General features: G+C 31.3%; 2 protein-coding genes across 6 annotated transcripts; one reads left to right on the top strand and one right to left on the bottom strand.

The window, feature by feature from the left end:
- Window positions 1-18,737: 18,737 nt before the first annotated feature.
- LOC143074977 (carboxypeptidase D-like) lies at window positions 18,738-54,077 on the bottom strand. 4 transcript variants are annotated; one of them, XM_076250181.1, is made up of 12 exons: window positions 53,148-53,162; window positions 51,972-52,096; window positions 51,382-51,506; window positions 47,472-47,534; window positions 31,840-32,034; window positions 30,954-31,051; window positions 28,348-28,520; window positions 27,442-27,626; window positions 26,359-26,526; window positions 24,235-24,387; window positions 23,068-23,210; window positions 18,738-22,750 (listed from the first exon to the last, which is right to left on the bottom strand). In XM_076250181.1, the coding sequence occupies exons 5-12, from the start codon at window positions 32,030-32,032 to the stop codon at window positions 22,577-22,579; spliced, it is 1,287 nt and encodes a 428-aa protein (XP_076106296.1). In that variant the 5' UTR covers window positions 32,033-32,034; window positions 47,472-47,534; window positions 51,382-51,506; window positions 51,972-52,096; window positions 53,148-53,162; the 3' UTR covers window positions 18,738-22,576. The 4 variants fall into 4 exon arrangements, with proteins under 4 accessions (XP_076106296.1, XP_076106297.1, XP_076106298.1 ...); XM_076250182.1 differs by lacking the exons at window positions 51,382-51,506; window positions 53,148-53,162 and adding an exon at window positions 54,028-54,077; XM_076250183.1 differs by lacking the exons at window positions 47,472-47,534; window positions 51,382-51,506; window positions 51,972-52,096; window positions 53,148-53,162 and adding an exon at window positions 47,315-47,435.
- LOC143074976 (serine/threonine-protein kinase NLK-like) lies at window positions 53,179-93,822 on the top strand. 2 transcript variants are annotated; one of them, XM_076250177.1, is made up of 11 exons: window positions 53,179-53,900; window positions 55,859-55,988; window positions 61,706-61,761; window positions 70,599-70,705; window positions 74,122-74,207; window positions 74,788-74,997; window positions 82,565-82,753; window positions 83,932-84,130; window positions 85,321-85,414; window positions 86,028-86,091; window positions 88,418-93,822. In XM_076250177.1, the coding sequence occupies exons 1-10, from the start codon at window positions 53,719-53,721 to the stop codon at window positions 86,086-86,088; spliced, it is 1,314 nt and encodes a 437-aa protein (XP_076106292.1). In that variant the 5' UTR covers window positions 53,179-53,718; the 3' UTR covers window positions 86,089-86,091; window positions 88,418-93,822. The 2 variants fall into 2 exon arrangements, with proteins under 2 accessions (XP_076106292.1, XP_076106293.1); XM_076250178.1 differs by lacking the exon at window positions 86,028-86,091.
- The last annotated feature ends 25,834 nt before the right edge of the window (window positions 93,823-119,656 follow it).

Raw genomic sequence — 119,656 nt, 5'->3', positions numbered from 1 at the left:
TTTCCATTATAGTCTGACTCTAAATTGTTTCAACCAATGGATGTTCTGTTTAAAAGTGTATAAAACAAGTCTTTGTTTGTAACTTATCACCAAATGCAACGGTCAACACTGTTATGCTATTTCGTGGCGGTCAATTTTTATTTTTGAGGAAGCCGGAGTGCCCGTAAAGATTAGCCGATCAAACTTTGGTATGCCGGACTGACAATTCTTAATGAATAAAAAAAAAATGATAATTATATATATGTATATAACACTAACATATAAACCATCCAAAAACAGACAGAACACAACCAATCAATGACAATATTTGCTCTACCATTATGTTATATTATATCTAGTTTTCAAAAAAATATCTCTTGACCATACACAGACAAATTTGAAATATATGTTTCTGTCATATGATGGAAACTAACACATAATAATCTAATAGAACATTTCAAATATTCTTATCTTACAAAACCAAAAGGACCTGTGTTCAATACTGCGTCATAAAGATATTTCTGAAACAATAAACGTGCAAAAATAACAGAAGATCTTCGACTAGTCGGATGTAATTAATACGTAATTGGTTAACGATTGTCTTTTAATTTGAGGTGTTTATTACTAACGGAAGAAGAATTCGTGTTAAAATGCAATTGAGGCAATGTACAAAAGTTTGATTACATTTTGTTTCGGAGAGAATTAGTACAATACAGACATTCATTATTGATAAAGAGACTATATATCATAGCAACAACAAACCAATATAATTGACATTAGTACAGAGAGACAACATTATACAATGTCTTTCCGAGATATACAACAGTACACAATGTCTTCCCGAGATAGACAACATTATACAATGTCTTCCCGAGATAGACAACATTATACAATGTCTTCCCGAGATAGACAACATTATACAATGTCTTCCCGAGATATACAACATTATACAATGTCTTCCCGAGATATACAACAGTACACAATGTCTTCCCGAGATAGACAACAGTACACAATGTCTTCCCGAGATAGACAACATTATACAATGTCTTCCCGAGATAAACAACATTATACAATGTCTTCCCGAGATATACAACATTATACAATGTCTTCCCGAGATAGACAACATTATACAATGTCTTCCCGAGATATACAACAGTACACAATGTCTTCCCGAGATGTACAACAGTACACAATGTCTTCCCGAGATGTACAACAGTACATAATGTCTTCCCGAGATATACAACAGTACACAATGTCTTCCCGAGATGTACAACAGTACATAATGTCTTCCCGAGATGTACAACAGTACACAATGTCTTCCCGAGAAGTACAACAGTACACAATGTCTTCCCGAGATATTCAACATAACACAATGTCTTCCCGAGATATACAACAGTACCCAATGTCTACCGAGATGACACAATGTCATTATAAATTATAATGAGATGTTGGGTTTACGTTTACAAATTAGCAACAAAGCGACATACCTAGAAAATATGCTACTATGACTAATTACATGTAATGCTTTATCAATGGCCTCGATCTAAAACCTGCGTATTGTCTACTATCTTTTTAAGGGAAACTATAATGCACCTACTTTATTTTTACAGAATCGTTCTTGTTGTTATCAGGTGTTTGTATTTTACTGTGTCTAATCTAACTTATCAATATATTAACCCGACTTTACACTATACTTGTTGAAAAAGACAAAATTTCAAACCACTTTTTGATAAAATACACATCCAAATTTACTATTTATCTAAATAAACAAAACTATGTACAAATAGAACACTTGTTTCAACGTTCGTTTTCATGATTTACTCCGTTAAAGTGGCTTTTAACAAAAAAGTAAACTATGATATAGCAGTCTTTGTGATTGCTTAGTGTTACAAGTTTGTTATAAACTAAGATATAGCAGTCTTTGTGATTGCTTAGTCTTACAAGTTTGTTATAAACTAAGATATACCAGTCTTTGTGATTGCTTAGTGCTACAAGTTTGTTATAAACTAAGATATACCAGTCTTTGTGATTGCTTAGTGTTAAAAGTTTGTTATAAACTAAGATATACCAGTCTTTGTGATTGCTTAGTGCTACAAGTTTGTTATAAACTAAGATATAGCAGTCTTTGTGATTGCTTAGTGTTACAAGTTTGTTATAAACTATGATATAGCAGTCTTTGTGATTGCTTAGTGCTACAAGTTTGTTATAAACTATGATATAGCAGTCTTTGTGATTGCTTAGTGTTACAAGTTTGTTATAAACTATGATATAGCAGTCTTTGTGATTGCTTAGTGTTACAAGTTTGTTACATTGACTGTCGTATAACGGGATTATATATACGTTCTATTGTAAATATACCTTTACCGTGATGTCAATTAAACTTTGTGATCAAATATAACTGTAGACGATAGAGTTTTTTTTACATTTTCCATTGCTTTGTTTATTGTTCTAATTTTAATCGTCTATCTTGCCTTAACTCTTTTAAACTTAATAGAGAAACTTTAACATAGAACTTTCTAAGAATATAATTGGTTGAGAGACTTTAACATATAACATTCTAAGAAAGTGACAAATATGCCATGCATGTTCTGGACGATATTGAAACTATAAGATTTTAACATCGCTTAACATACTGTTGCCTCTTATTTGTTGTTACATTTAACTATGTCAGTATTTTTATATAAAAGTATAGAATAATAAAAAATTATCAGAAAAAATGTCAAAATTTGACTTACAAAGTCTTCGTCAACTTTAGTTGTCTTTCAGTTCATTACTGGTTCATGTATTGGGCTATCAGCAATTGAGAAAAACTGTCGTGAGAACTTATTCTAATGAAAAGATATGAAATGAAATTTACCATAGATTTAAGCATAACTTTGAATATTTTCCTTAGTTACAACATTACAGTACTATATAGTATTTCCATGGTTCAATCAATTGTTATCTATACTATTAAACGAGAAGACCTCATTTTGTGTGTCACTTCTCTTCTTTCCACAATAAATTAATCAACATGCCTCTGTGTCCTATATGTACAGTGCATAGTCGCGTTTGTCATCCATTCATATGATTATTCAGATTGAGTTATTTTGGGAGAAAAACGAGAAAAAAGGCATCCGGATATTGTTTCTGTCATTGGACGAAATTTTAAGTCAGATTAGACTTCCGGTTTGCTTTTTTCTCTATACTTTGAACATACATATACTACGAATAAAGTGTATTTTCAAAATTCTATCTGATATCATTTTCCACGGCGGTCACAGAGTTTATTAAAAAGAGAGGGTCTGTATAATATATCAATGACCACCGTGGATCGATTTGAAAGTAAATACACTTTAAACAGATAAGCGCTAAATTATTCATGTGACCTTTTGATACCTTTTCTGAAATTCTCCACTACCAGTCATTAAATCTTTTGCAAAAATTCATTGATTACAAAAAAAGAAGATGTGGTATGATTGCCATGTTGAAACAACTCTCCACAAAAGACCAAAATGAGACAGAAATTCAACAACGAGCAAAACCCATACCGCATAACCAGCTATAAAAGGCCCCGAAATGACAATGTAAAACAATTCAAACGAAAAAACTAGCGGACTTATTGATGTACAAAAAATGAACGAAAAACAAATTTGTAACACATAAACAAACGACAACCACTAAATTACAGGCTCCTTACTTGAATGTTCATAATATATATACTAAATGTATGTTCATATTGAAATTGATAGATAACCAAAAATTGGGAATTTTGGAAATAAAGGAGTAAGGGATAAATAAAACATTTTCCGGTCCCAAGTACCTATGACTTTTGATACTTTTCCTGAAATTCACCAGTCATTCAATTTGTTTTACAAAATTCTTCCAACAACACTTTACATACTTTCAACAAAGCTCTGAATACCCGCGATTTCGCGGGTGTGTTCTAGTAATTAATTAAGCCAGTATGATTGCGGTCTTGAAATATAATTGACATTGATTTTCGGTCAAAAATAGATTCTATTTGAATGAAATATTCAAAGTAATCGTATGATTTGGTTAATTTTAGAACATTGTGTACTTTGCAGAAATACAGTTGTTAAATACAAGCAATGCTAAATGAGGATTAACACAAGTTAAAAGATTGCCACTTTTAATTACAGTACCTAGAGTGCCAAGTTATAATTAAAAACCGGTGATACCTCTAATAGATTATTTCTGGTATATCTGTCATGATCTGCGAAACAAGTATCGTGTTGTGAATATAACAACTTCACCTTCATTTTTTTTAAATAATGTAAAAAGCTTTATAACATTAACGGCAATAAAGGAAATTTTCCCTATTTTCATGTGGATTAAATATACACGTCTATTAGATAGTAACCAAAAAAATATTAGTATACACATTTGTGTATAGTGGATTGGGAAACACATTATGACAATTTATATGAACCCCTCTCCACTTTGCAGGTGCAAGATCTGCCTTGTAGCGGCATTAGCCTGCGCTTTCTCGAAATCTACAAGGTTTTTATTTTACGTACGCGTGCAAGAGACATTGCTCTCTCTTAACACAGGTCAGAAATATATCGTCCCCTTCCGACGAACTAGCATCGCAAACAAAATATTAATATCAAGAAACGTATGAGTATCTAAATTTATACGTTAATGATTGGCAAATGCGCTCTATGATATGCATGTTAACCTTTGAACTCCCCAAGTACTGACCAATATAGGGAAAAATATGAATTCAAGGGGACACAAAGCCAAAAGTCGAAGGGCGGAAAAGAAGTGGCCAATAGAAAAAATAACATGCGTCTATATACTAGTAAACTATCCCGTATATCCAGGATTGAGAACACGAGTGACAACTGTAAAAAGTGGGGTTTAAGTCATGTGCTCCGGTAGAGTAAGCAAGTTATGAGTGCGCTCAAACGAAAACAAGTAAGATGTTAGTGCAATCGAAAATAAAGACATTTACTTTTCAAATACAAGCCACTTGTTATGGACTTTTGATAAATTCCATTTATTTCACAACTGATTTTTATTTACAGTGTAAAATTGAAAATGGAAATGGGGAATGTGTCAAAGAGACAACAGCCCTACCATAGAATATATGATCGGAGCATTGAGCGCAAACGCACATATTGAACCTAACCACTGTGGTGTTTTCTTTATCATTGATGAAGCATATATATTTGTTTCTTTAAAATTGTTTAAAAATTTGTCATACACCGGGCTTCACGTGGCATACTAAATGATGATTTTTGCTCATTATTGTAGGCTGTACCGTCAGAAAATTGTTCCTTTATCTATGGATCATGGTTGACTCACACACCTTATGGCTATTTCTCCGCCATTACTGAATATCACACAGGTTCCCTTAAATTTTTGACGCCATTAAACAAAATATCGGACGCCTCAATGGAAAAGTGATTGTTGTTGATGTCAACAGTTCAAGCGGCCGGGTCAGCCGGGATTAGTGATAAGGTGTATTAGTAAGCATACCCCATCTCCTTCTTTTTATTTTGTATGTTTAGAGTACCATAAACGTCTGATATCTGACCTACCTTTTTGTATTGTCAAATTCAAAGTTAATTCCTGATATCAGTAATGACAGTTGACTTGCACTGTTCACAAATATGCATCACACCATTGACATTTTAGTTACTAGTTACTAGTTAATTTTATTAATATGATCAAAAAAGAGATTTCAAATCGAATGCCTGATAGCTGCAAAAAGTAATAATCTTTTTTCAAAGATTAAATAACACCGATTATAGAACTATAGATTAAATCTGTTTGAAATCGTGTTAATATGTTTGTGGAATGAGTTTACAAAGTTCGATTTCATATGCAGTAATTAAAACATTTGATTTGGAGTATGCATATTAGACTTTAAACAATTGGCTTATATTTTGTCTGTCATGTTTGGTTTTTTTTAAATTAATTTAGCGAACAACAGACCGTTGATTTATTCATTTGAATTGTCTTCATTTTGTAATATCAGAGTTTTGTTACAGCTTATTATACAATGTGGGTGTTTCTCATTGTTTAATCGTTAATGTTATTACTACCACTGGGTCGATGCCTCTGCTGGTGGACTGTAAGTCCCCGAGGGTATCACCAGCCCAGTAGCCAGTACTTCGGTACCGGCATGAAAATACGGATTTTTTGTGTTATTAAAATTTGCTGTTACTAAATGTTAGAAATTATTATAAATTAAGGAATGTATCTCCCTCATGCAAAGCTCTGATTCTTTTCACGGATTTGGCTATACTTTTTGGACCTTTTGGATTATAGCTCTCGATCTTTTATATAAGCTTTGGATTTCAAATATTTTGGCCACGAGCATCACTGAAGAGACAGGAATTGTCGAAATGCGCATCTGGTGCAGGAAAATTGGTACCGTTAATGTTATTAAGGTCGTACAGTTCGCTTAAGTTGCTTATGATTATGTTATTTTGTCTCTGGAGGATAGTTTCATTGCCATGGATTTCATACCACATCTCATTATTTTCCCATTGATATAGATATAACCGAAAATGTCAAGGTCACAGAACAAGGTCAAAGAGATACATTTTGGTCTAACAGAATTCGAAGCTTAATTTACAAGATCAAATTTAAATAAGCATCTGGGAATAAAATGATCTTTTTAGTTTATTAAACTATACTACATGGCAGTAAGTACAGTCATGAACAAGGACATATAGGCTTAACATAAATATAATATATATACCAAGTCAGTTAGAATTGAATTCATTTGATTGTTTTGATTCGAAGACATTTTGGGGAATGTGTTGATGTGATACAGATGATGTCCAGGATTGCATATAAAATTACAAAGGGACAAATCTCAAGATCTTTAAAAGTGAAGCTACCCAAAGTTGATTGGTTATAAGCATAGTGTATACGTTTCATAACATTTAGTTAAGGCAAACTTAAGTCAGAGAACAGAAAATGAAATGTAAACGGGCATAACTAAATAACGGTAAAACTGTTGACAACAAAATTCGAAATTGTTTTGTTTTTGTGGTAATTAGCTTTGTGCATAAATTTCATAACATTTCGCTGAGGTAAACTAAATTTAGAGAACAGAAACTTATATTTCAAAAGTCAACAAGTTAGCAACTGTGCGTAACACTTTCAAAAAATGTTCTCCGATGACTATATGCGATGCTTTTTTCATTAGAATAGATCTAAAACCAGCGTATTGTCTACTATATTTTAAGGGAAACTAAAATGCACCTTTTTTTACTTTAAGCGGATTGTCATTTTTCTGTTATCAGGTGTTTGTTTTTTCTGTGTCAAATTCAATTTATCTATATATTAACCTGACTTCATACTATACTTGTTGATAAAGACAAAATTTCAACAACTTTTTGATAAAATACACATTCAACTTACTATATATCTAAATAATCTAAACTATGTACAAATAGAACACTTGTTTCAAGGTTCGTTTTCATGATTTACTCCGTTAAAGTGGATTTTAACAATTGTTTACTTTGTTATAAACTATGATATAGCAGTCTTTGTGATTACTTAGTGTTACAAGTTTGTTATAAACTATGATATACCAGTCTTTGTGATTGCTTAGTGTTACAAGTTTGTTATAAACTATGATATACCAGTCTTTGTGATTGCTTAGTGTTACAAGTTTGTTACATTGACTGTCGTATAACGGGATTATACATACGTTCTATTGTAAATATACCTTTACCGTGATATGAATGAAGCTTTGTGATCAAATATAACTCTAGACGACAGATTTTTTTTACATTTTCCATTGCTTTTGTTTATTGTTTTTATTTCAATCCTCTATATTGCCCTAACTTAAAATCTCAGTTGAGATACTTAAACATAGATTTTTTTTAAAAATATACTTAGTTGAGAGACTATAACATGTAACTTTCTAAGACTATCAATTATCTATATATTGACGGGATGGTACTAAAATTTAAACATAAGTGTGTTCGAAGTAGGAATTGTATATGTTTCTTAGTTGTGAAAAACTAAACTTTCAGCAGTAATAAATAGACATTAGACATAGGCACTTGTTTCAGAAAAAAATCGTATATACCTTAATATAACATTACAAATTTTCATAATGTAAAAAAGCTTAATATATTTTCTCATTGCTTATACTATCGCATATATGTTCCTTATGTTTGCTATTTGGTCGAGCTGGATTGATTTTGTACGATCATTGTTTGCATCGATTACGGTGAAAATACACCAATACTCACAAAGCACATGTAAGTTGGGAAGAACATGGAAGTGGATTTGCAAAGAAAACTATTTGTGCTAACTGCACAAGTCTCCTATATAAAAAGCTGACTGTTTTCAACAATGGGTGTCAAATTCTAATAAATTTGTTTTATTCAACTTAGTGTGTACCATTGCTGTTTTAATTCATTTTCCGTTTTGAGGAAACTTTCCAATTGTAAACTGCCCTATTCGTGACAGTAACATATCCTTAGTCACATCGTATGGCCTATACATACAGTGGGGGATCAAGAACTTTTCATAAAGGGGACCCGCTAACTGACCTAAGGGGGGCATGATCCAGTCATGCTTCAGTGATTCCCTATATCATCAACCATTTTATTCCACAAACGGGGGTCCAGGCCCCCTGGATCTGCCTATGACATAGCTTGATAGGTATGCTCGAACATGTTTACACTATATGAACTGTGCTCCTGACACAAAAACTTCCCCAACAGAGTTATGAAAATCAGGTAAAAAAAATTTGACTGATTGATTGACCGATGCAATATGTGTCTGTGTCTCAACTCACAATAGTGACGTATTTTCAATGATAACAGTATAGTTTTCTGATCAGTACATTTTGTATGAATGTGGGTTTGCATCGCGAATGATGCTAAGCTTACACTAGCCATACCCGATCGCCTTCATTTGAAAGCTCATGCTATTCATTCAGATTTTTACCTTGATTTGTAAACTCTTAATGAAATTATATTGATTGATTGATTGTAGGTTGCTTAACTTCCAGTGGCAAATATGCCATGGATGTTCAAGACGATAATGAAATTATAAGATTTTAACATCGCTTAACATACTGTTGCCTCTTATTTGTTGTTTCATTGACCTATGTCAATATCTTTTGTATTCATAAGTATAAAAAGAAAAAAATTATCACAAGAAATAAAATAAGTTTACTTACAAAATCTTCGTCAACTGTATTCGTCTCTCAGTTAATTGCTGGTTCATGAATTGGGTTAAAAGCAAATGAGATATATTGGTGTGAGAACTTATTCTTATGAAAAGATATGAAATGAGATGTACCATAGATTTAAGCATAACCTTAATATTTTCCCTAGATATAACATTAAATTACTATATAGTACTTCCATGGTTACAATCAAATGTTCCAATTAATTAAACCAGTATGACAGCAGTCTGAAAATATCATTTCCATTGATTTGCATTTAAATGTGGTTTATATTTGAATGGAAAATACAATGTATGCCTATAATGTCACTGTGGTTAATATTATAATTTTTTGTTCTTTTCAGAAATACAACAATTCTGTAATTAATAAGCAATATTAAAGAAGGATTACCACAATATACCTAATAAAGTACCTAGAGTGTTACAATTATCAACCAGTGGTACCTCGATATAGAATATTTTAGTCTATCTTTCATTTGCTGCGAAACAATTAAAGAGAAACAGAAAATCGTTTGGTCAATCAGATAAGATAACAACTGCATGAGAAGCAACGAGATTACTTGATTTATATTTTTCAAATACTGTCCTCGAGAAGCGACAACTTCATCATTAGTGTTATATAATGTTAAACTCATCTATGTAAACACTCTAGGGGCTAGATACCATTAACGGCTTTAATGAAAATCCTTATTTGATCAAATACAAACGCCAGTTGGATTGAACCTCAAAAAGAAAAACTGTTTTAATAAAAATTACGTGTGTATTACATGCAATCTTCAAACGTTAATAATGATTGGCAAATGAGTTCAATAATATGTAAGCCTCGGTATCGGTCCGAGTTTTGGCAACTAGGGGAAAAATGTGATAACAAAGGGGCCCACAAAGGCATAAGTCTAGGAAAACAAGATCATCGTGACCAATAGAATTCAAACCAATCAATCGTTCCTTGGTCTGTCACAGAATCATGGTTGTCTCTGACATTGGCAATAATACCACATCTCCTTCTTTTTATACTTTTGTTTAGTATAATATAAGACGTTTGATATCTTTACTTACCTTTTGGTATTGTCAAATTCAAAGTCAGTTCCTTATATAAATCATGAAAAGTAACTCACTATTTCGAAATTTCCGACATGCACGATGCACTGTTCACAAATAGTTGCATCTCACCTTGACATTTTCGTTAGTTCTAGTTAATTTTATTAATATGATCCAAAAAGATAATTCAAATCGAATACCTAATATCTGTAAAAAGTAATAATCCTTTTTTAAAGATCAAATTCACAGATTATAGAACAACAGATTAAATCTGTTTGAAATCGTGTTAATAGGTTTGTGGAATGGGCTTACAAAGTTCGATTTCATATGCAGTAATTAAAACATTCAATTTGAAAAAGATTTGGAGTATGCATATTAGACTTTAAACAATAGGCTTTTATTTTTCTGTCATACTTGGTTTTCTTAATTAATTTAGCAAACAACAGAACGTTGATTTATTCTTTTAAATTTTTAATTTTGTCATGTCAGGGTCTTTTTATAGCTTATTATACAATATGGGTGTTTCTCATTGTTAAAGGTCGCACAGTTGGCTATAATGGCTTTACAGGTCTATGTCATTTGGTGTCTGATGGATAGTTTCATTGACAATCATAGCACTTCTCCTTACTTTCTTAGTGGTATAGAAATGACAGAAAATGTCATGACCACAGAACAAAGTGAGAGCCGTGGTGTAGTGGTCAGCGCATCGGACTACTAACACAAATGTTCCTGGTTCGATCCCCGTTCCGAGGTGAAAATGTCAGAGACTGAATTTTCGGCTCTCCTTTGACACCATTTTAGGTATGGTCTTGAGAAATGATGATAGTCCGTCAGAAGGGGGCTATAATTCTATTTGACTGATCCGTGTTATGAGAGAGCAATATCTCTTGCACGTAAAAGACACCCTGGTAGATTTCGAAAAAGAGCAGGCTAATGCCGCGACAAGGCAGCACTCGCATCCGCAAAGTGGAAAGGGATCAATATAAGTTGCAATTACTTGTTTCACAAGCCACTATAATTCAATACGTTTAAACTATAGTGAGAGAGAAGACTGAATTCAAGGTACATTTTGGTCTAACGAAATGTGAAGCTTAATTCACAAGATCAAAAATTAAATTAACACATCTGGGAATGAAATAATCTTTTAAGTTTATTAGTCTATACTACATGGTAATAAGGTCAAGAACAAGGACAGCTGGGCTTAACCTAAATATATACCGAGTTTAGAATTGTACCTTAAATCATAAAATTATTTTGATTCGAGGGAAAGTTTCTACAACAGTATAAGGTACATTCGGAACCACAAGTTTAGAAAGACCAAAACATTTGGGACATCTAAACATTAAAGCCTGAACAAATCTGCCAAGCCATATACATTATCTTTAATTATAACCAATGAAGGAGGTGTACATTTTGGGGTGCCCTGCATAGAAATCGAAAATTAAAATTTTCATTTATATACGGCCGTTTTTAACCATTTATTAGCACAAAATTAAAAGGAGGTAAGTCCAGTGGGAAGTATTTAATGTTAGATTGATTAAACTAGTGTTAGTAACAACAACACAATTAGCACTGGTCAGCTTCCGAGGCAAGATGATTAGAAAGGTATTTTGCATGTGTAGAAATCCTCTTTTAAAGGCAATATCTGTGATATTGAGACATTTTAAGATCTTGCCTTTCTGGTTTCTTATTTTTCTGTTTAAATATATCAACAACAATATTTCTCCGTCTGTTAGTAACTTAGTCTTCAACATACATGTAATTGCCAAACAAGATTAAATTAAATTTTTAGGGTAATAACTCTAAACAATGGTCAATTTATAATTTTGGCTATCAAAATTTATTGGTCGAACTCATCTTTGTAAGTTTGTATCTTCTTTGTAACTTTCTTCAGTTACTCTATCTATCTTCTTTTAAACTGAGTTTATCTGTGTGTATTGCTGTGTGTTTTTTATTATTCCACAATTGCAACAGCTATAGGAGAGGGTTGCAATTGAGATCTCATAAAATGTTTAATCCTGCCACATTTTTGCGTCCGTCCTAAGATAGGGATGGCCTTTGTTAGTCTTGTATGTTTTTTTTTTATATTTTTGATTCATTATATATTTCTGCCTTTTGTGTGACTATAAAAAAGAAGTTGGGGTATGATTGCCAATGAGACAACTCTCCTTAAAAGACAAAATGACACAGAAATTGACAACTATAAGTCAACTTACAGTCTTCAACAATGAGCAAAGCCCATACCACATATTTAGCTATAAAAGGCCCCGAAATGACAATGTAAAACAATTCAAACGAGAAAACTAACGGCCTTATTTATTTTTAAACAAGAATTGGTCCCAAGTACACGGATGCCACATCCGCATTATCATTTTCTATGTTCAGTGGACCATTATCATTTTCTATGTTCAGTGTAATGAATATGGATAACACCAGTTTACTCGGAACTACACATACTTGGGTTCACTATCACATATGTACATTCGGAAGACTACTGCGTCATATCATGAAATTCCGGGTTTCCCCATCATATATTTGACAGTCATAATATATTTGTTATCCAGATCGGACGTCCCCACATAGATGAGCGACCTTCTAGATGACAAATGACTCAAGCCTAGGATTGTTATACTTAGGTAATATAACACATACACATAACCCTATAAAATCATTACAGTGGTGTCAGAAGTCGGCACGAATCCACTGATTTACACTGTTAATCGGTGACATCCATTCGCGCCATATTTTCATATTTTTTCTTTGTTTTCGCGAGAGGAAAATCTTTGTATCTTCTCTCCCGCGATTGTATTATTTCATGGCGCGCTGATTTATCAGTACTATTGATATTTGCGCGAGTGATATATTTGTTTCATATTTATATTGTGATTATCAGATTTTCCGTGTGATAAAAATCCCATCCCCCTTTTTGTAACACATTTACAAAATACACAGATTTGCATACACCTTGAGAATAAGACAAAAATAACCTTGTAAACAAACAACTAGTGGATAGTTTTTGATTATCTATTTGGTTTATTTCATGTTTTGTTTATTTATAATAATACAAATCAACACATATTTTTCTCTTCATTCATTGATATTCCGTTGAGCGTCAGATCTTCTGATGTTAGATATCATTTATATGTTTTTCTTTTGTTTTTCATAAATTATTGATACAAGTGTGTGCGTCAGATCTTCTAATGTCATAGTTGTTATCAAATTATTATTTTCATTTTGTTTAATTGTCTTGTCGGTTTTACCGTCTGAAAAGTGTTCACTCATTAAAGAATGTGTTGATAATAAACTTGTACTGTACTACTATTTGTTGTGAATTGTGTATACATACGTCATTGTTTACAATTTCATACCTGTGTTTAAATAGTTTTTTTCTCTGAGTTTATGAATTTGTATATTTGATATTAAAAAGAAAGACAAATATAAACATATTTGATTGTGTCACTTATATGTTTATTTACATGTATGCATATGTGAAAGTTTTGAATATTTAGGTCCCTTGACTTATATGATGATATAAACTGGGTTATTAAAATTATTTAATTCCTGAAGCAGCTTTGCGCGTCAGACCCTCTGATGTCATAGGTGTTTTCAGATTGTTTTTTTTTGTTGCTATACTTTTATTTTCATTGGCAAATCAGAATACAATCAGTATACCATTTTTTCTGATATTGCTGATTGTATGTACAGGTGTTTGTGATTTTGTTTTTAAATCTTGTTTGTGGGATTTGTGTTGTGTTACACAGTTGTATTTTAAATATTTTGTGTGTAATTCCTTGTAATTTTCGTTTTTTGTAAAGCTTTTATTGTAATCTTAGATAGTAAATTACAACTAAACTCAAAGTATGAGTAGCTCAAGTCATTTTGATGGAACAGCGACGCTCGGATGGTCCTTGCTGAAAGCAAGCTGATATTGAGTCTACAGCTTTTGTGAAAGGATGGAATAGTGAACAAAAGTTACAAACATTGGTATCGAGAATTACCGGAAAAGCATTCAAGTTATATGAGAACAGGTCAAATACAGTACAAACAGACTACGAAACATTGTGCGAACTCTTTAACGACCGATTTGACAAAGTGGGCTATCCATTACTCATTTTGAAACATCTAGAGAATATCTTCCCATATCCAGATGAGTTATTGGACGAATTTACAGACAGGATTGAAGAGTTAGTAGAAGGGGCATTTCAAAATGAATCAGAAAATGCAAAAGAACATCTGGTCATAAAGTACCTCACTAATGCTTGTTGTGATGAGGAAGGGAAAGAGTTAGTGAAAGCAGTCGCCGAAGGTTCTGTTTATGTAGCAAAAAGTTATCTTTGTGTATTGGCAAAATGTAATAGATATTTGAAGCTCAATAGTTTATGGGAACCTGAAATGGTAAACAAAAGAGATGATCCCAATTTACAGATTGAAAAGAATGAAGACCAGGATCCAATGGTAAAAAACCAGGGAAGAGAGGAATTTGTTGATTTAGATGAGAACGTTGACACAGTACAAGTACATAACGATGAACCAGAACTGTATACCCCTTCTAAACATTTGAGTTAAGTGGAATGTAATGGACCTATGGAAAATGATGGAGCTGATACCAATTTGATGATAGAAAAGACGGAAGACCACAGTCCCGTAATGTTAGGACAAAGAAAAGAGCAAACACCTCATAAAGGAGAAACAATTGAGAAAGTATCAAACCCTGCAAAAGAATACCATACAACACCATACCATTCCAAAGATGTGATGGCGGATGCAGTATACACAATGGAAAGTCCAAGTCCAAAGTACGAACCAGATTGGTTAGGTGAAGATGATGAAAAAATACAGTCAGAGGAAAGTCCCAGTCACAACTATAAACCAGATGCAATATGTGATGCAGATGAAAAAGAGCAAACACTACCTACAACTCCCCAATGTTTAAATAAACCGAAAATTAATGGTGGATTAAAGATAAACGAAAGAAAAGTGAAAGTCAAAGAACAGACAGAGTCCCCAAGGTTAATTACACGACAAAAGCTCCATTTTATGGTTCAGTCAATTGTCGATGAAAATAACAAATTGAATAGAAAGATGTTATCAAACAGACGGGAACGAATACCAGAGGAAGACAACAACCTTAGTGCAGAAGCTTGTATTCAAAAGTACGACGAGGCCAAACAAACTCAGACCAAATATGAACCAGGAGAAAACAAGGACACTAAAATTGAAGAAAGAACTTTGTCATCGAAATATGAAATAAAAAGAGCTTCATGTCAGAGTCGGTTAAATCACCTGAGTTAAAAATGCTCAGTGACCTCATTGACCGATTAGCTCCAACTTATGTTTATCGTTCAGATAAGTGGCTGACTTGTGAACTGAAGAGTAGGAAATATTGTTATTGGACAACACCACCAATGGTTGATGAAAGAAATACAGGAGAAACTGACAGTGAAAGGAAACAACAGATTGCTGTTCAAGGAGGTCAACAATATATCCACGGTACCATGTGTTACCATCCCAAAGAACAGACTTCAAAGACAGAACATTTCACCCAAACTGACAAAGAATTATTCCGGATAGATGTCAGTCATGAAAGAAAGGAGACAACAAGTCAGAGTACGCAAACAACGGATGATTTACAAATGGTTAATGGCAAAGACAAAAAATAGACATATGATTTCACACATACGGAAATTGAACAACAAACAATCAATGCAAAATGTGAACATCAAATGGACATACATGTAGGGGAAAAGAAAAAAGGAAACACCAGGGAAGAAACAAAGCATAACAATCTGACCAATGGTAAACGGGAAACAGAAACTGAAAAGAAATTATACAAAGTGACTCGATCATCCAAGACGAAGACGAAGAAAAGCAATGTTGTTCAGAAGATAAGATTAGAAAAACGGAAGTTGATCTACATAAGAGGAAATAAGTAGACACACTCAAGGAAAACAATTCCAACTACTTCGAGAACACTTATAAGAAGAAAAGAACGACTTGATACGCCAGCTCTACAGAAAACCACGAGTAGGTTTAGAAAGGGACTTCAAAAACCAACAACAAAGCAAATGAATAAAAGAAAACATTGTACTACAGTTGGAAAATTAGTAAGAAATACGAACACTTACAGCACTGACATCAACCATGAATGTTTAGTAACAGACACACAGTTTAGCGGTTCTACAGCATTTGAGAAAGACAAGTGGTCCTTATCTGCTACCTGACTGTTTGTATTTTCTAAAGTTCTTCTTAGATTTTATTGTAAATATATGTGTAGTTTATATTTTGTATTATCTATATTGAATGCTGTATATTTTTATAATGCAAATGTCATGTACAAAATGTAAGCATGTATTTGCGTTGCTTCATAATTCTCGTTTGTCATTTGTTTGCATTTCAGACATCTTTTATTTTTTAAACGAATATTTGTTGAGAGTGAATATTAATAAGGAAAGTAAAAAAAAAAACCGTAATAAACAAGTTTTCTGTTTGAAAGTCTACGATAATTTCAGCTTTTGCTTCGATTATGCCGGTATAACAACTGTATTTGTTATAGAAGCCAATGTGGAATTAAGAACAAAGAAGTATAATATTAGATTGCTGATCATTTTGATAGGAGAGGGAAGAAGTGGAAAGGATATTTATTTGATATTTTACGTTGAAGTTTATCCAGACATACATCAATGACCATCAGACAGTTAATCCGAAATTGTAGGAATCGTTCTGTGAAACAGCACATGGTTGGCATACACATTCAAAGCCCTGATATTATTTTGATCATTCATCTTTACAGTATATGACTATGCGTTATTCTCAGTAGATGAATTGTATACAGTCCTTGTTTTGGCGATTTCAAGATGTCGTACTGAAAGCTGTGTCATCAATATTTTGTACAAGACTTTTAAAAATAAGCCTTTCATGATAAATTTTGTATATATATATAGAGAGACCGAGATTCTTTTGTATATTCGTGTACAGATGGGAAAGGTTAGGTGCGTTTCATAAAATTAAGGATTATATATAGCGTTATATTGCATAACATTGGAGAAAATATTTACATGTATCCACTATAACTTTACTGACTAACGTGAATTTCTATTAAAGGATGCATTTATTCGAACTTAAACTATAAACAGTTCATACAAATTAGTTCTGGTATATAAAAGAAAGTGCCATGACTTCATTCTACAGAACGGGTTCATTTCTATGAAAGAGGGAGGAATGTAATGAATATGGATAACACCAGTTTACTCGGAACTACACATACTTGGGTTCACTATTACATATGTACATTCGGAAGACTACTGCGTCATATCATGGAATTCCGGGTTTCCCCATCATATATTTGACAGTCATAATATAGTTGTTATCCAGATCGGACGTCCCCACATAGATGAGCGACCTTCTAGATGACAAATGACTCAAGCCTAGGATTGTTATACTTAGGTAATATAACACATACACATAACCCTATAAAATCATTACAGTAACTTAGTCTTCAACATACATGTAATTGCCAAACAAGATTAAATTAAATTTTTAGGGCAATAACTCTAAACAATGGTCAATTTATAATTTTGGCTATCAAAATTTATTGGTCGAACTCATCTTTGTAAGTTTGTATCTTCTTTGTAACTTTCTTCAGTTACTCTATCTATCTTCTTTTAAACTGAGTTTATCTGCTGTGTGTTTTTTATTATTCCACAATTGCAACAGCTATAGGAGAGGGTTGCAATTGAGATCTCATAAAATGTTTAATCCTGCCACATTTTTGCGTCTGTCCTAAGATAGGGATGGCCTTTGTTAGTCTTGTATGTTTTTTTTTATATTTTTGATTCATTTATATATTTCTGCGTTTTGTGTGACTATAAAAAAGAAGTTGGGGTATGATTGCCAATGAGACAACTCTCCTTAAAAGACCAAAATGACACAGAAATTGACAACTATAGGTCAACTTACAGTCTTCAACAATGAGCAAAGCCCATACCACATATTTAGCTATAAAAGGCCCCGAAATGACAATGTAAAACAATTCAAACGAGAAAACTAACTGCCTTATTTATTTTTAAACAAGAATGTGTCCCAAGTACACGGATGCCACATCCGCATTATCATTTTCTATGTTCAGTGGACCGGGAAAATGGAATAAAATCTCTAATTTGGCATTACAATTAGAAAGATCATATCATAGGGAACATGTTTACTAAGTTTCAAGTTGATGATGATCGGGCTTCAACTTCATCAAAAACTACCTCGACCAAAAACTTTAACCTGAAATGGGACGAACGGACAGACAAACAGACGGACGGAAAGATGAACGAACAGACAGATGCACAGACCAGAAAACATAATGCCCATAAATGGGTCATAAAACAAAATGAACGAAAAACAAATATGTAACACATAAACAAATGACAACCACTGAATTACAAGATTATTGACTTTGTCAGCATTCAACCTTTAAAATGGAATATTTGCCAAGTTTATGATTTTTTTTCTTTGAACTATAAACCATGGGACACCTTTATATTCTATTCAATAAACACCATTAGTAAAAATAACTGTTTAATATTCAATAACATACAAAAAGATCTCATTTAACAAAATTATAATTCATAGCACAAACTGATTCTGTTGATATAAATGATGTTTATACAGGGTAAGGGTATGTAGGTAATGATCTGTATATTACAGTAATAAAGTCAATTATATTAAAATTCAAGTACATATATGAAATGATACAGTATTATGTATATATAATATTGGGATGACGTACATTGCTATGCAGATTATAATGTGAATAGAAATTATTATCATACAACCACTTTTGATTAGGTGCTTCCAAGTGTATGAGGACTTGATGGTTGAACTTACTATACTAGTCTTTATATTCCTGACACTACAAAAAGGGGGGAGTTCAGCAATAATAAAAAAAGCTAGTGCATACATGTTTAAATTAAGGATTTTGATTTAGTTATGAGAAAATATTCAAAATTTAAAAACAGAAAATACTGAATAGTGCAAAATCAGCAAATGTAATAACATAAGATAAGAAAAGATAATTTTATAATCATGTTGTTCGTAGATTTTTACAATGATGATTTAATAACTGCATGGCAGAAGGTGACTTATCTCCCTTGAATTTGATGTATAAATCTAATTCTATTGACATTTTAACAACTTTTAGGAAACAGATCAGTAGCTCTCTTTATCATTCAGAAATGCAGCTTAATATTTGCATTGTCAAGTAATATATTTTTAACCACGATTTATACTGTAAATTCAGACAAACTTGGAAAATAATTCATTTAAAAAATTGAATGCTGACAAAGTCAATAAATCTGTTTATCATATTTAGGGGGAAATGTCTTTAATACAGTTGGGCTTCTTGAGCTATTGCAATCACTTGTCCATCTTTCGATGTGTTTGAGCTTTTGATTTTGCCATTTGATTCCTTATTATAAATTGTGTTTTTCCCCTGCCAATTGAGCAAAAAGGCTACAAAGGGTAAAATTAATGGCAAAATTAGTTTACCATACTTCAAATCTCATAACAAGAGGCTGTCACAACGACAGCAAACCGGATTTATTAATATTTATTTGTGTCCTGGCAATATCACAAGAACCATAACTGATGAATGGTGAAAGTGAAAATAGTCAATATCAAATTTGACCTCCATTTTGTCATCAGTATCAACATCTTAAAATTTGAAAAGCTTAGATTGAATGGTTCATGAGTAAATGCAACAACATGAATGGAAACGCCATTTCACAATCTTTCAAGAACCATAACTCCTGAACGGTAAAAGTCAAAATCGTTATTATTGAACTTGACCTCTAATTTGCCATCAGTAACAAAATATAAAAATTTCAAAAGCTTTGGTTGAATGGTTCATGAGAAAATGCACGGACACGACTGGAAACACCATTTTTCAATCTTTCAAGAACCATAACTCCTGAACGGTAAAAGTCAAAATCGTCATTATTGAACTTGACCTCTATTTTGTCATCAGTAACAACATATTAAAATTTGGAAAGCTTTGGTAAAACAGTTCATGCGTAAATGCAAGGACACGACTGGAAACACCATTTTTCAATCTTTCAAGAACCATAACTCCTGAACGGTAAAAGTCAAAATCGTCATTATTTAACTTGACCTCCATTTTGTCATCAGTATCAACATATGAAAATTTGGGTAGAACAGTTCATGCATATGCACGGACACGACTGGAAACTCCATTTTTCAATCTTTCAAGAACCATAACTCCTGAACGGTAAAAGTCAAAATCGCCATTATTGAACTTGACCTTCATTTAGTTGTCAGTAACAACATATTAAAATTTTGGAAGCTTAGGTAGAACAGTTCATGCGTAAATGCACGGACACAACTGGAAACTCCATTTTTCAATCTTTCAAGAACCATAACTCCTGAACTGTAAAAGTCAAAATCGCCATTATTGAACTTGACCTTCATTTAGTTGTCAGTAACAACATATTAAAATTTTAAAAGCTTTGGTCGAACGATTCATGAGTTAATGCACGGACAACATTTGATTGCCGCCCGCCCGCTCGCCGTACATCCCCAAATCAATAACCGACATTTTTGTCACAAAAATCTGGTTAATAAAATTGAGAATGGAACAAGGGAATGTGTCAAAGAGACAACCTGACCAAATAGCCAAATGGGTCTTCAACACAGGGCAAAAATAACGTGGCCAGAGCAGGCTTCAGCTGGCCTCTTAAAAATGTATACTAGTTCAGCAAAAATGGATGTTACACTTAGAAATATATAAATGAACCAAAATTTAAAAAAACATACACAACCTGACATGGAACAGACACGAACATGTTTTGTGATATCTTTACTCTACCCCTTTTAATAATTTAAACTCTCATTTCGAACTATTTTATATGAAATAAAAAAGATTTTTCTCAAATTCGTAAAAATTAAAATTGCATTTAAGTCTAAAATGACAAAATCGCAATAACAAAAGCATGCAATAATTTCTGAATTTACAGTAATCATTCACCAATACCCACTTATATTTACATTGTCAAACTGATAAAAAAAAAATTTTTTTTTTAACCAAACTGATAATTGTTGACCATGATAAATAGTCAGCAATTCTTAGAAATACTGTAACTTAAAAGTAAAAAATAATCATACTGGTATGAACAAAATATATAATAATTAACTAACCTGTAAATATTGCTTAAGCATTTAAGCGTCAGTCAGCATTGTAAGGCGGCTATTCAGTTAATGAAATACTAAATCTCTATATATAAATAAGGCGTACATATATTTTCCCGCGCTCGTGCAATAATATTTTATTCTATTTAAATCGTTCAGGTGTGTAGTGACGTGTATATGAAATTGTGCAGTGACGTATATTAGAAATGTCGTCAGTGTCAGTCAATCGTCATAATGAGTATGATGAAACAGAAAATGGAATGAATGAATGAATGAAATGAATGAATGAATGAATGAAATGAATGAATGAATGAATGAAATAAATGAACTGATGAATAACCAATCAAACATTTAATATAAATACGACGGTGACGTTACTTTACAGCTTAAACATGCAAATATGTTTTTGTTTTATCAAAATTTAGTGTTTCAAAATTTTGGAAATCATTTCAAATTAAGGAATGTATGTCCCTTATGCAAATATCTGATTTCTTGCTGGCTCTGTCTACTTTTTGGTTTAGAGCTCTTCATCCTTTAAATAAGCTTTGGACTTTCAAATATTTTGGCACTTAGCATCACTGAAGCGACATTGATTGTCAAAATGTGCATCTAGAGCAGTAAAATTGGTACATTTATGTTATAATCAAACTTTACTTTACTTTAAACCTTATTTCAAAAGAGATTTATAATCACAGACATAACATTTTCTATGTAGAATCTTTAACAATTTTGGATTTCTTTCAGAATTTTTCAAATCTATCCTGAGAAAGTTCTTTCCTGAATGGTATGATGGAATTTTTATGAAGGCACTATATTAATACAGATGAGTAATGAAGTGAAAATATTTAGAATAAGAATATTTTCTGTTCTAGAAGATACAGTGAATTCATTTTTCATGGGTACCAATTTGTGGATTGAGACATTCATGGCTTACATGTATCTGTCATGATTCCTTGGATTTGCCAAAGTTTGCATTACAAGCTCATAGAAAATGTGTATTATTTAGTTGAACATTTAAATAGCTAGTTGACACCCTTATTAAAAATATCTCACCAAGAGTAATAATGCAGCCACATTACTCCCGACATTTATTATGATTGTAATAAAAAATCATGGAATAGTGACCAATCAAATAAAAATATATAAATGGTGATCAGATTTTTCTTTTGATTATCATTTAAAGCATATAAATAATGTTTTACTATAAGAAACCTAAACAATGTAAGTATATAGAAACAAGCGATATGACTAAAGGGAGACAACTCTGTATAACACTGGTACTACTGGTATCACCTATATAGATATCTTCCCTTACAACACCACTAGCTGGTACCTGGACTTGTTTCTCTGCTATAACTTTTCCATCAGAGAGAACCTAAAAAGATTTAGTTTATTTAAAATCTCAGCAAAACTTATGTTAATTACACACCAAATACGAGACAACATAAACACATGGTTTTGTTATCACACAATAAATATCAAAATTTTAAAAATATAAAGTGATTATTTAAAGTCACATTTAGCCCAATAAATTTGGAGCCTGCTTACAGTCTATCTGGACCATAAGTTGTTTGCGGTTATTTTTAAACTATTTATTTTTAGAAGAACGTTTTGATAATTCCTGTTATTTTTTTGTAGTTGTGTAAAAATTGATCTTGGCCAAATCTCTGGTGTTGTAAATAAAGAACCTACCTGGATGGTGTGTGTTCCTGGACGTAGAAGTCTCCAATATTCTCCATACTGTGAACTTTTAAACATGATTTGTCTCCCTTTAACAGCCATATCATAACCTGCTACTTCTGTATTGTTGGGTGTTCGTACCAATCCCTTAACTCCTACAATTAATTGAACAATTGAGTATCCTAAATGACTACTGGAGGATTATATATCATTAATAGAAAAAAGTATATATGCAATATGTCAAGATCAAAATTGCACTGAGTTTAGAAAAGTTGTAAATATTTTCATGAGAAAAGCAAATATCTGCTATCAACATTAAATTCCTAAATGGAAAAATATACAGCAGCAAAATGGATGATATATGCTGTAACTCATAGGCGGATCCAGGGGGGCCTGCCCCCCCCTTTTGTGGGAAAAATTTGGTTGATTATAAAGGGAATGACTGAAGCATGACTGGAACACCCCCCCCCCCTTCTTTGGTCAGTCAGCGGGCTTACCCTAAACAATATAAACTGCACACTGTTATATATTTGAAACTGTTTAAACTAAACCATTTTTTAACTGCAAACCTGTGTTCCTTAACACAAGTTAATCAAGAACCTGTCTTATCCAAAATGAAGACAGGTTAGACAGGTACAGATTTTAACAACAAGTACAAGTACATACACAAGGTATAAAGTTAAAATTGTGTATACAAAAAAAACATTAGCTGCCTTAACATACATTTTATGTAAAATTAATTTAGACAGTGTTGTATCTTGGAAGCGAGACTATGAAATTTCAATAAAACATTTAATAAAATGAAATGGAATAAGTATATCATATTTCAGGCCTCTTGGTATTTCTTTAGAGCATTGTTTGCCATGTAGTCTATGTAGGTTATGTACAGAGTTCACTAGCCTGTAAACATTGAGGTTGTGATTTTGAACCCTCTCATGCAAGGTTGGTTGACTCATGCAGATCTTATAAGACTTAAGGATTGCCAGTTTTCCTGCAGAAGTTTTTCAGTTAGTTTTTTCAACCAATAAAACAGAGCTGTCAGGATAAAACAAAGAGTGCTGGAAGGCAGGCATTAAACACCTTCAATCATCATTAATCCAGACTTTATGTTTCATTATTTGTTGATTTAAAAGTAGATCCTGGCAGAGAACATTTATACCACAATAAACTATTACTAACCACTGTGTACTGCCATTAGGAAGTTGATTAAAGCATCTTTGTTGTACGTCCAGAATGTCGGAAGTTGTGACGTTGGTGGATATTTACAACACCCGATTTCTAATGTGATTTCAAAACATCCTTCTCTTACGTAATTATAATCCTGCATACCACCTAAAATTATATGAGGGAAAAATAACAGCTATTGAAAAAAAATATTTCATCATTACTTGTATCTAAAAAAAAGATTGCCTTAGGTGCTAATCTATGAATTTGTTAAAACATACATGAATAATTGGGGAATGTTACCCAAATTTGGGCGTATTGCATTTCCGCTAATTTTTCAAAGTCCCAATGCTACGTTTCCGCAAATTTAAAGTATATGTTTCCGCAATTTGTATTTATTACTTTTCCAGAAATTTACCTGGTAAATTATATATAATTGAATATATATTGACTTGAAAAATGTTGCTATGTCCTTATACAGAGACAGGCCAAAGCAGTTTCCAAAATTACCTAAATGTAGATTAGAAATTCACGAGACATTAAGACAAATAGATTTGAACACTAACAAAATTGAAACTTATTTTAACTTTTAATTAGTCAATGATTTAGATTCGGGAATCGTTATACTTTCATGTTTCACCAACTTGGTATGTCTATGTAATGAAATGACTGATATTTTCATAGATGGCACATTTAAATCCTGTCCGAAATTCTTCTACCAACTCAGTTTATTCGATACATGGATGTAAAAATGGTAACTACATTCGTCTTGTATTTGCGTTACTTCCACTTAAATCCGAGGAATGTTACACGAAACTGTTGGATCGGCTTATTGATGTGTGCACTACCCGAAGAATAACTCTCCAGCCCGAGGTAGTTCATAATGACTTTGAATGTGTAATGCATACTGCTGTTACGAAAACACGAATAGTGCTGAGTCTTTTCATGCCCACTTGAACGAGCAGTTTTACGCTAGCCATCCTAACATTTTTTGTTTGTTTTTATCGATGTGTTATTGAAACTGCAAACAACATCTTACATAAAGATGAGAACTCTAACTGTAAAAGCACCCGTTTGGAAATGTGAAAAGGAGAAGATGGACTTCCTTAAGTTCTTGAACAAAATACAAAACTTGTAAACGGTGAATGTACTACTGTGGACTTTGTGCGGCGTGTTGGCTACAAATATTCTGCCAGAACTGACTTATGAACTCATATCAAGATATTTCTGATTAGTGCTGACTTTTGAACATATGTTTTCATAGATTTAAATGATGAAGTTTACTTGCATGTTATGATGACCTTTGACTTACTTAATATTTATTTTATATTATGGCTTTGCTTTCAATCAACAGGTATTCCTCAATTATTTGAGGAAAAGCAATAATTTATTTTTTCCGGAATAGTTACTTTTTTTTCCGGAATAGTTACTTTTTTTCCGGAAAAGTAAGATATTTATTTGCGGAAACGTAAACTTTTTTTTCCAGAAACGTCATCTTTTTTTTTCGGAAAAGTAATGCCAATTTGCGGTAACGTAAAACGCCGCCAAATTTGTACTTGATCTAAGTTTTTTTATAATAAGTATTGTGTATAATTGTCATAACATTTGGTTGAGGCAAACCTAGGTAAAAGAAGGATACCAAAAATTCAGCTATTTACATTTGTAAAGTGGCATAACTCAAGAACAGTAAAAGTGACACCACCAAAATTCAAACTTGATCTGTGTTGAGGTATAAATAAGCATTAAGTGTAAGTTTCACAACATTTGGTTGAGGCAAACTTAAGTAAGAGAATGGAAATGAAAAAATCAGCTATCTACAATTGTAAAGGGGCATAACTAAAGAACAGTAAAAGTGACACCACCAAAATTCAAACTTGATGTGTTTTTTTTTGTGGTAATAAGCATTGTATATAAGTTTCATTACATTTGGTTGAGGCAAACTAAAGTAAGAGAATTTAAAGGAGCATAACTTTAAAATGGTTAAAGTGACGCCACAAAAATTCAAATTTGATCTGTGTTTAGGTAATAAGCATTATGCGTAAGTTTCATAACATTTGGTTGAGGCAAACTAAAGTTAGAAAATGGAAACAAAAAAAATCAGCAATTTTTCCATTTATAATATTCATCATAGATACCTACCTAGAACAGGGTACCAGAGTGCTCCGTTGGTTATGCCATCAGGGAAATCATCATTACAATGTGTTCCTGTGTACATGTTGGCATGAGAATAGGAGTAAACCTTAGATAGATGTATAAATGTATCATCATCTGGGGACCTTACATATCTTGTCGCCTGAATAATGGAACCTAGAATACAAAATCATAATTTTACTCTGATACTATGAAAATTTCATGTTCGAACAATCTAATTCAATCAAATAAGAACATATCATTACTTTTATCTACATTTTTTACAAATACCGTATTGATGAAGCCTAGATAAAAGAAATGGATCAGAAAGTCAGGGGTGGATAGAGTCATTTCAAAAAGGGGGGTTCCTAACCTAGGACAAAGGGGGATTCCAATTACATGTTCCAATTCAAATGCATTGATCATCCAAAAAAAAGGGGGTGTTCCAACCCTATGACCCCCATCCGCCCTGGATCCGCCACTTGAAAGTTAAGTCAATATGGTAAACTGAATAAGTAAAAATGATCCTTTAAAAAGAACAACATCTTAATAAAAACTTTATGAACCTTTTTTTCATACAAAAGGGGAATACTGATAATCATTGTTTTATGTGGAAAGTTTTTAATAAAAATAATTTAAAACAGATTTATTTCCCTTGGCATGGTATGTCACTGATTAATTTTTTTTTTACTAACAAAATTTAAACATGTGGTACTAAACAGTTGTGAGAACAGATCCTTATAACATGGTAGTTGTTGTAAAGTCTGTTACTAGACGAAAGTATTGCACTTGGATCAATTGTCACGTCACTATCATTGACATACTTTTTCAAATCATTCAAGATGTCTGTTCTTAGTTCATGCCATTATGCATTATCTTAGCCACTTTACATAATTGTAGCAATACATTTTGTAAGTGCTTAAAGAAAACATTGTTGTTCAGTTAAAAACTTTATCTAGTGTCTAGCAGTCAGTTTAGAAAGATGAATTTGGAAGATTAATCAAGGAATTTGTGCATTTTGACATAGTGAGAACTCTTGCTCCAATTTTGTCAATCAAAACTATTCATAGATTTATAAGTATTTCTATTTACCATTTACATAATTATCAAAAGGATAGTTAGCCACCATAGCTCCCCCATGTAGGTTAGCTGACAGAATAAATCTATGTTGTTTTAACCAGTCCATCACTGCTCTTGTCTCAGGTTGAACAGGTCTTGGATTAACCTCAAAATATCCCGGGAAATTTCTGTTCAAGTCATAGTTATTAGTGTTTGGTCTGAAATTGACAGTACATTTTAACATATAATTATAAAAGAAGATGTTTGGGTGCCAGTTGGACACCTCCAGATACGAGATTTTCTTGCTGTGTTGAAGACCCATTGGTGGCCTTCTGCTGTTTTCTGCTCTTTGGTTGGGTTGTTGTCTCTTTAACATATTCCCCATTTCCATTCTTAATTTTACCATTATGAATATATAGAATAACTAATCGAAGAATTTAAATAAAGAAAACAATTCAACATGTGACTGAACAACACATTAATTCATGAATGTGCGTAGTGCATGAGTAAATTATTAGTGTTGTTTAGTCACAAAGTTGAATATTTTTACAATATTAAATTAACAACGTCTTGACATTGCCTTTTTTGTATGACGTCAGAGGAGTGAAATAACTACGTTTATTTCACATTTGAAATTATCAGTTTTTATTTCACTGGGAAATCAATGTAATAAACCAGTTTATTTTATGAAAACAATATTGAAGTATATTTAATGATGAGCATTTGTAACATTCCAAAATATGAATTTACCCTTCACTTATATCAGATAGATTCATATAGAATTATGTGGTTTAATATGATTAGCAATGAGAAAATTATTCACAAAAGAACATAGGAAAACAATGTTTACAATTATAAGTCACAGTTCAGCCTTCAAAACTGAACCAAATACTTTATTTGGTAAGATGTAAATGGCATCAATAGCAAAAGTATACCTACCTGCCTTGTACACCACTGCAGTCACCTTCTGAGGAAACTTCAAATCCATCAGGATTCATAGACGGCAGGATATGTACCACTGTGTTATCTAGGAATGTCTTTATTGTGGAATTAACATTGTAGTTAGTCAGATAATAATCTATAAGATGAAGCAGCATCTCTCTGCCTACAGCCTAGGAAAGAAATCAAAAGCATCTTTTAACATATACCTGCGATATGGCTCACAAAAATTTTAAGTGCATTAATGCATACTTAATAAGAACCTAGGCTGTCAAAATTACAGCATACTGGTTGTTTAGTATTTTATGGTTCCATAATCTATATTTTTAGAGATAAAGGGCCATGAATCTTGAACATAAAATTAAATAAAACCAGATGCTCCGCAGGGCGCAGCTTTATACGACCGCAGAGGTTGAACCCTGAACGGTTGGGGCAAGTATGGACACAACATTCAAGCTGGATACAGCTCTAAATTTGGATTGTGATTAAATAGTTGACACAGCATAGGTTTCTGACACAGAATGAATGTGGTCTAATGAACTTAATTTTTTTTTTTGCCTTTGAGCAATTCACTATGCTGTTGAATATTAATCCTCTCAAAAAAATGTTTGAAGAAATTTTCTTTTTATTTATGAAATCTGAAATGAGAAAAATTTACCCCCCCCCCCCCCATTTTTTTTTCACATCCCCCTTTCCCTTTTTCCAAAACTGATCTCAATTCAAATTTCTAATGGAGTTTGCAACAATAACTACTCATTTAAATACATCATAAAATATTAAAATGTAACAAAAGGTGCTTGTTATCACTGAATGGTAAAGATTGTTTTAATTTATCAGTTGGTAGTAAAAGTGAATAAACATTGTATATTGTATAAAACAATGATTTAAGTTGACTCAACTACTATTCTGGACAAAGAAAGATAACTCCAATCAATTGAAAATTTCTTGCTATTGCACAATATTGTGCAATTAGATATTTCTGGCTATTGCGCAATACTGTGCAATTGAAAATATTTGCTATTGCACAATACTGTGCAATTGAAGATTTCTTGCTATTGCGCAATACTGAGCAATTAAAAATTTCTTGCTATTGCACAATACTGTGCAATTGAAGATTTCTTGCTATTGCTGAATACTGTGCAATTGAAAATTTCTTGCTATTGCACAATACTTAATATAATAATTTTGGATCCTGATTTGAACCAACTTGAAAACTGGGCCCATAAACAAAAATCTAAGTACATGTTTAGATTCAGCATATCAAAAAAGCCCAAGAATTCAATTTTTGTTAATATCAAATTTAGTTTAATTTTGGACCCTTTGGACTTTAATGTAGACCAATTTGAAAACGGGACCAAAAATTAAGAATCTACATACACAGTTAGATTTGGCATATCAAAGAACCCCAATTATTCAATTTTTGATGAAATCAAACAAAGTTTAATTTTGGACCCCGATTTGGACCAACTTGAAAACTGGGCCAATAATCAAAAATCTAAGTACATTTTTAGATTCAACATATTAAAGAACCCCAAGGATTCAATTTTTGTTAAAATCAAACTAAGTTTAATTTTGGACCCTTTGGACCTTAATGTAGATCAATTTGAAAACGGGACCAAATATTAAGAATCTACATACAGAGTTAGATTTAGCATATCAAAGAACCCCAATTATTCAATTTCTGATGAAATCAAACAAAGTTCAATTTTGGACCCTTTGGGCCCCTTATTCCTAAACTGTTGGGACCAAAACTCCCAAAATCAAACCCAACCTTCCTTTTATGGTCATAAACCTTGTGTTTAAATTTCATAGATTTCTATTTACTTATACTTAAGTTATTGTGCGAAAACCAAGAATAATGCTTATTTGGGCCCCTTTTTGGCCCCTAATTACTAAACTGTTGGGACCTCAACTCCCAAAATCAATCCCAAACCTTTCTTTTGTGGTCATAAACCTTGTGTTTAAATTTCACTGATTTCTATTTACTTATACTAAAGTTATTGTGCGAAAACCAAGAATAATGCTTATTTGGGCCCTTTTTTGGCCCCTAATTCCTAAACTGTTGGAACTAAAACTCCCAAAATCAATCCCAACCTTCCTTTTGTGGTCATAAACCTTGTGTCAAATTTTCATAGATTTCTATTCACTTAAACTAAAGTTATAGTGCGAAAACCAAGAAAATGCTTATTTGGGCCCTTTTTGGCCCCTAATTCCTAAAATGTTGGGACCAAAACTCCCAAAATCAATCCCAACCTTCCTTTTGTGGTCATAAACCTTGTGTTTAAATTTCATAGATTTCTATTCACTTTTACTAAAGTTAGAGTGCGAAAACTAAAAGTATTCGGACGACGACGACGACGCCAATGTGATAGCAATATACGACGAAAAATTAAAATTTTTGCGGTCGTATAATAATGTACAAATCATTAATATGGTAATTAATTTGCAATGTTTTACACCTTCTTTTCAATCTTTTTATGGTTTTGTGTTGTTGGTGTGTTTTATTATTGAAATTGACGTCCCAAATCTGAATATAATTTCATAGTTTTGTTATGTTCTCTTTCATTGACAATAATCCCAACTGTCTATTATCTCAGTAAGCTTACCTCATTTCCATGCATATTCCCAACATACTTCACATGAGGTCTCAGGGTCAAGTGGTTCTGGGGTAGCTTACCAATAGCCAGGACATGCAAGTCTCTTTCTGAAGAAAAAAAAACGATAGCCACAACATTTAAATATCTGTCAAACAAGAATGTGTCCCCAGTACACGGATGCCCCATCCGCACTATCATTTTCTATGTTCAGTGGACCGTGAAAATGGGGTTAAATCTCTAATTTGGAATTAAAATTAGAAAGATCATATCATACAGAACATATGTACTAAGTTTCAAGTTGATTAGACTTCAACTTCATCAAAAACTACCTAGACCAAAAACTTTAACCTGAAGCGGGACAGACGGACGAACGAACGGACGGACGGACGAACGAACGAATGGACGCACAGACCAGAAAACATAATGCCCATAAATGGGGCATAAAAACAGTTACCAGGACATGAAAATTTGTCAAAAAAAAAATAAAAGCCACAACATTTATATGTCTGTCTAAAAACTGCACGGACATCTAAATCATAATCCAAGTCATATAAAACTATGTCTAAAATAATCTAAAACCATGACAAATTAGTTTTATTCATGTCTATATAAAAATACAATAACCAGAACAAATAAATTTATGTGTAAATATACAATAGCTAGGACAATTAAAATATTCATTTTCATAACCATATGAGAACTGTATAATCAATATAAAATTTCAACAAACAAATAGTATCCAGGAGAATATTCGATAACCTACATCACAGTCATTTTCAAAGTATGGCTGTAGAAATCTGACAAAATTGTCCAATGTTTTTGGTATTTCTACATTTGTGTAACATTGAAAGGGAGACAACTCTATCATTTTCAAGTTTAATTGATAGTTACTTACTTTGAACAGTTTTCCCAATACTATACAGATGGGTAAGATCAGGATATGTGTTGGACATATTTGTCAGGTAGTTGGTCAGATCCTGGTAGTTGTGGTATTGAAAGTCTAAAGACAAAGTCACATGAAATAGACTCACAAATACTATGAAGAAATTCATTCCCAATCTTATCCATCTCTGAGACTCACTGACCATTCCTATACAAATACAGTTTAATATGTCAATTATAATCCTATTTGTTGATATTACATAAATACTATCTATAAAATAAAATATAACAACTCAAATTATAAGTAGCTAGGTAATGGTGAAACACAAAATTTAATTTAACATTGCTTGGTTATGGTTCACAGACTGACTGGTTTCGGTCCGGACAGAGTGGTACAACATTTATATAACTTTTGAGTGTGATCTGTTACCAAATAGTAATTATCCTTTATAAATAACTGCATTATAAGGTATATGTTATCCCTCACCAGATAATTTATATCTGTTATTATCTCTATGTAACTCTATTATAAATATAACTTCCCATTCCAAATTTAAGCCATTGTTGAAACTAACTAACCATGTCAATAAAATAACCTTCCCAACATTAACTGATTATTTACATTTTATTTCATTTAAATCCATCACTAACACAACTGACAAATGAAATCCTCCATCTGTACAAGAAAATAAATAAGATTTGTCCTGTGTAATAATAATCCAGTGGTCATGCAAGAATCTGACCAAGTCATTTGACCTTTCATTATAAAAATCAATATGACTATGATGATTTTGATAAGACATTGTAAATTACTCTTTACTGGCTGTTCTCCTTCTACTCCTGTCTATCTACATAATACAAATGTCTGAAATATCTATTTTCCAAAATTAAACATTGATTGCACTGAGTCAACACATTTGAAAAGAAACTTTTGTAAGGATATCTACTGGCTTTTGTAAGGAATATCGACTGGCTTTTGTAAGGAATATCTAATTTCTCAAATACAAATATAATTACATAATAGGTATTGATAGATCTGAACTAAGAAATAAGAAGAAACAAGTTGCTTTCTTTAAAAAAAGAAATGCAATCGTAAACCCAAATGCTTGTTTGGCATTAAATATCTATTTAGATAACTGTTTAATAAAGATGTATTTTTTATATCATTTTTGTGGTATAAGAATTAAAAACTGACAATGATTGTTTACTTAATGAAACTACAGTTCAATGTGGGTTGTTATATATTCTTGCTAAAGCAATGATTGCCCGCGACCAAGGAATATTTTTTTCTCCTCTCTCCTAAAAGACAACATGCTAAGTCACCCACTGGATGTTCCATTTTAAGGTGCTGTTTTTTTTTATAACAGTTAGTTTTTAGGCTAAAGTTCAAATACAAATGAGAAGAAATGTTATCAATAAATGATTATTTGTGTTCAAGAAATGCAATACGTGAACCTGTAAAATAGCTGTTTTTTTTATTGAAATTTGATATATGTTCATGGTTATTTGAACAATGGCTTTATATTGATCATTAATAATAACTTTACACCTGCTCTGCACTGTTTTTGTGATGCTTAGGGTAGTAAACATTGTCAATTTTAAGTTGTGTGCTTTGTGCTGACGTAAAAGTTTTTGATGGCAAACCTCTTTTTGTAAAAACTTATTAAAAACTTTAACTTGCTTTGAAGATATTATCCGAATGTCCATTTTTACTTTGATGTTTTCTTATATTTCAAATTATGGGTCATGAAAAATTGCACTACATCCTCTTCACCTTGGTGACCGAAACCAATTCATTAATAAAGTTATTTTGTGCCTAGACAAAACAGCTTAAGCCTTGTATGTATATGGATAAACAAACAAAATTGAAAACAACAAAAAAACTAACATGATCAAACCTGAAATTACCACTGAATACCCATCACCTAAATATTAGTTTGTTTAAAGGCCACATTTTACTTTTTTTCTTTTTTTTATCTGAACACGATTTGTTCATTAACTTTTAAAGGGTTTCTTTTACATGGTAAAGTTACACTACTGGCTAATGGTATGTATGTAATTCTTTTTAACCAGGTGTATTCATAAGCTAATGTCCCAAGTCAGAAGCATGTTGTTTAGTGGTTGCTTTTTTTTGGTGCAGTTCATATTTGCTTTTTGTTTCTGGTTTGAAGTTAAATTATATTTAATTGTTTTTTATAACAGTGTGTTGGTGCCCTTAGTAGGATGTGACCCACGCCTTTGTTATGAAGGCTGTATTATAACCTATAACTGCTAATTTTGACTACATTGTGTCTAACACTTCATGGAGAGTTGTCTCATTTGTTATTACTACCACATTTAAAAAGATATTCCATCTGACATTTGACAAATTCATTAGAATAATCTACATGTATATATTGAAATTGAACTGAATTGCCTTGTTTATAGTTTCTTATATTGACCTATCTTTTTTCTCTCTTGCTGGATAGTTTTATACTGTTCATTTGGGTGCACTGTGTAGCCTACTGATCAGTGAGATGGCTCAAAATTTACACTATTTTACATTTTCGTACTTTTAAAATATATATTAAAACCGAAAAGTCATCATCTGATCGTCTTCAAGAAATAATAATTATTTATTCTTATTTTGACGAACATTTTGAAGAGCCTTAACTACAAAAGGAACATATAGTAAGATAATCTGTTCCCTGACCATAACTATATAATAGAAATTATTTTTTTCTTATCTCTGTCTGCATCTATCATCACTCTGTGTCTATAAATCTAATTAAATTCATTATGCCATTGTTTGAAGTATTATTTCTTACATCTGCATAGTCAAATGCATAATATATTTTGGATTTAGATTTCAGTTTTATTTTTTTTCTTCATATTTAATATATACTTATTCACATTTTGATAACGAAAAGGATTCAGATGTACCTTTAACAATCTCATTTGTTATTTTAATCAAGGAGGTATTATGACCTCCTTGTTTAAATAAAAAGGAAATAATGTTCAGTTGCAATATTTAAAATTTGAAATAAAGAAATTAACTGTATTTCAATGTGCAATTTTAAGAAAATAATAACGGAGATGTACTTTTATAATTATCTTAACGTTATTTTCAATAAACATTTTTTTTTTGTAAAATCCACGTTTTTAACCTCTATTTAATGACGTATATTAGATGATATACATCCTTGGTCTATCCTAGATGTCAAATTAAAAAAAAAAGACTTCCTCTTAATTTCAGTATGAAAACAAATAGATAGCCTGCTTTGTACATCATGTACATATTCCCTAGACTCATAATCTAAAATGAATTGCTAGTAATACTACTTTTACAGATTTTAGTTTTGACAAATCTCGTTTCCGAATATAAATCGCCTTGTTTACATGAAAGCTTATCTCATAAATTAACACAGCTGGTTTCAATGTTTGACTCTAATTAAAATAATTACGCATATATAAAGGTAAATATTAGCAGCTTGTAATTGCGTGCAAGGAAGTATTCAAATTCTCATTAAAATGGCTTGCGTCCAGTGATAACGCATCATATATAACATATCTCTATAGCAACTTAAGATGCTAATGCTTATTCAACAGGTCAATTAATAAGATATTGCGCATGTATATGAAAGGTTGCAATAGAAAGAACAGATGTATTCCAAATAACATCCGGCGTTCCGAAAGACTACGGACATCTTCCAATATATACTGCGTAAACCCTCAGGGTTATAAATAAAATAACATAATATATCAGATAATTGTATCCCCAGAATGAAGGCATGTGTACCAGTACATTAATTGGAACATTTTTGAACTTTTGGAAAAGATTTACAGAGATCACTTTATATAATAATGTCATGATTATTTTAATGAGATCAAATTATTACCTAAACCCCTGAGGGTTTACACAGTATATATTGGACGATGTCCGTAGTCTTTCGGAACACCAGATGTTATTCGGAATACATAGATCTGTTCTTTTCATGGCCACCTTGCATATCTATGCGCAATAGCTTATTAACTGACCTGTTGAATAAGCATTAGCATCTTAAAGTTGCTATAGAGATATATTACATAGGATGCATAATTTATTATTACGGAAGCTACTTTAATTATCATTTGAATACTTCCTTGCACGCAATTACAAGCTGCTAATATTTACTTTCAATATACGCATAGTTATTTGAATTAGAGTCAAACGTTGAAACCAGCTTTATTAAGATATGACGGATAAGATTCATGTAAGCAAATGCAATTCATATTTGAAACGAGATTTGTTAACTAAAATCTATAAAAGAAGTATTACTATCATTTTATTTAAGATTATGAGTCTAGGGAATATGTACATGATGTACAAAGCAGGTACTTTTTTTCATACTGAAATTAAAAGGAAGTATTTCTTGCACTTTCTTGAAATTTTACGTCTATGATAGACCAAGGACGTGTATACATAGTTTAAAATACGTGCCTTGAATAGGTGAAAAAACGAGGATTTATAAAATATATATTGTTTAATGAAAATAACGTTAAAATTAATAATGAGAGTATATTTCCGTTTTTATTTTCATTTAAATTGCAAATTTAAAGTTATTTTCTTTGTTTAAATATTGCAATGTTATTTACTTCTTATTAAAACAAGGAGGTCACATAATAACCTCTGGATCCATTTCGTCATTAAAATGTGACTGATAAGTAGATATTCAATATGAAAAAAAGCTAAAAACACTGAAATCTAAATCTAAAATATATTTAAAAAAAAATACATTTGACCATGCAGATGTGAGAAATAATACTTCAAGCAATGAAACAACGAATTAAATGTGCCACTTTAATAACGACTGATAACCTTTAAATTAATCATGCATGCAATTTTAGCAGACTTTACATGGTCGGCACTAAGATATCAAATATAAAAAAAAGAAGATGTGGTATGATGTCAATGAGACAACTATCTACAAGAAACCAAAATAACACAGAAATTACAAACTAATGGTCACGGTACGACCTTCAACAATGAGCAAAGCACATACTGCATAGTCGCCAAAAAAGACAATGTAAAACAATCAGTCAAAACAGAAAATTAACAAAGTCCGTATAAGTAACTTAGTTGCTCGCCAGAGGAACGCTAAGTAAGCGTTAAACGCGCGTTGCATAAGTTTGAAGAACGTCGAAATCAAAGGATTACGCTTGGTGAACGCTTTTACACGAGGAAATTTTTATGGAGCATAAAAAATTCCATTCAGCTCAAGCGTATACCTGTACGCTACACGCACATAATATACATGCTACAAGAGCATTGAAAAGGCTACAGATAAGTTTGAGACACATTAAGGGCACGTTGTATATGGTTCAAAGGACTTCAAAATCGTTTGACTTTAACTAAAACAAACACCCCATAATGTCCCAGACACTCCGAAAGCACGGATTATCGTTCCAGATACGACCGGGACACGTCTCAAATACGTTCAATAGACATTTTTCTTTCGTAGCGTACATTCCATCTACGTTGGACAAACGCCAGACATACGCCAACATACGTCACCTGAACGCCCGATAAACGCTTAGGTACGCTTCTCCCATGACCAATACACGCTTTAAGCTCGTTGTGCACACGATACAGATATGATTGACAAGGTTGAATGCATCCAAAATTACTAGCGTATTGGTAGGGTGCATGATTTTTTTTTACCACGGACGACGTACGTCGGATCGATACATTGATGTGTGACGCCGGTATAATTACATTAAGTATAACAATCAATGTCAGTTTCTAGTTCTTATACTACAAAAGTAATATAAATATGAAAAGCCACAGTAATTATTATTATTTTTCCTTTAACTTAAATACACGGATACAAATAAATCTTCGGCTCTTACAATCCAGCCGATTATTATAAATTCTATAATCTTCGTGTTTTCATATATAATGCCAAACAAGCATTTGGGTTTACGATTGCATTTCTTTTTTTTTAAAGAAAACAACTTGTATTACAATGTTATAGTTATTTTACAGTGATGGCTTTTATATTACAATGTCATAGGTTGTTTTCTTTTATCATGCAGTGATCACTTTATATTACAATGTTATAGTTATTTTACAGTGATCACTTTATATTACAATGTTATAGTTATTTTACAGAGATCACTTTATATTACAATGTCATAGGTTGTTTTCTTTTATCATGCAGTGATCACTTTATATTACAATGTCATAGGTTGTTTTCTTTTATCATGCAGTGATCACTTTATATTACAATGTCATAAATACACCATCACACACTATGAACTAGCTTTTTTTTAACAGGAAAAAATCTGATGGACTGCCACATTGCAATAATTTAAAATATTTGACCATGACCTAGGGTCAGGCCCAGAAATAATCATTAAACTGATGTGTACTGATGGGAACAAAAATTTAGTGAAAATATTATTGATCTGTTGCAAGAAGTTCCATTATCAACTAACTTAAACAGAGACTTAATTTAACATTCATTTTTTTTATTTGATTTAAAGTTGCTGAACCATGACCTTAAGTAGCCTTGACATGTACTGATAGCACTGCAACCTCATATTAAAATATCAGTGATCTACCACCATACTACGTAGTCCAAGCAGAAACAACTGATAGTACTGCAACCTCATATTAAATATCAGTGATCTATCACCATACTACGTAGTCCAAGCAGAAACAACTGATAGTACTGCAACCTCATATTAAATATCAGTGATCTATCACCATACTACGTAGTCCAAGCAGAAACAACTGATAGCACTGCAACCTCATATTAAATATCAGTGATCTACCACCATACTAGTCCAAGCAGAATTTAACAATTGTTGACAACTAACTTGAGCTGTTGCTGGAAAAGCATTATCATCCCTGTGTCTGGCTTTCAGCAACTTTCATCCCAGGCAAGACAAAAAGCAGTTGAAAAGGGCTAATCTCATCAGATGGATAATGAAAAACATCTAAAAAAAACCACAGGCAAGATGTGACAGGGTATTAACACATCCCTTAAACAACAAAAAAGACGCCAAGGTAACAGATCTGAGAGTATTCACATTTACAGTGACACCTTGCGGTCAAAGCCAATAACAAATAATAAAATAAATCTTGTATTTAAGACTAAAACAATCAATCAGTATACATCCAACATCCCATGGATTTAATGTAAATACAGCATTAACAGTAATAGATAAATGACCTTGTACAATGTTAAAATGTAGGTTAGGGAGCTACCATTTGATTTTTATGGGGGGCTAGGATGAAAAATTTTGTCCTGCTTTTTTTTTTAGTTATAATCTCTGTCCTGGCTTTTTATTTTTTACTCTATTCGGTCCTGCCTTTTTTTTTACTAGTTTATCCTGACTTTTTTTACACAAATTGTCATCCTGCCTTTTTTTTTTAACAAGTTTCTCATCCTGCCTTTTTTTTTTACTCAAAACTCCTGTCCTGCCTATTTTTTTCAAATTTCATCCTAGCCCCCCCATAAAAATCAAATGGTAGCTCCCTTATGACAGATTGTAGTACCATTAAACGCCTATGTGCCAGCATGCTTAAAGGTTTATACATCAAATGCCTATGTGCCAGCATGCTAAGGTTTATACATTCAGTTTTCAGTACTGAAGTCTTGATTAGTAACAAACCTGGCCTAGGGATTTATGAGTGAGTTTACAAACCCTTTAGATATTTTAAACATCATTCAACTGTTTTACTCATTAAGGAGTTTTACTCTTTCAATTTATTTGTAAACTACTATGGAATCATTATTATTCGTTGGATACCAATTGTCATGGATTTCGTGGGTACAGGGGAAACACAAATTTAAATGTTCAACAAATTACAAATATTCAAAAGGAATGTATGCATATTTTGCCAAAACCCTGAAAGTACATCTGCGCGAATAAACAAGCCTTTTTCAAACCACGAAAAATGGTACCCATGAAAATAAATGAATCCACAGTATACTTTGGTAAATGTTGGCAAATAGTTAAAGGCCGCGCACACGGCCACCTTTACAATCTCACTTACAAATTTTAAGCTAATTTCCATTTTTTTCTTGCTAAAAATGTGAAAATAATTTAATGAGGAATATAATGATCAGGTTATAGTAAATTTCCTACTGTAATAATTATTTGCTGAGCAAGCAATTTTTTTTTAAAACATAATTTTAAGTCGTTTTTGATAAATTTACAAAATGTTATCTAAATAAATTGTTATAATTATTATACATTACCCTTCGTGAACATCTTGTCTTAGTTAATGGACTGTGAGAGCTTTTAATTCAGAAGTGAGGTTCTCAGGAGTTTGACCTTATTTTAGGATAACACAATTTAGATGTTACATATCTAATAACACATTAACATCATTGTGTAAGTCTCAGATCTCTCCATATACACATTATTTTTCTTATGTGAATAATTGAAACTTCTATTAAAACATTAGGTTTGTTTTAATATAAATTTCAATTGTTGACAGACAAAAAATGATATGTACATCGCAATAAAAATAATAATAAAAAATTGGCGAATAAAATTTAGATTTTTAAACTACAGGCATTTTTTCTTATTAGTTTACAAGAATAAGATAATTATACCCTAGCAGTATAAGTAATAATTTGAACGTCTTACCCCTCATGATGTACATCAGCCTTTACTTCAATCCTCCCCAAATTAATATAGATACTAAAGAATTCATTTATCTACATTCATAAACGTGTCAGAAGATTTAAGTACCATTCTAGTAACACTTTAACTAAGGTTTCCTTGTCTCTCTGACTACAGCTCAATTTATAACAAAAAAACAGAGAAATCTTACTGTGTTCAATATCTACTTTGAAAATCAATGTAAAAAGATAAGAAAAAGACAAAATAATTTAAGTGTGAAATTAGAAAAACTTGTACTTTTCTGTAGAACACAGCCTCTGAGCTCCCAAGAGATCCCCCTGAGATGATCTATTTACAGCTGTAAAATCATTTATTATTATTCATATAAAACTTACAAGCAATAATTCCACTGCAGTTGGTAATTAAATTTATATAAGAGTCACTTTTATGACTTAGTGATGAAACTGATCACTGATTTATATTGATAGGTGTTTGTGGTATATCCAGGGACAACAGATTTATACTGAATGGTTTATATTTAAATTACTGAGTTTAAACAAAAATGTATTAATATTATATATGCTATGAACAAATGTTATTTAAGGAATGACTGTAATATTTTTCTGTCTATGAAAAAGTAACATAAAAAAAGTCTAGTGCACACTGAATAACCCACATAGTGGGTTATTTTCAAGTGTGCACCATATATTTTATGTTAAATGTCAAATTCAAAAAACAATATAAGAGATAAATTATTTCATAGAAAATCATTGAATATTGATTGCGCTTAATATAACTGAAATATTTGCAACTGGACAACAACCAACCAATCAATCAATCAATCATTGACAAATATGTGTAATTATTAACCCTTAATTTTATCTGAGCTGTTCATCACTTTATAAACTAGCTTATACTCCTTTTTGATAAAAATTGTGTATTGTTATGAAAAATTCTTCTGAAAATGTTTATTTGTTTATGATTTTTATTAATTGGATATATCTATCTCGCCTTGACTCTGACAGATCAGTATAACAACAATAAGACACATAACTGCAGTAAGTAATTCATTTTTGAAATAAAAAATAATCATTATCAAACTTATTTCTTCCCTATGTTTTGTTTCATACCTGAAATAATAAGTGTAAATATCTTCTAGAGATAATGTCCCAAATTGTCAAAAGCTCATGCAATAGCTGCATGATAATTCCAATATTAAAATTTATTTTCATTATTAGTACAAACATGTATTACTTACTGCAGTAACAGATTATTCCACTGCATTGACCTTCCCCATGTGATTAACACAAACACTATCTCAGATACATTGTTTAACTAATCATGATTGGTACTAAGCAATAGTTTGATAATTCTCCAATAAAAATACAGTAAGCACACTTATACTTCATCATCAACCAAGCTTAGCTTAGAGTGAAGATGCACCATATAATCAATTAAATCTCAAGTATTTATAAAAAGTCAGTTTATCCTCAGATTACACACAACACACTGTCTGTCAATAGATATAGGAAGATGTGGTATGAGGGCCAATGAGACAACTCTCAATCCAAGTAACAATTTATAAAAGTAAACCATTATAGGTCAAGGTACGGCCTTCAACTTGTAGCCTAATGGCACACACCAAATAGAAAGTTTACTATAAAGGGCCCAAAAAAATACTAGTGTAAAACCATTCAAACGGGAAAACCAATGGTCTAATCTATATAAACATTAAAAAAGAGAAACACTTATGAACCTCATAAACAGAGACAACTACAGAACATCAGATTCCTAACTTAGGACAGGTGTAAACAATTGCAACATATATTTGAGGTAAACAAATGTATAGAAATCAGGTATTGATAATCTTGAATGTCATAGAATCTTTTCTACAGCATCTAAAAATACCTTCAACAGGTGATGCTAAATTCTCATGCTTAATATTGTAAAAACACAATATATTCAGCTAAAACAACAAAATTTTATTAATTCCTTCTGCATATATATAAAAAAAAAAAAGATGTGGTATGATTGCCAATTAGACAACTCTCCACAAGAGACCAAATGACACAGAAATTAACAACTATAGGTCACAGTAAGGCCTTCAACAATGAGCAAAGGGCCATACTGCATAGTCAGCTGTAAAAGGCCCAGACTGCATAGTCAGCTTTAAAAGGCCCAGAAATGACAAATGTAAAACAATTCAAACAACAACGTTAATTTTGTTAATTTACATATGTAACTGAAACTTGAAATCATTAACAGCCCTTATTTTGTACAGGGGACATGTAGCTGATATCAGCATTTGGCCCATTATAACTGACTTCAGTAAATAAATATAGTAATATGTACACCAACAATGATTTGTAAAACAAAAAAGTAAAACACCTTACCGTGGCTTCTATTTTATCTTGCAAGTACATGCAAAATAAGTTCCGCGTAATATTTGAAGTGAAAATTATTTGAAACAATGTTCAAAGGAAAAAAATCTCTGCTTGATAAATTTTTATATTAAATAGAATCATTAAATACATTTATGTATATCATAATGAACCATATCAATTCCATAAATCCAGATCTGTCGTTTTGTAAAATGTTCATAAACAATGACTCTTTGCATCAGGTTAAAACACAAATTCAAAAAAAAACTTAAAATTTATATATTATGCAAATCATATAAGAATTATTGATGAATCAATGCAGTGGGATAGACATTAGTTTACCTCACCCACTCTGGGAAACATATAAAAATAAAAAAAGACATATGAATCTTTGAAGAGTGACCACAGCATGGTACAAGACAGATTAATGAATGCCCACAGTATGATAGGAGATACAAGGTATGTTTAGTATATTCCATGCTGGTTAATTAACAAGCACCTGTCAATCACAAAGTATTTAATGTATCCTCCACACTTCCAATCATATACCTCTATACTCAGGTGTACTTAGCATTACTTTAAAACACAGAGAGTGGGATCTGAACATTTTGACTCAGGACAATAGATTCTTGTTCTTTTAATGTATACCATATAACCAGAGACATATATACACAGTCTCTGATATAACCAACACTATAGGTTACAATAAGGTATCTGCCAACACATATCTTTCCTCACAATTTAAATGGTTGCTGGTCTAACATTTTTTTCTAAACTTCTACCAAGTTTTTTAACTTTCTACTTTATCAATACATACTAAAAATCTACAACCAATTGCTGATAACAGTTAACCATGGCTTTGTTGATGATGTTTAACCGTGGTTATACAACACATGGTTTAGAAAAGGGACACCTTGGTTCAACCAATCTTGCTCAATACAATGGATTACCAAGGTTAGAAGCGTTAGGAGAGGCAGAGTGTTCGTGTCCACCCTAATGAGCTTTAAATAGATGTTTAACATGTCCCACTAGTTTAAACTGCTCTTTTTCTAAATCCTGGAACTGTATCTAATGGCTCTGTATTAATGATTAAATGATAATTAGTAATTAATGGATTTTCCTCAATATTTTGTGTGCTAGTTATAGTTTACAGAAACATTGTGACTGAGATCTCTTTAGGATTACATTACACCAAATATAGAAAGACACTAATATTTCCACATCTCTATAATTAAATTTAATACCATGATGCTCAAAGATTGGTTTGTTTAAATCTAATTTTTAGACGAAAAACAAAACAATTTTCTCAAAAGCTGTAGTCACTTTTATACATGTATATTTACCAATGGCTAGTGAAAGTTACTCCAAACAACTATTCTCACTTCAAATATCTACAGATTTGATTTTTAACATGAACTTCATGCCACCCAACAATAAATGGATGGTCTACTACAAACATTGTAATCTATTTATACCTTATTTACATATTTTATATTATTAACAAATAGATGATCATAGGGTTGAGATCATACAAAATCATTTAACATTCAATTCAGTCTTTTATTCATTAACTTGTTACTTGAATTAATCACTGATTTATATATAAAAATAAGGAGATGTGGTATATGTCATTGCCAGTCAGATATAGCTGTTTATAGTTCATTCCAACAAGAGTGCACACGCTGAAATGTCTCGCCTTCTTTGCTAATCATTAATATTATGTTGATAGACCTAAATATAAAGCTTTATTACAACTGTCACATAAACAACATTAAACAAGAAAACTAAATATTGATCAATGAACCATGAAAATGAGGTCATGGTCAGATGAACCATGCCATGCTGTAGTCGATGCTGCCAGATCACTATCCCTATGTCGAGCTTTCTGCAACAAAAGTTGCAGGCTTGAAAAAAATTGAGCAAAAAAATCTAATTTAAATCTTAGTTACCTCCCTATATCTATTTTATCAATATTCAACTAATGGGGTCTGAGTTTCAGGGGCAGATCCAGCCATTTTAAAAAGGGGGGTTCCCAACCCAGAGTAAAGGGGGGGGGGGGTTCCAGCTATATGCTCCCATTCAAATGCATTGATCGGCCAAAAAAAAGGGGGTTCCAACCCCCCAAAACCCCCCCCCCCTGGATCCGCCGATGAGTTTCATATATATGACAAATGGATTGATGTTTTACAAGTATCTTTTCAACTGTTGGTTTACCAAGGTGCCCAACACCATGATTGAGGGTAGTAATGGGGGTACCTTCATGATGTAAATAATGGTAAAAAATCTTGTCAAATGAAGTTAACAGTAATTTTTAGTGCATGACGAGAAAATGTACACTTTCTTTAAGATGATAAAAAATCAGCTGAATTTGAGGAATCACACTATTTTTTTCCCAAAAATAACAGTAACGATAATTATTTGAGACATCTGACGAATCACAATGAGGATATTTTGACAAATAACAGTAAATTTTTAACCAATTTGACCCTAACGGTACAGGGCATTACCACCCTCATGCTTGTCATGATCCAAACATGTTTTAAGTCCTGGTGCAACCACTTACACATTCTTTCTAAATCTTTTGTTTTGTGACTATAAATATATCATCTAACTACTGGAGATAAAAATACATAAAGGGGAAACCTAGATTTGGGTCATAATATGAAATATAATCCATGCAATGTGTGGCTACTTAGTTAGATGCTGACAGATTTATCAATAATTTATGATCAATGTATAAGTGGTTTTAGATAAGAAATTTCTCCCTCATCTGGCTTATTTTGTAGAGTGTACAATTTTTTTTACATTTTTAACAAATACTATTCATTAAATGCATTAAAACATAAAAATAAATTAAATGTCAAACACATTTTTCTAATCATGCATTTATCAGTGTACTTCTATGTTATAAATATGTTTAGATATGATCACTATTACAATGTAACGTTATCTGTAGTTTTGTGAAAAAAAAGTCATTCATTTATCAATTACATCATATATTATTAGTTACATGGTGTGTTAGTGACCTAATATTTATATATACATGTATATGGGGGTCAGTAAATTCCATATGGGGTGAGAGCGAATCATATTAGGTCAATAGCACATTGTGTAACAAATTTATCTTACCAACTCTCTGCCTATCAAAGTGATTAACGTCTTCAATTCTTAGTATGAAGAACCTTCTCCAATTTGTCTCATACAAAAAACAGTTGCCCACAATATAAACTTGATAGCTTTAAATGTGTTTTATGAATTGATTTCAATCACTCAACATCATTTCTTTTTTCAGATTTCTTTTTTGATTTGAAAGGGAAGTATCTCCTTATTAACATCATATTGTAACTAACCCTATATGGTAACTAAACGTTTTTATTATCCCTTCCTTTTTAGTTAACAATTTTGAGTTTGTATCCGACATATTTTATCTCACTTATTTTCTATGATATCACACCTTAAATGATTTATAACTTTCAAATGTCCCAGTTTTATTTTTTTTCTTCATATAAACACAGTTTTTCTCATAATCCATGTATTTATATATAAATGAGAAGATGTGGTATGATTGCTCTTGGGCAGCAGACACCAAATGAGATAGAAATAAACATTTATAAGTCATCATACAGCATTCAACAGCAAAACTTAATATGAGGCAGGCATTACCTGTAAATGGGGACGAAGTCTGTATGAATTATTTTTTTGTAACTTAAATATTTGTTAAAAAAATGGAAACGGAAATACCGTTACGTTTCCGATTTTGATTCTGTTGTTAAGGATTTTAGTTGTTACATTATTTAAGATATGACGTCATATGCAATGTAAACAAAGAAACGCTTTCATCAGGTAACGTTTTTCATATTAAGGAATTATTAAAAATGAAATTTGTATTGCGTTCCTTCCTATTTTAAACTAGACTGATAAATATCTATTTTACTCAAAGCTTCATACAAACGAGTCCGGTAAAGGAAGTACATTGTAGATTTATGCCCAGATGCGGGATTTCAAAAAATGACATCAAAAAAATTGAACGATTTTGAGTTCATTATATTACAATGAAATTTTCCCGATTTTTAAAAAAAAAAATTTTATTGATTTTTCTACTGTTATTGGGGACTTTGTCCCCATATTATGCATAGTACACTTAATTACCTGAATGTTACAAGTGTAAAACATTTCAAACCACCTGGCTTTTGTACTTAACAAGACACCCCAAAACAAATATGATATACTGCAGCAAATGACAAGCTCCTGACTTATGACAGGCGCACCCAGAATGTTGGCATGTTTGACTCTGTTCAAAACACAGAATAATGTGTGTTGACCGCATAAGGTCATTTAAATAAAATTACTTTTTAAATGTTAAAAAGCAAATATGTGTTTCATTTACTGTTAAAGTTCATCAATTTAAAAGTACATGTATTATAATTTTGTAGACTCACAATCAACAAAACTGCTTATTATGTACTTATTAAAGCTGTTTCCCTTTGGCTCATAAAAAAGGTCAATTACCAGTATTTCTCTTTTTTCTGGTAACCTTACTGGAACATCCAATGTTTTGGTTAAACTGGCTTCCTTTTTGAGAGATAACTTTTATCAGGCAAAATGTAAAACTTCTATTAAGAATTTTATATTGAAGAATCTAAATAAAATAAAATAATATAAATACCTTAGTTCTCTCTTCTAATTGAAACAGGAAGTCAACAAATCATTTTCCAAACTGAATAACTACCTACAAGGCATAAAAAACAACATGTCAAAATTACATCTCTAGAAATTAACATATACAAGTGTGAAAGTCAATTACAACATGGTTTAGTCCTCAAATTACATCTCTAAAAATTAACATATACAAGTGTCAATGTCCATAAAACTATCACTTATACTGATGTCAATGTCCGTAAAATATATATCAATACACTCTTAAAAACTAATTAATATGTGATCATACAGAGGAAATTTAGTACAAGTTCTTCATATATATATATATATTCCATTTTCTGACCAGTATAAATTGTCTTGTTGTTTTACTAATAGGTAATTTGTTGCATTTCTTTCACTTTCTACTTAAGCCGTGACTACCATGACTACACCAAATGTATTACTATGTGAAATTAACAACACTAAAAACAGAAAACAAAAAGTAATCTGTAAATTGTGACAACTTTCCCTTGAATTTGTGGTTTACCTCTACCCATCAAATCCATGAATAAAAATATATACATGGTATTTGGTTTTCAATGATATATAACCAGAAATACATTTACTTAACAGTTGATGCCCCATGTTTTAAACATTTATATTAAAACTCATTATAAATGCATCATTTAATTTCACTATTTATAGGGCAAAGTATCTCAAATCATATTGCCTTCAAATGTATGTTTCAAATTAAATTTCATCAAAATTAGAAACAGATGAAATAAAATGTACATTGATGTTTGAAAACAGCAAGACACTACATCCAAGAGTCAGTTCTCTTTTTATTTGAAAATCTTCCTTGCAAGAACAGTCTTGTGATAATCTGCACTTTTTGAGATAACTCAAGATTTTTCTCCAATATAAGTCATAGTTTATAATTTTTTGAAATTGTTAAATTTAAATGTTGAACAATTATTTGTTAAATATAAACATATTGTCAAATGTAACTAATTATTTGTTTTAGCTCATTAATACAATAATTTATTTGAATGCTCTACAAAACAAAATAAAAGAGCAGAGTTCCAATGTGCTCTGTGTTGCACTTATTCTATATTTTCAAGGGACATACATAAATTAGGTTTTTAGTTTTCTCGTTTGAATTCCATGGGCTTTGCTCATTGTTGAAGGCCATATGGTGACCTGGTGTTAATTTCTTTGTCATTTTGGTCTCTTGTGGAGAGCTTTCTCATTGGCAATCATACCACATCTTCTTCTTTTATATATATATAACTCTTTTAATAAACATACAACTAAGAATGATAAAAACAACCAATTCTTAGAGATTTTCATGCCCATTTCAAACTATCTGTTTTACATTCATATGGCCAATCAACTCAGGATTGAAATGAATCACAACTAAATTATAACATTGGGATAAATAGAGTAAGAATTGGTGAGGAGTCTTTATTTCTTAATATAACAAAACCAAAGACCTTATATTTTTTGTTCTACCATAATTTAGAAGAATGATATGATTTGAAAACTATATAAACTTATAGTTATCATGAATACCAGTAACTTAAATTAAACAACAGTAGCACCAGCTTCAATGTAGCATTGTAGGCATGTGCTTAAAAATAATTTTATAAAACATTTTTTATTCATTTAAAGAATTTTACTAAACTATTTCAGCTTTTCTGGTGCTTACAATTAAGTTTTGTGAAACAATCCTGATTTATACAATGATATTTGGATATATATTTCTGTAAACTAAGCACTTTTTTGTGTTCTTTATACCAATTTTTTGTATTATATATAATCCTGTAGATTACTGTCTAAAATATTAAAGAAGATAACATTGTATTTATAAATTTTTATTAGATTACATAATCTAATTCTTTGAAAAATGTTTTAAAAATACTTTGATATAGATAACATTATACAATTTAGAAAGATGTTATATAATATGTTTTTTAATATATAAAGACTGTTCATCATAATACAAACATAATTCTGTGTTTGTTTTTGAACACCAATTAAAGATATTGAATAAAGGGCCATAACTCTTGATTATTTCTTATTGTCTATAGAAATATTTCCTTGAATGATTTTTCTTATTTTGTTTAACAATAGAGGACTGACATTGCACAACTTTTATAACAAAGTTTTTTTTATAATTTTGCAATTAAACGAAAAAAAAACATTTTATATTTTCTAAAAAAATATAACCAATATCTCATTTAATTTACATTCTTAAACAAAAACTGTAATTAACTAAGACAGCAACTTGTCAATAAAAGGAATAATATACATGATGTAATGCTTTTAATTTCTTGATACTGAGTTCATCAGCTTCAATATTTGCTCATCCTGGCAGGCTCACTAGATACACTTTCTGATAATGTAAGCATAAAAAAAAAACACAAAAAAACCCAAACTCTTCTATAATATTACTTTCATGTTTTAATTTACTGGTTTTCTACAGATAAATATTTGATATTTCACCCAAACATGATGTCCAAATATTTTGCTATTTGGTATACTGGATTTGCTCATTATTTAGCGGAAGTCCCTACAGTGACCTAAAGTTGCTTAAACTTGTAAATCAGATCTCTTGTGGAGAGTTGTCTCATTGGCTATCAATACCACATCTTCATATTCTTATATTAGTTATATAAATTATATTTGTTTCATTCTAATAATTTTAAACATGATATTCATTGTCAGGAATCTGATGTACAGTGGTTGTCCTCTGTTTATGTCTTAATAAATATTAGATCGTTTGAATGGTTTTACCCTAGTAATTTTTTGGGGCACTGTATAGCTTACTGCTTGGTGTGAGCCAAGGCTCCACGTTGAAGGCCATACCCTGACCTATATTACATATATATAGGTCCTGTAATGGTTTACTCTTTATAACTTGTTTCTTGGATGGAGAGTTGTCTCATTATCACTCATACCACATCTTCTTTTATCTATCACAAAAATGAATTAGCCTTGTTTATATTTTGAGATTTTTGGCCAAACATATTTATAATGTTGACGAAAATCTTTTAGATTATTTCAGTGTTTTAGATTTTTTTCTGTGTTTTTTCTTTCTATATGATGTTTTTAACTTTATACAGATATATACCCCTAACAGCCTGTCATATGTGTACAAAACAATAAATGATAAACAAATGATATACAGCAACAAACAACTTCCATTGAATTAGTGGCTACTAAGTTATAATATTAACAAGAGAACAAAAACTTGTATATGGAGACAGAAATTGACATAACTCAGTAATTACAACATGTACAATCTCAATCTTTTTCAATTGAATGAAAACTACTTCATTTAAAGTAACTTCAGAGTCAAGAGCAGTTATGTTTTAACTGGCTGTTTATATTATACAAATATCACATTAAAATTCAGGATAACATATTGAAAGTTATGAAAATTCATTGTCATATCTTCAGGGCATTTCTACAAATTGTTTTACACATCTAAAATTTTAGTATTTCTACAATACAATGGGAGACAAATCATGTTTTACAATTCTGCTTTTTATCACTATAGATTGTCTCCCTTGTTTTAGAAAAAAAACCAGTTTAATATTAATATCATTTTATTTATCAATTTCAACTGCAGTTAAAAAAAATTCCTTTTGTAGAAGAAACCAATTATATAAATCTTGCATGAATTAACAGGGCCAATATCCTAAATACTAAAAGGATAGAGAATAGAAATGGGGAATGTGTAAAAGAGACACCATCCTGACCACAGCAGAAAACAGCCCAAGGCCTCTGATGGGTCTGCAATGCAGCATGAAAATATTTCACCCAGGGGTAGGCTTCAGCTGGCTGAACATTTGTTTACCGTCTCTCACAACTATTATAAAGATGATACAGTTGTTAGATCAATAGATGTAAAAAGTTTTTGTTATTTATCATACCTTTATCCTAGACAGTGCTTTTCTTGTATTGTTCTAATTGTATTTTTTGAGTATCTCTTTTTATCTTTTGAAAGCCAGCTGTTGTGAGGACTATATACTCCATGGGAATCCAATCCAGATTTTACCTATGAACATTTATAATTTTTGAGTAATTGCTCCGTGATTCAGATCCCTACATGGATTTTGATTGAGATATATGCAGTGTAAAAAAGGTCAAAGTGAACATTTGTGACGTTACAGATATTTTCTTTCCTTCTCCAATTAAAAGTGTTACATTGATGGTCAATAAACTGGTTCCTCTTGTGTGGCTGTGTGTGTGTTATTATCATGATGCTGATATACAGATTAATGGCATTTAAAATCACGAAAATGGAACAATATCTTCAGGTCCAATTCTACAAGACATTTGTTTTTGTGTGCCCTATTCTTTAATGCTGTTCAGTTATGTTTCAACCCTATTTTTTGTTCCTCATTGGTGATTTCTAATTTCATCGCTTGTCTAAGCACACACCTACTTGTCTGTCTTCCACACATAAAATGTTAAATTTGTGTTACATGTCTTCCACATACAATTATAATTATATACATACCAGGTTTTAGGCAATAATCTTCTGTCTAACCTCCACATTACATCAGGCTTTCTTCAGGAATCAATGTTCTGTTATATAATGGTATAACATTGATCACTCATTACATGGCCTATATTTAAATCAATCTAAAAATATCAATGAAATCTATTTTATCGGATCAATTATCCCACGTCTACATGGAACTAATAGTTCAATAGTTATAACCATCTACCTACAAGATGGTTCAACAACTCGTTAAAATGGATACAATTTTCAATATTGAAAAAAAAAAATAAACAAAAAAAATGTTAAATTTACAATTTTCGTAAAATCAATCAACATAGACTAGTATCACATCTGACATATCTGAACATTTTAAAAAATAGTAAAAAAAAACAAAAAAACAAAAAGTGTTACATGGCCCATCACCTGGAAAATAACCAGATGTAGAAAATAATTACCAATTTGATTTTTATAAACATATGTAATTTGGTTCATTTTTTCTATTTTCCCATGTATTTTTTTATAGCTTATTAATTATTTATGCCACCCCCCCCCCCCCCCCCCCTCTCAAATGTTGTCAGAAAGTCTAAAAATGCAGTCAAGTTTTTTTCATCCTTTTTTTCTACCTCTTTGGAGTTCAAACAACAGTTAGTATTTTAAAATTAATAAAAAATAGAAATGAAAAATAATAGTTCATATTCCATCCTGCTCTAATTTCTAATTTATTACATAGATTTGTCTACTCAAACCAATTTTAATCTCTTGCACAAATTCAGTTTTATAATTAAAAAAAAATGTTTTTCAAAAATTCTACAAAGTTTAGAAAAACTACTTGTTTCATTCATTTTTTCAAGGGATGGATTTAAACATCAAGTTGATTTGTTACAAACATAAATGTATTCAAAAAAGAAGAATTTTGTCTTTCATTCTAAGGTTTGATATTTGTTTTCTTCAAATCAATCAATTTTGCTCAATGATAGTTCAATTCACTAATACGTGGACAGTTGTCCAATTAGACAATATACAGATTAATAATTACTAATTAAAATCTTAACCAATCAAATTTCATAATATATACTCCATGTCATTGTTATTTTCCCAGTGTTTATCAACATTTGTGTAATTGAAATTATCCTTATTCGGATTACGTGTATATGTATTCGTAGGATGAGATTTTAATGACGTGATCAAAACCTGAACGAAGAAAACAAGGCTTCCCCAGTCTACATCAGTCCTTTGTCGTCATGATGATCACTTCCGTAAAAAGAAATAATTAGTGGGCGTGTCTTTTACAAACACGTGCTTTCGGTTTGACATATTGTTGAAATCATTCTTCAGTTACCGGACATTCTGAGAAAATATGAGTCTTAAATGGATTGTATTATTTTGAAATATTGATAACAACTATCTTAACATTTTATATTGATTCCTAGATGGTTCGCTAGTGGATGATTGGAAAAGATTAATTAAATTCTACTTTTCTTTTCGTGACCTACAACAGACAACATTGCATTTTGGGAAAGATTGAAGCGTTGTCACGTGATTTCTTTGTGTGCCGTACTCGCGTGTGAGTCAGAACCCTGTCACCAAATAACACGAAATTATCTTTATGTTTTGGTAAATTTATATAAGATTTCAAAACCAAACTCTCCAGTTAATTCGGAGAGTCATTAGTGAGTGTGGATGTATCGGACTTAGAAATGCAACAGTGAAATTTTAGCATTCCAAGCGTTTTTTTCGTGCAGGCAGTGTTCGTGGGGTTGTAATGGCAGTGGTTGGACATAGACACGCGAGGCATATCATGGCTTTTCAAGGAGGGGCACCACCCGCTCCATCTCAGCATGCAATCCTCACAGCAGCAGTAGCTGTCCCATACTTTCAGGTTGTGCCTCCTCAAGACGTACAACCCGACCGGCCAATCGGTTACGGGGCTTTTGGTGTTGTATGGTGAGTGTATATTTCTTTGTTCGTCTCGTGCAAGTCTGTTCATAGAATATTTTAAACAAAGAAAATAATAATAAAATGTTTCATTTTCATGTTATTCAATTAGTCAAAATAAAAAGGAAATGGGTACCGTTCATTGCCTCTTCTTCGTTTCAACTTCTTTGTTCTTGAAGTAATTTCTTTGTGACATTGTCACAAAATCAGCTGATTGTGCGTGATAATGTGAACACAGTTTACCTTTTTACAAAGAAATCATTCCATTCATAATTAAACAGGATTGATAGATATATTTGTTATCAGTTAAACTTAATTGACAAACGGTATAAGATACAAATTAAAATTTATATGAAATTATCTTGTATGGACAGGTGAAATAAATTTTGGAATTCATTTCATTTGATCTGACTATATTTGATTTGTAGACATGAACTTAGAGAATTTGTTTTTATGTTGGTCATGAAAAATAAAAATAAATAGTTAAGTATGATCCCCAGTCAATTTTTAGCTTTTTGTAAACAATAATAGTTTCACGAAAAAAATATCAAAATATTTTGGAAACAAAAACTTCAAGGTTTCAGTTAACAGTTGTAGTCCAATTGTTAACCTTACATTTTGTATATCTATCAGTTTTAAAAAGAAAAAGTTGCATCCAGCACACACAGAAGTTAAACATATACTTATATTTTATAGGATGTTCAACATGTTCAATGTAAACAAATGAAAATAAGCAAAAGGAGATATTCCAGATACATTATCATGAATGCGGTCACTTTAAACTATAAATAATCCAAAATGTTTTCCAATGCACAAGAAGCAAACAAAAAAACAATAGTATTTAAAAGAACCTCATAAAGAACATAAAGAATATGTTAATTTGAAGCATAATTTTTAACGACCCCTGTCAGATTTAATATTTGAAAAAGTAAAACGAAAATCTTCTTTAAAAGAGACCTCATGCCAACTTCCTCTCTGTAAATTGGAATATGTCTTAAACCACATATAAAATACCCATTTGTAAGTATATATACACTTTTTGGTGTGCACTCCGACATTAATGCATTTGTATAGTTATGGGTAATACTGGAGAATACATGTTTATTATGTGTGACATGTACAAGTATTACTCAAGAAAAGTGTGCTACATGTACACAAAAACCACATTCCTACAATATTTGTTTATAAAACTTTTATTCAAAAATCACATCAGAACATGCAATCTGATTTTATTTATGATTAATCAATTAAAATTTTTAAGTCAAATCTTAACCTATCTTAAATTGATATACATGTATATTACTTGTTACAAGAAAAATATTTATTTGAATTTTGTTGCTTTGTGTCAAGACAATTTAAATGCACAGAAACTTGATGTTTAAAAAATGTTGAACTTGCGATGAAAAGACATTAGTTCTAGGTGACTGTCCATAGTGATCATTGACAACTTTGAACAGGTCAAAAAAGTCATTTACATGGTATACATAGAAGTTAATGACACTGAGGTAAATGACCACGAAATTTTCATGTCAAACTTTAAAATGATCTCAAAATGTGCTTAAAAATGATTGGAATCGTTTTAATTAGTTGTTGGTTTAGTTTTAGATGAGATCGATATCGAAATTTGTAGTTGATGCTGCTGAAAAAAGTAGAAATTTATGGTTGTTGTGTGCAGAATTTATTTACATGTCTTTTTTAGCTTTTAGTTGCAGTGTCTATGTATGGTAGACTATATAAATTTCAATTTTTTTAAACTTACTACAATGTATAATTGATTGTCTTTTGGTCTTTGGTTGATAGTACATGTATGCCTGTTTCTTTGGATTTCATACCACATCTTCTTGTTTGTAATTGTATAACTATCTTCAAAAATGAGCCAAGTCAATTATTAAAGGCATCAAATATGAAGCAATTCCAAATTTTTATAATTTGTAATAAATATAATTGAAATTTAAATCTATTTATAGGTCAGTGACAGACCCTAGAGATGGAAAGCGAGTGGCCCTTAAGAAAATGCCAAGTGTGTTCCAGAATTTAGTCTCCTCCAAGAGAGTATTCCGTGAACTGAGAATGCTTTGTCACTTCAAACATGACAATGTAAGTACACAAACATGATGAAGACTTTCAGAATATATAGTACATGTAAATCATCATGAAAAATTGAAAATGTTAATGGGTAATGTGTCAAGGCTATCAACCCGAAAATCCTGGCCCCTAAATATAAGTATGTACATGATGTACATGTAATATATAGTTTCCAGCAACCCAAATAATTGCTTTGATTGTCAGGTCTTTCAACTCATTTAATTAAAATGAATTACGAACAGCTTTGTAAAAAGTAAAATAACAAAAATAACATACTCGGTGGAAAATTCAAAATGAAAAGTCTGTGTGTCATATGTATGGCAAAATCAAACGCTCAAACACACCAAACGAATGAACAACAACTCTCATATTCCTGACTTGTATGTGTTTTGAACATTCTGAAGGCTTGCTTTCTTTCGCTGTAAGAATATAAATTAATTTTTCATTCTGTAAATTTTTCACTTTGTAGGGTTAATTTTTCCACTCTTGAAAATTTAACATTCCAAGTATAATACAGTTTTGTATAATTTTATTTTGAGTGAGTTGAATGAAGTGGTAATTTGACAGATATAAACATGCTTCGATCGTGTTTATAGATAACAATATTTATATACTGCAGCTGCAGTCTTAATATGATACAAATAACTTGCATACATGTATAGATGACACAATTTTAAAATTTAAGCCTAGAAATGTTTCATGTCATATATACATGAATGTATCTATAATTCCGGTACTGTAAATATTAGCACAACAATGTTAAATCCACAATGTGGTTCTGCAAGTTTTTTCTTCCCTCGCTTGCATTGTGTTTATTGCTTAAAAATGACCACTAGGCCAGTGGCATCATAAGTGTGATTTTTCCTCCTCAGTAGAATCTAGAATTGTAACATTATATAGAAAAGGAGTTTTATGAAATTTATTATTAAAATTACTGAAAAATTTGCTATGTACACAGTGTAGATCATATTTGAAACTTTATTCTAGCTTGTACAGAACATTGCTGAGAATAGTGACCATGAGATGACCCTTATCATCCCAATCAACACTGATTAACTCCTACAATATACCAACAGACCTATTGATCTAGTCTCATCCTGTAACTCAGCCACTAATTTCATCAAAAATATCAATATTGGTCAAAATTTAAATTTTTTTTCTAATATACTTGCTATGACCTAGTTTTGTCTGAGATCTTTTGTTTTTATCTTAGATGGAATTGATGATGTACATTTCTCACTAAGCAGCTGTTCCTATAATGTCAGATTTCATAGTTAATCATATGATTTGTAATACACATAGTTCAGTGTGAAGACGATTTACCCATCATTTCTCCTGTAGAAACAGATGCATTTAGGAATGTCTGCCTCAGTATGCATATATCTGCATGTTTGCACTTGCATTGCATTTTTTGAAGTATGTCCACAGAACATATTCAGATTGAATATTTGAGGGTTTCTCTTTTTTTTTGACAGAAAAAATAACTAAATAAAATTACACATCTTCCTTCAGATTGAATTCTTTTAGTACCGTTCAACTTCAATTAAGCCTTCATCTTGAAACGGTTCTTTTATAAAGCAGTTACTTCCACTTGGTTTTTCAACATTTTCAAGTCCGACTGTTCGATACTACAGTGTATGTCTGATCAAGGAGGTTATCTTACATCTATGGTTAGACCAATATGATGATCAAGGCTTAGTATAAACTTAGCAAAATTACAAAAAGTTTATATTATACACATGGTTACATGTAGTTAGCAAATTTTTTACAAACCAAATATTCACTGATTTTCTGTGACCTAATGTTTGACCCACTGTGGGAATTATGTCAGTATTATGATGTAACCTAAACCTTTCAGGAAAAGGATATGAGTACAGCTAATTTTGTCATGAAATATTTAATTGATTCTATATTAATCCATGAAGTGTGTAAATTCTTGAAGCTCTATGCTTTTCAAGAATGAGGGGAAAATCAAATTTATTTTAGCCTTCCTATATCCGTCCCACCTGTCGTTCAGACATTGTTTATATATCTTGGCTATGTCCTGTAGATTGTTTCAGGATTTCTAGTGTGTAACCAGCAGATTTAGGTACTCAAGTTCTCTCTTGTTATTTTTTCAGTATTTTATTAGTATTATACTTCTAAAAATTCCAAAAAAGAACAGCGATAAAAATTTTTTTTTAAAAAGTTGATAATTCCTGGTACTAAAACAGATTTTGAAAGCCTTACTCAATGTGATTCTGTAGAGTAAGAAGGAAATGTTCTCATATGACCTACCCTTCATTGTTGGTAAAATAATACCCTCCTGCGGAATAAATCGGTTGTCTCTAAAAGGATTGATTATCATTGTTTGTTTGTGTGGATCATGAAATATGCAGGTGAAATTTGTGCCCATATTGTCTGTCAGAGCTTGTTTGTTGAGAGATTGGATGTGAATTGTATTCTTTGTTTAGAGACAGCGACAGGTGTAGGCTGACTATGGCTGTAGACTATCAGTCACAGTCACCATATGTTGACAGAGTGAGAGATAACCCACCCCTGTCCAGACCTGACTTTACCTGTACAGGTACGCTCACCACCTTTTATTGTTGTAAACATTTGACCTGATTGTGTATTAATAGAGGATTCAATAATCAGTTAGTATTTAAATTAGACCCTGTTGACTGCCACTTAAAATGATTAAGTCATCAATGTTAGTAGTATAATGACAAACCTACTCATTTCTGGTCTTTCTTATTAGTCAATTGTCCGTAGAATAAGGAAACCTCCTACATGTATCAACCTACAACAGTTATACTCAGAAGTCAACCCTCTTTCTAGATAGCTTGAGTACAAAGGAAACTTAATTGTCCTCAACTTAACTTTTGACATGTACAATTTATACCTTCTATAATACTTTTGAGTCAAAAGTATTATTAAAAAATATTGTTTTTCCTACCCAATCTTTTCTTGAGTTGTAATATAGAAGAAATCTATGGTGAGGAGTTTTTTTCTCGCTAATCTGGTGTTAAAGATTAGAGATCCAATGTCAATCAGTTATCATGGTTATAGAGATATCTATAAAAATTCTTTAATTTGTACTTAATTTCATTGTAGTTGTTGTAACAAAATTTATTTGTCTATCTAAAGTTCTAAACCTGACTTGTTGCAATTATTTCTCCTGGCCCCTGGCACCAAAATCTATCTGTACATGTATGTAACTAAACCTTACTAATTTGCTTTATTATATATATTTCAATTGAGATCCTGTAAAATCTAAATTTTATTTCTATTAGTTCGATAAACTAAAGTCTGAATGTTTTTATATATCCAATAAATAATAAAGATTTAGCTTTATGCATGTCCTTTCAGTGACTCTTATTTTCAAATAAAATAAGAATAGCATATAAATTAGACGTATTTGTTATAAAATCAATTAAATGTAAAACTGACAATAATACAGCCATTTACACATGTATCATATCGTGTATGATATACTTTTACTGAGATCACATGACAAATTACACCAATCGTATTGATCTGATTGATCATATTCTCTAATGACATCTAATTGTATTAGTAATTGTGATATTAATTAAATTGATAGTTCATTAATTATACAGTCATTTGTTCGGAGTTCTTTTGATGTTGGCTTTTGAAATCTCATTCATGATAAATTTAAGAAATATTACATTAATAAAATTGCATAAAAGTCTGAAAGTACTTATGAGACATAGAGATCTATTATATTTAACAAAGAGTTAGTGCAACAAACAATACCGCAGTCAGCCAGAGAGACTGAGTTCATCTAAAATGAACATGTGTTTAAATATGATGTTTAGACTTCTCTAAAACAAACTTTATAATCAAATTGAAGCTAAGTTTTTACATTGTACACTGACTGAGTTTTCCAAAGACTTGAACAAAAGATTTGGAATATTTATTTCCATGAGAGAGAATTAAGAATTCTCAGGTCACCTCAAGTTGACAACAGAACTTACTCCACTCCTATTTTATCCCATCAAATGTTAAACTTGTGGTAAATAAATTTAAATCATTAATCAACATAGAAATCGCTCAGTTGTGAAATATGTATAATAATGAATAAATGTAGTCAGAAATTATTTTCTGTATAATCATCTTGTCTTCCCTAATATATAATGGGAGGGAATTAATTGTGTGAAGTTAAAGCCTGTAAATTTATTGTACCTATATACACCTTGAGTTAAATATCACACCTGCAGTCGGCCAAGTCTTAAAGTAGAAAGTCTGTCAGATTTTCTATCACAAGTAAAAAGATTGATTTTAAGATTTTCTATCAGAGAATCAAAAGATGAATAAATTGTAATTATTTACCTGTACAGGTGAAAAAACAGCTGATAAGGTCACCTTTGTTGCTCTAGACATTTCTCTTTTATAGTTATCTCTGCATACTATATATAATCTTTTACTTTTTGTACATGAATTATTTGAAAATACATGTAATAAACATGATAAAGAGAAAAAAGCTAAAAGCAGAGTTTTGGCTTCAAAGTAAAATTGAATGCTAAACTGTTTTCTAAATAATGAACTGAATGTTTTTGTCTAAGCTTTTCTGAATCAGAAAGTAAAATAACAAAAATACTGATGTTGATGTCCAAGGAAAATTCTAAACAGTCCCTGAGAAGCCAATGACAAAATCAGAAGCTGGTGAAACACATCAAGCAATGGATAATAGCTTTATGTCCTAGACTTGACCTAATGCACTGTATCTAGCCAGCTCACTGCTATAATTGATAATCAGGGTTGTTGGGTAGCAGATATTTCATGCATAATAAGTTCTGAGCAATGTACAGATTGCATGCAACTTGAATCTTTCATCCTGATTTATTTACAATTTCCAGACCAATAAAAATTTAGTCTCTTTAAATTAATTGAAAAGTTTAAAGGTCAACTACTAATTTTGAGATAACATTAAACAGCGAAAGTTTAACAATTGAAATCGATTTCTTTATTCAGACTTAAATGTATATTAATAAACTTCATTGGATTAAAAAATCATTATTTTATAATAGATTTTAACATTTCAATCTAAATTGTATTTTAAAACTGGAGTAAAAGAAAAATATTATTTGGACTCCTGTGACTTGCTGTGTTGCCTATCTAAACACAAGAAGTTAACTTAATGGAATTCAACATTTTTATGGTGGAAAACAGACAGAGATATAAAAATTATACAAAGCCTTTATGAAAAGTTTGTTTGAAGTTTAGGTTTACATGTTGTTAAATCCCTAGCTGTACAAGACATAAAAACCTCAATACATTTGCTGTGTCTGTGTGGAGGGGAATGTCTTATTAACAGGTCTTTAAGTGCATATAAGTCAACATTGACCTGGATCGCCTCTATTTTAGATAGCCAATTCTTTACTGTGGATGCATTTATTTTCATGAGTATCAATTTTCGTGGTTTTCTTTTTTTTGTGGCTATTTGATTTCTTAGTATGGGGAAAGTCTGCATATACATGATATAAACCTATATAGAAAATGTGCACTTCAATTCAACCATACCCTTAAAAATCCATGAAAATGATATTCTATGAATAATAAACATTTATTGCACAGTATGTAAGATTCAATGGACATGTAGACAAGTATACTTGTAACATATTTTATATTAAAAGAACATGTACATCAACATACATGTATCATATAACAAGCTTGCCTTTAATGATAAATGTATTTCTCATCTAAAAATTGTTTTTATATTTTAGGTATTATCAGCACTGGACATTCTACAACCACCTCACATAGATTTCTTCCATGAAGTGTATCCTTTTTAATAAAACCTGCATATGTATGATCTATAGTGATCCTTACAGTAAAGGTTTGTGTGTATATTTTTATGAATAGAAAGAGATAAATATTTAACAAATAGAAAAAGAAATCAAAGATTGCTTTGAGCATGTTGAGGTCTGACAATCTTTTGCAATTTGTCAGTGTCCCCTTGGCCCATGCAAGTTTTCCTGAGGACTGTTAAAAGTCAAAACAGTATCAAACTTTGGCATAGGCAATCTCCCCAAAAAGCTGGCTTATAAACTATGTCAAATAATGTTTGGACCAATGTCAATGATATTATAGAGTAAGACATTTGTAGAGTTAACCTTGTGACTATTACAACACCTTTCTAAGATAAGTACATCATAAAATATTCCAGGTTTGCACCTGTCCTTACAAATCAGGTGGCTCAGTATGATAAGTTCCAGGTCAGTTTATTTTCATGGGAACAGTAGTACAGACTGGTTTCCTTACAGTATTGCTGACTTTGCATTTTCTTGTACTTTAATGGTGTTATCAAGTCATTCAGAGGGATTTACATTTATAAGTATTTTCCTACTTCGTTTAACATATAGTTCACATTATCTTTGTACTCAAATACATATTACATAACGTCAAGTATAGGTTTATTTCTTTTAACCAATGATAGTTACATTTCACATTGCTAACTTAATTTTAAACTAATTTTCACTATTACCGTCTTCAAGCGAGGAAGAAAAAATTACCATATTGAATATTTTATAAGTTCTTAACCTAATTATATGTACCAAGAAACAAATTACGGCTGCACTTTGCTATAAATCTCAGCAAATGTATTTGGTCTTTGTTTGAAATTCAATTGAGGATCAAAATTACTTTTCCATATAGACATTTTAATGGTATAATTATTTTTAAAGTTCACTCTGGAAGAATTTAATTCATTCTTGTTATATTGAAAAGTTCGCGTAAAGTTCCTAATTGGAATTAAATTGTGTGGTATTTGATATAAATTGAAATTTTGTTCAATGATGTCATTAACGCCGATTGACCTTAGGTCAATCTGTCAGTAACTCATTCATAAAAAATCAACTTGCAATTGGTCTTTAAAATATCTGCCTTCGACACAACAAATTCCATAAATAAGAAAATCAAGAGATACATGTATGTCATAGAAAACTAGAGAAAAGCTGCCAAAGTTTAGTACATGTAGATATGGGTTTCAAAGTATGCATGTAGTATGAAAGACAGCAGTTACAATGCTTAGGAGATCAAAGTCCATGTTCATTTAGTCCTGACACCATAAAGATTGTAAAATAAAAACTTAAATAGGATAAGGGATGTTATAAAATAGAAAACTCACCATTATAAATTGCTGTAAATTCAGAAATTATTAAGGGCATTATTGAAAAATGGACCACATGCGAGTTTAATTCTATATTTTTAGAAAATTCTGCATACAGATTTATGTATCAGATATCAGAATGGAAGTTGTTTTTATTACGATCATCAGATCATCACCAAGTCACATTATTCATATGTACAATAACCTGGCAATAATTTGTTAATTTCCCGTACTTATCAGCTGTTTATGAATGAGATGTACATGTATTTATCTGTATAATATACGTTGTACTTAATCAGAAGTGTCAGTCAGTAAAACCATTGTATCAACGTGTACCGTGGACATCGTAAATTGTCACCGTATATTTCAGTGTAAGAATTTACCTATCAGAGGTAAATAAGGTACAATGAATGAATATAAACAGAAGATAAATAAAGTTATCACCTATTTATTATTGTTATCTGGTGGTATTCCGTGGCTTTGTTGATTGTTATATGTTGTGACTGACGGTACAAGGGACTATTGCAAACTTTTACAGTAAAAGTACTGATTAAATGTTGCTCACTTCCTAATGGAACATAGTCCACATTTATGGTGCATGGGTCCATTTTGATAAGGGTAGTGTAGCAACAATCAAAAGTAAAATTCAGGTTTCAGTTCTGACATTTTTGTTCCTTATACCATTCAGTTCATAGCACCCATAGTTTCAAGGCCAATTTAATTGTTTTAGTCCCAATGTTTCGTAATTACCTAAAACAATTTATGTTAAAATTAAGATGCTAGCTTAAGTTTTGCGGAGATACTAAGCTGACACATTTTTAACCAAACATGATATGAATTTCAATTGTCATTGCTCTAAATTTTTTCATAAATTTTACTAATAAGAAGAAATATAATAAAATAATATGAATTCCGTTGACTTGATATATTTTCCCCTTTTAATAATTTAATTCTGATTCTTCATTATTTTAAATAAAAAAGCCACCTAAAATGTTAGTCCACTGTGGAGGTATTTAACCTGTAGGTAGATGAGATTAAGATCTTTACTACAGGTACATGTATACTGTTACTTCATTCATTATGTAGTATAGCCAGGTCATGAACTTCGGTCTAATAATATCAAGATATCTATCCTACAAGTGGAACATGTAATTGTATACATCAATTTTATGGCCCTTTTATATATTCTAACAGGAAAATTTGTTATAGTTGTAATGATGTGGGCTCTAGTTCTATATGTACAATATATAAAGTAGTCAATTGCAGAATAAAACAGTTTATGATATCCAATATGTTAACATTTCTCTCCTGTCGATTCCGAGTATACATGCATGAACTAAATTACTACATTTACAAACTATTTGGAAGCACTTGTCCTATTACTATTTATAGGTTACTGCATACTTGGGTGATACAATTAAAAATCACTTAATTTTGCTGATAAATATAATAAAGATTTCTCGTTTCTCTTGGCCCAAATATATACATGTGTATCTAAGGCACTAAATCCCTAGGCTTGAACCTCTCATCTCTCTTAAATTGTCTGGTAGATTGTCCAAACTGAATAATAATGTGTGCCACTTAATTAGCAACATTATAAGTATATCAGCTCACCTGAAAATGTTTTTTTTTATCATCTTTCAATAATTGTAAAAAAAAAATACAAAATTATGAATTCAGAGAAAATTATGTAGCAGCATTGAAGAATCATCCTTGTCATTATTTCCCATACTTGATACAAATTTAATTATGTTAATCTTGAAAGTCATTAACCATATTTGCATAAACAACCTGCTCTGTAGAGATATCTTGTTTTGAAGCACATTAGTCGATGGCCTTTAGCTATCTTTAGGTTCGCTGACCCCTAAGCCACCAATGTAAATGATTGCTGAGATCAATTAACTGGCGAACGCTATCGGATTTCTATTCCACACTCTTAATGTCATGTGTCCTCCCTTCATAAGCTGTAGGTGAAGGTCACGCTTCATTTGAAGTCAATTTCATCGTGTGTCCTACCTCAGGGTGAAATAAAAGTCAGAAGGTAACAGCCCTGTCTGACATTATAGGGTGGAAACTCATGTCCAACCTGTAGGGTAGCTAATTTGATAGTTTCTATAACAATTGTATGCGGTTAGAAAGGTCACCAGGTCAAAACACTCAACCATAAAGATTGCTGACCAAAAGAAAAATAAATATTTATAGAAATTATTTACAAAGGGTTGCTGCATGCCTATTTGTAACTCAAAATTATTGGCAGGTGCTTGGTACAGAATTTAAACACAAACTTCATTAGATGTTTAGAGCTTTACTTTCTGAGACCTAAAATTATTTGAGTGAAAATAAGGCAGTTTACAAAGTATATATATATGCATCTATTTAAAAGAAATTAAAAAAAATGCACTTCATTTATAGAATACCGTTTACATGGAAAATACAATTTTTTCCCTTATAATTGACAAAATTGTGTCAAATATGTCCTCTGAAAAATAAACAATATGAAATTAAATGAACCCCTATAGATACTATTAAGTGATGTACAGGTGTATATTTCTCATGAAGACAAAAATTCCTCAAGTTTTTGTAGCTTTTGTTTTGGAAATACTGATGAGTGGCCTGCAAGAAGCAATTCAAATAAAAACAGTTCTGCTTGAAATGATATAAAATAGCATTGCATTCTGGCATATCTGAAACCCAATATTTATTGAGATACAGTTTGAGTGATGTTCTCTTGTAATTGCACATCTTGCAGTGGTACAATGAAGTGAGGCGTAGTATCTATATAACTACAGATCCCTGAAAAAATACAGTCTAGACGCCATAATTAAATAGAACACCTGAATGGTGTACCATTTTTTACCTTCAATTTACTAACAGTACAAAGGTTTTAATGAACAGTTATGTCTATTGATTAGGATTTTAATGGCCAGGAATTTAGAAAAGTGAAAATGCCATAATGGAGACAATCAGACATATAAGGCATATCTTAAGGCTATAAATCATAGATAGATTATAAGATGTTATGGTATGACAGAGAGATATTGGAGTAGAATATATAACTTAGTATAAGATAAATTATTCCTATGAAGGTGGTGGCAGGAACGGGTGTATATTTTTTACACCATATTATGTCAATGCCATGATAACTTTCATCAAGTTTGGAGGGGAAAAGGGGGTTGGTCTTGCACATTTTAAGTTTTTTTAAAGCATGATAAATGCAGACAGTAACTTAGAGTTATATTTAATGGCATTATTGCATTATGGTATAATTTGAATTAAAAGTTGAAAATTGGTGCTATGATAAACATGGTAAAATATCTTTACAAAATGTAATGATAACCATTTACAGTGATCTATCTGTAGACAAAACTTATCACTCATTTCTAGGTTTGTGTCTTTATACTTCCTGGTGACAAGGGTTCTTAAAAATGAAACCTTTTTATGTTTTGACCTCCTAAGAAGCTAAATATAGTTTTTCGATGGTTTTCCTTGTAAGGAAGTTTATCCTGGTTCAAGTTCAGATCAAGTGATGATACAGCATCTATGTTAAGTGACTGTTTTAAAGAAAAATAATCTAGATCAGTCTCAGATTGCTCTTAACCCCTGAAGACCTGTTTTGACCAAACCTTACCCTGTTATGATCCTGAAAAGTCCCCAAAATAAGCATCTTAAAATGAGTGGTCAAGAAATATATATAAACGATCACAAACAACATAGAACTTTTCAGTCATGAAAAGAAATGAACTTGCATTCAAAAGTTAGTTCATAATGTTACCATGAAAGTAATGGAAGTCAGATTAAGAGAGAAAGCCAGGCATGGGATGAATAACCTAAGACAGACTCTTAACAGGGGAATATGACGAATTGATTGAAGTTGTAACCTGTATAGTGTACCATAAATTGTGCAAATCCATGTAGTAATAACCTTGAGCATGTTAAGTGTCCATCATTAGGTCATTTAAGGTGGATACACTTACCATGTATGAGTCTTACATTTATTGATAGAAAATGTACTGAAGTACATGATTGTCCTAAGTGAGTGTTTTATGTATTGAATCAGTAAGGCTGACCAGGGTAAATAATTCAGACAAATTTGATAAAAAGAAAAATACTGAATTTGAAAATTCAATGCAAACAGTTTGAAACTTATCAATTACTATGTTGTATATTTTCATTCTATGCTAATTTAGTATAAAAAGATCTTCAATTAAGGAAAAAAAGGAGCATGGGAAGGAACTATACTGGAAAAATTTGAACTTAAAAAGATAATGAATATATTTAAAGGAGTTGAAGTAAATAACACAGACATCAACCCGAAAACACACTATAGACAATGAATACAATAGTCGGTTTAGGAAAGTTTAACAAATGATAAAGAATATATATCTTCAATAATACCATAAAGTTATGTTTTATAAGTGATATATAATATTCTCAGAAGCCCTGAGGACCTGTATGTTTTTCCTTTGTTAGTAAAGTTTTCAATGTCATTGTGTCTGTCCCAAGGACAAACGTTTGTCAATAGTCAGGAAGTAGTGAAAGTCCTCCATGTGTTTTACTTTTATCTAGATTAAATAGACTTTACAAAACTCTGTAATGATGCATTAAAATAGACAGATTGGTGGTGTGATGTGTTAATGTGATGTCATGATAAACAATTGATTTTCTACTGGCTTTTGTGTTAGTTTTTATTGTTGATTGATAAAAAGATATGATTGTTTCTAATATAATTATGAAAAGTGCATGTGTTTTATATTGCTTGCAAATGCACATAATTGACTGGGTTATGATAAGGGGTCCAAAGTTTGGGTATATTAGTGTATACCAGTGCATCTTAAATTATTCATAAATTAGCGTACTTGCATCTTCACAACATTGAGGGAATAATGAATAAAAAATTCAAACATCATATTTAAATCCTTTGTATGAATATATGAACTTTAACATCAATGGGGTTTCTAAGGACTGCTGAGACCTTGTGATCAGCTTTGGATGGGTGTGATGGGAACAGAAAATTTGACACTTGTTAAAGTTGAGGAAGAAACATTAGGGGAGGGGTGACCATAAAGTTCACGGAAAATCAATGACCTGGATCGAAACAATTTCCTAAAATAATATACTTAATTTGTGGCTGTATATAGACATGTGATCCCTAAATAGAACCTATAAATCATAGCATTGATGAATTCTCTATTTTAATTATATTGAAATTACTTGTTATTAAGAAACTCCAAGATTATTTTTATAAATACATTTGATAAGCTTGTAACCTTTGTATAAAATAACTTTATAAAACTTTTTAGATTGGATTTTCATACTTTGATGATGATTAACGTAGGATAGGATATTTTGACTTTTGAGATAGGATTTGAGATAAACTTGTGGTTTTGGTTCTCGGATAAACCACCCACTCTGAGTCTTCTAACAGTTTTGTGAAAATTTACATCTTTGATATATATATATTCTGTTGATATGTTTTGTCAGAACTTCAAAGCTAAGTTTATTTTTGCTTCATAGAGAAGAAAATCAACAAGCTCCTTTCTCACCTTTAAATATCATTGATTGTTTACTAAATGGATGAATAAGTAAACTGGCAACCAGTAGAAAATGTTTATTACACATGTGTATGAATGGAAAACATATCAAACCTAAATTTTACAATCTGGAGTGTTATTGTCATTTAAAATGAACAGATTATTTTGACATGATTTTGTTTGGCAATTTGAGGATTGACAGGATCTATACAAAGGAATACACGACCCTGAGTAATGACAAATTTGTTGATAAGTTATGTAATTAACATGAAGTTTTTAGTACTTGTACTAAGGTACTAGTATTGAACTTTTAATGGGTTACAGATTGATCACTTTGTTGTCCAATCATTAACGGAAGTTCCTGATTACACTTTCTATTGATTTGAGTGCAGTGTATTCTATTATTTCACTCCTTTGTTTTTACTTTTTTCCAATTTTTAAAAATGAATGGTTTGTCCTCTTTTGATGGTTCTTTGTTTGAGAATTTTTTTTTAACCTGAAGTTTTAGTCAGATCTGGATGGTTCTATGTTTAAGACGATTTTTTAAACATGAAAATTTGTCGGTTCTTTAAATGTTTCTTTATTGGAGACCTTTTATCAGTCATATCAGGGTCTTTTGTTGACAATTGTTTTCGTCTTTTCTCTCCAGGCATGAAGGACACAAAGCATGATACTTATCATACAATGAAAACTTGTCAACATTAAATTAATATTTCAAGGAGATTATGAAAAAAAAGTCTTTGTTAGGGAATCTGATATGTTGACATTGATTTTTTTGTCTTTCGTTAGGGACACTGAACTATAGAGACATGCAAACAGGATGACACTCTGTTTCCATGGAGATGTAAAATCAAAAACATTTGTGCCATATTTAAGAGAATCGATACAGTGGAGCTTGATAGATTTTTATTTGAAGAGTATAAAGAAGATCATATTTCTTCACCAATGACACAGATTTTTCTTCGTTTTTATTCAAAAACTTTTGATTAATTTTATGCAAATTATTTGTAATTTGACAGATGATTGTTTAAATTAAAAAAAATGTTGAAAAAAGAGAGGATAAAAAGCCATAAAAATGTATTTGTAGTATGTGTCTTAATTCATTAGTTCAATTTAAGTACAATGTATTGGAAAGTCAAAGAATGAAGTTTTTTTTGTTTGTTTGAAAAGTGGATTAAGATTAAAAGATTATAAAGTGACTTAATTAATATTTGCATAATTTTCTTAAATAATACTAGAAATAAGGATTAGAACAAAGTATCACTTCTATATTAAGATTAACTCTCTGCACATGTACTCCTTAACAAATAATCAATTGTAAATTGATCAGTAAAATCATCTTTGTCTTTTGTCCTTATAAAATGATTGTTTATTATATAAATGACAGCAGCGCTCTTTGTTTTGTTGGTTTTAAGACTTCCGTCCTCAAGGACATTGACACAATAAGACGGTGTCTCGACTCAGTTTTTAATACGCAATTGCTATTATGCTATTACAAATATTGTTTTACATCAGGTGAAGCCTTAACATCGCACAGTCATATAAAGAACTAATTTTCTGTTGTTCATATAATGTATTAATGATTTCTTGTAAAATTTATTGCTTCAAGATTATACATTGTCGTGACATGACTTCGTTAATATTATATCATGTTTGTCTTTTTAATATTTTTCTTTGAATTAAACATTTTGTTAATATATTAAACATAGAATTTATGAATGTTAATGTGAATTATACAATGTAAGCCTTTTATACATTTTAGACTTCATCTACAGCATGAAGTTTGCTAATTGTTAAAGTCTGTACTGTGATCTAATGCTGCAAACTTCTGTCTATGCTGAAAAGTTATCTCATTGGCAATTATACCACATCTTATTTTATATGCATTGTCTTTTAGATATAATTATAATTTTGTTTTGGTTAACATTGTATTTAATGCAGATTTTCACATTGTGAATTTTCCTTAACCAACCTTAGATATGTGTTGACAGAATTAATGCAAAGTGACCTGCATAAAATCATCGTATCACCTCAACCTCTCACATCAGACCATGTCAAAGTCTTTCTATACCAAATACTCAGAGGTAAGTCATTGTATCACCTCAACCTCTCACATCAAACCATGTCAAAGTCTTTCTAAACCAAATACTCAGAGGTAAGTCATCGTATCACCTCAACCTCTCACATCAGACCACGTCAAAGTCTTTCTATACCAAATACTCAGAGGTAAGTCATCGTATCACCTCAACCTCTCACATCAGACCACGTCAAAGTCTTTCTATACCAAATACTCAGAGGTAAGTCATCGTATCACCTCAACCTCTCACATCAGACCACGTCAAAGTCTTTCTATTGATACAATCTCTCCTTACGACTAGATACATCCATATTAGTTTGGATGAGGATGGCTTAGGAGATTTTTGTTCTCTTTTTAACTATTCAAAACAGCATCAAAGTATTATTCACAATACATTTGTAAGTGTAATTGGCCCGGATATTAGACATGGAAAGTTTAAAGTCAACATACTTGAAGTGCATCATGTAAAAAGCCCTTCAGATCTGATATCCTCCTACCATGTATATATATATATTTATAACACGCACATTTCAACAATACTTATTACAATACAAATTTTACAGCAAAGTTCATGATTTTTATGTGTAGAAAAATGACATGAATATGTTGAAAGTTGACATCTTTAATTTGAATACAGCATGTGCTTATATGATTTATAATAAAAAAAATATTCATGAAAAATAAATCTGGCTCTATTTAGTTAGTGGTTTATACCGGTAAAACCCTTTTGATACTTAAAGAAAGGTTCGAGGTCTGCATGACACATGTTTTATATTGCAATGAAAATTTAAACATTTTTATATTGTTGAAAATGTTCATCTGTTCAACATAATAGATTTCAAAATAATTTGATTGTACATTTCCTCCTCATACTACTCATCTATTCCAGGAAGAGATGATTCTGTTCTTTGTCTATTGAAAATCTTTATTATACATAAACCAAATTTCCTTCCATACAAGAGATATGAACCAATAGAGATAAGGTTTAAGTCAACTTTCATCCACTTCAGGATAGGAAAGCTGTCCATCTTTTACTTTAGACTTCCGGACAGTCAAGTGGTAGTGGTATGATAACTTCTGTTACGCATATTTGGTCATATCCTGGTTGATACCGTGATGATATTAACTGACGATAGTCGTAGGTAAACAACACATTGTTTCCTATTTAGAAAGTGGATATTGTTTAGCATTTTTCTAATACATCCACAACCTCTTTATGTGTAAATAAGGATCAATCTTTTATCTGCAGATATTTTATTTAGAAATAAGAAGATGTAGTATGATTATTGCCAATGAGATAATTCTGCACAACAGAGACCAAAATGACACAGAAATTAACAACTAAAGGTCCTTGTAAGGTTTTTAAAAATCAGCATAGCCAAATACCGTCTTATAATTGTGTGACCATGAAGTTTACCAGTAGCAGTGCTGGGAGGAAGTTTCTGCTGATAAATGTTCAAGGTTGATTCATGTGAATGTTGGGTAATCCCCCCTTTAAAGATGAAGGAAAAATATTATCAGTTGGTTAAAAGGAAGTTTATTCACATTTTAAGTATTAACTGAATTAAAAGTGTTTGACCTTTAATTCGGAAATATATGGTTAAATGAGAATGCTGTATTAAAGAAAAAATCACTTGTTTCTGATGGAGAAGTCAACTTCCTTCTATTAATCCGTTCTTCCAAGGATCCAATTGAGTATTCTTCAGTTCCCCTACTTGACATTTTTGTCTGGGTCTTAGCCCATCTGTGACAATTGACAAAGAAAGGGGAAAAATACCAAATGGATAGTCAGACTAATAGGTCGAAAACAAACTGACAATGCCAAGGCAAAAAAGAAAAACGACCAAAAAAAAGCAAAGAAAAGAAAACAGACACACACAACATTTGTTTATAGAGTTTTTCTGTTAGTAGACAGTCTTTTTCTTATAGATTAATTCATCTGTTTCATTTTTCGACACTAAATATTTTTCTAATGAGAAATAATTCAATAATTTAGTCAGTAATTATAACTGTCTGCATCAATAGTACGTGTAACTGAAGCTGATAATTAATTTTGTTTATAATGTGATCTATAAATAGAAACATATTTAAAGATGATATATTCATGTCACATCTTGTTGAACAAGATATTTTTTAAAATTTTTTTTAATCTGGTAACATATTTTATGACAAAGTGAAAAATCAGCTAAAATTTAAATGCTGTCCTCAAATATTTTGTAAACCGAACTCCTATATAGAAAAAAAAAACGTGTCAATGACATAATAAATGAACTGACACACAAATATATTTATTGTTGGCTAATAATATTATTATTTAAACTTTAGTTAAGAGATAATTGACAATTTTCATTGAAAAACAACAAGCTTAAGATAATACAGTTGAGAAAGTACGATTATATCAGGGTTTTAAGCCTGTCAACAACAATTGAACTACGTTTTAGTTAGAAATCAGTAATATTTTGATAAGCCTATTGTTTACATCAATATTAAAAAGTTCTTTCATAAAATGATAACAATTTTCTGATAACATAGAAGATGAAACAATTTGAAAAAAAATAGGTGAATAAAAATTTTTGGTTTTATATTAAAATACGTAAACATTGAAGAAAGTATTCAGTACTCCTAAGGGAACATAATCGAAGGACAAAACTAGCATAATAGTTTAATGCCCAAAGATATGTGCACATGTAAAGTGTAATAATAAATGATAATACATTATTTGAAGCAAAAAGAATATACTTTTCAATGTTTAAGGAATTTACTTTAATGGGGGGAAAAGAAAATTTGTTGTTATGTTAATTTATACAACCCAAGATAAATTTTATTCAGTAATGATCAAAATACAAAATTTGTTGCATTCAATGTTGTCTTTGAAATTGATCATTAGGATTGCTTATATCATCAAAAGTTTTAAGTATATTAATTTAACTTTAAAAGAATGCCTTTGTTTCTTTGATATAAGAATATTATTTCAAAGTCCATTAACAGTTGTCTGGTGTACCTTAAATCAGTTCTTTGTTGTTAATATTAAATGCATAATTATATGGGAAGATAAATAAAAACACACCTCTAGAAGAGCCTAATCAATCTGAGATAAATAAAAACACACCTCTAGAAGAGCCTAATCAATCTGAGATAAATAAAAACACACCTCTAGAAGAGCCTAATCAATCTGATTTTAAGCACAGCATTCTTTTGAAGGATTTGGCTCTAGTTTGTTTATATCAAGAATATAATATGTATACCTAAAATTGAGGATGGAAATAGGGAATATGTCAAAGAGACAACAACTCGACCAAAGAGCAGACAACAGCCACCAATGGATCTTTTTGCAGCAAGAAAATCCTGCACTGGATTTGGGCCTCAGCTGACCCCTTGATAAAAATATATATGAATTTTTCAACATTTTCCTTTCTATTTCAGGATTAAAATACCTTCACTCAGCCCGGGTATTACATCGAGATATTAAACCTGGGAATCTACTAGTCAATAGTAACTGTGTTTTAAAGGTTAGTATTCACTTAGGATAATTGGAGAAACTATTCTGATGAAGAACAGCAACCAAGCCACTTTGCTTAGGAATGTATCATCTTATGTACAACCCACTTAGGATAATTGGAGAAACTGTTTAGAAAAAGTACAGCAACCAAGGCACTTTGCATAGAAATAAGGTCTTGTGTCCATCTCCCTATATTGAATAGAATTACAGCATATACACTCATTGTGAATTATTTGTGTACAAAACAATAAACGAAAAAACAAATATGATATACAGCTGCAACAAAGGACAAACACTGAATAACAGTCTCCTGACTTGAGACAGGCACTATCAGAATATGGCAGAGGGTTGAACTTTTTGCTGGTTACAAACTCTCCCCTAACCTGTGACACCAAAAAATTACAAACACAAGACGTTAAGTACAATATGAGAACACTGGCAGATACTGAAAGCAAGTTCAAAGCCAATAATAACTAATAAAAAAAACATGTATCTTAGAGACTAAAATCTAGAATTGGCATGTATTGCTCGAAGGGGAGTGATAGATAAAGCTTGACCAGAGATTTAATTATTTTTATTTATTTTTTCAGATCTGTGATTTTGGGCTGGCTCGGATAGAAGAACCAGATGAAAACATTCATATGACTCAGGAAGTTGTTACACAATATTATCGTGCTCCCGAACTTTTAATGGGTGCCAAACATTATAGTTATAGTGTTGATGTTTGGTCCGTAGGATGTATATTCGCAGAATTATTGGGACGAAGAATACTCTTTCAAGCTCAAAGTCCAATTCAGCAGGTTTGTATAGATTTGTGATGTTTATAAGTTTGTCTCTTGTTGTCCATCACTGCAAGGACAAAGATGAAACTGAAATATCAAAAAAGTGATTTTGATTGTTTAAAAAAACAAGTTAAAAATAAGATGGCCTTAGTGAGTTGAAGTCTTGATTTACCTGCATGAAAGGAAAGGAAAAACACTGAAATCTTTCATGGGGGGTATACATGAAGTCATATGGCACCAAGTAATGATCACTTCAATGCAAAAAAATTTTGTGGACAATATGTGAGGCAAATCGCAGCAAAAGTATAAATTTGGTAAAATGATCAGTCATAAAAGAGATCAAAGTGGGAGATTGTTTGATGAAAGATAAAACCTTCTTCTTACATCAACATGATCATGCAGTGTCGTTTTAATATTTCCTTTATAATTGCAGTTTTTATTTTTCAAATCTTGCAAAAATACATAATTGAATTTTCAAAAAAATTACGCAAGTTTTGCAAAACGTTTCCTCTTCTAAGGAGAACATAAAGGATTTACCAAAAAAAAAATAACAAATTATAACCAAAACAAATTTTGTCTGAAATTGTCAGGCTTCGAAGCTTCAGTATTTGAATGCATATTTTGGTCTAGCATGTTAATACTGAGAAATATATCTAGCATTAAAATTGAAAGAGAAAGTTAGTCAAACAATTGATTTCAAAGAGATATAAAAGTTCTTCAAGACGTTATTGGATTTTTTAACTGAGTATAATGGACTTTTTCTGGGACATGGTAATATAAATAATGTAAAAATTTCACCGTTAAAAAGATTTAAGTCAAAATAAACGTGATGTCTGTTTTCTGAAGAATCAATATAGGAAAAAAGTTGATGGGATTGGATTCATTAAACTTTACTTCAGTACTGGGTCAAGAACTTTTATTGTGGTCTAGGTATTGATACTTCAATGTTTAATTAAATGATTTTTCCTTAATTAGTCGTCATGATATATGAAAAGCCCTAGGATTAAATCCTGGAAACGATAATGCCTTTACAAAAATAATACATTACTCCAAATTTATAAAGGAAAGTCACAATTTTTTACATGAATTTTACTTTTTTGCAAAATATCCTGGCTTTCTCCATAAATGCTAATACAAACTTGTCCCTCATTGACGTCTTGGTGTACTATGACTTTCTTAACTAATACAAAATGGTCTTCATGAAATACCCTAGTGTGCAGAAAGTAACATTAAACATCAATCAATCAATCATAATTTGTTATGACTTTTCTGTGTGTAGCGTGCTGTAACAGTCATTGTAAAGCAAATAATGAGTAAACAAATGAGTTATTGTGATGCCTGTTGTATAATCCTTGTCATGTCTGTATGCAGGGAATGTTACACATGCTTTAGTTTACAAAATACTCTAGTTTATACTGACACACATTATACCTGTACAAAACATTCCAGTCAGTAAATACATAAACAATAGTTCCATAAAATCATTCTAATTTGTGTTTGAAGCCACATCTGTCTATTCTTTGCTTAAAGGGAAAAAAATCAGCTGGAAAAAATGCTGAATTTTTGGTTTCCATTCTGTAAATTGAGTTTGCATTGACCAAATGTTATGAAACTTATACTCGATACTTATTATCACAAAACTCAGACCAAGTAAACATTTGGGTAGGGTTGCTGTTATGTCCCTTTATAACTTTATATGATACATTTTTGTAAGCAAGCGTGGCATCATCTGTGTCCCATGGACACATTCCCTCATTTATTTAAGTGTTGCTTCTTTATATTTTAGAATTTAAATTCTTTCATAGAGATGACTTAGGATATAAGGTGTAAAGACCCTTTTGTTTGAATTGGTGTAAAGTAGAATATTTAGGTGACTGACTTTTTTAACTAGAAATACAAACAAATCTCAACAAAGAAAACCACAAATATGGCTGACTCATCAGAAATTCACCAGAGAACACCATGACTTTTCTGTGGTCAAGGTTCTTTAACATAGATGTATCCACAGTCATTTAATTTTGTGTTTGTATTAATCTTTAATTTTTACATTGAATGAGGGTTCCAATGGGGTACCGGTATGAAAATTAAAGGTTCTAAATTTTTATTACAATTAACTGTGAACTTTTCTTTAAAATTGCCCAAAACGATACATGTACATTTGAAGTAAGACTGGTTGAACTATTCACTATAAGAATTTTTAACCTATATGATTCTACGGGTGTTTGATGCTTGATTGACGGAAAACGATCATTGCCACCCTCATCAATAACTAAAGTATGTTAAATATACTTGTACTTGTTGACACTATAAGTGTGCACAGGAATGCACTTAAAACATTCATATGATGGAGAATAGTATAAAAAAAGTAAGCGATTATCTCTCCCGTACAATAAACACATTAACACATTGTGTATGAATCGAGCCAATGAAATAGTCTGAGATCTTCTGCATGTTAAAGTATTGATCAAATTGATCACTTTAGTTTACTAATGTATAGTTTGAGGAAGGTCACGGAAGTCGTAAATAAAAACAAAATAGTCTGAATGAAATAGTTCAACTTATTTGTATGATATTAGCAACAAATAAATAAACAAATAGATATCACCTTACCTAAAATTTAATATATTAAAAGATTTGAAAACAACAAAACAACAATGTTTCTATACTTTAAATGATAAACATTACAAGGATAAAAACAAATAGAAGTCCATTAAATGGATAAAAATCTTCCCATATTTTTTAAGGATTGGAAAATATCCATGTAGAATTAACTTGTGTCTAGACTCTTTATTTATTTATAATTTTGTCATGTGATGAAGGTATTTGTACGTGACATTGTGACCATAATAATCGCCTCTTTTCTATTTTTGGTGAAAATGTCTAGTTGGGTTTCTGTCTAAATAAAATTGAATTGACGAAGAGACAACAACCCCAAACCTAACAGCAGAAAACATCTGAAGGCCACCAATGGGTCTTCAATACAGCACGAAAAATCCTGCACCCATCGTGCTTCAGCTTGCCCCTAAACAAAAATATGTACTAGTTAATTGTTAATTGACGTCATACTAAACATCAAAATATATTTAGGAAACTAAATTAAAATTAGATATCTGTTTATATTTATTTCTAACAGTTTATATATAAGGTTTAGAATGTCACCTACAAGTGTTGATATGCTACATTGTCCTCGTAAATAGTTTCCTTTGTTATCAAAACAATTTGAACGAAAATAAAAAAAAATACCTGTTTATAACATTACATAAGTTTTCTTTGTGATCTTTATACATTATATAAAATGACACAATATTGTTATAACATGTATTTCTCAGGTTAATTCTATAAACGGCCTTCAGGTGAACAAAGTAAATTAAACTTCTAAAAGGTCATTTAAATGGGGCATGCTTTTATACTTGTCTGTAAATCAAGAGTTGAATTATTGTGCTCAAAATAAAAAAATAAAAACTTGATTGATTATTGTTTTAACAGCTATATCACAGCCAGCCTATAAATATAATCTTTGAAATGCTCATTTACAGCCTATTTGACATCTAAAAGTTAAAAAGTTTGATAGAACGTTCCTGTGAGCCATTCACTTCACTAGATCTTTTCATCCTGAAATACCAAAAGAAACTTTAATGGAATGTAAATTATTAAGCATTTTGATAATATTAGCTGATAACATATATATATGTATCAAATATTTTAAAACATGAAATGAATTTATGAATTGATGACTAAAAGTTTTGCAGAACTGTGTTTGTATCAATGCCCTTCACTAGGTTTTGTCATGAATCTGAAAGGCTATATAAACAGTGTATCATAACAGGCACTGGAATGCAGATGAAATGAACAATATTATCTAAAATTATATCTTATATTAAATATTTTCAAAAATGAAATGAAATTAAAAATTAAATACCAGAGTTGAAGAAACTAATATCATTTAGAAGTCCCAGTTGTAGAATTGATTAAACAAGATATAGTAGGAGTAATTTGATGTATGTTTGAGATACGATCTATAAATAGTAACACTAATCAACATCTAGAGTTTGACAGTCATTGATGAGCTGACGAAATATTCCAACATACAGCATGATACAGCATGTCTATGACTATAATATTTGTTATTAGCTAACTAGTAATACCTACTATCTGTCAAGGATTGCAGTGGCAGATCCAGCCATTTTAAAAAGGGGGGGGGTTCCAACTATATGCTCCAATTCAAATGTATTGATCGGCCAAAAAAAAGGGGGGTTCCAACCCCGGAACCCCCCCCCCTGGATCCGCCACTGGACTGGGGTTGAGAAATGTGCAGATTTGCTTTTGCTGAAAGACAATTGCGATTGCAGTACATTTGTTATTAGAAGAGGTTCAGCAATAAAGTTGTTAAAACAAATCCAGCATAACAATGTTAACCTGAAATCTTAGAATAAAAGTTTAGCTTTTGTAATAATTTTAAGGTCCCAAAAATTTGTAAATTTTTAAATTTTAAATTAAATTTGCATTGATTGTTAACTAAGCTACTGTAGATAAAATTTTGATAAAAATATAAGAAGCTATGTTTGTTTACACATTTTGACTCTTTTTAAATTCCTATCTGACTGTGGCAGAAAAAAAAACTTTGGGCCTTTTGTTGTCTGCATTTAGTCCATCAAATAGGTCAACCAGATTAAATTTTACCTGTTAAGATGTGCATATACTGCAGATTTCAATCTGTATGCAGTATTTATGTGCATCAATTGGAATACACATTCAATGAATATGAACAACTTTCAACAAAAAACTATTTAATTTAAAATTGAAAAAAAAAATAATGATAAGCACATTCTCAATTTTATTCTCAATTTTGTGTTTTTTTCATTTGACAACTAATCAGAATTTAAGCTTTGCTGATGTTTAACAAAGAAAGATGTGTTTAAAGAACATTAAAATTATAAACAAGATGTTAAACTTTAGAACAATGTATATTTACAAGCGTTATTTTATTAAAGAAATATGTATTTAAAGGTTAAACTCCTTGTTAAAGTAAATTTGATACAGGTTAAAATTAGGTTAATTTAAGTGCCTTTGTTCTTTTACAAAAAAACTGGTCATGTTAGAAATGTAAGAATGCTGAAAGATCTGGTAGAGATTAGAAAACATTATTTCCACTTTTTTCTCTTGCTAATGAACAGGCCTGCATTGTTCCACTGGAAGCTAGCTTAACAATGATTTGGATAATTTCCTTTCTGTTTTCAGAGTTTTTTGTCTTATTTTCTGGTACATTATGGTTTTATTTCGTGTTTCTTTGTGGTTATCAGACCATGCAAAAAATATTATGTCTGAGTTAAAATAATTAGGAAGTATTTTATTACAAACCATTTATGTAAAAATAAAATATCAAGGATTTCTTTGTGCTTGGAATAAGAATTTGTGATGGATTTAATTTCATTCCTCAGACTGAAGCTTTATGTTGGGAACAAAGACATGAAATTTGGTGTTTTTATCAAATGTTATTGATTATGTTAGGCTAATCTAACTAATGGCTTCTATTGATGGTTATTGACCTAAAAGTGGTCATAATGAAATATGTTCTCCGACTTTTAGATATTTATAATACACCTCGGATTGACTTACGCCACCTGTTAATAAGAGAAGAGATTTACAGTTGGTCTTTTTTGTTCATCATGAACTCCCATCTTGCAAAAAGGATTCAAAAGATTGATTTGATTTTTTTTCTTCCAAAAGACAGCAAACCAACAATGTTAAGCTAAGAAAAAGAGACTTTTGTCATTAAACTGTTTCGTTACTAGGAAAATCTTATTGAGTCCCATTGTCTAGAAAATTTAATATATTTTTTCATAAGCAAAGATTCTAATATTTATTTATAGTGTATGGATAATTGAAGAAAAGTGTGTTGTGTTTAAATATAGCTTTATATCAAGTTGTTTATATAATTGACGTAGGTTGAATATCTATAAAATGAAAAGTAGGTCAGCGTTCTATAGAATGAAAAGTAGGTTATTGCTCTATAGAATAATAGGTCATGATAACCTTATCTCTGGACTAGCTCTGGTTCTATAGTTCAGTGTACTGTTCGCAGTGTACTGTAGAGATCAATATTGATGTGACTACATATTAGGATAATGGATCTATCAGAATAACAAGCTAATTTACTGGTAATCAATACTGATAAAGCTTCATGATCATGATCATAATCTGGGTTATCAATAGTTAAAAAAATTTTATTGCTTTGTTCTGATCTGGACGCTCTTATTTGGATTTTTGGAATATTATGATCATATTAATTTGTTTACACCATGAACACTGGGCCGGCAGAAGTAGTCAAAAGTATATGACACCTATAAAACTATTGGACAGACAGTGTAACTACCAACATTTCACTCCTTCAATGAAGGAATCCTACAGGGGAGTATCCTGTCATTTTGCAAGGGGAGTTTCAACCATATCCCCGTTAAAAAGGAGGGGTTTACCAATTCCAAAACCCCCTGGATCCACCACTTTCCTACAATGTAATTTGGGAACAAAATTTTCTTGGAAGTTTGAAATCAGAAATAAGTGTAGATCATAGATAAGATTTGTACATTAGAAAGTAGGTTCCTACAAATGTATGTTATTTTTTAAAATTTATGACCTAAACAAAAGTTTTTGTAAAATATGTGAGTGAGAATTGAGGACACTTTGAAGTTATTTATTTAAGATAGTAATAACAGTCTTTTATGTGAAAAAAAAAACAGTCATTAAAACTGATAAATGAGAATTGCAATATGGAGCAAGGTCATTTTTTTCACATCCAAATTATGATGGATATGAAAGAAAAACTAAAGGCTTGTACAAAGCTCACGATTTATTCATTAATGAAATAGACATCAAATAAGATACAAATCATGAAATAAAAACTCCACCAGAAAACATGTGATTATACTTTTGAATAACCTTTAAGTATGCATGCTGTGGGAAAGGATAGGTAGGAAAAGGCTATTGAATAAAAAAACTGACGTCACCCAGTTTTAGGGTTGATTTGGTTCTGTAGGCTTGGAATTTCTTTGTTCTTTAAGATATTGGAATAAATTATGAATTAATCCAAGAATTGATATTAGTGGAAAAGAGTTCGTGTTAAACTGTATAGACCAGTTTATATTTAATTGGTATTGAAATCAATTTCCATCTGAGGTGACAGCTTTTTTCTATATATAGATATTTTTTTAGGTGACCTTGGGTTGTCTAGCCTGACCATCTGTAACTCTGTCAACCCTGATTCCATATTAGTTCATCCTATATTACTGTAGGCCAGTAGATTCCATTGTTATAACCAAGGGGGGAATATATAAAACAGGTGTTATGGATCAGAGACTCTGGCTGAAACACATAGAACAGCTGACAAGCTTAAAGCTTATTTTTATATTTATACATATATATGTAAAATTCAGTAAAATAATTTGTAAAATCTAATGCAATAGAAATGTTATACTGTGAGTTAGGCTTGGTATCGTGTGATGATACATTATCAATTGTTTCCATGATTTATAAAATTGACATTTGTTTACAAATTTTTTTAACCTTCTTTCTCTTTTATTTTTTCCAGCTTGACCTCATAACAGATCTCCTAGGAACACCAAGTGAATCAGCGATGAGGACGTCGTGTGAAGGAGCACGAGCTCACATCAAACGCATGGCACACAAACAACCGTCATTAGCAGCTTTATACACACTCTCAAATCAGGCCACACATGAAGCTGTTCATCTATTATGTAGAATGTTGGTTTTTGATCCAGTAAGTATCAGACAAGGGTACCAGATTGTCACGGCAGTCCCATTGTTGAAAATGTACAAAAAAATAACATGAAAATCACAAGTTCTTGATCTCACATCATATTATACTTGTAATATATTGGTGGCCTTTGGCTGTTTTCTGACTTTTGGTAGGGTAACGTCTTTGACACATTCACCATTTCCATTATCAATTTTTAAAACGTTTAATTGTAGTACTAGTAAACAAAGAAAAATATGCCATTTAGAAAGGGATGAGAAAGGGCTCTATCTACGCATACCTTTTACTATTTAGGTAACTTAGTCGACAAGAAAGGGCTCTATCTACGCCTGCTTTGTACTATTTTAGTAACTAAGCCATTAGGTGACCTCATTACTGACACTGTAACACGTGCACGTTATATTTAAGATCACGTCATGCAGTGACCTACATTTATATATAAACATTACACCCATATCATATAAATATAATGTGTGACAGTGTCAATGTTTATAATGACACCTTTCTTCCGCAGCGAAAATAACAATAGCAGGTGTGAATTATGAAACAAAAATTAAAATATAGACCACGTATGTGTGAAATAATTTAAAACATTTGTACAACTACATGTATGGGTGGAAATGAAAGGCATGGGTCTGTGCCACACTTGAAATATATTGTCCAAGTGTCATGTATGTCATTGTGTCAGTCAATGTCAAACCCTGGGGTCTGTCTGTGCATGGAACTCAAACCCTGTAGGGTTAAACTTGTCTGTTATTGAAACATTTCAAAATGTCAATGAAATATATCACTTACCTCAAAATATTCTACCAGTCTTGTACAACTCTGTGGGGGAATACTAATGTAGCTAAATTATAAATAAGACCATGTCTATAAAATAAAAATATTTAGATGTGTGTGATTGTCAATTAGACAACTATCCACCAGAGACCAAATTATGTTGATATTTAAGTAACCATAGTTCAATTAATAGCCTTCAACACTGAGTAAAACCTATACTATATAGTTAGCTATTAACCTGATTAAAGGCACCTATTTGTTTATTTTGTTGTTGGAATGCTGAGTTATTGATATAACTCCAACATCTCAATTTCTTCATATTATATATGAGTGGAGATTGACCTATAGATATTTATGATTTTTGTGTACACTCAGCTTAAATATTTTGCTGTTTATTTTAGGAAAAGAGAATAAAAGCGACAGATGCGTTAGCTCACCCGTACCTTGACGAAGGGAGGTTACGATATCATGCATGTATGTGTAAGTGTTGTTACAGTACAAACTCAGGGAGGAGATATACCTCAGACTTTGAACCCACATGTTCCCAGCCTTTTAGTTATGGATTTGAAGACAGTCTCACATCATGTCATCGAGTCAAAGGTTAGTATTAACTTTATTGATATAGTTAAATTATAATATCAGGAGATGAATATTCTTCAACGATGTCATTTAGATAGTGAAAAGTTAGTTTTGTTTATTATACTGTAAAATTTAATTGGGAGAAAACATATTTATAGAATTTCCATTCTGAATTTTATTGTAAGATTCAGTTACCATGGTTACTTTCAAATTCAAAAACTCAATAAAAAACAATTTGATTAATTAGCATTAATTGTCTATTGATATATAAAAAAGAAGATGTAGTATGATTGCCAATGAGAACTGTCCACAAAAGACCAAAATGACACAGACATTAACAACTAGGTCACCGTACGGCCTTCAACAATGAGCAAAGCCCATACCGCATAGAACATGTTGAAAAGAATAAATTTTTATTTCTCTTGCGAAAAAGATGTAAAAGATACCAAACTCCTAATTCAAATACAAACTGACAATGCCTAATTGCAAATAACGAAAAATGAACAATACCAAGTGGAGTTTACAAAACACAACCAATTTAACTACAGACGAAGCAACAGAAACCAAGTGAAACATTATTTAAGTGAACTTTTGACCAAATTTACTATATTCTACATTAAACATGCACATCTTGTCAATCCTAATAGTTTTTGCAGTCAGAAACTCACTTTTATCTCATTGATCAAATCATTAGACAAAGGTTAAATCTTTCTGATTCACTTTATAGACATAACAGATATTGTGGTCGATAGATAGTATCTTTTGACAATATGGTGGGTAAAGGGAAATAACTCGATATATTTCTTAATTACAAAAAATCGGGTAGTTTATGTGCCTCAACTCTCATCCCCTCATTAAAATACTGTATATATGAGCTGTGCTTGATAGAAATTGACCTGATGCAAAATGAATATCTTCCATTATCAATGAATATGTTAACTTATTTAATGTTAAAAAATGAAGTCTGTAACTGTTTGGATTTTGAGTTACTAAACAGACCGACATTAATCTTTTATTTCTAATTTGAATTTTCCAAAACCAATCAATGTCTTCTCCATGTCCGTGCATTTGTGCACTTGAATAAGGCCGATTTCTATCCAACACAGCTCATATGTTATCATTAATTTACAGTATCTGTTAACTGACTTGTGATTAATGGGAAGTAACTCTACATATTTCTTTATTATACAATCTGCTTTATATCTTTTCAGAAAAGTTACACAAGTTTATATTAGAACAACAAAAGAATAATGAAGTTCCACTTTGTCTCAATCCAAACTCTATATCATTTAAAACATTTGCAAGGTGAGTTAACTTTATTTATAGAAATAAATCAGTCCGATGTTTTTTAAGGGGGGAGGGGGGATGGATTTAAAAAGGTGAAAACATTTAAAGAATATAATGAAATGTCATATATATTTGATGACATTAGTAAAAGTTGTGTTGACATCAAATTTTTTTTTAGGTTAAATGGTGAATAGATTTTTTTTCTCAATTGCTACCATAGCTACATTTCGCAAGTCAATTTAAAATTCATGTTAAATTCAATTTTTAGAAAATTTAACACAAGAAGAAGAAAGTGTTTTAATTTTTTTTTTTTTTTTTTATCATGAATAAGATTAAATTGGTTTTGTTACAAAGATCACACATTTACATACTTGAAAATCCTAAATACATATCTTTAATTTCTTTCAATTTGTCAATAGATACAGTTTACTTCAAAACTCAAACGGAAATCTTTAACTTGAAAAAGAGCAAAGACTCAGAAATATAGGATCTCATTTCAAATTCAAAAGAAATTAAATGAGAAAAAACATGCAAAATTCATATATTAAAGATGCATACAAAAATCTGTCTGAAAACACATATATATTTTTAGAGGTTAAAATTTTGTATTTGACTTGTTTGAACATTATAGATCTCCTCCAGTGACCTGTACTAATGGGTCCCTTTATGTGAAGAAAGGCCAGTTTATTTAAAAAGTGAGAAACAAATGCAGCATCCCCCCCTGGATATGATTTGTACCCCATTGCAGCTTGCTCAGATTGCACTTTACCCTCCAGCTTTAACTTATCAGTCCTTGTTACTGAAATATTTAAAATGCAGTGAATTCAAACAGTTACTATGAATTTATATCATACATTTTAAAATATATAACTTAGAAATTTTATGTCAAACAAAAATTGAAATGTTTTGCCACATGTGAGAAAAAAGATAAATTACTGTTTTAATTCACTAAGTTTGTGTGTTCTAAATTTGATTTTTGTTGTTGTTGAAAGATTTCAAAAAATATAACTATTGCAAAGAAAAAACTTTTCCTCACAAGATGTCCCCCCTTAGTCACATGCTTTCAGCAAGATTTTCAACACAGTTATAAATAGATTGTACAATCTTTTTGTCGAGCCTTCGACTTTAGTCGAAAAAGCGAGACTAAGCTATCCTACATTCAGTCGTTGTCGTCGGCGGCGGCGTCCACAAATATTCACTCTGTGGTTAAAGTTTTTGAAATTTTAATAACTTTCTTAAACTATACTGAATTTCTACCAAACTTGGACAGAAGCTTGTTTATGATCATAAGAAAGTATCCAGAAGTAAATTTTGTAAAAATAAAATTCCATTTTTTCCGTATTTTACTTATAAATGGACTTAGTTTTTCTGCGAGGAAACATTACATTCACTCTGTGGTTAAAGTTTTTAAAATTTTAATAACTTTCATAAACTATCCTTGATATGTACCAAACTAGGACAGAAGCTTGTTTATGATCATAAGATAGTATCAAGAAGAAAATCTTGTGAAAATAAATTTCCACTTTTCCGTATTTTACTTATAAATGGACTCAGTTTTTCTGCGAGGAAACATTACATTCACTCTGTGGTTTAAGTTTTTAAAATTTTTATAATATTCTTAAACTATCCTGGATTTCTACCAAACTTAGACAAAAGCTTATTTCTGATCATAAGATATTATTCAGAAGTAAAATTTGTAAAAAAAAATTCACTTTTTCCGTATTTTACTTATAAATGGACTGAGTTTTTTTGCCAGAAACAAAACATTCACTCTGTGGTTTAAGTTTTTAAAATTTTTATAATGTTCTTAAACTATCCTGGATTTCTACCAAACTTAGACAAAAGCTTATTTCTGATCATAAGATATTATTCAGAAGTAAATTTTGTAAAAAAAAATTTCACTTTTTCCGTATTTTACTTATAAATGGACTTAGTTTTTCTTCCAGTTAACATTACATACAGTCTGCAGTTAAAGTTTATAAAACATTTATTAGATTCATAAACTCTCCTGGATTTTTTTACCAAACTTGGAAGCTTCTTTCAATCAAAAGACAGTATCGTGAGGGAAATTTTTATTGATGTTTTTCCTCATTTTTGTTGAGTCTGCGATTATCAGAAAAAGTAGGCGAGACACCGGGTTCCGTGGAACCTTTACGAATTTTTTTTCTAAAATCCTACAGTAATTTGTATGTTTTAACTACAATTGTTTATAAACCATTGATCAAAATTGTGTACATTCCTAAATCTGGAACATTTGTATACATTCAGAGTTGATTTTGCTCTCTTTGAGTTCCTGACTCATTGATGCATATCCCAACATCTTATAGAAAGTAAGAGAGTTATATAAGAGAATATTGTAATGTAGTGAGTTGCTTTGACCGTTCTATATTTGGAGAGTATGCTTAATGCATGGTTTTGAAAGCAGACTTTGCCATATGACTTTGTCGTGTGACTTTGTGTATGGTTTTCATTTTGGATGATGTTTTACAAAAAATTTGTCAGAGTGCATTCTTTTTCATATTATTGTTAATTTTTAGTTTTTCTTTGAATTTCTCTTTGTTATGAAACATGTGTTGGTGTATAAAAGTCCATCCAATCTGAAAATACAACCTTATCCTTCAAAAAATTTGCAAAATGCAGACTGGTGTGCAATAACACAGTGTGAAGTCAGCAGTAAAAATAATTGATACAAATTTTGTGTTTTTTGAGTTTTTCAGGCAAGACATAGAAGATGAGCAAACAATCAAATCATCCAATATTATTATAACTATCAAACCTATATAAATTGTATGATTTACAAGACAGAAATGCATATTGGCTTTTTTCAGGCACTCTAAAAATAAGGGTACTTTCCCCAGTCAGAAACTGTAATAAATAGAATTCATTTTAAGTACTTGATTTTTAAGGGGGTTGCATAAAAAGAATATATGCTTAACATCTAAACAGATGCCAAGTGCTAATTCTTACCAGAATGTTTTCTAAACCTTATATTTTATAAATATTGTTTTTTTTTTATTTCAGTTCATCAGTAGCACAGCCAGCAGAGCTTCCACCTTCTCCCCATGCGTGGGAATAAAACTGACCAATCATCTCATTCCAACACACATTCATGCAGAGCAATGACCAATCAAAACACTCCTTTGTTCTGACCAGGATACAGAGGAAACCAGTCTAAAGTTTTGTTTCTAGTGGGAGTTAAGCGACTTATTTCGTAAATAGAAGAAAGACAGAAGCCAGAGATGAATTGGACCAGATGACTGAAAATCGCATGAATGTTGATTGAAATAGATCATACAGACTTAAAATCAAAATTAAAGATATGGAAAATAAGAATGGAGGACAGTAATTTGTATGAGTTTTCTAATAAGTTTGTGAGGATTTAGATTTGGACATATAGTCACTGTACAGACCATGTTTGATGTATATTATAAGTCACTAGGTGGAACAAGAATGATATAGTGGTAATCTTATATCACTCAAACTTGCCAACTTGCAGTTTTTAGATGCTTTATTTATTATTGAGCGAAAAATTGTTCTTTGCTGGATTAGTATATTTGTCCATTTCTGAGGTTTTCAGCAGTGATGTGTCTGTGGATTTCAGCATTGACATAAACAATTCTTACTTTTCTACTATAATTAAAGAGAACTCTATTAGAATGTTCTATAGGTCTATGTGATTAGAAGGAAAGTTATTTATTTATTTATGGATACTGTTTGTCCAAAAAAACAAAGAAGTGTCAGTTTTTACAAACTTAATTGTGTAATGTTGATTGATTCCAAGTAATGTTGGAGTAATTTTCTATCAGTGAATAGCAATAGAATTGTAGAAATTTTAGTCTTCAGATTATTCTTCTGTGTAAAATTTTAATAAAACCTCTTGACTTCTAGATAGGCTTTTTCTTCTTACTAATGACATGTAGTAAGGTGTGAAACAAAACATGTATATTATGTTACCTCTGTAGGCTGGTCATCTCTGTGTGGATGTGTAGTTTTGGTGCTCACTTTTATAACTGTGTACATATTTTAATGTAAATTGTAAAAAGGAAACCTTAATACTGTGTAACAGTTTTATTTATATCATGTCAACAGTAAATTTACAAATACTATGGACTTATTTTTGTACGTGGACAAGGACTTGTCGGAAAAACTTAATGACATAAGATTTTCTTACTCAGTTTTGATATTTCACATGCATGTGAAACACCTTTAAAAACAAATCTAATTTAATCTGCTATAAAGTCTATGAATTTTTCTTTGACTGTACTGTCAGTATTTTTTTTACTTTTGGAGATTTAAGAAAATTTGCTAAAACTTAAAAAAAATAACATTTGGTCACCTTGACCAGCAATAATCCAGTGCCTTGGATGTCCTTCTCAATGTCATTAATATACAGTATCTTGTTCCCATAGTATTTGTAAATTAATTGTTATGTTTTTTCTTCATATTAAAATCATGTTAAACAAATTACCATGTACAAAATCATGTCAACGTAGTTGTCAACATTATATGAAGATCTGAAGTCACAAACATTTACAAGTTTGATTTATATTTTTCATGTTTTAATTGATTTAACATAAATATTTATTAAGAAGATATCAATATTTTAAATTTGCAATAACAAAGTTTGTTTAACCTAAGAGAAACTGCCAAAGCATAGTTGCATTTTATAAGGGTACATTGTCAAAAATCAAGTAATGTCAAACTAAATGGTTTCAAAGGGTAGACAAAAAGTAATAGTTATCCTAGCATCAGGGTCTCAAATTTATCTTAAACTATTTTCAGATATATATATATTCCATGAACATTTTTTTCTTTGGTTAATTTTTAAAGTTTTTAGAATGTAGATTTCTCTTAAATCTGGTTTCCACTGAATATTTTTGTTGTAACATGTTTAAGTAAAAATTAAGAATTTAAAGACTCTCTGTATTTTCATGACCTTTACAAATTTAGTGACCTTCTGTAATTTAATGACCTTCAGTATTCATGACCTTCACAAATTTAGTGACCTTCTGTAATTTAATGACCTTCAGTATTCATAACCTTTTGTATTTCCATGAATTTAAAAGAACATCAAAAGTTTAGAATTTTTTAAATTAAAATAATAGCAAGAACTAAATGAAATATGTATTTTGCATTCTAAATGTAACATCTGTATGATTATACGGAAGAAGTCAAATTTAAAATTGGTATTTTTGTGATGCATTCTATAGAAATTCAGATCTCTAAGTACCTAGCCATGTCCTTTATAGTACTGATCTCACTATTGTTTAACGTGATGAATATTTGTACTTTTAGCTGAATGTGTCAGTATAAATGCCTATCAGTAATGACTCAATCTGGAGTCAGTATTTTTGAAATCATTTTACATATCTATGTGTATATATATTATGTGCCGCCAATTTTTTTTCTAGTGTCTTTTTTATTCCATTGTTATCTCCCCTTCTTGTAAATGGTTTACTTCCTGCCTGATTCAATGTTTTTTCTTGCTTTTTAGCTTGAAGTAGGGAGCAGACACTTTTGGAAATGTTTTCTCTTTAAAATAGCTTAATTTTTTTGGCTTAATTAATGAAAAAAGGTTAGATTCAGCAGCTCTATAAATCAAGCAGCCTTTGGAGGTTTAATTGCAGTTTGTGACACAATAGGCTGGTCCATTTAGCAACCTTTGAAGGTTTCTTTCAGTTTGTGACTTGGATGCCTTGCCAATTTAACAGCATTTGAAGGTTTACTGTCAGTTTGTGACTCAAAAGATAAAATTTTTAAAAAAATGTTGGAAAGTTTATTATTATGATATTTTTTACTCGACCTTTAAATTTTCAGGTATAAACAGGCACACCAAACACATCTTTTTTTTTACAAAGTCCAGAAATGATAATTGTATTATGTTAAACTTCTCAGGGACCTATGTATATTTAAAATAAAACAGTGAAATGTTGGCTGTGTGAATTATATTTATTAACAAATGTAGAAACATTTCAAGTTGTTCATAAATGATCGTAAATGCTTCATTTATTCAATGTAGAATGACAAACCTTAAAGCAACATTCTAATGCAGGGAGTTTGTATATGAGTCATATTGAGAAATTGTATGTTGCAAGCTTGAAATTTACAAATCAAGAGTTTAACTCGCATTGTTTTGTGAACTTTATATATGTTTTATATTAGAAACTTGAATGTAAGTTTCAATCAGATTAAATGAAAAAGAATGTGTCCAGTCAGGTTTTGTGTATAGTTTATATAGATGTACGTTTCTGTTAGTGTAAGTGTACACACATGTATGTTTCTATATGAGTACACACATTCACATGTACAAATGCATGTATGTTTCTATACGAGTACACACATTCACATGTACAAATGCATGTATGTTTCTATACGAGTACACACATTCACATGTACAAATGCATGTTATCTTTTTTTACTATTTTACCAGAGAACTGACCAGATTTTAGAAGCTTACTGGACCAAGTTATAAATGGATATAAAGTTTTCCTTTTATATTTTAATATTAAAATGATTTTGAATGATTGACTCGGAAAATGAATTTGGACTTTTACAAGATATTAATTTTCATTCCAAGTATTTTTTCTTATTGTGTACATATGTGTTTTTTTGTTTATTTGCCAAATGGATTGTTATAAATGTAAACAAGCTTCTAGTACAAAGTGAAAGTAGATGTGTAACTTGTGATATTTCCAGAGTGTATATAAGTGGTTGATATTAATGTGTATTTGTGGTTCTTTAAAATAATAGTTTTTTAAATAATTTTATATAATTTCTACCATATAAAATGTACACTTTTTGAATATTTTTGTTGTATTTTCCTACTTCCAGTAAATTTTTGCTAGATGCACCAAATAAGCATATTTTGTTGTAAGACGTCGTTTGAAATTAACAGCTGCCCTTAAAACTAGTCGTTAATACATTGAAGTTGACTATATGTGTGTTTTTTGTGTTAATTTTTTGGTTCAGATATTATGGTGCTTATTCAAAGGTCAAATGTCAAAACAATGTAAACCAGTTAAATATGCTTAATATGTGCAAAACTGGGGTTGCTTTAATTCATGAATTCTTTTTGTTTGTTTGTTTTTTTTTGCTTTAAAAATATGTGATAGTGTAAATTTACATCTATGTATTTGAAGACTTTTTGAAAAATCAGGAAATTTCAGAAGAAATTATTTTTCATGTGGTCATCAGGACAATATTTAAAGAAATTATTTGTCATGTTGATGTCAAAACAATGTCGGAGGAAATTATTTGTCATGTTGACATTAATACAATAGAAAAATTTAAAAGATATTTTGTCATGTTGATATTTAGACAATGAAAATATAAATATATATTGTCATGTTAACATTGGACTGATAGAAGATTATTAGCAATTTTAAAATGTGAAATAAGGAAGATAAGATTTATTTGTTAGTTTAACATCAGAACAATATAAGATCATATATTTTGTCATGTTGAAATCAAAAGAAAAAATAAGATCAAATGTTTGTCATGTTGACAATGGGACAATGTAAGAGTAAATATTTGCAATGTGAGAAAGAAAGTACATTGTCATGTTGGTATTTGTAAAAAAGAAGAGAGAATATTTGTCATGTTGACATTAATAATACAACAGAAGATAAATTGCATGTTGACACCAGGACAATATATCAGATAGTTTATTTTGTCATGTTTATATTAGAACAACAGAAGATAAGATATTAACAATGTTGACATCAGTTCAACATAAAATTCACTATTTACATTGAATTTTTCGAATATTTTCTTCCTCTTTGCAATTTGGATTTTATTTTGTTTAACAATTAATTAAGTCAACTATTTTAAAAATATCTTGCAATAACTAGCTTTTGTCTTGTAAGTTTTTAAAAACATTAGATGAGATAGATACTGCACATTTGAGACAAAGGCAATGGTTCATAACAATTTGCTACTTGAATTGATGTCAATGGTTACATAATAGATGTTGCCATGGTTTTTTCGGCAAAAATTTCATAAAAATAATCTAGTGAAGATGTGATACCTGTGAAATTTTTGTGGTTTTGTGTTCTTAGTAACTTATCAATTTCTGTATTGAAGTAAACATGGTTAATGATTAAAGTTTATATTGGATATGAAAAATCACCATTTGAATTAAAACCATGTTAGATTGCACTATGCATAGTCTTCCTTGTAACGTGTTGTTTGTTTATATCATAAACCTTAGTTATAAACTAAAGCTGTAAAAAATAGGCTATCCCTCCTCGTTCAAATGTTGGGGGTTATTTATTGTGTGTTGGGTAAACTGACGGTAACTATAGTAACCATTCTCTAGGTGATACTTGAGTGAGTAAATGCGATGATAGAATGTTTTGTCTATTTACATGTATTTATGGAAAAAGTGAAATAAAATGAATAAAACTAATAAAAAATTATAAAAAAAATATTTGTTCTTGTTTTTTCCACTGTGATGCTGTAGATCTGTAGAGCAAAGAAAACTGGAAAAAAGTATGTGGAAGACAGTTATTGATACACAATCCAAAATCAATATATACAGAGTGCAAAAGACATGCCTTCTTTTAGCTCTTATTTATATAAAAGTAGCAGAAAAATCGTAAAAACTCAGAAAAACATCACTCCACCTACTTGAACTGGCACCAAGCTGTTCCAGTGTATTTAGATATTTTTATAGTACCTTCAAGTTATTATAGATATTTTCCAGTTACTCCAGGTTGCCCTGAGGAATATCCTGAACAGAAAGTATGTACGCAAATTGCAAAATCAAAAGCTCAAACACATCAAACCAATGGATAACAACTGTCATATTCCGGACTCGGTGCAGACATGTTATGTAGAAAATGGTTGATTAAACCTTGTTTTATAGCTAGCTAAACCTCTCACAAAATCAAATGACAACACACATAAAAAACCAATGGACAACAACTGTCATATTCCTTACTTGGTACAGGCATTTTCAAATGTAGAAAAGTTGGTTTGAACCTGGTTTTATAGAACTAAACCTCTCACTTTTACGACAGTCTCATCAAATTCCGTTATATTTACAATGATGCGTGTACAAAACAGACATAATAAATAAAATTGTCAAAATATTGGTACAGCAGTCATCACTTTGTTACAATTTTGAAAGACACAATTTTACAAAAAAGCACAAAAGCATCTATCAAATTAAAAACACATTCATTGCATCGTGTGTCTGGCGTCAGAAAATTTATACGTCACATAGAATGATATTTTGTCGTTCAATGTTTATACAAAACAATTTATAATTTCACATTGGGAATGTTGGCATACAGGGTTAAAAATCAAAACAATGTTAGGATACCTAAAATCTACATTCGTTCAAGTAGGAGCTTTTGGTATGCTGAAAACTAAGTAAGAGATGATACAGTTATTTACAAATTGTTTATTTACAAGTCCCAATTCGGAAGGTTAATGAATTTGAATGGTACCTAACTGCACATTCTATATGCTTTTGAAAAATATCATATACAGACCATAGATCTAATCTGCTTATGAGAGCTAGCGCATTGGACTTCAAACACAAAGGTTCCTGGTTCGATCCTCGTTTCGGGGGAAAAATTGCAGGGACCGAACTTTCGGCTCTCCCGTGATATCATTTGCGAGTATAGTCTTGAGAAACGATGATAGACCGTCGGAAGGGTACGACAAATGGCTGACCATAATTAAAAAAGAGAATATCTCTTGCATCTTAAAGACCTTGTTGATTTCGAAAAAGAGTAGGCTAATGCAACTACAAGGCAGCACTCGCACCAGCATATTGGAAACGGATTAATATATTTTATAATAACTAGTTTCCAAATCAACTGTATCTTAATTTGTTTGAATTAAATTCTGTTTTACCTCTGATTCGTTTTGGATTGTCCTTCTTTTTTCTTATTTAAGTTACTTCTGTGGTAAATGTTCTTGCGTGTGTATGTGCTGTATTTCTGTCACGGAGTCTTGTGACAATGGGAGGTTTGGCTAGCCATTAAACCAGGTCACACCCACCCTTTTTCTTTAAATGTCCTGTATCAAGTCAGGAGTATGGCAGTTGTTATCGAGTTTCTATGTTGGTGTTTGGTTTTGTTACACTTCAGTGTTCTTGCTGTTCCTTTGTTTTTATCTTATGGATGATGTGTTTCCGTCGGGTTTGGTTTGTTACCGGGATTTTTTTTCTCTCAATATGTTTACTTCTTTTGAAAACCGGTATACTACTGTTGCCTTTATGTATCACATTTCCTTCCCAATCACCGCTAAGTTTATAGATGGTCTCCTAAGTTACTGCAAAGCATATTTACATAGGCGTGTTATCAGTTATCAGCAAAAAGTTCAGGTTTAGCCAATTAAACAAGAAAAAAATCAAAAACAGTGATAGGTATCAATTTCCTGAGGGAAAAATAGACGCAATTTTAAAGATTTCATTCCAAACCATAACTTTAAAACATCTACTGAAAGAGTTGCATCATCTGACAAATATTGAGGTAATGAAACTGTTCCTGTTTTTTCAAAACTAATTATCAGATGAAGTGAAAACCTAAAATAACTATTTATCACTTCTATATGTTTATCAGATGCTGTCGTCTCATATCTTCGTGATTAACGTCTCTTAGATATGAACTGCCCTAACACAATATGGATACCAAGTCATACAAGCATTCACGGAAAGACAGTTGTAGATTGGGAAGTAAAGAATGCACTAAATGACCAAATATGTAAAAATGAAATACCATAAAGTGATTTTAAATCTAATGTAAGAGACCATGTTTTAAATATATGGAAAAATGCTTGGAGTAAAAGGACCGACAAGAAATTGTATGGAACTAAGCCAACTTTATGCACACCTTTGAACATAGTTATGAACAGGAAATATCAGTGTGTGATTTCTAGATGCCGTATTGGTCATGATAGAATAAAACACGAGTGTGAAATATGAAATCCAACTAGCGCGTATATCTTGCGATTTGGAGTATACAATTGATAACGGAAATTGGGAAAGTGTCAAAGAGACAACAACCCGATCAAAGAGCAGAAAACAGCAGAAGACCATCAAATGGATCTTTAACACAGCGAGAAATTACCGTACCTTGAGGCGTATAGACATCTCCAATATCCTTTGATATCAGAAAAAAAACAACATTTTAATGTAAATGATATGTAAGACTTTTTAAATTAAATTCCTGTTGAAAGAATTATTTTAAATAAATTGGAATCTATTCCAAACTTTTTATTTGTTGTATTTATTTAAAATGAGTGAACTTTTAATCATATTATCTTATTGATAAAATTTTATTGTAATAATTTTGTTTTGAACTAAATTTTAAGTGGATTGAAATATTTTTTGTATGATTTATAAAGAAAACCGTCTAGGTATAATAATTGAAATAGCTTCTGTCGCGACATAACCTTTTTTCTGCCGCGACATAACCTTTTTTTTCTGCCGCGACATAACCTTTTTTCTGCCGCGACATAACCTTTTTTACCAATGTGGCGAAAAGCAATCACTAGTCAATAAATGGACAATATCACTAATCCCGGCTGACCCGGCCGCTTGAACTTTTGACGCATACAACAATCACTTTTCCATTGTGGCGTCAAATGTTTTGTTTTGTGACGTCAAAAATTTACGGGAACCTGTGTGATATCCAGTAATGGCGGACAAATAGCGACAAAGTGTATACACAATATCACATGAACTTTTTACGACAAAATAAAATCTTTATATATAACTAATTTGAATAGATTTGACCAAAATGTATGACCATAAAATACATTTGTTTTAATGGTGTGGCCAAAGGATTGAAACGCATTTAAACATTATGTTGAAAATGAGTAAATACATTTTAGCTTGGAAAAGGTACTCAATGCTTCATTATGTTTTTGAATTAAATTCAGGCAACAGTAGTATTCAGTGTTCAGAACTTCAAATGTCATAAATCGATTGCGATAAGCTAATCCGGGTTACAAATTAAACTTTAAACAAGAGAAACACATCAACTACCCTATAGCGGGTTATTTTCGCCGGTGTAAAATTTCGCGATTTTCATTAAATAAGGTATACGAACAATTTTGGCGGTTATTATTTTGGTGGATTCAAAACATTCGTAAATACCCTTGCATTTGCCTTTTTACATTGGAGGAATTTATTTAAGCTATTTTGTTCCATCCGCGAAAATAAGTGAAAATTTACACCCCGCGAAAAAAGCCGCTATATGGTATAAGAGGAAAACAAAAGAGCAACAGGAACACCGAAGTGTAACAAAACGCCAACACGTAAAAAGAACTATGTGATAACAACTGTTATATTCCTGACTTGGTACAGGACATTTTAAGAAGAAAATATGGTGTGCTGAACCTGGCTAAATGGCATGCCAAATCTCCGGCTTTATGACAATGTTTAAAATATCGTTTAAACATCAAGTGACAGAAATACAGCACAAGCAAATAATATACATTTTTTTTTATAGTAAACGCAACATGCAATCTGCAAAAGAATTTGTCGTCATCCGTTAATTAATCAGAGGTTAGTTATTTCTAGTCCCTACTGATAGCAATAAACTACTATAATATTGTCCCACAAAATGTAACTCAGGTAATTAAAATCAAGTAAACTGTGCATTGCATAGTCAAGAGTACTGTTATTTAACTAAAAGGGCCATATTAATATATGTCTCTGTCTACTTAATTCGGACCCGGGAGGAAGGGGGTTTAACAAAAATGAATAAAGATAATGAACACTGGCGAAATGGACGTGTCAAAGGTTGTTTGCTCATCACTTTTCCTCTTTCCAAACCTACCAACTTTAAGTTCACTCCATTGTCACTATTTAGCAGAAAAAAATAGAATTTACTTTTTTTAACCAGATGACGCAAAAATATAATAAAGTCATTAGCTGATAGAAAATTTAGTATGTGCATAGATCTTTCCTGATACCCCTGTCAAAAAATGTTGAAAAAAGTGTTGAATTAAGAACAGATACCATTAGCTGATGACATCTTTAATTTACATTTAATAATGATAATGGATTGTTCACGTTCAGTCACATATTAAATACATTTTCAGGGCGAGAACATCTAAATATGATATGATTATGAAATCTCTACTAAATATAGTCATAATTAAAAATTAGCTGTGTGCAAAACTTTGTTTTCTTTTTGAAGTTTTTAGGACATTCTACCGCAGGAATGGATAACCTCAGCCGTTTTTTGGCACAACCTTTCGAAATTTTGGGTCCTAAGTGCTTTCAACTCCAAACTTCTCGTGGTATTTTCGCTTTTTTTATTCGAGCGTCACTGAGTATTTTGTAGACGAAAGGCGTATCTGGCGTACAAATTAGAATCCTGGTATCTATGATGAGTTTACTTGTGTACTAGACCGATACGTTAAGTCGAATATGTAACTTGATAGTTCAGAAGGTATCAGTCCACAGAAAGACATCGTACCTTACCCTTATACACACTCATTAAACCTTACCCTTATACACACTCATTAAACCTTACCCTTATACACACTCATTAAAAAGTATAATAACAAAAATACCGAACTTCGAGGAAAATATTAATCGGGAAGTCCCTAATCAAATGGAACAATCAAAAGATCAAACACATCAAACGAATGGATTACAACTGTCATATTCCTGACTTTCACAATTTTTGGAACACGCATTTTCTTATGTAGAAAATGATGGATTAAAATTGTTTTATAGCTATATATAGTTTTATAAGTCATTGCTGTTACTGCTTTACGGAGATGCAGCAAAATACGAATGTGAAAGTTTTATCACGCTGGACAGTTTGGCAAAAAATTTAGGAATTTTGGTTCTCAATACTCTTCAACTTCGTACTTTATTTGGCCTTTTTATCTTTTTTGAATTCGAGCGTCAATGATGAGTCTTTTGTAGGCGAATCGCGCGTCTGGCGTATATACTAAATTTAGTCCTGGTATCTATGATGAGTTTATTTACAACCACTGGGTCGATGCCACTGCTGGTGGAGATTTATTTCCCCGAGGGTATCACAAGCCCAGTAGTCAGCACTTTTTGTGCTGACATGAATTGTCATTAATATGGTTATATTTATAAATTTACTGTTTACAAGTTTTTGAATTTTTGGAATTACTAAGGCTTTTCTACCTCAGGCATAGATCACCTTAGCTGTATTTGGCAAAACGTTTAGGAATTTTGATTCTCAATGCTCTTCAACTTCGTACTTTTTTGGCCTTTTTAACCTTGTTGGATTCGAACGTCACTGATGAGTCTTTTGTAGACGAAACGCGCGTCTGGCGTATATACTAAATTTAGTCCTGGTATCTATGATGAGTTTATTTACCTTTGACCTTCATTATATAACGTGAATTCCTAATATCAGGTTATATAAGGCCGAGCTTCTAAAGAATTAATTAAGAGTTATCTTAAGTCATAGAAGAACAATACCAATTCAAATCGAAATGATCTAAATATGGAATATCTTTTAACGATAAATGACCCCTTACGAAATAACAGTGTATTGACCGACAAAGCACAAGTTTTATCGGTTGTTGATAATTAACGTTGATCTTTATTATCAGAAATCTACAAAGAAAATCTTAATGTTCCTAACTGATGTTTCCTCCTACGGAGTTATGCCCAGTAAAGGATAAAAACTGATGACAAATAAAAACTAGAGCATTGAAAATTTCACCTTAGCGTCTACGTTATTTGGTTTCAAAAGAGGAACGAAAGATACCAAAGGGACAGTCAAACTCATAAATATAAAACAAACTGACAACGCCATGGCTAAAAATGAAAAAGACAAGCAAACAACAGCACACACGACACAACATAGAAAACTAAAGAATAAACAACACGAACCCCACCAAAAAACTAGGGGTGATCTCAGGTGCTCCGGAAGGGTAAGCAGATTCAAGACGAGATTTGGAAATAATTTCATATTTTCTTATATCTATATTAACAATGAGAAAACCCGACGATACTATAGATTTATTATTTTTGTCTGTAATTAAATTGATATCTCCAATAGTTTGACTTTTCTACAATTTACACACATATCTCTATTTCGTAACCTAATGTTAAATTTAAACATTTAGGCCATATTGAAAAATAAAAAAGAATAGCCAATATAGATACACACAATTTGTTTCAAATAATCTCTTTAAATAGAGCGTTTTCATAAAAATAATCATTGATACATATTTCTTGTTTAAGGTCATGACAACTTTTACTTTATGAATAGAAGAACCACACTTATTGCGACACATACACCATTGACGAAACCTTAAGGAATCTGGAATTGTTATGATAATTCATCAGAGTGTCAGGTATTCCAATATGTATTAATTGTACACCACTACTGACTGACTTATTGCTGTAATGAATTGAAGCAGAATCCATACAAAACCTTCTAATACGCGAAACAGAAAATAATCTTGCAATGTTCTCTGATTTCACTTTCATATATATTGCTGGTGTTCTGTAACTCAATAACCCACATTTCAATGAGTACTTGCATCTCATAAATCCAAGTAAATTTGAAATAACGGATACTACTTGAGATAGAAATTCTGTTTCATATCTTAATCTTTTGCTCGATAATGACACAAATACTCGATTTGAAATGTCTTCAATCTAGAATCTATGGCAAACGTGTAGATGTCAACATTGTCAACTTCCAATTTTAAGAAGAAACACATCCTCTGCCCTACGTATGGCGTTACCATATCTCTGTTTAAACGTGATACGTTTCGCTAGTGTTCCCACTGTTCGGAGTGCTTTAACCGGGGTATGCACCTTACACAAACACTGTTCCAATAGAGTTATAAGGAAGAACGACTGAAGTTTTACTGTAACCACCACGTAACAAGTGACCGATACGATTAGAATGTGTGCAGTCTTACTATCGAAAAGTATTTACGCGGTCTTAGATATTAAAATAACAGTAAAGACGTCTGATCCTTGCCTTTATCGATTGCAACATTTTTACTGAGTGTGAATTCGCTTGACAGGTGACGCATGCAGGGCTAGAGACACCATGTCGACGCATCCCGTCCCGCTCTTTTTGGAGTGTATCCGATTCTCTCACTTCCTGTTTTCCCCTTGAATTTAACTCGATTTATGAGATTTGAACATCGATAAACTACTGGCGCCTTTTTTTTTCAGGAAAGATAAAAAAAACGTATTTGAAAAACAACACTCTGTTTCAAACAATATGTACATTGGATTAGCAGCAGCAGTGGTTTAAATCTAGTAATGATTGATGATTGAGATATGCTGGCACAATTAAAATCTAGTATATTCAACAACCTATTAATTGAGTTAAATGTTCAGTGAGAAAATGACAAGTGTTCACAATTGTATTATTTTTTTTTTCTGCAGAAAATTGTCAATTACAACTCATCATTGTATTATGATATACAAAAGAAGATATTCCAATATTACTTGAGTATATATGCTAGTTAATAGAAGAAATGGAAATGAAATTATTGCAATTGTCGTGGCAATTAATTGAAAAAGTAGCTTAAGGGGTAAGCCAATTTCCATTGAATTTGTTTCAATCTCTGGAATAAATTTGTCACAACCTACTGGAAATTCGTAGTTAAAGTGTATATTTTACACTTGACATATTTCTCCACAATTGTACCAATTGTTAAGAAGTGAATATGAATTCTCCTGCGCTACACGTGGCCATAGAATATATTATTATATGACTATAATTTTTCTGTTTTCTCATTGGCTAAAAGCATAGGAAATCCTCTTTGATAAAACATTATATTCACCGTGGCAAAAATCACGAGAGGTTAATATAAGATTTGGAACAGCGTCCGTGTACCTAAATATAGAAACGGGGAATTCTTGTTAGCTATTTAAGGGATGTATAAATAAAATGGTTTTTAATTGAACGACCGAATAAATATCAACCAATCAGCGCTCTCGACATAAAATCGTTTCAATCTCACAGACGACAGTTACATGTTTCCGGCAACAAAGTATGGCTGGAGCAGCAGAAGTAGCTACTGAAAAACGCTTTTCATCGTTAAATAATGAGGAAATTAAGAAGATTTTGATAGAAAAGGATTCAAAAAATACTCGCCGATCAACAGATTCTAGCGTGAGGACATTTAAATCTTATTTACGAGAGAAAAATCTACCTGAAGATTTCGAGAATTTGCCAAACAATGAATTGGACATTAAATATGCCTAAAAATCAAATCCCAAGCATAAAATAAAAACAGTCTAGGCAAAATACCATCTAACCAAGGATATATTTCACAATCTAAAAATATTAAAATGACACTGAGAACTAAAGAGTCATATATAATAAAGCAATTGTTGACTTTTGATATCAGTTGATACAATGATTTATCAACCCCAGAGATGTGATATTCACCTCGGCCGTTGGCCTTGGTGAATATCACATCTCTGGGGTTGATAAATCATTGTATCAACCTCATCAAAAGTCAATAATTGTATAATATTTAAAACTTAACGTTTTAGTAGAAATTTGCATCGAAGGAAATTTTTAACCAACAATTCCTTTTTTGTTTTTATCTTGTAACTACATGTACTATCAATATATTTTGGTTTGGCTAAGAATGACTTAATCCTACTTATACAGTTTATGATAACTATTCAATTGTGACGCCATCTGTACTGATGTAAAACACAATTATACGTTCCGAAAAAATGAAGTCTAGAATGAAGTGGATTTAAGCAACTGTAGGTCACAGCACATCATTTGGATTATAGCTCTTCATCTTTTATATAAGCTTTGGATTTCAAATATTTTGGCCACGAGCATCACTGAAGAGACATGTATTGTCGAAATGCGCATCTGGTGCAAGCAAATTGGTACCGTTAATTTTATTCCTTATCCCACACATTAATAATGAGTCAAACCCAATCAGTATGAAACAACTCGACATTAAAACAAATGTAAAATAATACAATAGTTAACCAATCCAAAAAAATACTTAATTATAGACTACTGACTTTGAAAAAGCTTAGTCCATAATTTGCCGGGATTACACATATTTGTATCTTTGTTAAAGTTCAACCCTCCTTCGTTAAAAGACAAAAGGACAAAATCAGTTGGAAATTATTTGATTGACTCACCTAACAGAAACGATGCACACAAAACAACAAGCAGATACACAAAGTACGGTAAATACTGAATGTTAGTTAAAGCCAACAGCAAATAATGAATATATCAGGATCTTCCAGACCAAAGTATTGTTAAAACTATAAAGTACACACATGAATCAGATACTGTGGATTAGTTAATTCTCAAAATGACCTTTTTGGGAACAAATTAGCAGAAATTACCCCATATCTCTTTAGAAGTCACGTAAATTGCACACCAGGTCATATATAGTATCACAAAGCATATTAAATAAGCATCAAAGAACCAAGTAATTCGAAACCATGATAATATTTGTTTGAAAATTGTATTTACTTGTATAAATAACCTTTCATTCAAATATGGAATAAAACTGAAAAAGTCAAATAATTATGTAACGAATAGGATTTTATATAACATTGAGAAGTTAATTGATGTCGTATACAACCTTCAGAATTTATCGGATTGTACTTGGTTGATACCTGTGCTGGTGGAAAAAACTTTCTTCGAGGGAAAAAACCAGCATAGAAGCCAGCACTTGTGTGTTGAAATAACAAACGTTTATCATAATTATATTCATATTCATAAATTAACAGTATTCTAAAAAAAACTTCATGTTTCGAAAAACGAAGGAATTTCTACCCATAGGAATAGAGTACAAAATTGAAAGCCTTGAACCTTGGATGACTTTTCAACAACCAATGGGTCGATGCCACTTCAACTGGAGGTTTCATCATTGAGGGTATCACCAGCTGAGGAACCGACACTAGATATCATTGATTTAACCATATTCATAACACTTTGATTTGGTAATAAAATTAAAGTTTTTCTATCCCAAGAAAAGTTTATTTTAGCTGTATTTGTCAAAACCGTTTGGAATGTTTAGGTTCTCAATGCTCATTATCTACGTTCTTGGTAATGCCTTTTAACCTCTGTTAATTCAAGCGTCACTGATGAGTCATTTGACGAAAAATCGTGCGTGTCACGTATTAGATTTTAAACCGGGTATCTTTGGTCAATTTTTTATTTAATTTTAAGAAATAATCCAACTTAATCATATTGACAGATTGTTTTTAAAAGTGATTTTATTCATTAAAAATTTTAGAATAAAAAATATATCATGATAGATATGAGACGACCAGAACACTGCGGCAAATTCACCATGAATGAGGACGGATCTGCTTACCCTTCCCAGATCACCTGAGATCAACCACAATATTTGATTTGGTTTTGTGTTAAGTAGTCTTTATTTTTTTTAGTTTTTTCTTCTGTTGTATTTCTTTGTATTTCTTTTTTTATTGCCATAGCGTTATCAGTTTATTTTCGACTTACACTATTTATAACTTTATCGTCTTTTAAATACCATATGAGCTGTCTTTAATGGATCGCTGTAACTGTTGCAGAACAAATACCATGCGAGTTCAAATAATTTTAAAAAGAATTACAATGAACGTCATATATATCTCCCTGCGATGGTATTTGTTCCCTTGAATGTAACTATCATAAATATAGATTCCTACACTGCAACAAGTGTGTTACGACATTTCTCCACTCGAGACAGTTTAATTTGATTATTTAAAGCGCGAGACTTGCCGAGCATTTTAAATAATTAAATTTAACTGTCGAGAGTGGAGAAATATCGTAATACACGAGTTATAGTGTCGGAATCTGTTTCTCTGATGACTTTAATCATTCTTTTTCAAAGATTTTCAGAAACTTGTGTTCTTTATATGCGACGTCATCAGGCAATGTTGCCTTTTTTCATGACGTCACAATAGGAAAATTGAGAAGAAAACAAAACACTTTGACGTCATAATCAAATTTCGACTAATCATTTGCCGAGAACAGATTTTTCACTAGTGAGGAGAAATATTTTTCTCACACCAGTCAAGAAATGTGAAAATAGCACAAAACTTAGAGAATAGATAATATCACCTTCATCAAAAATTGTTTTAGAAATGTTACTGGTTTAACCACGTGTTTCCTTTGAAATGAGATATATGCTCAATGCATAATGGAAGAAATAATCTGTCTTATATGTTAAACAAAGTCCTCTATCAGCATGAATAAACTTTAACGGCTGTAATCGGATATTTTCGCTATCCACTCTGAACGAATTTCTTATTATTAATTGGAAATTTAGCTGAAATGGAAATATTCGCATTAGTTTAGAATTAAGCTGTAATGGAAATATATATTACAACCTTATTATATAGATAATTAATTTTACTGTACTATTTTTACAGAGAACTATGTCAATCGTAATATGTTCTGATCCCTAGTCGATTTCATAACTAGAAATAATACGTGCTTCTCGAGATACAGTCAAGTAAAAAATTGTGAAACCGGTATAGACACGTGATTTTTAAACAATTTTCACGTTTAATAAGGATTTCGTTGTTTTAAATTACGTCCAAATCCAAAATACCACAACATAATGTTACTTAAAAACGTAAAAAAACGTTCCTTACAGACGCAAAATAACTTTCCTTACAGACGCAAAATAACTTTCCTTACAGACGCAAAATAACTGTCCTTACAGACGCAAAATAACTTTCCTTAAAACATTTAAATAATTAAATATTAAAAGATTCTTATAATTCTACTGGGCTTTTAAAACATAGAATGTGCTAACGCTGAAATATACGCAATATTTGCTTTACAATACTACAAAAAAAAAATTAGCATTGCGATTTAGATTTTGACAGCGTAGTTTCCTTTCCTCAATGATATGTTCCTTTTGTCGTTCGTACTGCGAACACATTTAACAATTTTTGCTTTGCTATGAAACCGACTGTAATGACCTTGCATTACCACTAAAAGATTGAGAACAGTTCGTATGTTTTAATAAAAAGTAAAATAACAAAGATACCGAACGCTAAGTGAAATTCAAAACGGAAAGTTCCTGACAAATGGCAATGCCAAAATATCAAGCACATCAAACGAGAGAAATATAATAATCATTTTTAATATATTTTTTTCTCTTTTTCTTAAAAAGCGTATTTAGTTTTGATAATGGGAACAGTCCCATTATCTCATATTTTTCAGATGCAATAATACTTTTATAAGATGTTTCGTGTATATGGATTTGGAATAAAGTCTTAATTGCTTCTATTTTTTGTATTTTTATTGTTGTATGGCAATATCAGCAGCTGTAGGTTGTATTTTTGTAAATATAGACACTGCAAATTGCCATATGAACTCCCTTTAAGCCTTAAACTGTTCCATTTTTATTATGATGTTGCGTAAAAAGTGTTTCCTAGAATGGAAAGTCGCACTGCTATTTCATTCAACGGGTAAACATAGGGATGTGAGGAATATTCTCAACATTTATATGCCCGAACACATATGGGTTTAAACTTATATTTAAACTTTATATTGAAATTCTGCACTACCCCTCCCTTCAGCATGGTCTTCCTCAGAATTCAATTTTGCCACTATTGTTTTTAGACTTGTATAATCTCCAAGTTATGTCTCTATGAGATGAAACACAGAGATCATATCTGGGAACCAATACTTAAAAAAAAAAAAAAAAATATCTATGAGTATAATATCTCCCCAAAAGAGACGTGGTTTGTGAAACAATGTTTACAAAGTGCAACATATACTATCGTAACTTTTTATGGTTTAGATGTCTTAACCGGAACATTTTGCTAGTAAATGATAACGCTTCTATGACAATTACGAATAACTAATTTTGCTTGTATGCAGACTTCGGCAAACACCACGAAATCAAATATCCACGAACAAGTAAGTTTGTTTTAATCCACGAAAACCAGTACCAACGAAAATGAATGATTCAACATATTAGTTGTCGTAGTTCATGTTGGTATATTTGTTTTTGTAAACTGTTTTGTTATAAATGAAGCTGTTAGTTTTCTCAATTCAAATATAAATGAACTTTTTTAGCCAAATTGTTATGTTTTTTTTTTCTTGCCATTGTTGAAGTACGTACGGCTGCCTATGATTGCTAACATTCACCTTTTTATTTTAACTCTTTGCGATTGTTGTCTCATCGGTAATCATACCACATCTACTTTTTTATCATTGACTACAGGTCACATACATTCTTAAACGATGAGCGAATTCCAAACCTTATAGTGATCTATGCAATGCGCCTGATATAGTTAAATTTAAATAGACTCAACAGAGAGCTTTAACATTAAATAAACTGTAAAACAGTACATTTGTTCACAACATAAATATGAGTACCTATACTAGTACGAAAATCAACTGCAAAATGTAAAAAAATAAACAATATTGGAGTACTTCCCTTCAATTTAAGCTACTATAACGCGGAATTTGAAATATTAAATAATCCATTTTCCCCACATTTCAATATCAATCAGTGCACCTCCACTGATATTAGTTAAAGACGTCAAACATGAAGTTCGTCTTTACATACAGGTCATTCAAGTTTTAGATTAATTGGAATTAAGGAGTTACTAAATAGGATTATGTTTGTTTCTTAATCAAATTTAATCGTCATTAATGGAAATAATTAATTAATAGTAAGAAAGACGTGAGTTTATCAATGACGTATAATTTATAATGTCTGAATGCATACCTGATCGTTTTAATGCGTTTAATAATTTGCTTTTGGCATTTCCTTGAAGTGCTTTTATTCATAATGCTTTTATTCATAGAAAATATCCTATCTTGATCGTCTTATTTCAATAAATAATTTTGACATTTCCGTTAGAGCGCTATAAAACCAGGTTCAATCCAACATTTGCTACATTTGAAAATGCCTGTACCAAGTCAGGAATATAACAGTTGTTGACCATTCGTTTGATGTGTTTTATCATTTGATTTTTCCATTTGATGAGTGACTTTCCGTTTTGAATTTTCCTCAGACTAGTATTTTTGTGACTTAACTTTTTATTTACACACGATATTTTCAAAGTTTTTGTCTATGTTTATGACTAAAACTAACAGTACGTTTTAATTTTTTTGATACACGACCATTTGCATTCCCTTTGCATTTGAGGTCATTCCCTCGTTTTGGTGGGGCCGGGGTTACTTATATTCTGTGAAGTATTTTGTGAATCCTTCTATTACGGCTTATGGTCTTTTATTCATGGCATTATATATTGTCTATCTTCCTTTGAGTTATGGTTTCTGATGACCAATTTGGTTAAACGCTTTTACACAGAATACCGTACTCAAAGTCAATGGTTGTGTCTCAAAGTTTTGTGTGATTTCATGTCAGGAACCTGTTCATGGGTTAAGCTATGTCAGAGTTTTGTGTGCTTTTAAGTTAGGAACTTATTCATGGGTTCTGCTATGTCATATAGTGTTGTATGAATTCCAGTTAGAGCTTTAGGTTCAGCTATGTCTAAGAGTTATGTGGCATTTTAAGTCAGGAGTCAATTCATGGGTTCTACTTTGTCAAAAAGTTTTGTGTTATTTCAAGTTTATACCTTTTCATGGGTTCTGGTGTGTAAAAAAAAAATCTGTGTCTTTTTCAGTAAAGAAACTGTTCATGTGTATACGTTTATCTCCTTTTCAAGTCTGGAACGCATTCCTTGGTTCTACTATGTCAAAGAGTTTTGTATCTTTTCAAATCAGGAAAGAGGGACGAACGATACCAGAGGGACAGTCAAACCCATAAATCGAAAACAAATGACAACGCCATGGCCAAAAATGAAAAGGACAAACAGACAAACAATAGTATACATGACACAACACAGAAAACCAAATCCGGTAAATAGTCTAACTCGTTAAGTCACATTTACGAAAGGGAAGGGGATTGTAGTTATGACGTAAGGAACATATTCATGGGTTCTGTTATATCAAAGAGGTTTGTGTCTTTTAAATAAGGATCCTATTCATGGTATCGGTTATGTCTAAAAGTTTTATGTTTGTTCACTTCGGAACTGAAGTAGGGATACAGTTTTGTCAAACAGATTTTTACCTTTTAGAACCAAGATAGTTGGGTAACATAACCAATGATTGGTCTGTCCATATGGTCAACAGTGTTCACATAAGTATGACTAATTTACAAGATGAGGAAATATAAATATATGTTTGATCTAGCCATATTGTATGCATTGAACACATAAGTAAGACCAGTCCAAACGGTCAGGTAATACGGAATATGAGTCGATGGGTGCTCTGGTCACATGGTAAACAGTGTTCACATAAGTATGACCAGTTAAAGAGATGAGGAAATATGACCCTAGGTTTTATCTAGCCCTATTGGGAAAATTTGGTTACACAGTTCACATTAGTAAACGAGCATGATCAGCCAACAATACAATGTATATATAAATATGCATCTACGGCTGATCTGGCCGCATGGTCAGCAATGTTCACATTGTTTTATCACTATACAAGATATGTGAAAATCCGGACCCTACACGTAGGGTTAATGCTTATTGCAATAGTCCAAAATTTTAAGGCTGCTAAAATATCTTTTTTTGAGATTTTCCTGTCATGTACTTCAAAACAGACCTTGCTTCAGATGGCCATTAATTTTATGTTTTCCTCATTTTATATTTATTCATGTTATTTCAGCAGATATGCACATTAAAATAACATGAAATAGTTCTCACATAAAAGAGAAATTAATTCATTCGTAGTTTTCAGGCAAAATGTTAACTGTGATAATACCCATTATTAAAGCCAATAAAACTATTTATGGGTTTTAAATCACTATTGATGAAATATTGCACTCGGACACTTCTCGGCAGTAAAATAATTAAGGATTTTACATATTTCAACGCCGATAGTAATGTGTTTTTGATGTTATTGTTGTCTTACTGGAATCAAATCAAACTCTGGATTATATAATACACAGCAATATTTGAATTAATCTTAAAAAGTAGGTCGGTTCGTTTTAGCTCAAACATGTGTTTTTTTGTGAATTATTTCTGCATTACTTAATGTGGGATTAAAACATACCATGATCAAAACGGTCATACGGATATGTGTGTGACATTTCATTATGGGGTTCTCTTTGCAGTCTGCCCTTAAGATATTTTGATTTCCTTGAAACATCCATGACAACTTTGTCGATACAACTCGCTACGAAACAGAAGAAAAACTCCCAAAGCTGGGCTTTTCAACCTGTTTCTATTTTGTTTGTTAGTTGTTTCAAACCCACTAAAGAAATGTCAAAATTTAGAAACATATGTCTCTGACTGAAGGACACGAATCACAACTACGAATATCATACTCTTACGAATGACTATTGTAGTCAATAAGGTTGGAGTCGAACTTACCTGCCATTACCATCCAGTATGGTCTCCCTCTTTAAAAAAATGAAATTTGACTTGAAAAGCTAAAAAAGTTTTATATATAGTCAGAGCGAGTTTAAATTAAGATTATGTTGCTACCAATTATCGATCCTGTATTATATAAACATGTATAATTATTGTAAAACCGTTCATGTAAAATTGGTTTTGGTAAATAAATGTAATAACATACATTTTGTTTCTATAGGATCACGTGATAAAACAATTAGTGTCTTTTGTTTCGGTAGTAATGAGGTTTAATTGACGTTTGAAAACAGATATTCACTTCAGCCGTTGGCCGCAGTTAATGTCAGTTGTTTTTAAAAGTCTATAGACATATTACATTGGAAATATTTCCGTATGCAATTATTAAATGGTTTTGAAAATACATGTACTAATACGCAATGCAAAATATTTTATGAACATTTTCTTCTTTCATGTAATATAGCTAAATCGTATGTTATATTTATGAAACACAAAATTTATAAGTTAATCTGCAAGTTTGAAATTGAAAGGGATATTTTTCATAAGAAAATGCCTGTATCAGGTCAGGAATTTACCTTGTGATATTTCTATATGCGTCTTTTGGTTTCTTTGTTACATGTATAACTTGGCTCTGTAATTATACATCCCGACGATGTGGTTTAGTACTATGGCAAATGTGTAGCTTCTTGTCTTTAATTGATGCTAATATTCTTGGTCTATATGCCATTATGTGCTTCTTTATTACATTCTTTTTTAGTGATTAAGATTATAACACAAATTTGACTGCTGTATATTTGACATTTGTACCAATAATGTTTGTTTGTTTTGTTCACGCATCGTTGTCAATATAATGTAATTTGATGCGACGGTCATACAAGGGAGAGGTTTAGTTAGCTATAAAACCATGTCCAATCCACCATGTTCTACATAAGACATTGCCTTACCAAGTCAGGAATATGACAGTTGTTGTCTATTCGTTTGATATGTTTGAGCTTTTGATTTTGCCATTTGATTAGGAACTTTCCGTTTTGAATTTGAATTGTAGTTCAGTATTTTTGTGATTTTACTTTTTACAGACGTCTAGGGATATTCTGAATAAAAATATTGATTATATATGCGCCATGCGCACGATAAGTAACTTTGTAACATATTATTATTTATGAAAATTTACGTCACTATAAAAATAGTGAATGAACTTTCGCACCTTGTCACAAAAACCATTTCATTTATAGTTTTCATTATCATTATATAGAAAACTTCAAACGGATTCATAAGAGGATAATAAAGGCAATAGTAGTATACCGCTGTTCAACAGTCATGAATCGATTAAGAGAAAACAAAGCCGGGTCACAAACTCAAACTGAGGAAAACACATTATCTATAAAAGGCAAACAACAGAACAACAGAAACACTGAACTGCTACAAGAACAAACGCCAACATTTGTAGAAACAGACTACGTGATAACAACTGCCGTATATAAACTATATACAGAACATTTTAAAGAAAAAAATAGTGGGTGAACTTTGTTTGGTGACTAGAAAAACCTCCCCTTGTATGTTATCCTAAACAAACTACTTAAGTACGAGATCAAGGTTTCTTCAGAATTATAAAGCTCGATAAATATATATTTTATTTTGTAATAATGAAACAAATTAATAATATTGAATATATTTTGCTACTGTCATGTAACAATTCACACGTGAGAGGTTTAGATAGCTATAAAATCAGGGTTAATTCACCATTTTCTACACCGGGAAATGTCTGTACAAAGTCAGGAATATGACAGTTGTTTTCCATATTCGTTTGATGTTTTTGAACTTTTGATTTTGCCATTGATAAGGGAGTTTCCGTTTTAAATTTTCTTTGAGTTCGGTATTTTTTCTATTTTACTTTTAACAATATTCATCTATAAACAAAATATCATAAACAATAAAAGAGGGACGAAAGATACCAGAGGGACAGTCAAACTCATCGAAAATAAACTGACAACGCCATGGCTAAAAATGAAAAAGACAAACAGACAAACAATAGTTCACATGACACAACATAGAAAACTTAAGAATAAACAACACGAACCCCAACAAAAACTAGGGGTGATATCAGGTGCTTCAGAAGGGTAAGCAGATCCTGCTCCACATGTGGCACCCGTCGTGTTGCTTATGAGATTACAAATCCGGTAAATAGTATAACTCGGTAGGTCAGATTCATGAAAGGGAAGGGGATTGTAGTTACGACGTAAGGAACATATCCGATATCATTTGTGAAACATACATGACACATCACCATAATTTCATGATGTGTATGTCTTATCTATAGAAGGCACCAAGGGACGATGTTGCATGATGAGTGATGGACGCACATGGTACTTGCATGTATACAGACGATAATTATATTATCAGCGGTCAACTTTGAGAACGACCTTGATGTAGTGGGATTTTCTAAATGCAAATAATCCAGTTAATAATGGACTATTAGCACATTAGCATTTGTAACTTGGTAATATGTAATTAATGTATGGAAATTGCATGGCGTCTCTATTAAAAATAGTCAATGAACTTTCGCACCTTGTTTTACAAATGAACAAATATTTCATTCAAAGGTATGTTATCTTAGACGATGACAATGCCACAACATCAAATGAATTTGAAAGACAATAAACACCATACAAAAAAAAAAATGTTATTCAGCCTATCTAAGCCATTTTTATTTTGTAATGATTAATAAACTGCAAAAAAAAAAACAACCCAACAACACCTATATAACAATATGCAGTCAACAAGATGAATCTCAAGATCAACTTAACAATTAGATTCTACATTTGTATTATTATTAGATTCAAGAATATTAAACTACAATTGCCAATGATACAATCTCTATCAGATATCAAACAACGTAGAAGTTCGCAACTATAGATCACCTCATAGCCTTCAAAACTGAGCAAAACTCATACATCAAAGCAAGCCAAGTCCTGGAAATGACAAATTAAATGTAATACAATTCAAACGAGAAAGCTACTGGCTTGATTTAAATACAAACGAAAATCAAATATGATAAACAACAACATACCGACAACCACTGAATCACAGGCTAAGACTTGGAACAGATAAAACCATGACGTGGGGTTGGAAGGACCTTAGGACCAACATTCCCATATGTTATAACACACCATTAGAACAAACTATAGACATCTTTTTGACAAGGGCTTATACTGTTCATATCATTACAAAGCACTCACACAACTAACAAAATAACAAAAGACACAAAATACAAATATGACAGAACTCATGGAACTTGACTTGTTTTTTTTTTAATATCACCCAGTATATTTCCAACATTCAATGAGTTTTTTTGTTAAGCGTCATTAAAAGTCAGAGAAAAACATGATCTTGTAATAGGGCATTTCCAAAATATACATATCGACATATCTAGATGATTTTTTTTGATAAATATTTATACCGATAAATACAACATTCAAAAATATAATTATAGTTTTAGATTGGTATTTTTTTGAAAACAATAAGTTAATTCAAAGGATCTGTTTGTATTCCCCAATCGTATAAAAAATAACTTTCTCGATAAACATCATCAGCTTAAAATAAGAGTGTGATGTTCTCCTTATAATCAGGTTTCTAAAGGTGAACGTATTTAGTAAAAATTTAAAGAAATTTATGGTAACGAAATCATACACTCAAATATTTGCCAGTAATACATGGATTACTTTTATTTTTAATCTGAAACGTTTCTAAAAACTGGTATTGCAACTTCTTATATTTGCTTTATTCAAAGTAATATACAAAAGAAGATGTGATATGATTGCCAATGAGACAACTATCAACAAAAGACCAAAATGACACAGACATTAACAACTATAGGTCAATGTACGGCCTTCAACAATGAGCAAAGCCCATACCGCATAATGAGCTATAAAAGGCCCCATAAGACAATGTAAAACAATTCAAACGAGAAAACTAACGGCCTTATTTATGTAAAAAAAAAAAATGAACGAAAAACAAATATGTAACACATAAACAAACGACAACCACTGAATTACAGGCTCCTGACTTGGGACAGGCACATACATAAATAATGTGGCGGGGTTAAACATGTTAGCGGGATCCCAACCCCCCCCCCCCCTAACCAGGGACAGTGGTATAACAGTTCAACATAAGAACGAACTATAAAAATCAGTTGAAAAAGGCTTAACTCATCAGATGGACAAAAATACAAGTGGACGTGGCCGGGTACTTATACATCCCGACACAAAAAGACATAAAAGCAGATCTGAGAGTACACGCAGTTATCTGACAGCTAGTTCAAAGTTACTAACAACTTAATAAAAAATCATGCATCTAAGACTAAACTATCAAATTGAATCCGTATTCATCCAGCATCCAATGGATTTATTGTAAAGACGTCATAAACAGCCAGAGAGAAACATGACCTTGTGCAATGCCAAGTTACAGGTATCGACAGATTGTAGATCCATGAATATGTATATGTATATAACATACTAGTAATATTTAGTTAGCTTTTAATTTACTGATAACAAAATCAATATTTATACCAATAAAAACAATATTCAATGATCTTATTACAGTGTTGAATAGGCAGCCTTTTAAAATAAGTTTATTTAAAGGAGCGACAAGTTTAGATGGACAAAAATACAAGTGGACGTGGCCCGGTACTTATACATCCCGACACAAAAAGACACAATGAACAGATCTTTGAGTAAATTTCGGCAGTATATGTCGAGAGGCTAAAAGACAAAAGATGGTACTTGCATATGAACAGACAGTTATGATATTGTAAGCTGGTTCATTCATAACAGTAATCTATAAAGTCATGATATATTCTGATTCATAGAACATTTAGTATGCGCAAATAACACTTGGTAATATGTGATAATTTGTGACAATTTCCGTCTTTATTTATAGTCAATGAGCTTTTGGTACTTGGCTGAATCATTGAAGAAATATTTCTTTCATTTTTTGTTTTGTTATCTCCAAAGATGACACCACCAGGACATGTTAAAGACTTACATGTTGTTATAATCAAACAACAACAAAAGATGACACCACCAGGACATGTTAAAGACTTACATGTTATTATAATCAAACAACAACAAAAGATGACACCACCAGGACATGTTAAAGACTTACATGTTATTATAACCAAACAACAACAAAAGATGACACCACCAGGACATTCAAAAGACTTACATGTTATTATAATCAAACAACAACAAAAGATGACACCACCAGGACATGTTAAAGACTTACATGTTATTATAATCAAACAACAACAAAAGATGACACCACCAGGACATGTTAAAGACTTACATGTTATTATAATCAAACAACAACAAAAGATGACACCACCAGGACATGTTAAAGACTTACATGTTATTATAACCAAACAACAACAAAAGATGACACCACCAGGACATTCAAAAGACTTACATGTTATTATAATCAAACAACAACAAAAGATGACACCACCAGGACATGTTAAAGACTTACATGTTATTATAATCAAACAACAACAAAAGATGACACCACCAGGACATGCTAAAGACTTACATGTTATTATAATCAAACAACAACAAAAGATGACACCACCAGGACATGTTAAAGACTTACATGTTATTATAACCAAACAACAACAAAAGGAAATTGAGATATCTTCAATCAGGGCAACAGTGATATACCGCTGTTTAATAGTCATCAATCGATTGAGCGAAAACAAATCCGGGTCAAAAACCAAAACCAAGGAAACACATCAACTAAAGTAGGAAAACAACAGAACAACAGAAACACTGAAGTGAGACAACAAACAAACGCCAACATACATCAAAACGGACTAATTGTAAACAACTGTCATATTCCTGACTTTCCTCAGGACACTCATGGTTTATGAATAAAAGCTGTATTTTGTAATGGTTGATTCAATGGAAAATATTGAGCACCTTTAGAACAATATACATTTTTGTATCAACGAACGAAAAAACATGTATCCATTTTGTTTTACTATAATGTACAATTTAAAATCAACGTTTTTGTTTGAACTTCCGAAAACCTGTATGAAACATAAGTTTTTATATTCTGATCCTTTCTCTCCCTAAGTTTTCTTTTTTTCCCTGAAAGATCAGCACTTTACCTTCATATCGCAAATAATCTGTCTTGATTCTTAAATTTGATGGATGGCTTTCGTGTAGATTTTATTTTTGTTTTGTTTAATAATTTCAAGTTACTGTTTTCTTTTCAATTAGAAGTATTTTTCCTGTACAATTTCCAATCAAATTATGATTTATTGCAGAATACTTTTTTCATGATTAACACTGTCTTAATCTGCTCAACCAGAGTGATGTGATGTTTTCAGACAGAACATTATACATACTGCGCTACGGGATATCCAGCACTCGACAGGGACTCGTTCTGTCATTAGAGGATGTTAAGTAGACGACAAGGGGAAACAGAAATGACATACATAATCTATCATAAACTTAGTGCTTACGTAATCAGCAAGCATTTTATCCATAAACATGTTGAAATATGTCATTGAATTCTCGTATGATTGTAGAAAGGACAGTAGAGTACGTAGTCAAAAGCAGAATATGTCTGATTCCTTATGTGAAAATTGTCTATTATTCTATAATTATTAACTTGTTTAGTGCAGACAGAAAGACTATGTCCCTATGTAGGCATATGTGGCAGGAGTCAATTCAACTTATTAATAACCTGAATTGTGCATACGAAGACATTTTTAGAGAATATAATTAGTTTACAAGTTGGGTCATAAATTGTAAATCTTCCTTTGTCTTTTGGTATTCACTGCTGTCGAACTTATGTACCTTGCTTTTTCTTTTAATAATTTGTTGGTTTTTACCATTCAATCTATATTGTGGTTTATTGTGGGTAAAGTGTAAGTTATCTGAAAAGATACTGACTGACATACACTGCTACTTGTGCATAGGTACTAGTGTTTTACTAAAAATATGTAGTACTGGAAAATTACTTTTAATACATAGTTCTATTTCTTTACTTTAAATTATTGTAATATTTATGTACCTGTATTGTACACTACTTGATTTGTAATTAAAATTGTGGTATAGAAAAAATAACAACAGTGATTGCAATATTCCATGTTTGAAAATACTAGAATAATTTTAAAGTAACAAAATAGTACTGAATATTAAAAGTAATTGTTTAATACTACAGATTTTTGGAACAGAAATGGATGCATTAGTAGTTGTGTATGTTCATACATTTAAATTCATTTATCAAAAAACCATGGTTGTTTATGTTCTTCAACTTCATATTCCATAAATTGATTTAATTGGCTTTCATACAAATTTGAATCAATAACCACTGATAAGTCTATCTAGTACAGTTTCTGATTTAAGATCCAGCTCTAACCCGCCTTTGGGTGTGGCCTTTTCTCTCTATATTGAAGACTAATTCGTGGCCTTTGGTTGTTATCTGCTCTTTGGTCGGGTTGTGGTTGTTATCTGTCCTTTGGTCAGGTTGTTGTTTTCTGCTCTTTGATCGGGTTGTGGTTGTTATCTGCTCTTTGGTCGGGTTGTGGTTGTTATCTGTTCTTTGATCGGGTTGTGGTTGTTATCTGTCCTTTGGTCAGGTTGTTGTTTTCTGCTCTTTGATCGGGTTGTGGTTGTTATCTGCTCTTTGATCGGGTTGTGGTTGTTATCTGCTCTTTGGTCGGGTTGTGGTTGTTATCTGTTCTTTGATCGGGTTGTGGTTGTTATCTGCTCTTTGGTCGGGTTGTTATCTGCTCTTCGGTCGGGTTGTTATCTGCCCTTTAGTCGGGATGTTATCTGCACTTTGGTCAGGTTGTTATCTGCTCTTTGGTCGGGTTGTTGTCGTGGCCTTTGGTTGTTATCTGCTCTTTGGTTGTTATCTGATTTTTGGTCGGGTTGTTGTCGTGGCCTTTGGTTGTTATCTGCTCTTTGGTCGGGTTGTTGTCGTGGCCTTTGGTTGTTATCTGCTCTTTGGTTGTTATCTGATTTTTGGTCGGGTTGTTATCTGCTCTTTGGTCAGGTTGTTGTCGTTTGGTTGTTATCTGCTCTTTGGTCGGGTTGTTGTCGTGGCCTTTGGTTGTTATCTGATTTTTGGTCGGGTTGTTATCTGCTCTTTGGTCGGGTTGTTGTCGTGGCCTTTGGTTGTTATCTACTCTTTGGTCGAGTTATTATCTGGTCTTTGGTTGTTTGTCTTTTTACTTTTTCAGCCATGGCGTTGTCAGTTTGTTTTTTATCTATGAGTTTGAATGGCCCTCTGTTATCTTTCCCTCTTTTTTAGGAAAAATTTATTGATGCCTACAGCTGAATGATGTCAGTATTTATTGTTAAGACTTAGACTATCTTAAAGTGAACTACAACCAACAACTGTGTACATTTAGTAAAAAACTGACAACTTTAACATTTAAAAGAATATTTCAAAATGCTGCTCTAGATACTGACTTTTGATCTTTATGAACAAAAACAGTTCTCCCCGGGGATCCGAGCTTATAAGAATATTAAATTGTTTTTTTAAAACATTTTAGAATAAATCCGACTGTGATTTACACCTAAATAGTAATGAATCATTTACCCCGCAACGTTTTTCATTCTTGTTCTATCTTAAAAAAAAGTTTTTCTAACAGTCTTTACTAACATTAACATAAAGCATCCACCTGAGATTGTGTAAAATTAGAAGCTTTACAAATGTTAGGTGACAAAAATAGGTTGGCGATGAAAACAGTTTCTTTTCTATAATCATCTCGAAACGATTAACAATACAATTTTAACAAACTAGACTCATGTTACAAAACATGAGTTTATTTCCTAATCATATTCCAACCGTTGGAGATCCCCATAGGTCGTCAAGGTAGTTAAACATCCCCTAGTAGTACCTTATTTCCAATAAATAGTACA

This window comes from Mytilus galloprovincialis, chromosome 5, assembly GCF_965363235.1.
Source record: "Mytilus galloprovincialis chromosome 5, xbMytGall1.hap1.1, whole genome shotgun sequence".
In the NCBI taxonomy this organism is placed as follows: Eukaryota; Metazoa; Mollusca; class Bivalvia; order Mytilida; family Mytilidae; genus Mytilus; species Mytilus galloprovincialis.
This window is presented reverse-complemented; position numbering and strand designations above follow the sequence as displayed.

Bases quoted from the DNA above. Each gene is read 5' to 3' on its own strand.
- LOC143074977 (XM_076250179.1), bottom strand. The intron at 24,388-26,358 runs GTAGGTATCTAT...ATATAATTTTAG, and splicing joins ACTCTGGTACCCTGTTCTAG to GTGGTATGCAGGATTATAAT. The intron at 22,751-23,067 runs GTAGGTTCTTTA...AAATCTTTTTAG, and splicing joins CAGGAACACACACCATCCAG to GTTCTCTCTGATGGAAAAGT.
- LOC143074976 (XM_076250177.1), top strand. From the start codon at position 53,719: ATGGCAGTGGTTGGACATAGACACGCGAGGCATATCATGGCTTTTCAA. The intron at 55,989-61,705 runs GTAAGTACACAA...TTTATATTTTAG, and splicing joins GTCACTTCAAACATGACAAT to GTATTATCAGCACTGGACAT. The intron at 82,754-83,931 runs GTAAGTATCAGA...TGTTTATTTTAG, and splicing joins GAATGTTGGTTTTTGATCCA to GAAAAGAGAATAAAAGCGAC.